At 42.7% G+C, this 105,875-nt stretch overlaps 5 protein-coding genes across 15 annotated transcripts in view; 4 read left to right on the forward strand and 1 right to left on the reverse strand.

The window, feature by feature from the left end:
- The window catches only part of golga4 (golgin A4), a 22,828-nt gene extending 7,170 nt beyond the window's left edge, over positions 1 to 15,658 (forward strand). For both annotated transcript variants that reach the window (XM_037123388.1, XM_037123389.1), the window contains 17 exons: positions 166 to 304; positions 447 to 637; positions 1,908 to 1,991; positions 2,334 to 2,481; positions 2,577 to 2,755; positions 2,964 to 3,062; positions 3,171 to 3,326; positions 3,799 to 7,361; positions 7,451 to 7,572; positions 8,000 to 8,130; positions 9,063 to 9,149; positions 10,666 to 10,692; positions 10,826 to 10,894; positions 11,269 to 11,344; positions 13,290 to 13,387; positions 14,728 to 14,814; positions 14,934 to 15,658. In XM_037123388.1, coding sequence (XP_036979283.1) covers positions 166 to 304; positions 447 to 637; positions 1,908 to 1,991; positions 2,334 to 2,481; positions 2,577 to 2,755; positions 2,964 to 3,062; positions 3,171 to 3,326; positions 3,799 to 7,361; positions 7,451 to 7,572; positions 8,000 to 8,130; positions 9,063 to 9,149; positions 10,666 to 10,692; positions 10,826 to 10,894; positions 11,269 to 11,344; positions 13,290 to 13,387; positions 14,728 to 14,814; positions 14,934 to 14,948 — 5,271 coding nt within the window. In that variant the 3' untranslated portion in view covers positions 14,949 to 15,658. The remainder of the gene's footprint in view (positions 1 to 165; positions 305 to 446; positions 638 to 1,907; positions 1,992 to 2,333; positions 2,482 to 2,576; positions 2,756 to 2,963; positions 3,063 to 3,170; positions 3,327 to 3,798; positions 7,362 to 7,450; positions 7,573 to 7,999; positions 8,131 to 9,062; positions 9,150 to 10,665; positions 10,693 to 10,825; positions 10,895 to 11,268; positions 11,345 to 13,289; positions 13,388 to 14,727; positions 14,815 to 14,933) is intronic.
- A 1,567-nt stretch (positions 15,659 to 17,225) lies between these two features.
- itga9 (integrin, alpha 9) lies at positions 17,226 to 71,569 on the forward strand. Its single transcript, XM_037124858.1, has 28 exons — positions 17,226 to 17,703; positions 18,025 to 18,152; positions 20,824 to 20,930; positions 23,002 to 23,125; positions 24,612 to 24,679; positions 27,290 to 27,419; positions 27,677 to 27,762; positions 27,851 to 27,913; positions 28,358 to 28,495; positions 28,970 to 29,075; positions 31,459 to 31,553; positions 33,148 to 33,238; positions 33,582 to 33,627; positions 33,741 to 33,895; positions 35,672 to 35,832; positions 54,063 to 54,215; positions 55,216 to 55,292; positions 55,737 to 55,884; positions 59,735 to 59,821; positions 59,994 to 60,073; positions 60,453 to 60,536; positions 61,285 to 61,393; positions 61,507 to 61,614; positions 62,892 to 63,017; positions 63,214 to 63,333; positions 63,423 to 63,518; positions 66,824 to 66,943; positions 68,897 to 71,569. The coding sequence occupies exons 1-28, from the start codon at positions 17,513 to 17,515 to the stop codon at positions 68,993 to 68,995; spliced, it is 3,096 nt and encodes a 1,031-aa protein (XP_036980753.1). The 5' UTR covers positions 17,226 to 17,512; the 3' UTR covers positions 68,996 to 71,569.
- A 901-nt stretch (positions 71,570 to 72,470) lies between these two features.
- LOC119033389 lies at positions 72,471 to 80,392 on the forward strand. Of its 3 annotated transcripts, XM_037123400.1 has the most exons (7): positions 72,471 to 72,939; positions 73,075 to 73,258; positions 75,402 to 78,695; positions 78,780 to 78,959; positions 79,064 to 79,236; positions 79,518 to 79,635; positions 79,726 to 80,392. In XM_037123400.1, exons 1-7 carry the CDS (start codon positions 72,746 to 72,748, stop codon positions 79,933 to 79,935), a joined length of 4,353 nt encoding a protein of 1,450 aa, XP_036979295.1. In that variant the 5' UTR covers positions 72,471 to 72,745; the 3' UTR covers positions 79,936 to 80,392. The 3 variants fall into 3 exon arrangements, with proteins under 3 accessions (XP_036979295.1, XP_036979296.1, XP_036979297.1); XM_037123401.1 differs by lacking the exons at positions 72,471 to 72,939; positions 73,075 to 73,258 and adding an exon at positions 73,702 to 74,616; XM_037123402.1 differs by lacking the exons at positions 72,471 to 72,939; positions 73,075 to 73,258 and adding an exon at positions 74,580 to 74,605.
- A 252-nt stretch (positions 80,393 to 80,644) lies between these two features.
- On the reverse strand, positions 80,645 to 90,708 carry LOC119033390 (zinc finger CCCH domain-containing protein 6). The gene is made up of 12 exons (XM_037123404.1): positions 90,257 to 90,708; positions 87,623 to 87,842; positions 87,381 to 87,503; positions 87,056 to 87,284; positions 86,781 to 86,923; positions 85,965 to 86,093; positions 85,731 to 85,845; positions 85,503 to 85,612; positions 85,156 to 85,388; positions 84,682 to 85,067; positions 84,402 to 84,581; positions 80,645 to 83,972 (listed from the first exon to the last, which is right to left on the reverse strand). The coding sequence occupies exons 1-12, from the start codon at positions 90,340 to 90,342 to the stop codon at positions 82,471 to 82,473; spliced, it is 3,456 nt and encodes a 1,151-aa protein (XP_036979299.1). The 5' UTR covers positions 90,343 to 90,708; the 3' UTR covers positions 80,645 to 82,470.
- A 165-nt stretch (positions 90,709 to 90,873) lies between these two features.
- On the forward strand, positions 90,874 to 103,524 carry LOC119033391 (fibulin-7). Of its 8 annotated transcripts, none has more exons than XM_037123409.1 (10): positions 90,874 to 91,211; positions 91,562 to 91,973; positions 92,604 to 92,807; positions 93,181 to 93,343; positions 95,182 to 95,358; positions 97,735 to 97,860; positions 97,952 to 98,089; positions 99,025 to 99,162; positions 99,551 to 99,689; positions 101,991 to 103,524. In XM_037123409.1, the coding sequence occupies exons 4-10, from the start codon at positions 93,187 to 93,189 to the stop codon at positions 102,361 to 102,363; spliced, it is 1,248 nt and encodes a 415-aa protein (XP_036979304.1). In that variant the 5' UTR covers positions 90,874 to 91,211; positions 91,562 to 91,973; positions 92,604 to 92,807; positions 93,181 to 93,186; the 3' UTR covers positions 102,364 to 103,524. The 8 variants fall into 8 exon arrangements, with proteins under 8 accessions (XP_036979304.1, XP_036979303.1, XP_036979305.1 ...); XM_037123408.1 differs by having other exon boundaries at positions 91,919 to 91,973; XM_037123410.1 differs by having other exon boundaries at positions 91,919 to 91,973; positions 92,617 to 92,807.
- Positions 103,525 to 105,875: the final 2,351 nt, after the last annotated feature.

Genomic DNA, 105,875 nt, shown 5'->3' on the forward strand with positions numbered 1-105,875 from the left:
ACAACACAATTCCATGTTTGTGATCAACAAATAAATGTGGCTACATTTTAAATCTGCATGCTTGATTTAGTAAGTTAGTTAATTAAAAAAAAAATAAGGATGCCAAATATAATGCCAGATTTGGGTCTTGAACACAAGTAGTCAGTTTTTTGCTCTTGCTAACAGGTTGCTCTGTTGAAGAAACGAGCTAAGGGTTTCTCTGACGGTCCTGTGCCTCCTGAGGATGACGTCCCTCAATCTGAAGATGCTCCGGACTCTTCCACACAGAGTCCTTCAAAGGAGCAGGGAGAGGAAGTCACTGAAGGTGGGGAAACTATTTCTGCATATTTCAAATTTGTTTGGGAGCAACACTTAAACATTAAGGTGTTTCAATTAAACGTGTGAGAATCATTTATATTTGATTCTAATGTTATTTTTGTAACCAGTGCATTCTATTTTCTGGACAGGAGAGGGCAACAGTGATCCGACCAAACTCATGGAGGCCCTGCAGAAGAGAGTTAAGAGGCAGGAAAACCTCCTGCAGAAGTGCAAAGAAGTGATGCGCACACACAAGGAGAGGAGCGCCCAGCTGGGCACAGAGAATGAAACTCTGCAGGAGCAGCTGCAGGAGAGGCTGCAGGAGCTGGAGAAGATTAAGGTGGCCAACCTGTGTTTAATGGCAGCAATAAATTAGGACATTTCTCATAAATTTTAGATGGTATCTCCTCATTCACTTTATCACTTTGTCAATGAGGTACATAGTAACCATACATTACAAGGCCATGTCCTGAGACAGCCACTCACAAGAAATTGATGTGGCGGTGAACTGTAATTACGAGGTTTGATTAAAATGAGGCTGGACAGAGATGCAGCAAATGACTGAGCAGTTTGCTTAGGGTCATTAATGTGCTGCATAATGTCTGCCACAGTCGTTATGGTCCACTGATAATGTGGGTCAATTATCTCAGTGACACAGTGGTTTGCTGTGGTTCTCAGGGTCCGAACGTCTAAATTCTCTGGCCAAGCTCCAGGACAAGGGTTCATGTCAGTGTGACATGACTGGATCGTTGTTTTCATCGATTTCAAAACATTTCACTCCGGCGGTATGATCGGCTTGTTTAGCTTGTCCGTAGCTGCTCTGATGTTTTGCAGCGTCTGATAACAGATGTTTGTTGTTTCAGAGACACTGATAGTGGACAGCTTGCCTGTGACTGTGTGATCGACTCATGATCCTTTTGTGCCTCCATTTCTGTGCTGAATCTGCACTCTGTTGGGCCCATCCTGTATCAGGAAAAGCAGAGGTTAACAGGCGTGTAGCCCTCTTAAGCAGCATGAAGGCATCCTGGAACTGCTGGGCGGGCTGTGATCATCCCCTTCCTCAGACAAATATCCCATAAAACAGACCATCTGTCTGCGATTCAGCTCAGGGGTTTTTGAATTTTCTATTTACAGCCTGGTTCACACAATACTGTGCGCTTTATTTGCCTTTCTGGATATTCAAAAAGAAAAGATACCCTTATCAAAAAGTGTGTTGATTATTTTAGTTCATAGACTGCATAGACACCTTGCCTTGTGTGACAGATAGACCAAACAACATGACAAATACAGTCATCCCAGCATTTCCTGTTTAGTAACCACAGGTTACACATTGGTGGCACAGAGACACGGTCATTACATGCCGCTGCTGCGAAGCTGGGCTGTAATTTGGGTCGACTTGTTGGTTTAGCTGGGTTTGTATACACTGTCTGGTTATTTGGCTTGTGGGTGAGGCATCCTGGGTGGTGCAGCAAACATCTGATTTTGAAGTTATTTGACAAAAGCATATACAGGATATGAGTCCCAACGTCAGAAATGTCTGTGTGTAAAGTTGGATGTTGACCATATGTGACATTCTCATTTGTAATTCTGTCAAATGTCTCATATTATAGGAGTTGCACACAACAGAAAAGACAAAGTTGATCACTCAGCTTCGTGATGCAAAGAACCTCATTGAGCAGCTGGAGCAGGACAAGGTGAGTGAGGGCTTTTTTAGGCTTGAGCCACATCTTGATTGACAGTCCTGCAGATTCAGTTGTAGTTGAAGACTAGATGTGTTTTTTTTCCTCTGCCACTGAGTAAAGAAGTCCGACACCTTGACACCCCATATTGTTCCTCTTAAACTTTGACCCCAGCTCTGCAGGGTGGACAGCAGCTCATGAGATCTGTGTGAGGAATGCTTAAGCACTTTAAATCAAAAACAGTTACACACACAGACCTTGAGTTTTTTTGGTGTAAATTTTACAGATAATACTTATCAAATCCAACATTACAGATATCAAAAGGGTGATTTTCTTTCCTGGGTTGTTGTCTTTCAGGGTATGGTCATTGCCGAGACAAAGCGCCAGATGCATGAGACACTGGAAATGAAAGAAGAGGAGGTTGCACAGCTTCGCTCCAGGCTCCAGCAGGCAACTGCCCAGAAAGAAGAACTACAGGAACAGAAAGAAAAGGCTGAAAAATCAGGTGAGTGGAATCCATTTCTGAATGTGAACAGGAATAATAAAAGTCTTTTGGTATGGTAATGATGTATTTCCATGTTTGTTTTGTTTTTATTATAGCATTTGAAGAACTTGAACGTGCGCTGGGTGTAGCTCAGAAGGCCGAGGAGGCCCGAAAACAGCTGCAGGTTCAGCTGGAGGAGAGAGTGAAAGAAGTCGAGAGGGTCAATGAGGAAGAGAGGAAGAGTTTGCAGGAGAAGCTCACACGGGTCAAACAGGAGGTCGTCACCATCATGAAGGTCAGGAAGTGACTTCTGTCGGATGCTCGTGTTTTTATTTTCATTTAGAAGAATTTGTTAGAACATTAACATTACTGATATTACATGAGATGCTAATTGGTAGCATTAACTCAACAATTGAAGTTTGTGTTTAGTGTTTAGTGATATGCACGTTTGATGTACCATTGACATTTAAAAGGTATGCTAATGTAATGTCCTATTTTATTAGAAATCATCAGAGGAAACAGTGGTCAATATGGAAAAACTCCACAAGGAAGCCCTGGCTGCTAAAGAAGAAGAGATGAGTGCCAGAATCAACAAAGCTGTCGTATGTGCCAAAGATTTTCACTTATTAGATTTCACTACATAATCAAGTAAATGAGATGAAAAACGACCTCTTTTTGAATATTGATTTTTACGTTCCTTCTGTATTCAGGAGCAGTGCAAAGAGGAGTTTGCCCAGTTAGGTAAGGAGCGAGATCAGCAGGCATCTCTGGCGCTGGAGGATGTAGAGTTACAGAAGACGGCCATACGGACAGAGGCTGATAACAAGGTTAAAGATATACAGCTGGAGCTGGAGGCTGCAAGGACTGTAAGTTGTTGTTGTTGTTGTTGTTGTTGTTGTTGTTGTTGTTGTTTAATTGTTTCATTTTTAAAATATTGTTCTATGGAAGATATTGGAAGTAATAATTAAGGCTAAGTTAATTCTTTGAGGGTCAAATCTTTGTTGATATCCATGTTAATCTATTGAGTGATATTTCACAACCACTAAGCTCGAAACGAGCCATATCATGAATATAGATGAAGGTTACTACTCTGAGTACTTGAGTGTATTTCACTGCAAAGCGTCATACATTTCATTAAATTGCTCAATTTGTTGCAAAGTAAAATATTTGAATTAATTCAATTCATTTTCTGGTGTACATACACACCCTCCTTGCCCGTGAAGCTTTTAATAGTTGGTGATAACTGTACTCTTTCAGTCTAGTCCCACTGTTGAAAATAATTTTGTCTCATAATTTCTTTGTAGGATAGTCTAATAACTTATGTGTATGTGGTTACAGAGAATACTTGAGCTGGAGAGCTCTCTCGAGAAGATCTCACAAGATGGATCCTGTCTGTCCCATGAACTTTCCAAGCAGTTGGACGAGCTGAAGGATAAACACAAAGAGCAAATCTCTGCATTAGAGGAAAAGCACCAGGAGCAGCTGGAAAAGCACAAGGGCACCCTAACCCAGCAGCACGATGCTGCTCTCGAGGAGCTCAAGGAAAAACACCAAGCTGAAGTAGAGACCCTCCTGAAAGATAAAGAACTGCAGTTCCAAGCACATGTTGAAGACATGAACCAGAAAACTTTAGAGAAACTGGAAGCAAAGCAGTCAGAGCTGGAGGCAGTTTCCGCTGAACTTTCTGAGGCTTTGAAGGGTAAACAGCTCCTGGAGCAGAAGTTGGTTGCAGCTGAAGAGGTTCATAGGTTAGCTCAACAGGAACATGAGAAGAGGTTTCAAGAGTGGGAGGCAAAGCACAATGTAGAGCTGGCAAATATCAAACAGGAGCATGAGCAGTCTCTTGGAGGAATAGAGAAAACTCTGAAGGAGGAACTTAACGCATTGAAGATTGTTCTGAGGGAAAAGGAAAAGGAAATTAAAGAACACATGCTCAAGCAAAAAACATTACAAGAGGAATCACAAGAGCTAAATGTCAAGGTAAAGGAAGTGGAGGAGCTGCAGCAGTGTTTATCGCAATCCAAGCTGGATAATGAGAGCCTAAAGGAATCTAATGCACAGCTGAGTGAGATCTCAAAGGATCTTGATCAGTGTAGAAAGGATTTGTCAGATTTGGAGCATCAGTTGGAAGTAGCAAAGAATGACTGCCAACAGAAAGAGAAGTCGCTTCAAGAGCTAGAGCAGCAATTACAACAAAGCAAAAAGGAGCTGTCAGAGAAGGAGAAGTCATTTACTGCAGAGCTGAACACTAAACAGGAAGAACAGACCTGCCTCATGAAACTGCTGGATGATGAAAAAGCTGATCATGAGAAGAAGTTGAAAAACACTATAAGAGAGAGGGATGAGATAGAAACTAAGCTGAAAACACAGGAAACAAAAATGGAAAAGCTTAAACAGAAAGCCAAAGACATGCATGAGAGCTATAAGAAAAAGATTCAGCAGAATGAAGAAAACATGAAGATAGAACTTGCAAAGAAGGAGAAAGAGCTTCAGCAGAAAGAGCAACAAGTTCAAGAGAAAATCATAGAGATGGCTCAAAAGAGTTCCCAGGGCCTGAGCAGCACAGTGTCCGAGCTGCAGGCCAACCATAAGGAAGAGGTGGAGAAGCTACACGACACCCACAAGCATGAGATTGAGGAGCTGGAGCGTCGGTTGCAGGAAAAGTTAGCACAGCAAGAGGAGGAATTAATGGAGAAACACTCGAACATATTACAGGAGAAGGCTCAGGAACTGGAGGAAATTTCTCAGCAACTTAGCCGAGGCAAACAGGAGAACGAGCAAGTGTTGTGCGAATTGAAGGATCTAAAGGAGGAGCTGGTGATTCGAGAAACCACCGTGCAGAAGCTGCAAGAAGAGCTGAACGAAGCAGCGGTTAAGCTTGAAAGTTTGTCTCAGGCTGAGGCGCTGCTGAAAGAGCAAATGGAGTCAGTGGAGAGAAACCTCAACCAGGCTCTGAACGAGAGGAACTCGCTGCAAGACCAGCTTAACGCAACCAAGGAGGAGGACACAGAGAAGTTGAAGACCTTGTCAGATAAGCTGGAGGAAACGGAGATGCAACTGAAAGCTCTTGAAGGTTCCAGATGTAAAGAGACTGAGGAGTTGCAGACTAAATTTGAGGAAAGTTCCTCTCAGCTACAAGCTGCTATCCATACTAAAGAAGAAAGAATTTGCACTTTAGAGGAGAATCTCCGCCAGCAGACGGAGGCAAATAAGAATCTATGCATTTCATTAGACCAGATGACCGCTCAGGTAAATGCTCAAACGGAGCATGTCGAAGCCTTAACACATGAGAAGGAGAATAATTCTCAGTCTATCAGTGAGAAAGTTCAGAAAATTGAGGAGCTGAGTGAGGCAAACAGAATCATATCGGAAAGTATTAAAGCGAATGAGTTGCGTATCAGCGACTTGGAAAGCATCATCAGTGACTTGAAAAATCAGCTAGCAAGTAGCATAAAAGAGAAGGAGGAAGCCATAAATCAGCTGAACCAGCAGTATGAAGAGGAGAGACACCAGGCGGCTGAAACCATAGAGAGATTAGAGCAGGAGAGAAAGTCTGCGTTAGAGCAGGCGGATGTACTCAGGAGCAGTCTGTCTGAGTACGACACCAAGTTCACCCAGAATGACAACACTATCATGTGTCTCCAGGGCAGGCTTGACGAGCTGGAGCGCGAAATCGCTGAAAAGAATGAAGCCCTGCAAACGCTGACAGCAAGTATTGACAATCAGTCCATCAGCAAGTCGGAGATGGACCAGGTGTTGAGTGAGAAAGAGCAGAAGGTCAGCGGACTCACCTCGGAGCTGGAGGGTAGCATCAGTCGACTTGGCGAGCTCCAGGAGCAGTTAGCCTTAAAGACAAAAGAGTGTGAACAACTCACAGCTGACCTCAAACAGCAGCACAGCATCAGGGAGAGCGAAAAGAAAGAATTGGTAGAGCAGCTGCAGCAGACCCAGATGCAGTGCACTCAGAACGGTAATTTGGAGCAGGAGATGGTAGAAAAACTGCGCTCCCTGGAGGAAGAGTGTAAACACAAGCTTGAAAGTCAAAGGGCGGAATTCGAAAAAGCAAAAGATGAGATTCTACAGAGCAAAGAGGAGAATCTGAAGGCAACTGAAGAGAAGTTGTCTGCAGAGAGTGCCCGGAAAGTGTCCGAGCTGAAGAAGAAAGCTGAGCAGAAAATCGGTCAGATTAAGAAACAGCTAACCTCACAGCTTGAGGAAAAGGAGCAGGTGATCAAGTCTCTTCAAACGAGCCTGGACGAAATGAAGAGCAACGAAACAGCCGGCAAACAACATGCAGAAACGTTAGAAGAGAAAACAAAAACCCTCGAGGATGCTCTCGTCAAGCTTAAGGAAGAGCAGGAGAAAAATCTTGAGCAGATTCTGAGTAATGAAAGGCTTGAGAAAGAGAAGTCTTTAGAGGAATTGAAAAATGCGTACGAAGAGAAGCTGCGAGATGTAGCGCAACAAGGGGAGCTCAAAGAAAATGAATCAGCACTACATGAAATCGAGGCCAGGCTCAAAGAAGCAGAAGAGCAGAATGGAAACCTCGCCGCGGAAATTAATCGGCTGAGAGAAGAAATATGCGAGAAGGAAGCTCAGCTTGATCAACATCAGGAAACTATTAAACAGATCCAGAATTCATCACGACCTGAGGCCGAGACGATGGTGGAGTGTAGCAGCGTACAGCAAACCATGAGCGCGATGGAAAACCACTCGACGGAAGACGGCGATTCTCTCGAGTCTGTCAAGAGTAATCTGAGTCAGGTGAAGAACGAGAAGGAGAAAATCCTCAAGGACTTCACCAGGCTACAGAAAGACATCCGATTACTGAGGAAGGAGCACGAGCAGGACCTTGAATACATGAAGAAGGAGTTGTTAGAGGAACACGAGGAAAAGCTAAAGTAAGTTTGTGATTTCATATTGTTGATGATTACTAATAGTAAAGAATCCAAATGAAAACTAACCTTTACTTTACTGTCTGTTCTTATAGATTAGAGTTGGAAGATGTGGAAATGAAGCACAATTCTGCCATCAAGCAGCTAATGAGAGAGGTCAACACTCAACTGGCCTTGAAGGAGGCGGAGCTAAATACGGCGGTGAAGGAGGCCATTGGTGAGGCAGAGGAAAATTATTTTTAATTAAATTAAATTGGCGAGATTTACAGCTGTGTAGTAAGACATGGGATCCAATTAATTGTCTTGTTGTGGTGAAATCGCTTCTTAGTAATTGTTTTAGTAAAACGTTTTAGGCACTCAACAACTGCCTTAAAATGGAAAATCAAGGTAAATGTGTTCTGACACTCATGTACAGCAGCAGGCTGGAATAACTACATGGAAACATTATGTATTTCTTTTTAATCTCGACACTGACTGGAACAAAATTAAGGGATCATTGCATTCGGAAACAGCGCGTCTGAACTGTTTCCTTATTTCCTCAATGGTTCAGTCGCGTTTCATTCCAGATGGGATCTGAGTGAGTGGTTTGGAATATGTTTTTTTTTTTTTTCATGTACTAACTCTGGCTGTTTTCCTTGACACAGCAAAAGCCCAGAGTGTTGAAGCAGAGCTCATCAGTATCCACCGTGAAGAAGTCAGTCAGCTGAAAAAGCTTGTTGCCCAGAAGGAGGATGATTTGCACAGAACTGTTCAGAAGTATGAACAGGTTTTACAGGTACTGTCAAAAGATGGAGCTTCAAAGATAAAACCAAATGTTTATCACGGACAGACAGTTGACCCCATCCACTATTTGAAAGCTATTATGCTGGTAGCTACCTTTCCGAGCAGTGGTTCACACCTTTGTTGGCAGATATACCCCTAGATCCCCGTCAGATGAACCCAAGCACCCTTTCGTTGACACCAAAGATGTTTTAAAAAATGTTTAGCTAACAGTTTCAATCATCTTTTCCTTTAGTTCTTTTCATTACATTGAGCTACCTAACAATTTCAGCTGGTCATGATTTCATTCAGCCTTTTCTCAACTATTGTTCTCTTACTTTGAGGTAACTTTTAGAACTGTTTTTCCACCCCTGTTACTTTAAACTAGCTGACAAAGTTTCCAGTGTTTAAATCATATTTCAAACTTTTTATTTTAAAAGTATATCCATCATTTTATCCTACTTCAGCCATTTGTCTACTGTGTTCAGACTTTTAACTAATTTATCCAGTAATTTTAGCAAACTATTTTAATCATCAGTGTATCACTTTTAACTATTTCAGTTCTTATTGGTAACTTTAGCTTCGAGCTTGCTGACTTGTTGTCACCCACTCTTAATCACCACATTTTTTAGGTGTTACGGCTGATTTAATGTGGGTATATTTTTCTTAATCAAATCATTAATTCTACTGCTGCTGCACAATGTTTTCACATATCCTCTGGCAGCCAATCTGGAATCACTTTAAAAACTGGACTTAATTATCAATCAGTGCCTACTGAAAGGTATGAATTTGGCAAACAGCCAAATGATTTTTTGATTAAAGTATAAGCAAAATTAAGAACGGGATGTAAAATAAGAAGGAGAGATTTGATCTACGTATTTCCATTGTGATGAAACGGGATGAAACAGGGGAAATGACTCAGTCATTGTTGTTTTATTTTCTTTCCAGAGTCGAGAGGAGGAGATGGGTGACAGAGTGTGGCAGGTCCAGAAAGAACTGGAGGAGCTGCAAGGAAGGAGCCGTGTCACAGTTGAGGTACAAACATTTCTGACCCATATTCATGGGGTGAATATGGGTCATCAAACACCTGCGATTGGTGTCACAACTGGTTAATGTAAAGGGGGTATTTTAATGTTTGCACAGATGTAGAAATTCATACCTGCTGCTATTAAAGTCCAATATATACGAGACTGGGGGTTTATATTGAATTTATGCAGTGATTCTGTTGAACTCATAAGTCACTCACCATGGCTGTCGGAAATCAGGTCTTTTCAGCTCCCTCTCATACTCCTCTGGGAAAAGGCTGAAGTCTGATGGAAGCATTACTAGTTTTGAATGACAGCCTAATCCAGATGCATTATTTGTTTCCATACCTTATTATTTGAAAGTTCACATCCAGGTTAACAGACTTAACAGTCATCCGTTATCTTTTCCCTTTGTCTTACTTCGTAATTGAAGGATTCCGTCTTAGAGCTCAGGGACAATTTGCTTACATACTTTGCTGTGATCAGTTCTTTTGCCCCAGTCGTGTGGCTGCTCTCCAAAGTGTGTTGGATCCTGCGAAGCTCGTTTGAATCACTCAGGAATGTTCTACTTTGATTGTGAGGCAGCAGCCAGCCTCAATCCCTGTTCTCAATTATCATCATATGAGGTGATTCTCGGCCTTAAGATTTATACTACAGGAATACTCTCATGCATACTGGAAAGGAGCCAGATAGGACAAGAGCACTCCAGGGAGATGCTTTACCCTGGTGTTGAGGTGCCGTGAGACCTGATTCTTCTACCTTTACATGGTGTCCAGATGCACACAAACAGAAAGAATTACACTGCTCTCTCTGCTGCATTTCTCCCTGGTGAGGTAATAATTTTATGGGTGGATTGTGTGGCTTTAAGCTCAGGGAGGCCTTTCCTTCCAATGGGCCTCACAAACCATTTTTCATTTCGACAGTGGGTCAGTGTGTCTCTCTATAGAGACAATAGACCAACGCTGTTTTAGAGGTGAAAGTCTGGTTCATTTTGTGTATGCAGATAAAGTGAATAGACCAAACATGGCATTTTTATATTTTCTATCAATGCTGATGTTTGGTAAATATTTTAATAACTCAATTTCGTGCTCAAACTTGGGTGTGTGTGTCTGTGCGCGTGCGTGTGAGTGGTTGAACCAAAGAAAAAGCAACAGTGCTCACAGCAGACAGGTGTTTGCGATCAGAGCAGAGGTTAGATTTACAGTTTGCCCATAAATAAACTCTACAGCTCCTCAATATCCATGGAAACCTCACGATTGGGTGACAGCTATCTCTATCCAGGCTAATATTTATGCTATTGCTATTCATGCTAGTGATGATGATCTTGCTAGGTCTTTCTAGTTTATGGACAACAATGTAGCTGAAGATAAATCAGGCTTCAGATACACAAACATTGCACGTGAATGAATTTTTTGTTGGTTTTGGTCCTTTAATGGGATTTGTTGCCTGTTCATTTAATTATCATGCCCTTATAGACTTTTTCTGTTCTAACACAGTGTCTTCCCTTGTTTTTTTTAATTGTTTAGGAAGAGATGACCCCAGAAGAACTACAGGTATGTTTGGTTTGGTTCCAGTTTGACTTTCATATCATTTAACCCAGTTACCACTTTTAATTGTTTGATCAAGTAAAACATACATCATTGTTTGTCCTCACTGACATTTATCTTCTGTCCTTCACAACAACAGGCTCAGCTAGCGGAGAAGACAACTTTGCTGAGCGAGGCTCGACTGAAGGAGCAGGGCTTTATTGAGAAAGTGAGTGTCGGGCCCTGTGTTTGTGTGTGCGCACCCTCTTCGCTGGGGACAAGTGAACAGCAAATCCCATGCAGTGTATTCCCATGATTCTGTGGCCTCTAGCAAGAGAAGCTACTGCTCTCCTGCTGCATCAACTTAATTACACAGCACATCTGTTTACATTTGGTTTAACCCTATAAACACTCAGAGCAACGCCTCCCACAGTTTTTCTCACACACATCGTCATTCTCACAAACATCCCCCAGGGACGATCACCGAAATGCTGTGCTCGTGTCCCATGCAACAATTAGACTAATGCATAGAATTAACCCACAGGGGTCAAATGGCTTGTTTTATGATTAATCTGTGCATGCTTGTGTGTTTCTCCATGGTAGATTCACTCGCTTGAGGACAAGATTAAATGTTTCCACCGGAGCACTGTTGTAACTCATCTTGGGAGCACATTTAAAGGTAATGTTAACACCATGAATCACTTAGTTCTGCTTCACGGGCCAGTTTCCTACTCAAAGACAGTACAAAATGCTTGAACACATGCAATGTCATAAGAAACTTTAACAAAAGCTAAATACACCCAAAGCATAAAGTAGGTTAACTAACTTGCATATTGTAATAGGGATTTTTAACACATTGCATATGATTATATAATATTTTAAGGGCCCTTAATTATAGAAAGTTAAAATAAAATTGGCAGAAAATGGAAATATTCAGGTAAATTCATAGAGTTTATTCAAGTACAGTACTTGAATAAATGTACTTAGTTACATAGTTACATCGCTGGACAGGTTAAATAGAGGTACAATGGACAGTACGAGAAAAGTAATGTGCATTCTAAAAACGTAACATTTTCTAGCAGACATCCAAGATAATACTTTAACCCTGAAAACGAGCACTAAACAGGGCCTTCAAAATAGGAATTGTAGAGTTATAGTCTAGAGATCTCTGTAGGAGTTTTGACACACTACCAGTAAACCGCCAGCCCCCACATCTCTCTTCATGGGATTTGACCGAAGACGAGATGCAGATCCTGAATGGTGTGCGATAGTGTGTGGGTGTGTGGTCTGGTTTAACTGTACTGAGGAGATTTTTTGCAAACTAAGCGTGATTTGGGGCATACTGGTTATGGTTAGAGCTGCGGTTATAATTTGGGTTTGGTTAAGGTTAGAGTAAAGGTTCGGGTTAGACATATAAGTGGTGTGGTTAAGGTTAGGATAAGCCTCTAGGTCCTGACTGTAAGTCAATGCAATACCCTTAAGGATATCGTAAACTGAACATTTGTGTGTGTATGTGTGTGAGAGAGAGAGTCTGCAGAGCTTCCCTGCTGGTGTAATAAAGAGAATCTGCTGTCAGAAGGGGGGGCGGTGAAGAAGCCATCCTTGGATTTAATGGGTTTTACAGATTGTGGTCCTGTTTCCCGCACAGGACCCTGCAGCAGACAGACGTTTACTTCTTAAATCCTTTACTTTCAGTACACACACTATATCCAGCCTGATACCTGCTCTGTCCTGTATTGAGACAACTGTACATATTGGTGAACGTGTCTTCCAGTCATGAATCTGTTGAACCTCACCTTCATATATAGTTTCATGTGTGTAGCTCCCTGAATGGTTTGGTGGGAGGCTCAGCTGGGGCAGCACGAGGTCAGCAGGACAAAGGCTGTAGGATTTATTGGAAGCCCAGTACTTAACACGAGATCAAAGACCTGTTTGCACTTCTCTATCACCTTCTCTTGCCGCCTAATCACAAATCTGTCTCCTGCTGTAATCTGAATGATTAATCCAGATAGTCAGGGAGCAAGTTGGTGTTGTTCCATATTAAATACCTGACGCAGATATTTTATTGGTAGAGGCGGTAGTGTTAAGTGTTACCAGGCCTGTCCATGCGGCAGCACTGTTTCCATTCATAGTTCTTAGCGGAATGATGGTGTTATAGCTTTAGGCAGAGAATTAAAACGCTCATTCTTGGACTCTGGAGGTATTATTGGGCTCATGCTGAGCTTCGCCATTCTTTCCTTTACTTATAGCTGGTGCTTAATTTGAACCCATACCTGCTGAAAGTGGCTCTGTATACGGTTGCTAATACAAACATAAAGTTGACTGTGACAGGTTTTGTGGTTTGCTAGACTAGACAAGAAAAGTAAACTCTTTGCAATGTTGGTAGATGCACATCCTGATAAAGACCTTAGAAATGTTTTATTTTATATTTATTTATTTATTTATTGTGTATGACCAGAAAATACTCAGAACAGAGAGACATGAAAGAGAAAAAAGCTCAACTATTTGAACCATTCTCTATTGAAGATTATTTGAATATGACAGTATATTATCAGAGTCTTGCACTATAGTGTGACTGACCAGGTCTCAGATTAGTAATTGGCTGTTTTTGCTTGATTTCACAGATCCTGGATTCAACAGCTCAGATTCACTCTCAGAGGCCACAGAGATGGAGTACCTGAGGAAGGTGTTGTTTGAATACATGATGGGACGGGAAACAAAAGTACGCTTTCATTTTTCTTACATTATTGTGCACAGAACAATGCATGGTTGTTCATATCACTCAGTTTTCTAAGTGTTCAGTGTTCTAAATTTCTAATACATCTCAGTGTCTGATATTTAACGTGTGTTGGGTTTACCGTGAAAACACCAGGAACGACAGTGGAAGCAACGGGCTCTATTTTACTCACGCAACGACAAACACGCAGCAGTAGGTCTTGTGTACACAAACCATGTGGGCGACTCTGAGTCCACCTGCTGTTTTTTTGTTCATGTATGTTCAGCACAGTGCTAAAGGTCTGGGTGAAGGTAGTGGTGAACAAATACACATTCAACCAGTCATATTGCTGGTCTCAGATCTTTGAACCAATCACTCTGAAAAGCATGACAACGACAGCTTAAGACATGAAGAAATGTGCCTTCAGGAAACTAGAGGGGGCTTAGAGTGGCACGATGTGAACACGCAGCACCGCAAGTCTGCAGCCAGAGTGATGTGGTGCCATTTTCGTTTTATACGTACAGAAGAAGATACCAAACAATCAGAGTGCTGCTTACACTGGTCGTTGTTGTGCCACCACAATAATAGAGCCCCATTGCTTAAACATGTTTTCCCTGACAAAGACATGTTGTAATTTCTAGTTATATGAGGATGTGGTCAATAAACTAAACCACAGCATTTAAAAAAAACACTGCATTGAAATCAGAACGGGTAATATGGGAGAGTCGGGCCATCCCATTTTTTTTTTTCGTGGGGTATCCGATGACCTCCGTCTGCCTCACAAAATGTGAGAGCATTTTAGGTCGCCACATAAAAGTCATGTTGCGTCCAGTCTTCCTTGGTTAAAATTAACAGCGATCTCTCTAATTAACAGTGCTGTTGACACGGTCCTAAAGTCAGCAGGTTTTTCCCAGCTCCTCAGCAAACAGTTAGTCTTTATGGCAGCATGGCAGACCTCCCCTATGTGGAGGATGTCCCCCAGGCTGCCTCCGAGGACATACAACTCGCATGACGCAGAGTTGCCATTCAAAGACATGCGGGCCTTGTTCCGTGTTAGTTGAGTGGTTAAATTTTCCTACACGGGAGTCCTGTTCCTGATTATCCCTCATGTTTATGGGGAAATGCATGCAAACTGGCAGATAGGCCTGGAGCTGTTTTATTTATTATGAGCATTTGTGTACCTGGTGCTTGGAAAAAATATAATATTTTAAAACTTGAAAATTAAATATGAAATACTTTTTAGTGAAGCATTCATTTGAAAATGTGTTTATGTTAAAGATGAAGTTCAGGACTTCTTTTGAATGCTGCAAGCTTGATTAATGGATTCCCTCACTCCTCTTCCACAGACGATGGCCAAAGTGATTACCTCGATGCTCAAGTTTCCTCCGGACCAAGCGCAAAAGGTTTTGGACAAGGAAGATACAAAAACGATTGTAAGCATCCGTCACTGAAGTCATCTTAGTCCTCTTGCATTTAAACACATAAAACTTACGTTTCTCACTGATAATTGCACAGTTAATCAAATTCATTTATTGTGTGTGTCTCTCTACAGACTTGGTTACGATGAGTGTCTGAACAATCCGTGTAATTTGGGACGAGAATCTGCTGCTATTGCTGCTGAAGGGGAAAGACTGCCATGGATCTGATGGAGCCCTTCTCTCTGCATTTCCTGTCATTTTTATGTGTGTGTGTGTGTGTTTGAATGTGTGTTTGAGCACACACTGGGACATAAGTGTGTGGTGAGTGTGTGTGTGTGTGTGCGCGTGTTGTGCAGAATGTTTGACTATATCTAAAGGTATGAGGGATTTAGAGAATATGCCAGAAACACAAATCTTCCATGAATCCAATTTTACTCTGAAAGAATTAAGTTTGTTAATTTATACATTTTAGATTAAGTTAAATTGTTTCCTCTTCGTTTTAGAATGTGTTTATACCGATTGGCTTGTGCAATAAATAATGTCACTATCACGTCTTGAAGCTGACAGGTCAGTTGATTTATAGGTTTTCTGTGTTGTGCTGTTGTCTGAGTCACTTCCTGTGTTAAACTGTAAACGACCCTTTAACTGTGCACTCGCTCCACGTTAAGATATATATACACACTGGCCTCTGGACCTTGTTTGTTTAACACAGCTTTTCTATGCTTTATATTTTGTCACTGACATGAACACAAAAACACAAAATGTAAATTGTACTATGATAATTGAAACTGTACTATAGGGCACTATATGACTTACTATACATTTTCAGACTAACAGATTAAATCTTATTTACAGAACACCTTTTGTCATGCCTTTATCCTTACTGTCATACACTGTGTTTTCTGTAAGATCCAATAGCTTATCTCATTAGCTTGGGTTACACCGTCTAGTCTAACGGAGGATGAAGTGTGATAACATCCTGTTGAAATTGACACATGTGGAATGCAGACATCATGACACATCTGGGTTTGGAAGATCTTGTTGGTGATGGGTCACATACCTCAGGAAGGACCTTTGTTTGACCTTCTTTCACCCACAACAAACACATTTTTATATATAAAGAGATGCAAGTATAAATGTAAGCTAACATTTGTCTGTGGTTCACTTGCTGCCTTTAATATACAGTAGAAGGACAGAGGTACAGACAATGTAATTGGACAAGTACTATAATTTTAAAGGTGCAATTTGTAAGAATGTTGGTTAAATATCCACAGAAGTAACACTTCTGACATCATGGCAAAGACTTCTAGTATTGTGCTGCAGAGGTATACACTGAAGTTGCATGCTGATCACCTCGCCCCTGCCTGTCCAGCCTCATTATACCTCTCCAGCTCTCAGTGTGTACCACTAGCTGCACAGCTAACCGAGTTAAGTAGCTAACGGCAGCTACTGTTTGCAGCAATTAGCGGCAAATCTGGTGGTAATGTGCCCCATGTCTGTCTGGAGCTACCTTTTGTTAGGTGCCAGTTTTGCATATTACATCTTTAGACACTAAAAAATCCCCTCTGGAAATATTTGAAACAAACTGCCACACAACTGAACATCTGAGTATACGGGTGAAATTATTAATATGCACTCAGAGTCCATGTCACAGATCAGAGAACACTGAAATACTATATGGGTTATAAATAACTATCTGAACAAGTGGTTTTTATGTGCACATTGATATGTATACCATTGCACTATGTACAGTAACTGTAGTATTGTGGTCCCAAACCAACACAATCTGTCACACAATATGTTGCTTATCTTTGCTTCCCCCCCTTGTAAACGTTGATCCTTTATTTTGTCTCGTCAAAGAAGCAAATTTAAATCAGTCTGCAGCTGAGTGGTCACAACTGGGAGACTCTGCTTTGTTTTAAGGGGACGCAGAAGGAAACCACATCAGAGGGGAACTTCAGCGGGTTTAAATTTGATTCAGTGACAGCTTCATCAAAAGCTCTGTTTCTGAGTTTACTCATATTGTTGTCTAACTGTGCAGGCAGATTGCTCTGTCCCTGATTTAAACTCAACTCGGGGCATAAAAGTAAAGAAAGTAAAGCTTTTTAGGAAAATGTGAAAACGCACATGTTGAGTGTGAAACGTTAGATGGCAGCAGTGCGCCCTCGTCTCCCGGTCGAGGTGAGCAGAGCCCCTGAACCCCACGGCTGAAACGTGATGCTCTGCGCCTCCAAAAAGCCGTCCGCGCCTCTCCGTGACCGCGTCACCGCGCCGAGATGAACACACGGCTTCCGGTTTCCCCTTTCACATTAAAAAGCCCCCCGCTGCCCTAACTGCGGCGATGCTTTTATTTCGAGTCGAAGTGCTCTCATTTCCTGTCTGTTTGTGCGCAACTTGACAGCCCTGACTGCATTTATCTCCGCGTCAGGGCGCCTGTGAGCAACAACTTTGTCAGATTGACACAGAATGGAGAGAAGCTGACGCACCGTTATTTACCGGACCGTTAACTCTCCTCCTCGAGCCTCTCCTCATGCCATCACAGCCTGCATGCTGCTCCACCCCGGGAAGAAACAAGTTAAAGATAGTTTTGTAAAAGTTTAGCTCACAGTTTCTCATTATTGGGTTTTTTCCCCCTTCTTCTCCCTCTCCTGCCTTCTTCTTCTTTTTTTTTTTTGTTTTTTTGTTTTTGGACACTTTAACCGCGTTATTACGCATGATGCGCAAAGGGATGGCTCCGCTTCGGGGACAAAAAACGGGATTACAAAATGTTTTTTACGTCTGTCTCTCCATTTCAGTGGCTTTTTCTTACAACATAGACTTAGAACATCCTCTGGTGTTCCGCGGACCGAATAACAGTTTTTTTGGCTACTCTGTGCTGGAGCACTATCATGACAACACACGCTGGTGAGTCCCATCTCGTGATTATCCCTGGGAGTGCTGTGCTTCTCTGTAAATTGTGCTTTTGGGGCAAAACGTGTTGAACTCTCTCGGGGCTCAGGCTGCATCCACGCCCATTAAACGTAAACAGTAAATGGTTTGATGTTCTGCGTGGAAAGCAGCTTCTGTCCATGATGTGACTTTCTGCTCCTGACTCATTTACTTTTAAATCCAAAGCTTCAAGGAGAAAAAACAAAAAAAGAAAAAAAAAACAAACAAAAAGAAAAAATAAACAGCTTAAAGATGAGGTGTTTGGCCCATCCTCTCCCCCTCTCCTCATGTCTGCAGGGTGATAGTAGGAGCTCCCAGGGCGAACTCTACCTACAGTAGCTCCGTGCACTCCCCTGGAGCCGTGTACAAGTGTCGAGTTCACAGCAACCCGGAGCGCCGCTGCACGGAGATGGACCTGGGAAGAGGTCAGTCACCACTGCCGGCCTGCAGCACACACACACACACACACACACACACACACACACACACACACACACACACACACAAGAGCATACAGTACTGCAGCCTCAGGACAGCACATGCACCCACACACACTGACACTTAAGACAGTCTAACACTGAAAAGCTCTCTCTCTCTCTCTCTCTCTCTCTCTCTCTCTCTCTCTCTCTCTCTCTCTCTCTCACACACACACACACACACACACACACACACACACTCATGCTGGACTTTCCTGCAGCCTCTTCTTGTCCACTCTTTTTTTTTTTTTTTTGCTCAAGCTCCCCCAAGCATCTGTTTTGTTTTATCAGAATAATGCAGCCTTATACTTCTCTTAACAGTGCCACAGTTGTTCTTTTTTTTTTTTTTTACCTCTCAACCTGCTATACTGAGAGAAAGAAAAAAAAGGTTTTTTTTTTCTGTGTGCAGAGGTCCATAAATATTTTGATAAATATGATTTATGCCCTTGCTAATATTTTCCAAGCATGTGTGCCAGAGAGTCAAGCGTCACCCCCCTCAAACCCCCCGCCCCCCCCCCCCCCCCCGGGCTCTTCTGTTGTGGTCAGGAGAGCCGGGGCGCAGGCATGGCTTCAATATGAACCCCTGTGATCACTCAACGTGTCACCAGAGAAACTAATACATTGTAGCGGTGAACGTGCCCCTGGCCCCGGTGCTCTGTGGACCACATGGACCAGAGGAGCTGGACTCAGGGAACATACACTGACAGAGAAACAGCTACATGCCATTGTGCTGAACCAGTTGTCTTCAGGGAGAAGGAGAATAGAACTTAGAGAAGGGGGGACGATAGGGGAAATCTGGACTCTTAAAAAGAGAAATGTGGAATTTCCGCAAAGGTTTTCATTTGGTCGCCTTCTTCTGAATCATCTTTATGGAGCTGCGACTAAGGATTACCTTCATTTGTAGATCAATCTGTTGATTATTTTCTCAATGAATCAATGAGTTGTTTAGTCTGTAAGCTTAAAATTACGTCCTCAAATGTCTTGTTTTGTCCACAACCCAAAGACACTCAGGTTACTGTCACAGAGGAGTGAAGAAACCAGACCTGCCCTTTTTACATAATAAAGCACTCAAACCAATGAACTGATTATCAGAATATCTGGTGATTCATTTAATGGTTAACAACTAATCCAATAATTGTTGTATGAATTATGACGAGGTTGCTGGTTCACAGTCAGTAATGTTGAAAGCACTACAAAACAGTAGGAAACACACATCAGTAAATCATAAAGATGGTGAATTTGGTTTTTATATTCATATTTGGACTTCTGACACTGGGAAATTGTCAATGGACATTTTTCACTGATTTTCTGATGTTTTATTGACCAAACAATCAAAGCAATAGAATGTAACTACCTGGATAAAGATAGCTGATCATTGAGTCCCATCATCAAATGGTTAGTTACTGACACTCTGGACTGGCAGCTCGGGTCAGACGACAAAGCATCAGCATTTGAAGACCTGGTGATGAGACTGAACAATCTACTATCTTTAACCAGGAAGTTAAATGTTGTTGCTTTACTGGACAGACTAAGAAAATAATTGGTCAGCTACTCAATTATAAATATGCCATATCAAATATCATGCAGCCCTAAATTGATTCTCATTGAAAAGAAATGTTTGTTTAGGTGATGCGTTTAAGGCCCAGTGTGTAGGATTTAGGGGGAAAGGTATGGATTCAAAATATTCATTGTTATGTTTTCATTAGTGTATAGTTACCTGAAATTATATGTTTTCAGTCCTGTCATGTTGCACCACCATGTTTCACTTTTATTGTGCATTTTAAGCGGCCACAGTCTAGTTGCCACTTACATCTGCACGCTCGACCTTTAAAGCAACATTATGCAGAAACCGGCATGTTTGTGTGATCTGGTGCCCCCTTCAGTCCCTGAGTGCAAGATCTCTGTCGTAAAGATACCAATCTGGTCTGTAACAGTTTGTAGGTGCCACCACCGATGTGTTGAAAACTTGTGTGTTGAAGAAAACGTGTAGGTAACCTCTCACTGAAGTTACACAGTGCAGAAACAAGTGATGGGGGGAGGAGGAGTGGCTGACACAGAGACACCATTCACCCTGTTACATCAACATGATTGTGAAGCTGCTAATTTAATGTGAAAAAAGTGACATGATGTTGTTTGGAATATCAGCCAATATCAGACTTGTTTGATTCTCTAATGTTAATGATAATATAAACCTCAAATTCTAGTGTGTTGTTTGGCAGAACCACCTTAGATAGATAGATAGACAGATAGACAGATAGATAGATAGATAGATAGATAGATAGATAGATAGATAGACAGATAGACAGATAGATAGATAGATAGATAGATAGATAGATCTTTCTCTTGAGTAAATTTGACTTACACTACTGACTGTATGAACTGTACAATGACAGAAGAGTTGTTGAACATTTTTTATCCAAGAAGAGAGCGTTGCCTCGGTCACCAGAATTTTAAACTGTCAGCTGTGTGTAAAAATCACTCGCACATTTAGCGGAAATGAAAAAATAAGTCCCAGGACTGAAAAAGCTGACAATGGTTAACAAGCAGCAACTTCATGCGCTCCAAGACATCCTCTGTCCTGATGACTCAACGTCTGCTAACTGCTCTCATTGTCTTTCAGGAAACAAGCCGAGAGAGTCGTGTGGGAAGACGTGCCAGGGAGACCGGGACGATGAGTGGATGGGGGTCAGCCTGGCCCGCCAGGACAGAGCCGACGGCAAGATACTGGTGAGCCGGGTGGGGACGGCCACGGCGCAGTCACGTCAACAGATTTTCTTAATGCGAACTGTGTTCACTCGTAAAAAGCGAGACCTGATTAAACCCACATCATTGTTACAAACGGGCCGCGCTGTTAAACCACAGCTGGTCTCAACATTACAGCTCAGAAAAAGGCCCTTTTTCTTTACAAGCTTTCTGCACAAGTGAGAGCTTAAATGATGATTTTCTTTTTTTCCTTTTTTTTTTTTTTTTTTTGCATATTCAAAAGCTCGAGTAACAACTAAAGTCAGACAGATTTGGAAACTGCTGTGCGGTTACATAACGCTGTGAAACATTCACCTCGTGTTTGGAGCTGGACGAGTCAGTGGAACGGGGTTTGTCAAGAGTAGATTGCTGTTTATAAGAGCGGGGAGAGGGATTTGGAGAAATAGACTAACTAGTGGTGCTAATCCCAGAGGTGCTCAGCTGGGTATTTGCACAGAGATCACAGGGCAGCTGGCAGAGTTTGTTTAGGCTTCAGCCCCTCTGCGGTGGTCCAAGGGCGGCCCTCTGATTAAACGTTAACCCTGTGGAACTGGAGCGAACGATGCGGGGCCGTCGAGCGGGCAGTTCTTTAAACGCTTGTGGCAGGTGTGAAAGTGTTTTAATACCTGTTGCGGATCGACCGGCCTCCTCCGGGAGTCCGAGAAATCGCAAGAATGTCTCCCTCCGCAGCGTCCAGATAACTGTTTTTGCTCTGTTAAACCTCTGTTCCTTTCAAAATGTTTGTCTTTTATACCTCAGTGGAATGCACTGGCCCGAATTTCAGACCATTAGCCTTGGCTTTACTCGTCAGTCAAGGTTTGAAGACTTCTTGGAGTTGTCAGTTTGGGGAATTCGAGGGGTAGAGGTTGGTTTGGGGCTGCACACAGACTGGGTTCGTGATAAAAAGCAAGGTGGTGACTCTCCAGAGCCACGTGTTGCTGTGCCTTCGTTTTCTTTTTTCTTTTTTTTTTTTATCTCATCCGAATGGACTGCACGTTCCTGTGCAAGAGGAGGGGAAACGGCTGCTTGGCAGATGTGTGTTGGGGTGATTTCATCTGCGCTTTTCAGTGGAGGCCTTGTTTGTGACCAGTGAGGCCTTCAGCTGAACAGGGAGATGACAACAGCACAGACTCGGCACTCCCACTGTAAAAAGCTTCTTCTGCTGCAAGAGCTTCTTTTTCTTTGTTTACGTCAGCTGATCCTTTTTTTCTTTTTTTTTAATGCTGGTGTTGCTAGTAGTGTTGGCCGAGCTGTCCCGTTTCTCTGCTTCCAGACTGTCATCTGGCGCTCTGTGTGCGCCCGCAATCTGCTGAGCTCTTATATCCATTTAGTCTGGCTGTGTGCGTGTGTGTGTGTGTGTGTGTTTGCGGGGTGAGCGGGCTGGAGGAGTTAAACAGTGCGAGGGGAAATGAAGTGAACTTTGTCTGCACAGAGGCGTCCAGATCTGTCCCCAGAGCCGCAGGAGCCCCACCACCGGCCCCCTTGGGTACTAAATTATTCCCACATTTACACATTTATGTGGCCTGATCTGCGCAGAGGCTGAAATCCAGTCCACATTATCCTGTTTGCTCACCGATCTGTGTGAACGTTTGAAAAAAAAAAAAAAAAAAGCAGCGGCAAAATATTGTTTTGAGGATTATTCACTGTCTGTTTCAGCAGCAGCATAATAAAGTGGGAGTTTGCTCTTTTGTCTTTTGATCCACTTTTTCTTCGTCTCGCTGAACTTTTGGCTTCTCGGGCTGCCTGGAGGAGCTGTTTCTGAAATGAAAACTTTTTAAAAAACACAAATGTCACTGCGAAGATTAACTCGGGACACAGTTTTCATGCATGCAGCGGAGATATTCACACCACAGACCATGGCTGTTATGGTCAGGGTTATGGATGGGCTTTAATTCCCCCTCTCATCAGTGACGATCATTTGACGGCCACAGAGACACTCTGACTCCAGCGCAGCGAGGACGGGGATTAAACTGTCCTGCCGCTTGAAGTGTTTGTGTTTACAGAGTGAGCGTGTGTCTGAAGTTGTTTTTCCATCCTTGCTTTTTTTCTCTCGCAGGCTTGTGCCCACCGCTGGAAAAACGTCTACTACGACACAGAGCACATCCTTCCTCATGGGTACTGCTCCATCATTCCCCCCAACCTGCAGGGCAGGACCAAACCACTCATCCCCTGTTATGAAGGTAAAGTAGAGGAATGGTGGTGGTCAAGGAAAACACAAATATAAGTAGGATACTGAGAACAGAACTGGTTTGCATATGTCGGAAATCAAAGGTGTTAATTGTTGTCCCACATGGTATCAATGGAAAGAGAGGTAGACAGCAAGAGAGACTGGAAGACGCAATAACGTTTATTACAGTCTCGCCTGGAAGGAATCCAGAGTGCTGTGCTCTGTCTTTTGTTTACGTAAAATGTGGCAGAAACAGTTGAGGAAAGGAAGCGACCTGAGAGAGAGGTTCAAAACCACCAGCGCTCTCACCTCGAGGCTGTGGCTGAGAAGTGGGTGCAACAGTCACAATTTTGGAACTTGTCGGTTGGAGCCACCTGAGGTGTGAAAGATGTGGGGTTTCACAAGTTGGCGGATATTAGGTCAGATAAACATCAACATGTTAGCGCTGACATTACCTGACATTAGCATTGGGCTGAGCCTATTTACCGCCACACAAAGCTGCTAGCACGACTGTAGACCTCAGTCCCATTTATTTCTTGTTCCTTTAATCATCTTGTGACCTGCTGGATCCGTCCCGGGACCCCTCGAGGGGTCCAGACCACCAGGTTTGGAACCACTGCTTTGCTCTGTTTGTCCTCTTCTTTTGTGGTTACCTTTTATCTTTTGCACGTGATCTCTGCAGGCCCCACATCTGCTCCTGGCCTCTGATTGGTGTTTTGGCACCGGAGACTAGTAGCAGGAGAGTCTTGAAGTGTGATCTCTCTCCTGCAGCCGGCTCTCACCGCCGGACAGTTTGTTAAACTGAATCCACTGGAGATAGAGAGTTTGCACTCCCCGTGCACCTTTTTGCAAAAGAAAAACATTTTCATAAAGGTGTAATTATGCCACAGGCTTGATTTTCCAGAAATCAGGTGCGTTTGAGGACAGATTTGCTCGCGGGGTCTAGATAAATCACGTTTTGTTATGGTTGCCGTGAATCAAATCCATTTTGGGCTGCGGGCTGTTTTCTTTAGTGCGCCCTCTGCGACACTAGAAATCAAGTTCCAACTGAAAAATAATGCGCTGCGTAAGATTTTTATGCTGACTCATGCAAATGTTTCGTTCGTGTGTTTTGATTTGTGACTCAGAGTTGTTTATCAAAGGCTGTTTTATGCCCTAATTGTGCTCCCAGGTCAGGATTTCACTTCCTTCCGTAACTCTGGTTGCCAGCAGTTGCGGAGAAGCCAGACTAGACTTTGCATGGGACCGTATTTACAGTGCATTTCCAACAGATCCAAGCTCAATATTTTTGTAACCTGAGAGCGCTGTGTCCCCCCCCCCACAAGTGAGCGGTGTTGAATGTGGCGTTGCACCCCTTCTCTCTGTCTGCCTTCTGCCCCCAGATTCCTCGCGGATGGGACTGGGACTTTGACTAGCTCCATATGGAATGCAGGAAAAACTCCAGTAAATGCTGGCTCAGGCACACAGTGAAATAATTTGTGGTTTGTTTTTTCTTACAGACTATAAGCAGAAGTATGGGGAAGAGCACGGCTCGTGCCAAGCCGGGATAGCGGGAGTTTTTACGGAGGTCAGTAACAGTTCTTGTCCATCTTCTTAATCCGTGTCATGCTCCCTCTCTGTTGGTCCAACATGGAGATCGTTGTTTGTTGTCTTCGAACTCTGTTGTCAAGAGCACCAGCTTTCAATTCAATCACCGATCGTTCTTACTGTCTCTTTTTTCTTATCTTCCTCTAGAGAGAGAGAGTGATCACTGTTAACATTACCACATGCCTGATGTGTAAAAGAGCCTTTTCCTCCCTCACTCTTTGTTGACTTTGCCTGTGTGGTATTATGGGAATCGTTAGCAGAGACATTATATATGTGGGCGAGGGGGATTTCTCTCCCCCCATGTTGTTTAAGATGTCAAATGATGTGGAAAATCTGAATTCTACACTCAGATGTACATGAGCATTAGTTTCAAAGCTGCGCCGACTAACTGCTGATAACTGCTAGCTTGTGTTTCCACACTGGAGGAAGGGCTGCAGCGGCCCCGCTTGACCTGCTGTGGTTCCACGAGATAAAGCGTTTGAGAAAATATGACTTGCCCTTTTTCTCTATAGCATAGACGCACCACTGTGTTTGTTTTAACACGTGACATCATCCTTGTTGTATCTCGCAAAAACCTCTCCAGCACGCTTGCGCGTTGAAAGACGAGGCCACAGCAGTGGGCAGAAGTGGTGGAAGGGAAGGTCAAACTGATTTAATGTAGAAATACAGTTTGACAGGGAAAAAAATGTGCATTTGAATTTGAACATGCATACTTGACCAGTTTGGACATTTTGTTTTCAATACATTAGCAATATAATTCTTTCCTGATGTTCCCCGTGAGCGACATGTTCTGCAGAGGTCCATTACATGTCTGAAATTACGGTCACGCTCAATTTGGAACATACAGTAATGTACAGTAGACTGAAGGGGACTTCACAGATGTGCCCGGAGGGTGCTATGTTCTTTATTTTGCCAAAGCTAAATAATGTTATTTTAGCTTCTGAGTTTGGATATTTTATAAAGTCATTTTCTGACACAAACTCCCGTCGCTGTGAGGATTCACTGCTTTTTCTCACTTTTATGTCATTGGCTACTTTAACATGCGCCAGGAGTTCTGTTCAGTTCTTTTGTGCTCTTATCCTGAAAAACATTGGGGCTAAGCTGTGTACACAGCAAATGGAAAACACATTTCCCACTATTATTCCTGTTTACATGCAGCTGTGCATACTCAGATTAACGTAATGTGGCACGTCCTTTTTAAGGGCTGTGGAGAAACAGATATTCACGCAAATCCAAAGAGCGTCTCTTAATGTCTTTTTTAATTTGTAAGAGGAGTTGTGTGTTTTCTTTCGACCAGAAATATGGACTTCTCTTCTGTACATGCATCTCTACCTCAGCTTTGCACCAACTGTTGGCTGGTTTGTAATGATGCACAAAGCTGACCATAAAAACCTTAAATGTCAGATTAACTGATAATGAAAATAAATGGAATAATAGATAAATGAATAAAAAATAATTAAACCCTTCATCAACTGACCCACATTTAAAGACACATGCATGATAGACTCATGCATGCTCGTGTAAGAATGGTTTCCCCGTCACAGACACTGACATGGGATCATTTCACATGATCTGCCTGCTAATGGTTGGAAAGTTTCCCACAAATTCAAATCATCAAAGAGCCTTTGAAAGTCTTGTTCATGGCTATAATGAAGACTGACGCTCATAACAGTGTATGACGTAATGTTTAGTTGGGTTTATTTTCATCATTCTATAACATAAAACCATGATAAATAAACACACGAGCTGAGAAGAGTTGCACAGGTGTGGAGCTCGCGGACGTTTTACTTGCGGCACGTGGCGGTTCTGTCAACATCATGTGAAACCTGTAAATAACACTAAAGTGATGTCTTCTGGCCTCAGGAAAGAAAAGGTTGTGATGGTGGCAGATTCCACAATGAACCTACTGTTTTAAAACCAAAGCGTGAATCACCAAAGACTGAGGGCGTCAGCGTCGGTCTGTTAGAGCGTTCGAACGACCCCCCCCCCCCTTGAAAGAATGTGAGGAATTTAAAGAAAAGATGTCCAACTGTTAAACCTTATCCCTGTCTGAACCTTGGTTCCACACGCCTGGTGGTGCCCAGATGTTTGACACCACAGCACCGGGGATTTGAATTGCTGAGTCAGTTCCTCGCTGTGCTGTTCAGTTTGTTTGAGCTCTCAGTGATAGCGCCACATCCTCCGACACAGATAACATCAGTGTTGAAAATCAGGAAGTGATGAGCAATGGCACCATGCTTTTGGTAAAACAGGATCTTAATTGTCGTGCTCTGGTCCCTTTAGTAGCTGGGAAGCATCACAACAACAAAAGCTGTGAACAACTCACTTTACAGCTGTCAGTCTTGCCCGGCCTCTGAATTCCTCATCACATCAAAGGAGGCAGCTAAGCTGGCCTCCCGTCTGGCTGTGTGGTTACGAGCAGATAGAACAAACCAGTCTGTGGCCACTGGTTAACCAGACGTTCACCCAGCAGCGTTTTTCTTTCTTTCCGTTTTCTTCCCTTCAGCAGGCTATTGCAGAGCAGACTGAAGGTGAACAAACATGAAAATCATGTGACTGAATGCTGGCGGGGGGGGGGGTTTATTTTCAGGAGCTGGTGGTGATGGGGGCGCCAGGGTCATACTACTGGACCGGGACGATCAAGGTGTACAACCTGACTTCGGACTCCTTCTACAGCCCGATCAATGAAAACATCGACTCACACAGATACAGCTACCTTGGTGAGAACCTGTTAAAGGGGCCATATGCGAGATGTGGCCAGAATCAACGACAGGTATACTGATTCACAGACTGATTATAGTCGCCGTAAATCGCCTCTGTATTAGGTATGCTACTGGGGCCACTTAGCTCAACGACAGCCACCTACCAGTTAGTGGTTTTGCTGCCCGTTGCTGTTTTTTTGTTACCTTGAATTCTGGTCATGTTGAATGTCCGGTTTATCAAAACAGCTGTGCCTGATTATCATCTGTCTCTCCAGGTTATGCTGTGACTGCTGGGCACTTCTCCTCTCCTAATGTAATAGACGTAGTTGCAGGGGCACCTCAGCACAACGGCGTTGGAAAAGTAGGCGCTTCATCTTTTGTCCTGCTCCCAGCTGCTGAGTCCTCTTGTGTTTGCTTTGCTACACTGATGTTTTTTTTCTCCTGCACAGGTTTACATTTTCAAAATCGATGATGGGTCTTTGGTGAAGAGTTTTCAAGCCTCAGGGAAAATGGTATGAGCTCGGATGTGGTCTTACGTTCCTGTTTTCAATCACTATACAGCACATTTGCATTGAGGCTATTTTGATACTATAGTTTTCCATCAGAAACAGCATAACAACATTATTTTTTTTAAAAAACCCAATCTTCCTCAGGGATCACGCGGTTGATTCTTGTGATGCTTTGCAGACACGCTACTCTAATTGCTTTGTTGTCAGAACTGCACTGTTTATGTCTGCGTCAAGTGTTTGGACAGCGACTTAAAGAAGGAACACACTTGCCAGAAACCAAAGCTAATGCTTTCCATTCAGAGTAAATAAGAGGAAGTGAGGGCAGCTTTGAGAATTAAGCTGTGTGAATCCAATCCAGTCCGAGCGTGAATCACATGTCAATCGTATGAACTGAAGACGAAGTGTCTGTGATCTGACCCATTGCTCTGTGGCTCGGCTTGGTTCCAGATGGGCTCTTACTTTGGCTCCTCATTGTGTGCAGTTGATCTGAACCAGGACGGCCTGTCAGACCTGCTGGTGGGGGCACCCATGCACAGCCAGCTCCGGGACGAGGGCCAGGTGTCTGTGTACCTCAGCAAGGGCAATGTGAGTGGGGTCCGTGAGTCAGTGGGAACACGACACCATAACTTGCAGATTTGTTTTACTACAGTATGTCCAGTCTTTGAACTTCACATGCGTACGTGTCTGCGCTGTTATTAATGTCTGCTGTGTCGATCTTTAGCTCTGCTCATGTTTGATTTCCTTCTGCCCGCGTTTGTTATCATGATACCAGAATAAAACTGCGGAACATTGTGTGACTCGGCAGCAGGATTGTTTAATCGACTGAGACTAGAGCTTCTGTTTGCACATTTTATATTTATGATTTATTTTGCGAGGAAGTTGACTGTCTGTTTAGTTGTTAAATTGTTTGGAACAAAGCCAAGCGACTGCAGTCAGGGCCAAAAGAATTTTATCAGAGAAAGGCTGCGATAATTTCAGCGCAGCAGTTTACTGGGACCTTTCTTTTTTCTCCTGCCAGCTCAGTTTATGAACTGTTATCTTTCCTGCTGCTGTTTCCAGGGTGTGATGGAGGAGCAAGATGTTTTGACTGGGGACAGTTCTTTCAATGCACACTTTGGAGAATGCATCACGGCAATCGGAGACATCGACGACGATGGATATCAAGGTCAGTGTCAGTCGAAACTGTGTCCTCACTTAGATCTGCGACAGTCACTTGATTAGTTGTCAAGATTTAAATTATTCTCTAACTGTTTTTATAATCGAGTAATCAGTTTGAGTACTTTTTAAGAAAACAAACTGAAAATTATCTGATTTCAGCTACTTTAATGTGAATGTTTAATGGTTTCTGTACTCCTCCATGAGTAGACCTAATATACAGTATATGGTGTTGTGGACAAAAAAGATATGTGAGGACTTCAATGTGAGGACACATTTTACACCATTTTCCACAATTTTCTAGAGCAATCAACTGATCGATTAACCGAGAAAATTAATTGACGGATTAATCAACAGTTGTCAGCTGCAGCACCATTTCCCTACACATGGAGGATTTATCATCCATTTTCCCCAGAAAAATGGTAGATTTTAATTATAATTATTGAAAATGATAATTATTTAATTATATTATTTTATTCTAAAGTATAAACTACATGATATATTATTTAAAGCTATTACAAGCAGTTCTTCACTGGTAATGAAACCGTCTAAGATTAATACTGATGCCTCTATATGACATAAGATAACAAGACCAGAAGCAAGAAGATTAAACGTTTTTTTTTTTTACCTCTTCCTTTCGTCTTCTCACATTATTGGGCCTGAAACAGTAATTCAAAGACACAACCTGAGAGGTTTAGGGGACTGCTTACAACTGAGAGACATCGGAAACCAACGTGTGTCAGGGGGTCACGAGCAGTCAGTGATTTACTTCAGGTGGTCAAAAGCCAAAAAAGGTTGGGAACCGCTGACTTAAAGGACCACACTGAGGGTTTAACATGCTCCACTCCATTAAACACAAATCACTTGTGTTTTACAGTAGCGCTGACCATTTTTACAACCATGCTGCAAGGTTCAAGATCGACTTCCTACCTTGCAGGCAGCCTCTGTTTTTAATTTGTTTCACTATGAAACCCATCATAGTGACCAAATGAGATTTTATGTCTCTGTATTTATTGTTGAAGTGTAATTATTGTTTTGTAATAGGACATCGAGAGATTAAAATTCTCCTCATGAAACAGCTTGTGCAATACAAACCGAAACAAACATCATGCTCATTTTGTCCTCATTTGCAGATGCCAGAGGGTCCTTGAATGCACCAGAGAGAAAAACTATAAAGCTAAGCTAGACTGTCTCTGGCCCTGTGAACTGTTCGTGGAGCCACTGGTGAAAGGTCACAACTCAGATTGGGGTCTTGTTTTTTCTATATATATATATATATATATATATATATATATATATATATATATATATATATATATATATATATATATAAAAGTCTTGTAATGGCCCTCCAGTGGTCTATTAATCTAAATTCCAGACAATAGCGGCAACTTTACAATGATACTCATTGCTGTTTGCATGTCATTGTCCTGTTTTCATGCAACAAAGCTATTTCCCCCTCTCATCTGGCGAGCAATAAACTCACACAGTTTATATTCCTCACGAGCAAATGTAGGCTACTTGAGATGTCATTTTCACAGACATTTTGTTTTGATTACCCTGTGGCGAGGAGGATCTTAACAAAATATCGCCCTCCCTCGCCCTCATGCGCGCGCGGGACATACATTTACGCTGTCTGTTTCCCTGGCACCCGCGTGGCTTGGCTTTGAGGGCTCCACTTGGCGTCCGTCTCACACTCGAGACTGGAATCTCCTGGCCGGTTTCATCTCCGTGTGAGATACGCCTCAGGGCTCGCAGCCTGGCAAATTATGCACGCGTGTGTGTGTGTGTGTGTGTGTGGAGGGAGATGGCAGCTGGGGAGTATAACTCTTCGAAGTGTCGAAAGAGCCTGACTCGCTCAATGACTGACGATCCATTATTTACGACTGAACTGCTACCATTTGATTTGAAAGAGCTACTGTAGAAAACACATTTGGTTTCAGCGACAAATGACCTGTTTTATTCTATCCCAACATAATGAGTTCACTATTGCGTGGTGTTCAGTGAAAAAAAAGGGCCATTCTCTTTTGGCCCTTCCTGCTTCGGTGTGCTGCTCCACATGTCATGGAAGTGTTTTTGGTTTATAAAAAGAAAGTTTATATATGGGCTTGCTGTGGAAATGGGATAAGGAGACGTTGTTTCAGTGCCCTCGCCAGCACTTTATAGTCTTGTTTCCACTCTCTCAGAGGTTGCACAAGTTTTTACGGCCACTAACAACACTTAATTGTCTATTAAGGCTTACTGTAACAGCTTGTTTCCCGGGCACAGGCCAGCGGAAAGTAAACAGGTTAATGAAAGCTGTTGTGCGCATTCACAAACACATGCGGCCATTTATGTACTCATTCAGACTTTTCACAGGAACACTTTTTGTCCTCTGTTTTGTCTCTGTTCAGATGTGGCCATAGGAGCACCTAAAGAGGACGACTACGCGGGAGCTGTCTATATCTACCACGGGGACCCCGCGGGAATCATCAGCAAGTACTCCATGGTAAGGACGTGTTCCGCTGTCAAACATCCTAATATCATGTTGATTCTTCTATTCTTTAGCGCCGTGTTTGGAGGTGCAGCCGTTTCTCTGCTCCTCGGCATGCTTGGTTTTTGATGAAAACCATGTGTTCACCTCCTGTATTGACACAGTAGCTGTAGCTGAAGCAGCTGACTAATGTGTGGTAAAGTCGCAGGTGGTGATGTAGCCTCGGGAATATGCAGAAGACCACCATAGCTCTGAATGAAGCACAAGAGGTTCTCATGGGCTTCTCTTGTTAATTTTGAAGGGGGAAATTGGAGCAACCCCAGTACACCTCTCAAGTTTGACAGACAAGGCTGAGTTACCTGGATATATTATAGGAATCCTACCAGCAGCAGTGCATCTCTGTGATCCCTTGCTGCTCTGCGACAACACTTTGCTAATTGTCCCTTTGATCCTGAAGGCTACGCTATACAGTGTATTGGATACAATATAGCATAGAAGTCAGTATTTATAGTGAGAGGTTTAGAGAAGGCGATAGATACACAAACAAAAGGCCAGAAGGGTGGGACTAAGTGTAAAAAGGCATATTGCAAATCTGTCTGCTGGTGTATTTTGGGAGCAGCCACTCAAGTGTGCTCCATTGTGTGGCACTGACATGTCATTGTAAACAGAGTACTTATTCAAAAAGAAAGGTCACTTTTCGGTTTCTGAGTGGAGAAATCGCAGCGTCCTCTGTTAGGTCCATTTGACAGTGGGGTTGGACAACTTAAGCGCTGTTTCTCAGCTTTCTCACCCAGCAGGGAAGACGGACTCCAGTCACCACTGACATGCATTCCTGTCTCGTGTTTAAAATACATCTTCCTCTCCGCAGCACATGTCCGTACCTCAGCTGTGTTCAACCTCAGAAGCTCAAAGTTAGTCGGTTAGCTACAAGGAGGAAGCTAAGCTGAGACAAAGTGAAAGACGCAGCACGGTTGAAAAAAAAAACCCACCAACAGCTACCTGCAGAAATGAAACACCACTGCCACAAATGTCACAAACATGTCACAAACAACAACACTGAGGGCACACACTACTTACTGTGCTCGTCTGTAACCATGAGTAAGGATGATAGCATTGCTCATCGGCCCAACTCTACCTTACAATATTAAGAAATGTTCTCATCTTTAAATCAATAAAGCTACAACCTGGAGGTGACTAGCTTAGCTTAGCATCAAGACCAAAGGGGAAGTGCAACCATCACCTGTAAAGCTCACTAATTAACACAATATATACTTGTTTGTTTAGTCCTTACAAAGAGGAAAATAACAAGTTTTACTTTCTCGAGGAGTTTTGTGCTGCGGCCCAGTGTGTTGACTTCTTTTTCATCAACATGAACTCCCGGTTACTTGTCTTTTTTTACGCTTGTTTGTGTACAGATTGAACAAACAAGATATAGCTGTTTACACCCTTAATGCTAAGCTACCAAATATGATATTTTCTGTAAATCCCAAAAGCAAAGATTGTTCCTCCGTGAAAAACAAACAAGGAGTGACAAAAACAAAAACAAATCGCACATATTTTCCATCTTGGCTCACATGTGGTGTTTGACGCCTGGTATGATCTGTTACAGAAACTGTCTGGGCGCAGTGTAAACCCTGGCCTGCAGATGTTTGGCCAGTCGATCTCAGGCAACGTGGACATGGATGGCAACGGATACGCAGGTACGGTCAGAAGGCGAAGACGAAGGCTTGGAAGATTTTTTCTCGACACATCCAGTCAGGATAAAAACACCCCATAGGAGCGGATGAGATTATTAAATGTTTGTTTTGTTCTTGGTTTTTGACTCTATTTCTTTTGCAACAGCAGTGCAAAGACTCGTGATAGAGGCATCTTGTTTACTGCATTCCACAGCTGACGCTCAGACTTTGCCAGCATGACGGTTTAAAACCTCTGTGCATTGTTCTGGATCTGCAGGTGTAGAGAGGGCTGTCAGCAGATGTTTCAGTCATATCAATATCTTCTGCTTCATTTTCCGAATCAATCAAGCTGATGTTTGTGTTTCAGATGTGACCATCGGGGCCTTCATGGCAGACAGCGTGGTGCTGCTGAGGTGAGTGACCGTATCATTCACTGTCACTCTGCAGTATGTTTTTCCACCTCTGAGTCATTTTAATGTCCACTCTCTCCCACACTGTGTTCCTGTGTCGGTTTGTGTGGCTGTAGGTCCCGGCCTGTCATTACGGTGGACGTCTCCATCTTCCTGCCCGTCTCCATCAACATCTCTGTTCCGCAGTGCCACGAGGGCCACCAGAACATAAACTGCTTCAGTGTCACCGTCTGCATGCGCTTCAGGGGGCGACAGCTGCCCGGGCAGATAGGTGAGGACGAGAGAAATCTCATCAAAGTTGACAGTCCACTTTGTAAGGGCAACTAAGCTGCCAACCCGTAGGCAAACTAAGTGGACAACAGACTGAAAATACAGAAACGTTTAATCATGTTTGATATATTTGGAAATGTAAGAATGACAAGTGGTGGTGTTACAGCAAGTATTATTTCTTGGGGACCAGCACCCAGGCAAGGTGTCCTCCTTCAACCCCATGAATATTCTTAGTATGTGTTGCTGGTGTAGATCCATAACCTTGTCAAACCCCTGCAGATGTATTATATTTCGCTCATTTGGAGGAAGTGAAATTCATACTCCTTGAGCATGACAAATTGTAAACATGATCATGGCGAGCCCATGCTTGGTGACGGGCAGTGCGGTTAGCCTTTGGCCTGTGTCTGAGTGCGCGTTTGGTCGACGGTTTACCCTTCAGCCTCTGCTAACAGGCTCTTGGGTGCGGTGCCTGGCGAGTGCCGAGGTGCAGTCCCGTTCCAGTGTTTGGGTGTGGTCTTTTGCGGCCCCCCCAGGGGAGCAGGAGCCCTGTCGTTACATAATGACTACGTCTTGGCTCGCAGGAATAAAGCCTCTCTGTTTAGACGTCTGGCGAACGCCATGGAAAGTGCAGCACCATGTGTTTGGTGACTCCCATAATGAAACCTTCCTTTGCCTCCTCTGGAGTGAGCTCATGGCGTTCCCTCTGTAGGATGGAGGTAACAGTTAGGCTTTGGTCCAAATGGGGTGTGTTTGCCACCCTTCCCACTGTTTTAGCAGTATGACACCCACTAAAGCAATTACTGCAGACTGAGGCCGATTCATTCAGATGAATGGATGTTAAATGGGCAGAGGCCCATATATGGTTTTCCTCGGAAATGGCGGTGATGTTTGACCTCATGCTCAAGATTTCTCATTGGAAAGTGGACCTGACGTTGTTACGTGTCTCAGTTTCGCTAGAGCCAGGGGTGGGACCAACAGGAATGTTGAAATGAGATGTTTTCTTTCGCAGTAATACTAGTTCTACCCCTCCAGCTGCAAAATTAATTTCCTTTTTTAGTTCGTTCATGTCTGCTCACCTTAAGCCATGAAAAATATTGGCACAGAGAGGCTGATTTTATGTGTACGTTCAGTTTGTCGGGAGCCATTCTGGCATTAGCTTTCATTAAACTGATTCTGTACAGTTCTTGGTCACGTGTCCGCCGGCTTGAGGGTGAAAATTTGAGCTGATTGTTTAAAGCCAAACTACTGTATGGGTACATTACATTAATTCTGCTGAGATTATGACTGCTTTCACTACACAACACCGAACAAAGGGCTCTTGTCCGGTTAGAGTAATATCAGATGATTTGACCAAGAAATGTTCCCATCTTCCCATCTCCCCTCTCACTCACATCATTTTACTGCGATGAGCGATAATTTATTTGTTCCCATGTTTTTTTGTTTTTTTTTTCAGTTACCAAAAAACCAAACCCTGCATACTTGAAGTGTTTCTCAAGATTATCTTTACTCAAAGAACCACCGCTGTCACTTCATGTTATGTGTCAGAGGGTTTTTTTTCTCCAATATTTTTATCGGAAGAAGCGTTAAAGGTGCACTTTGTGGTTTGGGGAAGGAACTTTTGATGACCGAATTAACAATGAACAAACTGAAATAACTCAAAAGGACGCCTCATTTCAGCCTCATGCTGTATTTATTTTTTCTAGTTTAAGGAACACCTTCATGTCCTCGGTCAGGTGTGATGAAGATGGGCTGTAACTGTATTTCTGTCTCTTCTCAGAGTTGCTGTACAACCTGACAGCTGATGTGGATAAGCGTCAGAAGAGCCAGCCTGCGCGCGTCTACTTCACTCAGAGCGGATCTCAGATCAGCCAGGTGAGCCAGCAGCTCAGCCTGGACATCAACAGGGAGCAGTGCCAGCGCTACACCGCCTACGTTAAGGTAAGAACAGGTTTTCTGGTTCTAGCACTGGCTGTGTTTGTGTTGTTTTGTCCGTGTGCTGCTCGTGTCCTCAGCTGATCTTTCCCATGGCCCTGAGAACTCTCACCCGGCAGTGTTGACGTGTGATATGAGCTATTTGCTTATGTTCTTATCTATTTTTGTAGCTTTTGGCCGGAGTATCAAAGTTTGTTCCCTTTTTTTCAGCTAAAATATTTAAAGCGAAATTAAAATGTCAAAATGGAGTAAGTGCCATCGCATAAGAGCAGTGGCCTTTGGAGCTTAAGGTCTGCAGATCCGCGGGGATCTGCTGGGAAGCTCTCAGCGTGGCCCTGCTGGGTGAGGTTAAAGGTAACACTCAGGCGCTTGATGGTTCGTTAAACCGCGTCTGCAGAAGCTGACAGAAACAGGACACAGAGTCTCCTTTGTCACTGCATAGTCCCTCTATTGTGTTCCTCTGTGATTTAGCCGTGCAGCCACAGCGAGGTTCCTCGTCCTGAGGGCAACATCCATGTTTCACCTCCTCTAATGCGGAGGCCCACTGCAGGCCTGTAAATTTCACTGGCATTCTTAACTGTGCTCTCCAGGCGCTTTCACTGTGGGAGGCTGAGCTGCCAGCTGAGGGGGGCTGTCATTACCACGCCTGCCTCTCCTCCTTCACTCAGACTATAATGAGTGTATGTCACATGGAGCAGTTGTAGCAATAAGCTCCTTTATTCATCACGACACACACATCACAGTTATCGGGGAAGTCTGCCATGCGTTTTTTCCAGCCTCTTCAGTAAACCTGGACGGAAGAATCTAGCATTTCAAATGTAATTTCAACTTTTTCTCCGCCTAACTTTCAACACATGGGACTTTAACAGGAGGGTATAAGTCATGTAAAATAGTGTCTCTGACATTTCAGCACCAAACATATTCTTGTTTGTGGGTGGGCTAGCATATTATATCTGTTACATCTCCCTAGCGGTGAGATAAACACACTTATACTTTAAGTGCCATCCTTCAGGACGGATGTTACTTCAGGAATGAGACACTTTTTGCAGCACTGTCCTTTAGGTTGAGCATTAATGATGCAGGATGAAAGGGACATTTTTGGATTTGCTTTCATGCTGGGAGTTAGATGATCAATACTACAGTCATGTCTGTCTGGTTATGATTAAGCTGGGGCCAGGAGGCTATTAGCTTAGCTTAGCATAGAGACTGGAAATCAGGGAAAACAGCTAGCAGCTGGCTCTGTCCAAAGGTAGGAGAAATCAGCCTACCAGCACCTGTAAAGCACACTGAACAACTGGTTATATTGTGTTTCTTTAATCCTTACAAAAAAATGCAACTTGAGGTTTTACGGGGGGTTATGTGCTGGACTTTTTTCTTGGTCTTGCACAGAGACTTTCCCAGAGGTTGCAACTTGAAGTTTTTACCTCTCAGTTTTTGTACAGATTAAGTGTTATCTAGTGACCTTTAAAGGTCCTGGTAGGGATTTTATCATCACATCAAGCTAGACCAGTTGTTTCCTCCTGTTTCCAGTCTTATAAGATAAGCTGATGGAAGTTGACCATCTCCTGCTGTCAGCTGTTTAAAGGGACAAATAAGAGAACGGTATCGATTTGACTCAGCAACGATGAGTACATTTCCCCGAATTGTTGCACTGTTCTTTTAAAGGTGCAACGTGTACAAATTTAGTTTAAAATTGCTCAAAAATAAGCAAAAACTATCAACAGAATGTGAACAGAATTGTTCTTGTGGATGTCCACAGCTCCTGTGGTAGTGATGTAAACACCAGGCCTACCCCAGTAGTCCAGCTGCTAGCTGCCTGGCTAACTGAACTATCAAGCTAACGGCTGCTACAGTTAGAATAGAATACAGTTAGCATCAGTTAGCAGTTGCCGTGGTGATATGCTGCCCCTATTTTTTGGAGTATGAATTCAACAGTTGGTAATTTTCTTACTTGCACATTGATACTTGATAGAGTGTATTTTAGGTGAGTTTCATGCAGATGACATTAAATCTTTGTGTGCAAAACTTGTATTGGCTTGACTGAGGTGTGAAGTGCGGGATGGTTGCCACTCCAGCTGTGTGGATCATTATTATTTCTCAATATGTTGCCACAAATTGCACCTGCTCGTCAGCAGAAAGCAGAGGTGAGATTCCCAGAGTCACCAAAAGCTGGGGAGCCACACAGGACGGCTGAGGTGTGGTGCCCAAATTACAACTTTACCAAGCTGTTTACAAGCTGAATAGATATGCATGAAAAGTAAATGGGACAAAGATTATGACCTACCGTGATAACTGCCTGCTATGAATGTTTTTCATCGTGTTTCATCGTCGCAAACTTGAGGGAGGAGCTGAAGAATCACCATAATCAGAGGTGATCTGGCTCCACTAGTCTGCTCGACCAATCGCATCATTTATCTTCCTCATGTGTCTGCCCACATGCGCCAGTCCTCCCGTTCCCCAGAAGAGGTATGCTAATGGAAACCAGCTGGTTGCCCGACTGCATCCTCCAGGGATCGCGCACCCCCGCCCCACCCTTCTCTCAGCTAAAACATACAGTGAAAACACAGGACTGAGGCTCGCGTCACAGCAGGGCGCTGAGCTGCTGTTGTGTCAACTGGAGCTGCATGCTGGCGCTGCTGATGGAAAACCCTCACGTCAGGGCTGATTGCTCAAGCCCCGATGCATGAGGGGCCGGTGGAAGGAGGCCACGAGCTATTCTGAGACACTCTCACGTTTGTAACTGCGCTGACCATCTGTCGACCCCGTTTGTTGACTTTATAAATTACATAAACACTTTTAAAGGACCTCAGCTAACGGCTAAACTTAATAAGGCGCTGTTAAAGTTGTATTCGCTCCGCGTAATGTAAATGTAGCAACGCGGCTGGAACAGACATGCTCAATTTTCACCATCTGAAATCAAGTAAAAAGCTGGAGCGGCCACTTGGTAAATCACGCAAGTGTTGAAAACACAAGGGCATGAGCAAGAGCGATCCAGAGAGCAAAGAGTGCAGAAGCTTAAAAGTTCAATATTGAACTTTTTTCAAGAGTGATTCCCGCTGAAATTATGCAAGGCTTCCATGTTCATCACTTTAAACATGTTTTCATTGGCATGGAGTTACAGCATACCAGCCCTCCAGATGGTCTTTGTTTGGTTATTTTTAGCTGAATAAACTCCACGCAGGCTTTTGCTTCAGTTGTACCTCACATGCAGGAGGGGGGAAAACAGTTCCTAGAAGTGATGACTGATGAATGATTAGGGATGAGACGATCAGAATCGCTGTGCGCGAGCTGGCAGTGAGTCATTTGAGGAGTGAGCCGCCGACTTTAAGGAGAAATTCTTCAGTTTGATGTGTTGTATTAAGCGATTTCTTTTCCAACTGGCATGTTGTCCTTTTGCGGTCGCACTTATTGTGAAATAGCTTGAAGGTTTTGAATGTGATTCATCCTCGACTGGACGCCACAGCAATTAAAATTAATTATGGAGGCGGCAAGGATAGAAAACTGGAGCAGTACAAATATTAATGAGACAGGTCGTATGCCGGCATAATCAATTGCCCTTTGGAGGATGGGCATGAGGGATGACAGGTTGTAGAGTCACCAGGGCAGACATTTAACTTTCCCTGTACAGCCATGTTAGCAGCTCTGTCTGAGTTGTACTGAGAAGCAGGAACACTTTGAGCTACACTTCTGAGTCAGTATGTTAACATACTTACAGTGACAATGCAAACGTGCAGATGATTAGCAGGTTTAATGGTTACTGTGTTTCCCATCTCAGTTTAACCTGTCAGCTTGCTAACATTTACTAGTTAGCGCAATTAACTGTATGAACCATGGATGTAGTTTCCGTGATGTCACCCATACATTTCTGAAGAGCCATAGACGTGTTTTTGTAGGCGGAAGTATTAGCATTGCTCAACAAAAAGCCTTTGGTATATGTCCTTTGGATTATTGAAGGTGAAAATGCCTTATATTTGTTTTGTTTTTTTTAACCACAGACCTTAATTTAATTTAACCAAAAAACCCAATAGAAAAACCCAGTGACGTCAAGACAAGGGCCTCAGGACTCATTCCTGCGGCACTCTATTGTGAAGTGTGGTGGCTGTGTCCATCTCCATCTTAGCAGTTCTTGACTCATTTTACCTCTCATCCAATTTAATAAATGGGCAACGAGGCGGAGCATGGATGGTGCTGAGGCGGGCTGGATGAAGCCTGTTAATGGTACAGTTAGCAGCTAGCTGTCATTCAAAGCAGCCACGCCCTTAATTGTGCATCATTTATAAGCTTAATATGTTGATGAAGGTTCTCAGTAATCGCACATGATACAGCATGTATAAGTGTCTGCCTAATAGTTAAAAATTCCCCTGAGTACAGTTGTCATGATGGGGAAATTAGTCACACAGACCAAAATATTTTTTTCTGTATGAGGCTGGAAACATGTTTCTTTCTTGGGAATTTGAATGTGAGGCTCCATGGGGATTGACTCACTTTTAGAACCAGCTTTAAGTGGCAATTCAAGGTACTGCAGTTTGTTGGCACTCTCTTTCAGCCCCAATGGTTGCAGCTTGGTTGGCGCTAAACCCAAAGCAGAGCTGGAATATCATTCATTATGCAGGAATCGATTCATAAAAGCTCAAAGTATATGATGAATTCAAATTCTGACTTGATCGTGACACATAAAAGGTTAAAGAATCGTCAGTGGTGTCACAATTCATCACGACGGGGACGTACATGATAAATGTTCCAACAGATGTGTTGGCAGGCTGTCCAATTACGCTGCTGCTGGAGGTAAAGTCAGGGGATCAGCTAAGTCATTAGGGCACATCATCTAGGAATGTCTGTCCAAAAGTTCATGGGACTCAATCTAAATATTTGTCGCTATATTTGAATGTGGTGGACTGACAGATTGATGTTGCCATCCACAGAGCGCCACACACCACCAGCATGGCTAAAAACAAATAACAACAAGTGAAATGAGAAAAGTATTCAGATCATGTTATGTATCTATGTTCGCACGCTAAATGTTGAGTGGGGGACATCAGTGTCTGCAGATTTAAAGTGCAACGGGTGTAATGTCAGCAGTGCACTGTGACATACAGTATATGTCACAGCGTAAGTAAGACATACTGTATACGTCTCACTGTAAACTATAAAGCATTCGTTAGTCATTGTTTCAAGTACTATTTGGTTGCAGTCTGGCTTTTTACGGCTCACTCGGCTTTGATTTATCGCTCGTCTCGGTAAACACGCATTAAGTATCCCTGTGTTCGACGTTCTGCACCCCTTTCTGTGATCACGTCTCATGGCATGTTTACGTCTTTGGCGGTTTATCAGTCGTCATCTCCGTGTTTTTACTCCGGCATTCCCATCGCAGCGCACGTGAGCCCTGAAACCCTGCCAAGAGCCGATTCCATTTGTGGTCATGAGTGGTATTGTGTAGCTCTGTGGATGCGTTGCGGTCTCCAAGGAGGAGCTAAAACAGGCAGTTAAAGCCCTGCCTGTAACAGTTGTCTGTTTAATTTAGCTCGTAAAGTATCCCGCTCACTTTCCCCTCACTCTCTCCTCTGGCCTATATTCCGCTGAGTATGTGCCCTATATCTCGTGTCCCCCTAACATTTGCTTGGCACCAGCGGAGTATTTAAAGGTCCATCGAACATCGAATTACTCTGACGACTGCCGCTGTTATCAGCTGCAGGATGAACATCTATCTGTCGGAGCTTAATGCACCGAGGCCGTCGTTGGTCTCATGTGACCGAGTGGAAAGACTTCGTGTTGGATTTGAGAAACACAATGCAGGAGATATGACAGGGATGATGATGATGGCGTATGGAGTTACAGAAGGAAACGGGTTCTTGGTATCATCATCTCTGCAAATGCAATTGAGAGGAGGAAATGATTTATCCTGCTTGTGTGCCTGTTTGTTGGCATCGCTCCGTAGGTCATTCATATCTCATCGGGCTTCATTCAGTGGACAGATTCACCTTTTAAATGCTATATTTTATGAGAAAACAAAGGAAGACAACACTAAATAGGAGCTAGTTATAGAATTAGACTGTGTTATTGGAGGTTCGTGTTCTCATGCATCTGTTGGGTTCACCGATTTATTGTCAGCTATATAAAAGTTTGACTAAGTGTGATTCTTGCACGGGTTGTATCGACATGATTGATTGCACTTGCTGTGAGTCGCTTTGGATAAAAGTGTTAAGTGCTAAATGAATGTACAGTGATGAGCTTATAATTCAACATTTGCATTTGTCTCCAGCAGCAAACAACTTTTGGGTTTCAATCAAAAGAGTGATTTAAATATCTGAAGTTGGGCCCTGCGAAGAATGTCAGATATTTTGTAAACCAGTGATGATTCATTGATTAGTTGAGGAAATGATTGTTTAATCGGCACCGAAAATACTTGTTTGTTTCAGCTCTAGTCGATAGATTGCGACTCTGATGAGCAGTATAATTTGATTGGAAATGATTGATTATTCTCTAGACATGCCTCATTGACACCGACCACTGAATTTCCCATCCTTGAAGACGTTTCTTGAACAGTTTTTTCAACAGTTTCTCAAGTTGCTTCACCGAAATGGATATGACACCAAAAGTTAGTTTGGGTCCCAGGACATGATTCTGGTTTCCACAAATACTGCACATTTTTTGGATTGACAACCTACACGGCAGCATTTAAACGACATTTAAAGTTAAAGCAAATGCTAAAAATCATTTGCACTTGCTGTCTGACCTCAGTCTGCTCCCCACAGACAAACAGGAAACCTTGGAGAGTAACGCAAGGCAGGAGTTCCTGTCACTGCATCCTCAAGAATCTCCTTCAAGACGAAGTCACAGAGCCTCAACACTGTCTGGCATGTGGAGACCCGGAGCCGGGCCGCTGCCACACTGCCGGCTTTGTTTGCCTCTTTACAGTTCAACAGAAACGTGCAATTCCCTTGATGCCGTCCCCCCGGTTTCATTTACCTCAGGCCAAGAGAGCTGATACAATGAAAGTATAAAGCAGGAAGTTAATCAAACCCAGCTGTCCTCTATTACACATGGAAGCCAGTCAACCATCTATTTATAAAGAATATAATGAAAAAAAAGAAAAAAAAAATGATTCGTGCAGCGCGCTTCGACGATAGATCAACTGGAATATGTCACAGTGTCATCTAAATTAGTTCAGCAGAATGCTTTGTCTGCAAGTATTAGTGTTACTAGTATTTACTGGATACTAAAGCAGAGCTATTCAGGTTAAATTTAGCTCGGGGTAATATTTTGGTCAGGATTTCCCTACATGGTCGTGCCAGAGTGAACAGTTCTTCTTGCAGGCTTGTTTTGGGAGTGCACAACCGGCAGACGTTCTGTTACAGTTAAACAAATTTCTCGTGTAGCTCCTCTCATGCGTGTGCACTGAGGATATAAGTGAGCTGTTATTTTTTTCTGCTACGGCTGCTCATTAGACCTGCTCTGTGTCGTTGCCATAGTAAATCCGTCGTCGTTACACATATCAAGAGCGACCAAAGGTTGCACAGATTTGACGATATGTTGATTTTGGCCGCTCTGCATGCCGGGCAAAATGTTTCCCCAGCCTCTTGGCCGCACCGCTGCCACACGATGCCACCGCAAGGCAACGTAATGGGTGGCCAAGTCTGACCACAATGAAAGAGGCTCTCTTGCCATGTTTCCCACATCCACTGCAGAGGAAACATGCATGTGTGCGGGTGTTCAGTGTGAACGTGTTGAATGTCATTAAGTGCTGCCTGTGATGGAGGCCTCTGCCCCACCGCGCAGGGTAAGACAAAAGGCTGGGATTACTTCATCACTTGGCATCTCTGCGACGCTTCCTTAGAAACCTGGCGGTGACCCCGTTGCCGTTTCCCACTGCTTGACCCATTTCTTAATATCAGTGTATATTTCTCATGTAGTGGCGTCAACATCAACTTCTTCTTCCTGCATAAACAGGCGAAATCCGCCACAAAGGAAGCAACACATACACAAGACATCTGTTTACATCCGGCAAAGACTGTAACCTGCCCTCATCAGGTGGATTTGACAAATTTGTGCTTCGCGTGCTGCAGGTTTTTTTTTTTATCTGTGCTTTGTCTGAAAAACAATGGCGCCAACAATAACAGTGTAGTAAAAGTGCCCCAGGTTTTGAACACAGCGACGAAATCAGCTGCAGGAAGCATCTGGAGACCTCCTCTATCATCAGGATGGAACTGACTCGCACACACGAAAACACACCAAACTTTAAAAAACGCACATTTTGTGCCTCTGTTATCTCGTCCATCAGAGGGCTGATCCCTAGTGAGATTGAAACAGCAATTCTCAATGAATGCTTGTAATTATAGTGTAGTGTTGTTGAAACTGTAGCAACGTGATGCACAAATCAGCAACTGTGAACTTTATAAAAATAGCTTTAACTCTTTAGAAAAATGCGTCTCAGCAATTAATTACTTCGGAGTGAAGATAAAGCGCTTCCTGTTTATGCTCATACACATTTTGTCAGGATGTTGAGCAAAGTTAATCTCTCAAATACAGGAAGTCATCAGATGCTTGTTGTTCTTCCAAAACAGGAACAAAATTCAGAAATAGAATTCTGATGCTTCTAATTCGATGAGCAAACCACAATGAAATACAACTGTCTAAAGTATTGTGAAAGTAATGCACCTTTAAAAGTATGCTACACAACATGAAAGAAATAGTGTTTATAGAATGATAACTTCTGTTAAGTCACACAGTGCAGCACTTTTGAATTACAGGGATGTGACACTGTTGATATGTACAGTCAGAATTGGCCACCTGTTGAAGGTCCCCCGAGCAAACAAAGGAGAGTTACTGCTATTTGTTGCTAACTGCAGCTGCTGTTAGCAACATAACCCAGTTAGCCTCGCAGCCACCAGTTCTGACTGGGAGCTTGGAAACCTACTTTGAGACTGGGACGGATCAGGGCTAGCTGGTTAGCATGCTAACTTCAGTAGATATACATCTTTGAAATAACATGAAACTTGTTATTTCGCTTAATACTGTTGACAGTTGCAGTTAGTTTTAATGATTTAAACCAAACGCCTCACATGTTGCATCTTGAAGTGTCCAAAAACTCAAAAATTCACTTTTAGAGCGAACCACTCAGTGTTAATTACAAAAGATCTTGTGAACAAGGGAGTGATTTAAACACAGTTTTTATCTCACTTGGCTTGAAGCATTATCCTTTTATTTTTTTTAAATTCTTAGTCTGGTTCTTCTCAGTAATAGCAGTAGTAGCGATATTTCCATCACTGTGGGTATAAACAGAGTTCAGTGGTGACTAAAGGCACCTTGTCTCTATGTAATTCCCAGTTCTCCAAACCCAAAGCTGCTTCCTTAAAAGGACCTCATCTGGATTCTTCCCTTTTGTTCACCTCGAGGTTTTGTTTTGCTTCCCAGGAGAGCCGTGCACGTGTCCTTGTGGTGACTCCACACTCGTCACTCAGATTACAATAGAGATCAGTGAAAGGGTTAAAGGTAGATAGACAGGATGATGATGGTGACTGGAGCCCCAGGGTCAAGAATTTAGGGAATGAAGGGGCCATAAAACAGAGCATTTAGGACTAATTTCCCTTCAGTTCAGCTCCTGTGGCTGCTGAATTTCCAGAGCTCAGCTTTATGGTTAATTTCAAGAGCACTTTCAGGAGTATAAAGCTCCTAAAATGTGATGCTGTAATGATGCTGGAAATAGCGCAGATTAGTAACGACACAAAAAAAAAAAGTGTTGAGAATATCACGACGTGGGAGTTGATTGAGGAGGAACCGAGATATGAGAGAGAAAAACTGTGTATTTATGGGAGGCTGGCTGGATTTCAGATCCAGACATTACAGTAATGTGGCTATAGTTAGCATTGGCGCTAAATCAAGTTGTTGTTGATAGAACGTAGTAAAAATAACACGCTGATGAATTTGGTGTGTTTGAGCAGTGAACCTCTTCCATCTGCCAATTCCACCGGGGGGAAGTGAGGCACCTTTTCTCTCCTCCTTTATAAATCCCAGCTGTGGTTTTAACTGTCCAAGGGTCAAAATGTTGAATGCCTTCTTCATGATGCACGCAAGGCCATAAAAGTTTCCTGTAATTTGTGTTTACGTGAACGTTGTTTTAAAAAGCAATAAATTCAATACGCTCGGATCCTCGAAGGCGCAAGAGATGTATACCTGCACCCCGGGGATCCTAGATGAGGAGAGTTGCTCTGCTAAAAGGCAGGGAGATGTGTGTTTTTGCGCGTGTGCTTCAGAGTGAGAATATCACGTAGTACGCACCTCTGCAAGTTGCATGTTCCCGTGTCGAGAGCGGTGTGTTTTTTATTGGTGTTTATTCATGATGGGGACTCAGGCATGACACTACAGATGGTGCGCGTTTCCTGTCAGTTAAGTGATGGCGCTCCGCTGTCTTCAGGAGGAAATATGTGTCTCACTCATGGGAAGCATTACAACGCACGGCCATATCTCGCAGCACTCAGTCTCGCTTAAGGTTAGGCTTTGCTAGATTTATGTTTTCATGGAAACTGTAGTCAGGATTCAGTGTTCTGTCTGTGAAATTGTTGATTTTTCTCTCACATTCTGTGCTTTTTGTTGGTGGTAGTCCTCCATCAATTTTATCGATAAGTTGATCAAAACCAGCTTCTCCTGAATAAAGATTTTTGGGGGTTTTGGACAAAAGAAGAAATTTGAAGATGTCACCTTTGGCTCTGGGAAATTTTTCACTTCACACCGAACGATTCATTGATCATACATGAAAATATTTATATTTAGGCAGATTAATGGATAGTGAAAAGAATGGCACGTTGCAGCCCTAAAATTCTTGGACTATTCTAATCAGGGATAGCGATGATGGATGATCCTGCAAATGTATCATCAAACCGGACATAAATCGTGACTGAAGTGGAAACATGGAGACACTAATTATTAAAAATGAGGGAATGGAAAAAAGGGGAATGGAGGGATTGAGCTGAGAGTTAGAAGTGAAGGAGAAAATCCTCTAGATTCAGACTCCGTGATTTCAGGGTCACCTGACACATATATTGTACCTACAGTTGTGATGTCGAAATACAGTCCTGTCCTAATTTTTTCCGTCTTGTCCAGGTGCCACAGTGACGGTGAGAGGGTTACATCAGTCAGAAAGTTGTGGGGTTTTTTTCCGTTTCTCTGTGCCAAAGTTCACTGTAAGAACTACTTCCTCCTAATCCCATGAATGCACAACACAGTGTAAATCCACTCATTTGTTTTCATTTCTAACTAAATTAGCATAATGAGAAGAATTACCCCTGGAGCAGCTCTCAGTAATAACAACATATGGACTCGATGGACTCTGAGCCCTGCTGCGCTCTCGCATGACACGCTCGATGTGTGTTTCTGGATGCGGTGTTTGTGTTTTGATGCGCAACATGCTGCAGTGGAGTGAACAGTATCTTGTTTGCAAACATTAGCATACATTAGCTCTCCGCTCTCCAGATGGAAACATCTGGTCGAGTGATTGATCAGGTTGGTGCCTGGTGCCTGACCCTGGACAGACATCTGAGAATCACTCACTGCCTCTTACACCAGCGTCAGACAGGCTGAAATATTTTCCATTAGCTGGAGTAAACATGGCTCATGTTGAATGGAGTTCCGTACATTAAGTATGACTGCTAGTCTGGCATTTTCATATTACTCAGAATAGCTCGGTTTTGGACGGGCGAAGGTATTAAAAAGTGCATTTTTTGTTGATTTGTAACTTTACTTGAACCAGACGGCCAGTTAAGGACACTGTGACTCTCACTGACTCATTTAATTGTTTCAGACAAGACGCCTTGCTTAAATTGGCTAAAATCTGTAATTTTTTTACAATAACAATATATCGAATGACAATGTGAAAACAATGTAAATGAGGTCACCCTTACTGAGGAACCTACGTGGAATTATCATGTGAATCTGTGGCTTCCCTAGGCTTTACAGAGTTTCATAGCTCATTGTGAGAGAGCTATTCAGTGAACGGTTCGCTCACACAGTGTCCTGCTCAGCACCAAACAGCACTTAGCAACAAGCTGGTCAACATAGTGGAGCATTTAGCTCCTGAAGAGCCAGATGTTTCCATCTGGAGAGCGGAGAGCTAATGTATGCTAATGTTTGCAAACAAGATACTGTTCACCATATGAACTTAAAGGGAATGATATGTCTTTTTTTATGTTCACAAAAAAGTAGTTAAATTTCCAATGGATCAGATTGTAATATTTATCATGAACATTGTCTCTTGTATTCAGTTGAATCATATTTTTTTTTGCAGTTTTGGTCTGTTTTAGCTCTCTTCAGCTTATCTTGATTTTACAGGCTGCAACATCACTGTTTTGGTTCACTCTCGCTGCTGCTGTCATCGGTGTCGTTTCCAAGCTCCTGTTTGTAAAAGAAGCTCCAGCTGCTAGTGAGCATAGTGGAACATTCTGCTAGAAAGCTGCTTAGGTTCTGTCAGGCGATCAGAATACAGCTAACAGGGGATTGTACAGTAGACTTATAATTACCAGGAGCCAGAAACATGACTCCAAATGAATATGGATGCTGTGTCTGCTAGATGTGTAAATAAGCAACTATTCACTGACACATTAGCATCAAGCGTCATCATTTTAAAACATGATAATATGTCAGTGCCTCTGAGTGTCCGGAAAAAAATCACTTAACGCTAAACTGATACCAGAAACATGAAAAAAGATCTCTAAAATCAACAAAAACAATACAATGCCAATTTTAATAATTTTTTTCATTATGTGGTACAGGTCGACGAGGGCACAACGATGGGCGCAGGAACTGAGCAATAAGGACACAGTTAAAATAACTAAACAACAAGAGGAAAAGCACATAAAGAACATAGCTGTAAAAAACAAAAAAAACCACCAGGTTCAGAGGCAGCTGCACTCATTCTCACTGAGAGGTCCTTGACAGTGTCCTTGAAGGAAGTTTTTCACATATTTAACCAAAATATCCTGTCACCAGCGAAAGCAGTTTGAAGTGAGGGGCGGCTCCTCGGGGGCTCACAGCAGATAAATCACAAGCGAGAGGGGATTCAACCCAAAATAATTCTTCTCAATGTGAGTGTGCACTATGGCAGTTGTGTCTTTTTAAGAAGCTCTAGTGACGGAGCAGGCACAGGCTTCTCACCTTTCTGCCATGACGCACGGGACCAGAAAGATTTACAGCGTGAGGATCGCTTTCGCAGACAGAATGAAGCTGTTCATATTCTGATTCCTCCAATAACTTCTCTCGCTGAAACAATTGGACGACACTCTGTCCCCCTCCCACCCGCCTCTCCACATCTGCTAACCTATTCCGAGCCGAGCAGCTGCTTTAGTTTGACCCGTGGTCAATCGGGCAGAGAGCTGCACGCTAAAAACTTCAGTGATTGTCTCATTTCTCCGCTTTTCTTCGGGGACAAGCAGAGATAAGCTGCTTGAGTGCATGTCTGCCGTATGCTGCGGACATTATTGTAAATAATTTCAATTTCAACGTGTCTCCCAGTGTCTCACTATACACACATAACCCCAACCTCTGACAGGCTGAATCCATTCATCACTTAGCTATAAAGCTTTTTTCCATTCCCTGGCGTTCAGCCCTTGAATGAAATGGCCTCAACCTGCAAGTCATCCAAACATCCATTGTCCTAAAAAGGAGTGCTGTGTGCGCGTTTCTCTCACGAGTTAATAAAGACTTCCCATGGCCGGGTTTAAGCTATATGCTTTTGAGGGAATGGTTTGGCTGAGGGAGCAGCGCTGGTGAGTTCCAGCCAAGCATGAGGCGTTTAAAACCGAGGATCAGAGCCTTTCGCGGGCCTGACGTCATTCCTCCCCGCACCCACCGTGGTGGAGCTGCTCTGTGTGCATGAAGGGGGCAGCTTGGTGCGTTGCCATCGTGTTGATCAAATTAACATGTGAGAATCAGAGCTTGCAACGTAAGCTCAAGTAGAGTTCAGAGAAAAATCTGTGAAATATGTTCAACCAAGTCACATTAATACACTCAGTAGCCGTGTTTACGTTCCTAAAAACATGCAAGCGTAAAGTGTGAAGGGGAAGGAACGGATGGTAAGTTGGGAGTCATGCTCCGCTGTACCAAATAAATGGGTCCAGAGTGTGAACATAAACAGCCAGATAGTAAATTGGCAGGAACCTTGCTCCACAGAGGAGAGCTGCTTTAGGTGAGGGTTTGATATCCCAGTTGTTTTCTTTCCAAACATGCAGAGTCACAGGCTGTCCTCCATCCTGTGAGTGAACTGTATGAACATGCACGCAGCGAGAAAGAGCTTGTGTCAAGTGTGTCATAAATGATCCGAATGTGCAGATTGTTCGTCCTGCCGTCGAGGATTTACAGTTTCCAGAGTTCGGTGGGAACTGCTGGAAAACTGTCGCTTCCCACTGAGTTTGCTGGCATCACTACAGTATGGACTGGAACCAATGATAAGTAATTTAGTCCATGGGTTGGTGAGAGGGTTCAGACCATTTTTAAAGTGACCATGGAAGAAATGTACCTTTTTGTTGGCACTATTCCCCTCTCTAAGGATACTGTATAAAAATACTTGTTTAAAGCCATTATGTTGGCACCCCACAGTGGCAGAATGAAGTACACGTTCCTAACCTGACAAATGGGACCGAAGGTATTGTGTTAATTGCACAGACTTGAACCAGTATGAAATGGTCCATCATTTCATTGGTCCACAGAGGTGTGTCCAACCTATAGAAACAGCAACTTTTCCATTTGCAGTGGAGGTCAAGTGTCTGTGAAGTTGTGAATGCATGAACTTGTGAATGCCTCTGAGTACCTGGCTGCAGCTATAGCAAATTTGACTGTCACTTTTAATCAATATGCAGTAGGAGTAGTTAACAGTTCTCAATAATCAAATTTGCTGTCTTTTTTTCTGTAAGTGGTCCAACATGAAAATTTCAAGCTGCGTCCATCCCATTCACACCTGTCGTCATTTTTCTGTCTCTGCGTCTTCGTGGATGTAGCCAGGTAACTAGCCAGCTATATGAGAGGTTGATATGAACATTTTTTAATCCCACCCTAAAATGCTGTGATGGGTGTGACAGAAACAGCCGCTAACATCAAACCTATTTGAATCTCTGAACATGGTATGACGGTGGTCATTCAGAGGTCTGAAAAAAGGCCTAGGCCACAAGAATAATTTGATAATAAGTATTATAATTGCCTAAATATGGCATAAGTATACATGGATAAGTAAAACATCTACACATATTGGCTTTAAAGCAAGACTTGGCCACAATCACAGGACAATGGCACACTTCATTTTCTTCCTTTTTCAGGATTTCTAAAGTCAGTTGCCCTCAAAACGACAAAAACTATATGTGGTGTATAGATCTTATTTTTATTGGTTGTTAGAAACATGCTAAAACATAGTGTAACTGAGGACAAGTAGAAAAGGGTCAGTCAGCAGGTACCGAGTCAGTAAAGTCATCTGGAGTTGGCTAACACTGGCCAACATAAGCTACTCGTCGTACCAGCATGAGGCTGTAGCAGCAAAACCCCTGACTGTATTAAAATGAGCAAGGGTTTGTTTTATTGCTCATGAGTTCAGCGTTTCATTCATAGGAGGAAAAAGGTTTTATTTCTTCTTTAAATGTCATGTACAGTTGCTTGATAATTGCCCAGAACTGATAAAGTCTTTAAACATAAATCCCAGAATTGCTCTGTCTACTATAAGATCAGGGACCCACCCTGCAGCCGCTATACATGAATGAGGATTAACACAGTGGAAGTCTTTGAGCAGAGAATGAGCTGTCACAGGCTTTTTGTTGTGAACTTCACCCGCATGTAAGGAACAGTTGTTGGGTTCCTCGCCATAAAATTGCAGATACCAGGCAGTTAACACCAGTCGGCGTCCCCCAGGAACTCCTCTGTTCCACAAATACAGGAATTAAAAGCAGGATCTGGAGGGAGTAGGTGACCGGGACGGGGGCGTGCACTCGGGTGGGGCAATTGGCAAGGATGATCAAGGGATAATAAAAGCGGAGTGTTGCCGAACGGCCACCGGCACTTCTAACATGAGCTTCCTGTGAGTCTTAGGAGCTTTCCAGTTAGTTAGCAGTCTGCATTTGAAGAAAAGTGATCCTGTATGAGAACAATAATAGATGCTCTGTTAAAAAAGATGTGGAAATCCCTCCGCAGCACACAGTTTAATGGAATGATTATGCCTGTTTACTTGTGTACTCTTTAAGCATGAGATTGTGCAAAAGCACCACATTTTATTTGGAGTCATTACGTCTCCCTTGTGCTCTCCTGTGGCTTGTGAAAATGTGAGATAAGCGGTGGGAGTTTGGGGCTGGAGGCCCTGGGCAGAGGACTCCAGGGGGTCAGTTCACCCGGAGGCCAGCGGACAGGGGCTGGTTCAGGCATTCTGCTTTAATGGCTGCTGAGGCTGAAGGCTTTGCCAGTCCTTCACATGGTTTACCACCACTTGTCGAGCACTGACTACAACATTGTGTCATGTTACCTCCCAGCTGAGCCGACATGCTACTAGAACAACACCGTCTCTATGAGACCAATGAGGCATGAACTGCAGTCGAGTGATGGATGTGAGGTCAACCTCTTGCCTCTGAGCCTTTATACTGACCAGGTCTGCTGCGGTAATGACAACTTAATGGTGTCCGTCTCAATTAGAACTTTGAGGATCAGTTGATCGGTTGATTAAAAGACTCTTTTCTGCTACTGTTTTGATAAGTGGTTAGTTTGTTAATCATTTAAAGTTAGATACTGGTCATTTTTTTTGTTTAGCCCACACTGAAAAGCTCAAAATATTCACTGGTTCCACCTTTAAAATGTGAATATTTGCTGTTTTTCTCAGTTATAAAAGGTAATGAATAGAAGATCTTTGGGTTTTGGACTGTTTTTTGGACAAAACAGGTGACGGGAAGATTTAATCTTGGGCTTTACTTTTTTAAAGGTTCAACATGTAAGAACTGGCTACCTCTCAAACTCCAAATAAATAAGGCTCAGCAGATAGACCTGTGTAAACCTAAACTGCTGCTAACTGCAGCCACCTTAAACTAACATTCTTACATATTGGACCTTTAACCAAACAAAGACATAAAAACGCTATAAACCGATGCTAGTATCAAGGCCGTACCTTTATCTGTGTGCTGCACTGTTTCCCAAATGAGCCCCTGCTGTTTTTTGTCTATTCATGTCCTGCGCTAACGTTCCCTCTTTCCTGCTATAACTCTCTAACTGTTGATGAGTTGGGTGGGTTCTCCGCTGCTGATGTCTAACGTGTTCAAAAGCCCAGACTGGCCCTGCGCCCGCCTGCTTCCCTGAGGAAAGAGGACGGGTGGGTGGACGCTGGAAAAAGCTACGATAATGGACAAAAGAGAGAAAGTGCAAAAGAACGAGTGGCCTGAGTGACCGCCGGAAAACGCAGGGAAGCCCTTTGTGTTTAGATTGTGGGTTTGGCTGCATGTTGGTAGACATTATTGAGCTAAAGGACACAGGTTGCCTATGGAGCTTGTGTGTGTTTTGCCGCGGCTTGAGGACACTAAGGGCCGAGCCAGACACGCCGAGCCGCCTTCAAAGACCCCGAGTTAAACTGTGATGGACAGACGAGATGAAAAAGACACGGCGCTATCTGCTTTTCCCATGTACGTCCCTCAGCGCTGTCAGCTAATGAAGATGTGGGATTTGATCACATTTAGCTCTCTGTTTTCATTCTGTCTGCATTGTTTCCAAACCTGATGCCAAATCAAACACTTCTCTTGTGGTCTTAGATGGAGCCGCCAGAAAACGCAAAGAAATCTCTCAGACACAGAGCCAGCAGCTTTAAAAAAAAAAAAAAGGAAAAAAAAGATCCGTGTGTTTGTTTGCTGGGAACTTAGTGGTGGCCCTGCTTTTATTACTTTCAGAAAATGTCACACTGATAAATAAAAATAATTGATGAGAACGTTCGCGTCCCCCCGTTTAAACCAGCTCAGAATGGATTGGTTTTGTGGTTCTTCAGTAATCTTACATCTGTGGATATTTGGCACAGTAATTGCAGAGATAACATCGTAACCAGACTGTGTGATCTTCCCAATAATCTGCTGTGCAATCAGTCTTTGCGCCAGGCGTCGATTACAGAAAGATGTTCAATTACCATAATTACCCAGGCTGTTACATGACAGTTATCTTTTTTGAGGTCAGAATCAGTCTGATGTCGTATGGTGGGACAAATCCTCTGCAACGGCCCTGTTTTTTTGTTTTTGTGCTCTCTGCAGAAAGATGTGAAGGAAGTGTTCACAGCCATCACGTTCGAGGTGGCTTACAGCCTGGGGAAGCACGTGCTGACGGGGCACCAGGAGCGAGATCTGCCGGCGCTCACTCCGGTGCTACGATGGGGGAAAGGAAAAAATATTGCAGTGAGGAATGAGGTAAGTCACCCTGAGAAACACGTCTTTATGAAATCTCTTGGTCCTTAATTGAGTTGATGAGTTAGATTTTCATATGTTTTTATTGTAAAGTGCTATATAGATACTATGAAAGTATCAAAATCAACGTACAAATACACACTTCCCGTATTCAGAAACTGTCTAAAAACAAGCTGTCAAGATTGTAGTAAGGTTGTGATGTCACAACTATATAGTCACCACTTCTTAGCCCGACTGTGGTGGCAAAAACAAGAGAAGAGCTTATGCAAATCATGAACATTGCTCAGACCTATGAGAGCTGACCAATATGAGCAGACTTGGCTTCCTTAAAGAGACAGTCACAAGACCAATATTTTATTAAATACTTGCCGCTTTCAATCTCATTTTTCATATGTTCACCACATCATCCTTTGTCATAGAAAAGCTTCGGTTCAGGTGTGCTGCAGCGGATGAGGATAAAAAGTCACTCAGCTCTTGTCAAATAATTCAGATTCTCATGCAGGTCATCTTCTCGATTGTTAATAAAAAACAGACCACAGAAGGAATGAAGGAAATAGCTCAAATTGAGGTTATAATGATTCGGTGTTAGTTACCTGCTTATTATTGGCTGTGTTAGCTTTTCTTGAGTGGAATCCAAAAAGACTGATTCATTTATTTTCTTTGCAACCACCTCTAACGTGCCCCACATGTGTTTCCCCCGCTATCTGCACTTCTTGAAAACACAGAGGGATTTGTGTCTCTTAGCACCTACAGAATCCATTTATCTGAGACTCATCAACGTCACATCGAGATTCCCTGCTCGATTTAAGTTCCCTTTCATGATTTAAACTGTGGACCCTGCTCCCACTGATTAAAAGACAGATCAGATTGAGCAAAGATTGTGGCCCTCAGCGCCAACAACAGCACAACACTGCCCCCTAGTCTGAATGTGCTGTCGGTGTGTGTTCGGTGCATGGCCAGCATGAGGTCATATGATCTGTGTACTTTGCTGTTTCCTCATCAGACTTGGTTTGAGAAGAACTGCCTGTCAGACGACTGCGCGGCAGACCTGAGGCTTCATGGGAAAATGCTGCTCTCTGGGTAAAAAAACCTTTTGACTTCACAGTTTACATTCTCTTTCTGTCTTGGCCTTTGCTTCAGGGCTGAGGAAGCGAGCTGACGTCATAGGCCATGTGGGTGTGGGGAGTGGAACCATGACGCATGCTTGGAGGATATCCATATGTTTTTCCATACTTAGGGAGTTCCCTCTCTTTTTATTGTGTGTCTTTGCTCTCTGTACATTTTCCTGACGGGACGTGTCCTGTCTGGGCTAACCTTGCCCCTCACATACTGTATATTCTTTGTTTTACTCCAAAAACAGAGCCGCTCCTCTTTGTTTACTGTCCTTTTAAAGTTGAAAATGTTCCAAAAAACAAACAAACAAACAGACTCCTAAGCGATTAAACTTCTCTGACTGCTCCTCTTGTGACATCCCAAACTTTATTTATCCTCTGAAATGCATTGTTTACTTCCTCTTCCCATCAGGCAACACAGCAAACCCCATTTGGCGCTCGGAGGAGTGAAGAACGTCTCTTTGAACCTGACCATCTCCAACGCCGGCGACGACGCCTACGACACCAACATCTACTTCAACTTCTCCAGAGAGGTTTTCTACATCAACTTCTGGCAGAAGGTCCGTCGCTCTTCAAGTATCTGCTGTTTATTTACCCGAGTGCACGTGTTTATTTCTGCTGAAAAGATGTGGATAAGGCACAGAGAATCTGATGACACAGAGTGCCAGATTTTACACGAGTGTCAGCCGAATGCCATTAGATTTCTGCTACATTTTCAACAAGATGGTTTATTTTAAAAGACTGATTATATGTCAGGCTTACAGTCTAAACAAGTGCGGCGTACAGAAACACAGACCTGCGAGGCGACAGTTCAGCCTAAAGCTTCGTCTGAGCCCTGCGGATGAAAGGATGCGGAGCAGCAGAGCCCCGCAGCAGCTGCCCCGTCTCATAGGTCGGCTCCTCGGGGGCCGGCCTGTCACACGCTCCTCTGTCTCATTCAAGGCAGACACGCCGTGTCAGCGGCATATGAGCTTCACGCACGAGAACAAATCAGAACGCAGATGCTTCGTGTTCCCACAAGCTTGACTTATGTACCGTTCAAAGCGCATTATTCACGTCAGAAAAAAATCCCTCACACCAGATTGAATACTGCCACGTTTAATCGGGCAAATGCAGGTATGTAAAGCGCGGATCACGACTTGCCTTCGTGGAGCTATCGATCAGGCCTTGCACTCCCTGACCCCCAAAAGAAAACGGTTTCAGCGTTCTGTCACTGTTAAAGATATATCTGCCCACTGCCATCCCACATTAAACCTGAGAGAATTTCCTCGACACTCATCACGCCTCATGCGGATGGATTTCACAGCAGCCTCCTCTGCCTCTGCTCACGTCTGTTCGCTCACTTGTTGCAAAGAGGACGGACAACCCTGATACGAGCCTGTTCAGGTTCACGGCAGCTTATCCACTCGCTCCGGGGGACAGCATCCATCACGGAGGCTTCTCCCCAACATAATGGACCTCATGTTTATCCTCCAGCTGGGTTTCTGCGCGTCTGTGATGGACGAGGGTCGGCTCTGTAAGGCGCACAACCTGCGACAGGATTTAACCCCCCCCAACAAAGTCAAAATTGAATTTAAATAGAATACACGCTGCAGGCAAATATTAGAAAAACAGTGTGTCAGTTTGAGTTTCATAGCAAATCTAATGAAGTAATTAAGTATCAGGTTACCAGCCGCCGCAGAGCCTCATTTTGAGCAGGAACCTGATAAGTCGGGGTGGCCTGCTGCTGCACAAAGGGAACAGGAAGTAAGCAGCATGAAGAGATGACAGAGAGGCCACCAAGCAGATTTACCACCAGATGCTCTTTGAGACATTTTCTAATTACTATTGGAGAAGTCTGAGGCGATGATGTGACCCCTTTTTGGTAAATTTAAGGTCAGCTCACAATCCTCCCCTGAGGCCTTGTTCCAGTGAGTGAAGCGTTCATTCGTACTCCCCTTCATATTTAGTGTGAGTGGGCTGAGTTATCTCTCTGTTGTTCTTGCAACACAAGCTGTCAGAAAGCTGTGGAGGTGAACTGGCTTCACTGCCTTTACTCCCATGGGACACGGAGGCTGGCTTCTGGGCTTTCTTTTTTTTTTTTTTTTTTTTTATCTCTGCTGGGTTTTTTTTCCTAAAAGACCAGAGATGTGGCAGATGTTTAGTGCCACTGTATTTCTTGCAGAGGTTTATACTTCTACAACAGTGTATCTGGACACCGTGGTTACTTTTTTAATTTTTTGATTTTTTAGTGTTTTGAATATGGTTCTCGTGCATCCTGAAGAAGATCTTGTAAGTTAAAAAGGTCAAGGTCCACACCAACAGAAGCTCCTCTCTCCCACAGAAAACGCTGCTCCTGAAATGCCTCAATAATTGTCCCACATTTGCATCATTTATGCCTAGTGACTAGTTTTGCATGTAAGAACCGCTGATCTGTTGTTAGCAGTGCTGGGTCAGGCATGTGTGAGCTGACCAATCAGAGCAGACTGGGTATTTGTGAGGGGGGCCTTAAAGAGACAGGAGCTCAAACGGAGTGTTTCAGACAGAGGGGGAATACAGAGCTGCAGCACTGGACAGTATGAGAAACCTGATGTGTTTTTGAGCATTAAAGGACATACACTTCTTCTCATAGTAACCCAAAATATAATTATGTACCTGAAAATTAGCTATTGTTATGTTAAATATATCTCCTTTAAGTTGGGGGCGACTGTGGCCTCTGTCATCAGTGTGTTTGTGGATGAATGTGGCAAGTGTCCTAAACTGCCTTGAATGGTGGGTAGACAAGAAAAGTGCTGGAATATTATTTTATTGTGGTCAAACTACTGGAATACTTCTTCCACCACTGATTTCTGGTGATTCAACAGTTGGACCAAAATGAGCATCATGGTAAAAAGCCCAGAAGTTGGGAATGCAACTGAGAAATGTGTGAAGTTGTGAATTTCAGTGGACTTTCAAATCTAAGAAAGCTCGAATCTTGGCTGTGAAGTGCAGCTTTGCACATACCATGTGAACCAAAAGTAGATCTTGTTCTTCATATCGTTTTTCTAAAGTATAAAGAAGGCAAAATGAAATTAAAGAAATGTACAAGCACCCCAGTGGTTTGAGTCACAAAGAGACATGTAGAACATGAAGAAAATGAGCCTCCCATGTGTCACCCACGCTGACGTACTCCTCCACCCGAGGCTTCATCTGATGCTAAACCAGTGCAAACAATCCCGGTGATGTTAAATGGGCCTGCCGTTTGTGAAAACCCCAGTTGGTATTTGTTTCTGACAGAGAAAGACAAGAGAACGAAAGTGAAGAAGTGCTGAACAAACAGACTTTTGTCACTCTTCTCCCCGTGGAGGCACCACTCTCCATATGTCTGAGTGCTCTGCTCTCTCTCAAGGGCTGCCAGGTGGATGATGGGTAAACAGGCTGACTTCCCCGATCCTGCCCAGCCCCGTGGGACAGGCGGTGTTTGCACAGCAGCACGGAGGAATACAGGAAATAGAGGAAATTCCATCAGTGCCAGTTGTGCTCGGGTCCCCACCTCCCCCCTCCTCACGGGACTCGCTGTAGCCTCCATGCAAAAGGGCAGCACTGCTTATTTGAGCTGACTTAATGAAGATGGAGGGCGCGGCCACACCCTGAACTCTGGGAATCTGCTGAACAAGGGAAACGGGAGTGTGGATGATGCTGTAGATGGATGTGCACCTTTAAATATGCCAGAGGAGACAACCTTTGCACCTCTCTTCTTTATCGCTTTTGGAAGCATGTCATAAACACAGGCCCAAACTGGACGGCCGCCCGTGCACGCAGACGCTTTGTATGACTTGCCTTAAGCCCCCAGCTGAATCTTCCAGCGGCGCTGGCCTGTCTCTCTATTGTTTTATGCATCTCTGCCCTCTTTCATGCTCCCAGCACACGAGCTCAGTCGAAAGCCTCGCAGTGAACTCTCGCTGAAAGAATTCTTACTCCTCGTCGGGTCAAGGCCCGAGTGTTTACACAGCGCAGCCGGTGAAGCTCCATACTGTTTAGACAAGCTTCCAAACACACAGCCTGGAGGCTGTCCAATCACCCACCCGCCAGGATGTGTGTGTGCCATCACCGCTTTGTACATTCTTCATTTAACCTAATTTAGAACTTCAGTGAGATGTGAGAACCTATTCTTTTCCATATTGACATCTGTTTCGAGCAAAACACTTCAATCTTACTGTATATGATGGCAGGTGTGTGTGTGTGTGTGTGTGTGTGTGTGTGTGTGTGTGGTTCCAGCCTTGCATGTGTAGCAGATTACCCTGTACACACAACATACAACTTATCAAAGCTGACTGTTCCCTGTCCCAGGCTGCATCTTGTCTGCTTCCTCCACGAGTGTCACCCACTCTGTCTCCAGTCTGTCTGTTTCTATCCCCTCCTCTTACACTCTGTCTATCTGTCTTTTTGCAGGAAGAGAAGGGTATTTCCTGTGGACTTGTTGATTTGGACTTCCTCAAATGCAGCGTGGGATTTCCCTTCATGAGAGCGCAGACGAAGGTAGCGCGAACGAACATGGAATTTATCGCCCGTCGACAAAACTGCATGCAAACCACTTTCAGAGTTGTCGTTCTCTCAGTGAAGAACAATGGTGTGAAGACAAACAGCAATTATACTCTATCATGGAAAACAGTGAATGACACACTGGTTTATTCTGTCTTTTCCTCCCCAGTATCATTTTGCGGTGATATTTGACACGAGTCAGCTCTCCGGGGAAAATGACACATTGCAGTTCTTAGTTCAAGCGAAAAGGTGAGCGTGATGAGTCTCACATTTTAGCGCCTGCCTATGAGTTGTTTTTTTTTAAAAGGATTCCTTTGAGTAAAAACACTTGTTTATCATTATTAAAGGTGCAACATGTTTGACAGAATTGACCATCCGTGGAAGCCGAAGCTAGTTGGTTAGCATGCTAACTTCAGTAGATAGCTGTGATAAAATACATGGATAACAAAACTTCAAAACTTTTATTTCTACAATGTTTTTAATTAAAAGTCTCACATATTGCACCTTTAATGTGTCTGAATGTATGCCCCAAGCAATATAGACATTTACCATGGGTGTTTATAGAATTTTAATCCTGAATTAAATCACAAAATTACTAAATACCTTTATTTCTCCTTGTTTGTTGTAGCGCCAATCCCGAGCACAAACTGTCTGACAACAGTCTGGATCTGTCCATCCCTCTGGTTCACGAGACAGACACGACTATTACTGGGTAAGAACAAGGCAAACACCCATTACAGTAGTCTTACTATTATATCAACTTAAAGATAAAATACATAAGATTTCTGCATAAAAAACAGCAAGAATTTAGTTTATAGTTTGTTGAGTTATGTACTTAAATTATGTTCAAACCCATGGAAATCTAAATTTCACTCTGACCTGGAAAGTCAGAGAATGAAAAGGAAACTGGTGAATGAAACTCAGCTTCTGTTGACATTTCTGCCTGTGTTGCGTAGATATATTTTCAGCAATGGTCGTTGCTTAACAATAAAGACACTGGCTCCCACGATCACAATTGTTTTGAGTGCCAGACACCTAGTGGCAGAAATTACATGCACTGCTTTTAAAGCCGTCTGAGTTGATTTGCTTCAAATGGAGACCTTAGCTGCTCATCTGTTGGCTCTCATAAGGCGGGGGAGTGCTTTTGTCAGTATGGAGCATGTCAACTTGAAAAGCCTTATCTCTGAGCGCTTTATCATAGCTCTGCTTCACAGAGAAGGGAAAGAGATGTAAAACAGCCCCAATCCGCCAGAACCCTGACATCTGATAAGGCTGCCGTGCTGTGTGTCTTAAATGTGAGGGGAGGCTTCAGAGCAAAACTGGGCACATCTGACTCATACCTGAAAAAAAAACAAACTCTGCTGTCCAGCTAATAACATGACTGAAGCCAGACACTTTGATGAAGCTCTTTAAGTTTACGTGTGCATGCATTTAAATAAATCAGTGTCTCCTTGCTGCAGTGTGGTTACCCCGAGCTCCTTCGTGTACGGAAACTCCATCGACGCCTCGCGCTTCGTCCAGTTGGAGGACATGGAGTGCAACTTTCAGCCTCTCAATCTCACGTTCCAGGTACCGCCTGCTCAAATCATACAGGATTTTCAGTGTTTTTATATTTCTCTATATATTCACTTCTCTTTTCCTTTGTCTCCGTCTCCCTCTGTCTCTCTCTGATGTGGTTCCAGGCCATAAATAAGGGGCCCAGCAGGCTGCCTGGCTCCACTGTGGACATCAGGATACCCAACCGGTTGGCTGGCAGCGGAGCTGACATGTTCCACATCATTGAAACACAGGTGGATGCCAACAGCAGTCAATCTACATTGTTTATCCAGCCCAGACCGTTATTTATTAGTTTACTCACCTGCAGGCAGCCACATTTTGAGCTAATTCATCCAACCTACACTTCTCCGCCTTGCTTCTCTTCCTCAGAGGACACATTTGTATACAGACAGCTGCTAATCCGCAGGCTTTTTGTCATGGCATGGGCAATTTGCTTAGTGTGAGGCACCAGTGGGCCAGTGAAAATCGAGGCCAAAGTGTTGATGTTGCTACTGAAGCTCACCAGCCATTTTGTTTCACAACATTTTGCATTTAGATAAAGAAATACAATCCTCCCACTGGGTGTAGATGTTTTCTTAACCCTTGCATTGCTCCTTTCATATAGATTGTGGGGGGGCTCAAGCCTTTAATTGTATTTACTGTGAATGGGCAGACGGGGTGGACTGTATCCCACCCTCCTTGAGCCCATCTGGAATCACTTTCAGGGGTCAGACAGCTTGCACGGAACAGGAATGGGACACCTGCGGAGCTGGCTACTGCTCCGTACCATCCCCAGCCTGGAACCACACATCATAAACGCTGTTCACACTGCGTCTGGCCTGTGGCACAGCGGACAGTTGCGCACTTATATTTTACAGCCAGATATTCTTACGTTTTATTTCTTCAGACGTGACATACAAGTTCTTGACCGTTGCTCCACACGTTTCTCCCTTTTTCTGCACAGAAATCCCTTTAAGCTTTATTTACTGTAGAATAATAACGGTAAAGTTAAGGTTTAAGCCAGTGCGGCCTATGAATCCTTGCACCAGCGCACGACATGAGAAAGTGTGGCCATAAAAGCGCAGACATGCTGGGTGGCAACAGAGCAGACAATGAGGAAGGCCAGAGGAGATTTCCACCTCCAGAGCTTTGGGTCGGTCCGAGCTGGAGAGGGGAAAGGGGAAGTGTTCCCTGGGGAGTGGGCAGTAAACCAGACACCTCTAAATCACTCCATATGGGAAATGTGTGTGGGAGGGGTACCAGCTTCTTGTTTGGGAGAGCTTCCTGTTAGCCCTGGAGACTCATAACAATGGCGGGATTGGGCCAGTTCAGGTGACAAAAGTGCTTATGTCTACATTTTTGCTGTCAACCCCAAATCCAAATTTATCTTTGTGACATAAACCTGCCAACACCGTCCCGCACGTCCTATTTTAACTCAACAATGTAACATTTGTGTTTTTATCTCTAGTAACTGCACATTATTTTACCTGAAAATATCTCAAAGTTTATCTTCCCCGCCGTTCTGTTTCAGGTGGCCGACGGCCGAGGGAACTGCACCCCTCACAGGAACCCGACACCGTGCACCATCCCTCAGGACAGGGAGAGCATCTTCCACTCCATATTTGCCTTCTTCACCAAATCAGGACGCAAAGTCTTGGTAAATAAGCAGCCCTCAACTTGCACTTTAACCTTTCAGAGGTCGCTGACAGTTAGCCCCCTGTGAGGATTCCTTATTTTTGTTAGTCGGTGCAACATCTGTTTATCACACTTCTCTCTCCCACACACTTTCCCCTGCTCTTTCCTAACTTTCCATTTCATCTTCCCTCTTATTTATTGTTTATTTCCAAATAAAGGACTGTGACCGGCCTGGAAGAGCGTGCATGACAATCTCCTGCAGTCTGGGTCCACAGTTAACAGAAGAAGCTCTGAGCATAGATATAAAACTCCTACTCAACACTGAAATTCTTAAAAGGGTAAGACACAAGTCGCGACCTTGATAGATTCGGTTGCTGGTTATCGTGACCCTGATATTAACGGGCATCCGCCGTCTTTCAACCCACAGGACAGTTCCTCTGTCATCCAGTTTGTGACGCGGGGCAACGTGCAAGTAAATGACAGGACGCTGGAGGTGCCAAATGGCCTGCCAGAGGACATTTCTGTGAGTACATCATGAACTGTTGCACCGTGAACTAACAGATCGCACCCAGCTGAATTCCGGGGTACTGTTGAAACACGGCGGTGAAAGCTTTCACAGAGGAGGGTCTTCACAAATTGTATAAGTACAGTAAAAATTACACTCACTAAACTGCACTAGGTGAGACAAAGGCCAGTTTGAATAAATAAGCTGCTTTTTGAAGGCGTCAGCAGAGGGTTAGGGTTTTTCCACACTGTCAGAGTAGAGCATGTAGCTGCTGAAGACGTAAACTTACCCTTTAAACCTTGAGTTAAAGCTAGATAAGACTTGAATCCAGGCTTTTCCGGTTTATGGATGGGGTTCTCACCACATAGAAGTGCTGGCCAAAAGTCTATTAATAAGCATATACATTTTTATGTTTAGATGCACAGTCCATCATGATGTGGTGAGGCAGTCCTTGAGCGGCTGATGTGAGCTCAGGAAACAGCTGGGGACTGCGGGTATACTGTACTTCGGCTGGATTTCGGGGTCCTCAGCTGTGCTGAAGGACAGACCCTCCCCCCGCTGTTGTTCGCTGAGTGATTGAATGCTCCACCAGATCGGACCTGATGATTATATTGAGCCGCCAGCAGGCTCCCAGTTGGATCTCTCAAGTGATTAGGGTGCTGACCGGGCTGCGGCCCTGCTGACCCTGAGCTTCAGACGTGTTCGGAAAATTCAGACCTGCCATGAATCTGTCCATACCATGCTGCTCTTTCAGCACTCAGCGAGTGTGCTCATTCCAGCCATCATTCCCCCCGTAGGTTTCAGTAAACACAGTTACCTTCTCCCCCAGGATGCCTGCTTGCTAGTGTAAAACGTATAATTCGTGGTCCCTGCTCGTATTGCTCACAGCGAGCACAGCTCACTTCATCCCTTGTGGTATGTAAACAATAACTATAGGAATCTGTTGTGAGTACGCACGTTACATATTTCGCATCTCAGAGCTGAGTTGAATGAACATCTAATTCAATCACACATTCCTTGAATTAACCAATTGCACAAGCTAAATGGGGAAAGTCAGAGTCAGAGAGCAGCGACCAGCCGAGCTTTCATCTTTTCTGCACACGCAAGCACCATGGCATGCATAACAACGGTTAGATTCCAGAGCTCGGAGTAAAGGAGGAGGTGTTAATGTGGGAAACTATTCAACAGAGAGATTAATCTTCACTTGTCCACTTGGTTGTGTCTTGGCTCACAGTTGGCGTCTCATGCCACATAATACGTTTGAATCCTATGCAGTGCTGCACATTGGACAATGGCGTTCCACAGTCGACTGTGACATTGTTCCGCCGTTGTTTGCAGCAGGAATGCATGACATTTGGAAGTTACACATTTATTTCTAGTTACTTGCCTTTGTTTAAGACCTTTAGCAAATAAACCCATCTATTTTATGATCCTAGAATGTGTTGTTTTCCATTTAAGGCCTGGATGCTGAAGTGGGCCGAGCCGCAGTGCTGAGTAATGCAATACTTCACTCCAGTCAAACTACTGTGAATTCAGTGCAAACCAATTAAAGCCATCAAAGAAGTTTTGTTTGAAATGGCTCGTGTACAGACGTATCAAATAGCTTCAGTGTTTCAAACCAGAACACAAATAAAATGGATGGTAATTCTTACAAAATCAAATGAAAGTCAAAGCACTGGTGCTAGAAAGTGCTTTAAAATAATGGTGTTTGCTTAATTACAATAAATGCAGCGTCTCTTGCCGGATGCTGTCCTCTGTTATATTTGAGTGTTACAGTGTGCTTTGGGTTAAGTGAAATGAATTTGCTGTCAGGAACAGATTATCCAGTAGGTCAGTGTTCACCCGTGTCATGGGAAACGGCATAAATAGCTCTTATTTATTGTGGAACCGGGCTATTTTTTAAGAGTTGCCGAGCCTCCTGGAGCGGACGAGATAACTCTCGGAAATTAGTCTCATTCTGGGCTTCATGGAATCAGTGTAAAGGAATGAGGCTTCAAATTGAAAAAGGGAGTATGTTATAAATTATTTTGAATTGCACTGACCTCAGAAGATGGATGCTTGTTGGCATTAAACGCATTGACGTGTACCAGCGATGGTCGAGTTTATGACTAGTTTGACGTTGTTCATACAGTACCAGTGATAAAAACATATATTATCTTACACAGTTGGAGGCACTGATGAAGAGTTCTCTTGCCATGCTACCATCTTGTTGAGGCTGTAATCAGGCACAGTGGTGCTTTGAAAATGTGCTGTTCATTTCCCACTGTATCATGTAAATATGTATATACGCCTATTCTATTCTGTTTCTTCCCTTTTTAATTGTATTGTTTGTTTTTGCTGTTGGTTTTTGTTCTGTAATAATCTGCCACTGCTGGGACAAACACATTTCCCTGTCTGCAGGACATTAAAGGATTTCTGATTTCTGATTCTGATTTGAGCTCAAGCTAACATTAGCATGATAACATGGTCACAATGACTGCACTATGGAAGCATATTGCTCCCATGCCTGAAAAACACAAGTGGTTCAGGTCCAAGTTTATTGCTATAAGAGGATGTTTTTCACAGTATAACAAGATACTTTCATATAATTTCACTGTACAAACTTATTCCATTATAACAAGATAGCAAATACTACAATGTCAGGAAAATGCTGCATTATAAAGAAATCATAAAAGCAAATGTCATAAGAAGATACTGTTTCTCTTTCTGCTTCCATACTGGACAAACTCAAATTCAGAGCATTCATCCTCTCACACCACAGCTGTCTGTGCAAAATGTCGTGGCAGCCCATCTAATAGTTTTCGAGATATTTCAGTCTGGAACAAAGTGATGGACTGACTGACAGACTGACATTGCTGCTTGCGTCACTAAAACCGTTTCTTATTACAACTACGTTTTACTGACTGCACAACAAAGTTGTTTACTGTCTGTGCTGCTGGTTGTGTGCTGCATGTGTGGCAGAGGTCACTGTAACCCTGTCCTGTCCCGGGCCTGCTCAAAACTCAGGCTAAAGAGTTTAGACTTTCACCTCGAGTGAAACGTGATCGCGTTTACCATAAAACTAATTTTGAATCAAGATTGATTTTGACTGGTTTTGTGTTGTTATGCTTTGTGTAAATATAAATCCCATTAGTGTCCAGTTTCATGCTGTTTTTAGCTTAACGTGCAGCGCCTCTTGTGCTCTAACAACAACTGAAATCAGATGTGCCTCGGGATGTTCTTGTTGCACTACATTGCATCACCAGAAACACATGACTTAATGAGTAATTTTGTGTGTCCCTGCCTGTGTCTGACGTGATTTTTTTTGTGTGTGTGTGTTTCAGCTGGTGTTCGAGGCTCTCCACAGTCAGGAGCCGAGGGGTTACGTAGTCGGCTGGATCATTGCCATCAGTCTGCTGGTGGGAATCCTCATCTTTTTGCTGTTAGCTGTGCTACTCTGGAAGGTAAACACACGAATGCAAGATTGTGATCTTACAAAACTGTATTGTGCTGAAGCTTCCACAGTAAACAAGAGGGAGTTGTCACAAGCTTGTGTGTCTGACTCTGGTTAGACGACGGCACAGTATCCAGTTGTAGAGAGACAGCTGGAGGCAGGGGAGGAGGTGGGGGTGTGAGCTCGCTGTGGGCCTTAAACAACCATGAAAAGGACAAATCACAGACTGGACAATAATTCACACCATACCGCTCACATGAAAGAGGAATCTAAAAGGGAAACGGCAATTACACTGATGTCCAGAGGCCCTGTTAGCACAGAACTCCTTTTCTTTTTCTCTGCTTCATTTACCACCGGGAATACCACAACTAAACCTTGGAATGTTGGTCCTGGGATACATTTCCCCCCCCGACCCCGATCCCCAGGTCCTCGGATCATGCCAAAATAAACCCCACTTACAAGAGCAGCACATGTCCTCTATTGCTCTCTGCAGGAAATGCCTGAGGAGAGTACAGGTCTGTATCAATAAACTTTCCGAGTCAAACGGTGATAAATGAATGGAGTCGTAGTGAGAGGGGCATCACGGCTTTGTTTAGATACACACCGAGAATCCGCCGCTCCCCCCCGATCCTCTCGTATCGACTTTACATTACACTTGGTAAATGCATGTTGTGGGTCAGTCAAATGTAAATCAGGGGACAATATTAGATTCCTAAAGAAACAACACATTTCTGCAGGGGAACTGCTTGAATGGTTTCTACCCATGTTGGTGGTTTTTCCTATTAACTTCAGATTGCATATGTTTTGCATTACGGATGCCCAGTTTTTTTAAAGCATACCGTGCCATGATGTTTTAAATTGATTTCCCACAGGCCAGACATCCATTGTCGTCCAGTTGTTTCACACTGCGTGAGGAGTTTCACAGCAGATATTTGTAACCTAAACATACAGTATGTAATCCATCGCAGGGAACCTAAAGTCTGAGTTGTTATTAAGATTATGTTATTTTTGTAATAATGTGGCTGAAAGAAAAATGTTTTATATAAATTCTCTCATGGGCGGTGCATTCAGCGACCCTCCTGAGAGTAAGCTGCTAAATAACATCACATTTACAAGTTATACAATCAAATCCAGAAGACAAGTAAGATGATGTTAGAGTCGTAAATCTGATTTCTTTTTTCCTCTCTTGAAAAAAAAATGTTTTACATTAAAAATGTTGCTTTCTGCATCAGAATTTAATAAGTCTTATGTGTTGGAGCACCCCTGAATGTACCACGAGTAGTGTTTTACAACAGTTCCTTAACCCAATAGAATGCTGTAAAAATGAGTAAAAATCAAAATTAGTCTGGCTAAAAGTGATTAACAGCATTAAAACAAAGTCTTTTAAGCTTATTCATTTTCTCTCCATGGTTGAGAAAATCACTCCCACTCCTTTGCCTGCACTGTGAAGAGATTTCTGTTGGAAATTATCAAAAATCCACCTGAAATCTCCTCTCAAGCTCTCTAATCAACACGTTGTTTGTGTTGTTGCCGTTCAATTAGTACAGAGGTGTAGTTGTCAAAAAATGTTCAAGGAGAGACATGTGCTGGACTGATTCTTGGCCAAGAAGTTGCTTCGCTTAGCTGAGAAACTGTCCTGCACCCAGAACACCACATCGTGATGTATATTTACAGACGTGAGAGCGTTATCTGTCATCTCATCTCACTCTGTGCAAGAAAGTGAATACGTGTATTTTCTTTTCGAACAGTTCCTTAAAAGGGTCAAGCAGGTCTTGTTTGAATAAATGAACCTCCCAAGAGAGAAAAGTCACCCTGAAAAGTTTTGTAAGAACTGAAGTACATGTGATTTGTAGTAAATGTGCTCAAACATGCAAACCACAAGTTTTTCTCTCCTATATTAACATTTGACCACGGATGCTTCTTACTGACCACTCACATTATTGCTCTTTACTTCCTTCGACAGATGGGATTCTTCCGTCGGCGCTACAGAGAGATCATTGAAGCCGAAAAGAACAGGAAGGACAGTGATGAAAGCTGGGACTGGATGGAAAAGAACCACTGAGACTTGCGATGGGGGGGAGGGGGGGGTCCCAGAGGAGCCAATGAGATTAGGGATTGGGTCGGGAAGGATCCAATAGCACGGGGTCTCGCAGCCCAGCCGCCCCAGTGGCACCAGTGGCCCTTCAGTCTTCCATATGTGGAAGAGAAGAATATTCTCCATATTTTTTGGAGCCTTGATATTTTTTTGTGGGTGGGGGTCCAGGAAACAGGCTTCTGAGGTGACAGTGTGGCTTGCCAGAGGACACTTGCTGTGGAATTCAGCTAATCTCAAAGGAGGTAACTCCCAGCCAGCGGAGCAGAGCCGTTGATGGAGACCCACATCCGTACGGGGATGTGGAGACGGCATGAATACTGGTGGACAACAAAACCCTCAGGGCTGTGTTACATAGCAAATTTATTTTTATACATACACTTTAAGCCATATTGTGTTAAACTGGGCTTCGAGAAGAGTTTGGGGTTTGAAGGCCATTATAAACATACTGTGTCTGCAGTATGTTTTCCTAAAAGCACTGATGTTTGATAAGAATGACTGCCTCGGCTCCATAGCTTTACTTTTTATGCCAAAGATATGTCCTGTATAGTATATTATTGGAGTCGTTTGTATATTCAGCTCTTCCTGGGAGTGAAAGATTGTATCTTTTCTTTACTGTTTCTGGCTTATGAATATCTATTTCTCACATCTGACTGCTCCTCCCTCCCACAGATCACCAACCAGAGATAATTCTGTTTTAGACACACAGTGATTAAAATGCTGTGTACTCGTGTCATCCGCTAGTGATGTCTCAGAGGTGCTGGAGGCCCAGTGAAAGCTCTCCCAGGTCATTAGGACTGCAAAAGTCACTGTTCATACTTAAAGCTTTGTGACTTTCCCTAAGCATTCCATTCGTTACAGTCGGGCCGAGAAAGGCATCAAATCCTGCATCACTGTGTGGATGAATCTTTCATGTGTGAGGCAACATCAGGCTTGTCTTTCAAATCTTCCAAATTAATTGAAATAACAATTCAATACACCTTTTAACTGAAGCAACAAATTAGCTGCATCAAATGAAAGTAAATGTAAACATTAGATCACAATTAAAAGTTCTGCAGAAAATGAAAGTTTCCAGAGCTTCACAGCAAAGGCAGCGTTGTAGCATTGAATCAAATTAAAGAGATCGGCTGCAATGTCACAATACCTGATGGAGTTATTTGTATTGGACATACCAGTGTCAGGTCGGTGTGTCCCTGGTCTGGCCTCTAAGCAAGTTGTTTGGATGTAACATTTCAGCCTTTACTGTCTGCAAACCAACATTAAATTAACAAATGCCTTGAAGATGCAATGTGCATTAGAGCAAATTATCTAAAGCTGCTCTGCCAGGAATGTACGCTCAGGTATGCCGCTGACTTTTCAGATGGACCCCCAGAAGTTTCCAGTGAGGATATCTCGGTTGGTTGCATTGTAAATTCTCACTGAAATACTGCAGGAAATGATCCACTCCACGTCCTGACATGAGACCTGATCATGATTTATTTCCAAAACCTTTCCAGGCTTCACCTCGGCAGACACATATTTAATTTTACTATTATGCTATTAGGCATTGGGTTTTAGCGTGAAACATGAGATGCATTACTCTCCACGGCCAGATGAAAGTCTGCGACGGGAGTGCACCTACAGTCATTTACAGGGGCCCACAGCATGAGTAATGCCCTAAAAATAGGTGGGAATGTGCTGCACTCAATCACGACACATAAACGAGCTCTTTGGGGCTCCTGGGAAAAAGCTTATTTTAAGTCAACATGGAGGAATGTCAGCGTCCTGGAAATCTGCCACCATTAAAGTTCACAGCTCCAGTTTTTACCCCACATGTTCGTTAGGATCCAGGGCTTGATTGTGAATGACATTTTATGTTAAGAGTCCCCAAAGAAGAAAACATATTGAGTGTTTTATACACTTGAAGAGCTTTATCTCAAAGCAAAATCCAGAAAAATGTGCTTCGATGTTGATTTTGAAGAATTTATGGTTGATAAATAATTATATGATAAGAGGCGTACAGCATGTCAAGATGAAACCCTGCAGCCTTGTGAATTGTATGTATTTCTGCAGTCAACCAAAGTCAGATTTAAACGTGCAATGCCAAAGAACAAAAACTGTATTTGAAAATGTTTCACGCTTTTCTCTAAGGCTCCGGTGCTACGACACTTTATGGCTCACAATGACTCTCCCTTGTGCTGTATGATCCTTTGTATTGATCTGATACACTTTATTTTACCATTTAATTCCACTGGCATGACGGCATATACTGTACACATTCACGTCTTCCCTCTGCGCCTGTTGAAGCGATGCTATACCTGTACGCAGAGAACCCAACACTTGACTTTTTTTTTTTTTTTTTTTTTTTTGGTAAAATTTGACTGTGATGGTTATATTTTGTATGTATGTTTGTTGTCACCGTTAATCACGCCGTTATTTGGGGTTTTTGTTCAAAGTATACTACTGTCAAAGAATATCATTTCCATTATAGTGTGCTGTATGTTTGATGTTTAAAGTCATGTTCGAGCTGTATATTTATCTGTTGATAAAGTGAGTGAAATTTCACGGCTCCGTCGGCTGTTTTTTCCGAGTCAAATGTGAGTGTGGTGTGGTCGGCGCTTGGTTCGCTGTTTCGATGGCGTGTGGTGCTCTCTGCTGGCTGCTCTCTACTAAATGTAAAGACAGAAATTCAGTGAGAAAAACTCAACATGCAACCTAAAAAAAGAACATATTCAAAGTACTTTGGAAAATGATTTAGGATGTACTTGTGCTTGAAAGTCTTGACTGCTGTCTCTTTGTAAATTCAGTGAGTTTTTGTGCCATTGGTCGGATAAAATCAGGACTATGAAGATGTAGCCTACAGTATGTCGACATTTACTGGAGAATGTGATGTGCAAAGGTATGACATTATGTTCACACAAGTACCAGTTTTGTGAAATGACACAATCTGTCCCATAGCTCTCATGTAAGGTTTTAAAAGGAATTTATGACCTTTTAAATATAATACACTCAAACAGGATAGAAGCTCACGTGTGGTTTTCAAAATAAAGCATTTTCATAATTTCTGATGTTATATGTATATATTATATATACTTTTGTATAAATTATATGCCTATAACATAAATAGCCACAAATCTAAAATGTCTAATATTGTAGGGAAAGCTCCTTGATTTAAAAAAAAGTGTATGTGATGCATAATTGTTCTGAATTGTGATTTTATCAAAAAACAGTGTAACCCTGGCCACTGCATATTTACTTAAAGCCCTTACATTGCGTCAGGTCCTGCTCATTTCCCTGAACACATCATCATCCATGCCCACAATGACCAATAATAGCAAGTTTTCAGTGACTAGGTCTGTTAGAATCTTTGCAGTCCCGCTTATGCTATACGCTCTGGACTCATTTTACAATCAAAAAGTCAAAATAATAACTGATGGGTTAATTAATCATGTGAATATGTTTTAGTTGCAGTATAAATCACATTCTCCATGCAAGACAAGTGCCTCAGGATGTATGCACACAACAGAATGTCAGGATAAAAAAAAAAAAAAGACTCTTCAAACCTCTTGAGGTTGTGTATGTTTGCTCAGGTGACCCAAGTTGCTATGAAACACTGACATCAAGCTCCTCTGTGGAGTAAAGTAAATTATTCATGCAGCCACCACACTGAAAACAGCAGGAGCACCGCAGCAGATGGTACTGCGCTTTTCTTTTTAACCAGGCAGAATCACTCTGCCAGCTATGTCCTCTCTGTTGGACCACGGGTTGATCCGGACAGCGGCGGTGGAGCAGGTGGTGGCACCCTTCGCAAGTCACTTATGCCACTTGGTGCTGCTGTGTGACAGTGCAGAGGAACCAGAGCAGTTCAGCCAGCTGGAGGAGGCAGCTCAGGCTGTGGCCAGAGCGACAGAGAACGTGGCAGCAGTGGCCTCCAGGTACGTACAGTGTGGAGTTCACTGAGACAAAGAAATGAAACGTACGCGGCTGCTTGTACAAGAATATAAAAGTCACATTCCAACATGTGACTTTTAAGTTAGCAGAGACAGACGTTTGTGATATATTACTTCCAGGCAAATAAGTGAGACAGAGGATGCAGTTCTGCACATGGAGATGTCGTCCCTGTTGGAGTCCGTCACTGTGTCTGGACAACATGTGCTGCTGGCAGCCCAGAAGCTCAGCATCCAGCCCAGTCTGGCCGAGCACAGAGAGGAACTCATCGCTGCTACACAGAACGTCTTCCTGGGAGTTGTCAAAGTACGAGTGTTTTGTTTTTTTTCTTTCCCATCCAACACGTTACTAAATATACCATTCAATTTATTACACTTTTGAAAATAAACAGAGACAGGGAGCCATTTAAATCCCTGACACGCTCCAATAGATTCATCTTCCACAGCTGCATCGGCTTTTTGCTTTCCCAGATGTTTCCTTAAATGGGAATATTGCTGCACACAACAAGAGGCCAAACCGTTTCAAATATAACACCTGAAATATCTCAGATATTCATCCAAGATCCTTGGCCTAAACTTACAAAAATGTTTAAATCATGAGGATATTGAACTTCCCAGCGTCAGCTCTTGCCATGATATCTGTAATGTCGTGCCAATTTACAAGCTGTAATTTACGAAAGGGGATTACATCAGCTATTGCTTGTAAAAGAGGACACAAAAGTCTACTTTGTTGACACTCATGATATTTTATGACACTGGTATAGCATCACATATGCCAAATCTATTCCAGCACAATGGAACATAAATTAAAAACAGCAATTTGTGCAATTTCAACACATTCTGCAAACAATAGCTCTCACTGTCACTTTTGTTTCCCATCATTGTCCGGGATTTGGGAACGGATTGCAAAATGGACTCCTGTCTTGACCCTTCTGTCATAATATTTTCCACTCATACTGCAGAACAAGTCACTTTATACAGTGCCTGTGCACCATGATCTAGAACTTGCTCACCAGTATTTCAGCACATATTTGCTACTGACATTTCGTCCTTAAAACAACATTATGTAGAAAGTGTCATTTTCTAGGATTTGGCACCGCCCACAGTTTGTGCAACACTACTGTGGTAAATACAAATCCCCAGTCTGAAACAATTTGTCAGATGTAATATAGCTGCTAACTACAAACAAAACTCATTAAGTCATAACAATGCTGTGTTGAACTCTTGTATGTTGAAGCAAACACGTATATGACTGTGATCCTACCCTCACCCTGAAGTTACACACTGCAGAAACAGGTGATGAGGGGGAGCAGCCGAGAGAGAGACACCATTCACACCTATGACAAAACACTGAACCATCGAAAGGACTTTGATGCTGTTACTCTCATAATGACAATTAGCAGTTATAATGTTTGCATCATGTTGCATCTTGCATAATGCTGTGGTTTCCAAACTTTTTTTCTGCAGGGCAGGTGATATTTTCAGCACACCGTCCAAACACACACATACACGTCTTTTGCTCACAAATTCCTTTAGCAGTGTTTTTCAGTCCTGGTTCTGGTGGGCCCCCCTCCCCTACATGTTTTATATGGATTTCTGTTCCAGCACACCTGATTCAGATGATCAGCTCATCATCAAGCTCTGCTGAAGGCTGGTGAGAATCAGGTGTGTTAGGGCAGGGAAACATCTAAAACATGCAGGTTCCACAAAAGGACAGGATTACTAAACACTGACCTGTAGAATATATTATAAACAATGTCTATCATTAATACAGAACTGGAACTTTTTTCATCACATCACTCTTAAAAAAGTGTCACTGCATCATGCATCTTAATTTTTTAACAGAAGTGACTCTGTTGTGCATGAAAGTTGAGATGTTTCTGTCAAATCATCGGGCTTTTTTTGTTCAGGATGTGAAGTCTCAATGTGGCATCTTATCTCCCTACATACTTTCAGTAGCTAATATTTTGAGACACATAGCACACTGCGGTCTTGGGCACACGATATGCCTTTTCACCTTTTCTTGTCTATATTTTGGCTTTGATTCGTAGCCTAGCCACACACACCCTGTAAGAACTGAGGCACAACCTCTCTTTCTTTTGCTGATTAGCACAAGCAGAAAGTAAAGCTGATGTGGAAGGGAATGTCTTTAGTTTTGACAGTTTTTTGTCACCAATCAAAGTATGAGACAACTTCAGTCTTTACAATTCATGGCCATGCATGTCTTATTCAAATTACATGGCAATCCATGCAGTTCTCAGGACATTTCACACAGAAAAAAAACTTCAACCTCGTGGCACTTTAAAAGCCACTTTCATGGCAATCACTCATGCAATCTAATGGTTGCTGAGAATTTGAGTCAGAATCAAAATGCCACTAGCATTACTAAAAAACATATTAAAGTGTTCTTGATGAAAAACAACTATCCTTATCCGTCTCTCTGCTCTCAGGTTCTGTTGGTGGACGACGATGCTACTGTGAGGAGAGTTATAGCTGCAGCTGATTGTGTTTTGGAGTGCCTCTCTGAGCTTGGCGCGTCCTCAGACATCAAGTCCCTGCTCAAATCTTTCCAGGTGTTTTCTCAGGCTCTGCTTCTCCTCAACAGTCTGACGGTGGAGAGGGCAAATTCCTTACAGGATCACAGACAAACAAAACAGCTCCTTGATTGCTTGGAGACCCTGAGGAGGTGCATCTCCATGCTGCAAACGGCCATGTGCACGACCATCAAACACCCTTCAAGCGAGCAGGCACAGGCTGCCAAGAGATACATTCTGGATAAGGTGCGGAGCACGGTGAGTGATGTTGTCATCACCCTGAAAAGTGAACGCCACAGTGGATCACTGGGTCCATGCGGGTATTACACAGCAAGGAGGAACAGTCTGTTACAGCAACTTACTAGGCCTTTGACTTTGTCAATCCGAGGCAGTGGTTTTGACAGCCTGGTGCGAGATCTTGTGTTCCACTGCATGGTTGTTGCAAACTCTTCTCGAAGAGAGTTTCAGCAGAGAGTGGTGGGTCATTGTCGGCACATCCTGCAGTTCTGGTCAGACACAAAACGAATGCTGAAGTCCTCGGAGGATCCTGATGATTCTGAGCAGAGCCTTGAGAAGACCTGCACTTCGATGGCACAGCAGATCCAAATGCTTGATGAAGCTTTGATGACCACTGTTCCTTATCAAGTCCTGGACACATTCCTCACAGCGTCTTCTACAGCTGAGGAACTCTTAAGCGTGACAAGACAGATCCTGGTTGCACATTCTTCCACACAGATGGATCTGAACTTTGTTCAGCCGCTAGTTGAGGATTTCATATCTTCCGCTGATGGAATAATCCAAGTGGCAACTTTTGTCTCGGCTGTGTCCGTCGATGTGAAGAGTTTGGAGAACGTGGAGAACTCGAGAGCGTGCCTTACCCGACTCAGAGCTCAAATCGCACCGCTTTCACTGGAGCTCGAGGACAATTCAATGCAAACTGTTCAAAAGCTTCACGAGGTGTGTCAGAAGTGGGAGGAAGAGAGTAGTCAGCTTCAGGATGCTCTCAGCGATGTACTGGACGTAAAGGAGTTCACCAGTGTTGCTATTAATGAGATGGTCAATGATCGGCATGGATGCGATGAAGCGTACAGAGAGCAAAGCTATAAACTGTTCAATGCTCACGCGACAAACCTTAACTGTCACATGAAGCTGGTGATTCAGTCAGTGAGGAGGCACTTGGATAGAAGTGATGACCCCATCTACAGGAATGGCCTCCTGGTGCTGTTGAAACTGGTTCAGTCATCTCAAACCAAGGTGAGCGAGTCAGTCAGAGACATGCTTTCGTGTTCAAGTCTAAATGTGGAAGCTTACACACCTTTTTCAGATAACGTGTCCACGGCTATTCAGCATTTTAAAGTTCTCAGACAGGGGCTGGATGGACAACAGCATCCACATCTCCTGAGCCCGCTGCGAGAAGGAGCACGCCAGCCTGAAACCTCACAGCCATGTTTACCAGTCAGAGACACCTGTGATCTGAACCTGGATCATGTGAGAAGAGGCTCTGAGTCTGCTGATTTGGAGGTTACAGAGAGGGATTCCCAAACCGAACATGAGGAGGAGGATGAGGAAACCATAGAAGCAGAACTGTCTCATAAATATGACAGAGATGATTTAAAGATCCCAGCTGTCTCCGATGAGCCCAGACTGATCCACAAGCCTCTTGAATTTGACCTTTTACCCCTCCTGTATGAAGTTGTGGCTGTGACTAAAGGGAAAGACGTGACAGCGCTCAACCAAGCCTGCACTGGTGTGCTTGAGCTGTCCAACTGGTACGTTCAGGCTGCGAAAGAAGCCTTGGCCATTGTTGATGCAGCTGACCGTCAGACGCTGGAAAGCTTCCGAGCCGAGCTGGTGTCTCTGACTCCGCTGCTGGTCCAGACAGCTCAAGAGACGGCGATGAGCTCGGCGATGAGCATGGAGAGCATCTACAGACACAGCACACAGTTCTCTGACCTCATCAACAACACCCGAAAGGTTTTACTGCCAGTGGCTGGAACTTGGTTTCATGCTGTTTACACTGAGATGCAGGGAAATCTGAAGGCAGCCACTGTTAAACAGCAACTAAATGAAGTGATGACTCTGTGCGCTGATACGGTCCAGCTCCTGACATCGTCTGATTTAACCTCACAAAGTGACGGTCAAGAAACATTCAGCGTTTTACACAACAAGCTGAACAAAGCACACAACAACACAAGGTTTCTGGTCGAGTTTTCTACCTCAGTGGATGGACAGGCAGACCAATTAGAGGGGCTCTGTATCCTCTGGGGCCTGTCTGTTCAGATCCTTTTGAATTCTGTTGATAAGATCTTGGGAACATCAACTGCAATGAACCAGCTGGGCCCTCAGAAACAGCTATCAGTGTTGTCTGAGAACTCGCTTCGAATCCAAGAGGCAGCGAGGCTTACAAGCCTGAATTGTAGAAGTGCTTACAAATCCAAACAGTTAACAGGACACCAGGATGAACTGAAGACACTGACTGACACCTATCTCAAATCTGCAGAGGAGCTTGATAGCATGCCGAGTGTAATGCAACTTGCAAAGTCAGAATTCTTTCAGAGACACCTTTTGATTAAAATCAGAGTGCTTTCTGGGCATTTAAGCAAAGCAAATAAAGATTACGACGCAGCACTTAGAAACATTGTCAGAGCTGCTTATTTTGCTGCCGAACACTTTAGAGATAACGATGCGGAGGACGCGGGCAAGACGTTCGAAAACGCAGCAGAATCGTTTTTTCAAAATGTCAAACTTGCGACCAAACAAGTCGAGGACTCCTTGAACTACATCCGCGACCCGCGAGCACGGTCTAACCTGAGGTCTATCAACGACCACTTGTCTTTTCAAATCTCAGATATAATCAGCCGGGTGAGGCTCATGGTGGAGACTCACTACATCTGTGACACGCTCAGTCTGGAGGTGCAGATACAGTGCTGGTCGGCTAAAGCTCACTATGTGGTGGAAGAGATCAGGAAGCAGGATGGGATCCACCAAGAGGCTAAAGAGCACATCATGGCTTGTCTACAGGGAGGAGCACCACAGGATATCAAAGAAGTGTTCGCTTCAATCCCACATAAAGTCAAAGAAATGGAATTTCCCTCCGATGCAACAGTGACATCCTGGCAGAAAGGCAACACAGAGAGGGTTGATGCTGCAGAGCTGAAGATGAACATGGCAGCTGTGGCCAAATATGAACCTGAAAATAAGGGAAAAGATGTAGGTAACTCATGACTAACAACATCATACAGCTCAGTCATTCCAACATGTCAGACCTAAATCGTGTTCTCATTTTCTCTACAGGATGGTGTATGGCGTGCTGCATCCAAAGAAGCATCTTGCCTGACCTCCACCTCCCTTTCTTTAAAGCAAGAAAGTGACAGCTGGGATCCAAAGGACAACAGAATTGTCCAGGTGACCAGGAAGATGGCTGACACAATCTGTTACATGACCCAGTACTTGAAGAAGAAAGGCCCAATACCGGTAACAACCACCAGAGGGCACTTTTCTGCCTTGATCTTAACATTTGCAGACACTCTCACACACAATCATTTCTTGTTTTGTTTTTGTGGGGGTTTTTTTTCCAGAATAAAGAGGCTTTTGTCACTGCGGCCAAAGATGTGATCTCAAACTGTCAGTCAGTAACTCACTTTATCAGAGTGATCACCAGCCACTGCTTGGATAAACAGTGTACGGTCGAACTCTCCCTCATAGTGGAGCAGATTCTCACCATCAGCAACCAGCTCAATATCATCTCCAGGTCAGAGGACTTTGGGGATGGGAGAAACACACAGAAGTGTAAAAGTAGCAATAACAATAATTTAGAAATAAAAGTTGTGCATTTTGATTGTTTCATTCATAAAAGTACAAAAGAATTTGCATCAAAATTTTCTTCAAACTCAAAAAGTAAACGTACTCATTATACAGAATAGCATACTTCTTCATTTATTTTATGTTGCTGGATTAAAATTAGTCCAGCAGTGTCATTAGGATGCAATGCTAGACCGGTGGAGTGAACTTCTTTACTTTATCTTTACTCAGTGTCAACGCTGTAACACCTGGATGCAAATCATCTGATGAGATCCTGGTGAAGAACGCACAAAATCTTCTCCAGACGGTCCTGCGTGGGGTCCATGCGGCAGAGACGGCCTGCATGACAGTAATTCTAACTCTAAAAAAAAAAAAAAACTATTTGCAATAATGTTACAGCTCAATGCTCAAAACATCTCTAAACTGTCTCTTATTGCAGGGTTTGAAGCAGCCTGAGCCAAACTCAGACGGCGCAGAGGCCACAGCCTTGTGTTTCCAGTGGCGGAGGAAGCTGGAGATCCATCGAGCCCAGCAGACCTCCAACCCAGAGACTGATGAACTGGGTTTGAGGAAGACCTCATCCCACCCTGTGGCACCCAGCCTTGCCCCGCCAGTTAAAGTGACCACTACCCCCTCAAAACACGTGTAATACTTCCTTGTCTCAAGACAAAGAACCCTAACAAAGATGGCATTTTTGTCTTCTGTTTGATATGAGATAAGTGAAACCCACTTAAGGTCACTTCAGAAAGCTGAACGATGTGAATTTTTTGTTCTGAAGCTGAGGTTTGATTTGATCTGAGGTCGAATGAAGGAGGAAGCACTGGCTAGTGTTTTGCATTTTGCAAGTCTTACTTGTTTCAAGAACAAAGGTAGCCTAAGTATTTGTTCTGGCTGTTGTTTGGAGTATTAATATTATATTATATTGGTACTATATTGGACATATGAAAGAAGAAAAGAAGTGGTGCTTCAAAATTCTGTAGTAATTTTAGGGACTTTTCATCTATCTTTACTTTTTATGAAATGTAGTATAATATGACCTCTCTGACCTTTGAATTAAACCATCTGAAAAGTTGAACAGTTGAAATGTAATAAAGGCCTCAACCAGACAGTTCTCTCATAAGAGGTCACAGGGACAAGGTTAGACACCTGTGGCTTAATCTTTAACAGTCTTTTATGTCTATATGTTTTATACAAAACATTTATCTGAAAGGAAAGCAGAAGCTGTATCTGTCACAAGATTTGCCTCTGAAATATATTGGGATCGTACCAACAAGTGTCATAGTTGAGTAAATGTACATAGTCTCAGTCACTGGATGTGTACATTTATACAAACTAAAATGAGACACTACAACTTGATGTGTGATTCTGAAATAAAATGACTTGTATTTTATTTCTTTATTTCAGATATTCATAATAAAATCACTGAAATGTGACAAGCATATGTGTTGTTAAAATGTCATACAGTATTATTACAACCATAATCACCATACTGACAGGGGAAAAAAATAAAGCATTATTCATTAAAACACTCAAAAACTGACTGTACACGTGATACAAAATAGGCATTTACAATGTGACTTGTGAAAAACAAATAAAAGTACGTAGCTTAGTTGCAGCTCACCTCAGCAGATGAAGAGCTTAAACTGCCTCACGGCCTACAGCGTTTACTCTGTGTAGCACTTACAGTATAACCCTGCATGAGTACATCTGCAGTCAATTCCAACAAGTTTACATGAAACATACTCGTTACGGCCATATTTGTATCATATATATCCACATCCCTCTTTTCATAGTATACGTTATTTCTTTCTTGATTTCTTATTCTGATGAAAACAGGTGAGAGACAGTTCAACTGCTATTTACAAGCTTGTAAGCAGCAAATGTTTTAAAAAGAAACAATGACAAATCAAATTAAGAAGCCCATAATGACTTACTGCCTTTAAATACTGGTTTGCAAGTTAGAAAAGCCTACAACAGTAATGTTAAACGCTCAAATAGTAAAAAACTGTTATTCTGATCTTTTTTTTCCCATCTAAACAGAAAACTGTTTCATATTGCACAGCAACTCTGCAAGCTAGCTTAACTGTAGAGAAGAGGTGCCCAATCTTTTCACCTTTGATGGCCAAAATTCAAACTTGATGTTTGGCCACCAGAGAAACACAAACACACAAATGTATCATACTGTATTCTTAAAATGGAAAATGGTACTTTGAACCCAAGTTCACTTAACTTTGTCTGCCTGCTGTGCTCACTCATTGAAAAATAATTTGGGATCCTATATTTTCAAAGAACACTTATTTTACAAAAATAAAACAGCAAAGATAACAATTTATATTATAATTTTAAAAATATTTTTTTTTATTTTCACTAGAAACATCTGTCAGTCCAAATCAAACCTAAGACTCTGGCCCAGCCTGTTGTAGAGAATTTAATTTTAAAACACCATGCTGTAAGAGAGAAGAGCAATTGATCATTACTACATGCATTTCAGGCAAACGATTAAAGAATTAACTTATGTATCTCAACATATGTGCCTTTCTGGGAAAAATGCAGTAAAAAAAAGGGGGCACTATATTGATTATCTGACCTGATCGTGTGAGCTCAGCGAAACTTATATCAGGCTGTGTGGTAAACAAAAATAATGTAAATATACAAAAAAACATCTGTGGACTTCTATGTTATATAGTCAACGGCTGACTTATTGTGAAAAAAATCCCTTCTCATAAAAATGGGCATAAACATAAAAATCTCATGATATAAAAGTGTCTTGAAATAAATAATACAAAAAATCTGGAGGGCGTTCCTACAACTGTTGTTCGATGGATTGCTGCACATTATCTCTCTGCATGTAGAGTGAACGAATGAGCTATAATACAGAGTTTAATGTCTGGAATGAATCCAGAGAATAGTAAACAATATGTGGGGCAGTCCTTAGTGAAAACTACACGGTTGAAATAATTCCTCTTTTCTGATTGTTTCAAACGTACATGAAAATTACACAATAATAAAAGACCTCAACACACTTCCAAAACACACACTTCAGCATTAATATGATAATGTTAAAATGAACTTTTCACTTTTTTTTGTGTACAAATCGAGCATCATGTCCACAAATGTATGGTGTACTAGATAGCATGTGTTTCTATACAGGATCGTTTATATACAGAAATAAATAGGTTCATGATTACTGACAGAAAGGAGAAGCAGTGGGATCAAAAGTCTTGAACACATCTTTGAGTGTCCTGTCGTCTGCCTCCTCATCTGGATCGTCCTGTTTCAGTTCTTCCTCAATGGCCTCCTCCTCCTCCTTCTCTGTCTCCATCTCCTGCTCCTTCTCCTTCTTTTCTTCTGCCTCTTCTTGTACACCTGTAGAGGCTTGTCCTCCCAGTTTGGCCTGCCTGGGGTCGGTGTACTGGGGTCGGATCAGCCCGGCCAGTGCCTGGATGGGGAGATTATGAACGGCAGGGGGTTTTACAGGGGACGTAGGAGGCACTGGGGGAGAACTGGAAGGTGGAGTCTGATCTGAGGCAATGTCTGTGCTTTTGGGGTCTTCGAAAGAGCTACTTCTTTGGGGTGGTGAAAGTGATGGCGGCGGAGTGTTGTCTTTCTTATCAGGGTGTTTGAGAATCCCTGCCTTTTTAGGAGGCTCTGCTTGCTCCTTCTGAGCCTGCGCGGATTGATAACGCGGATCGTACAGACTGATGCCCCCAAGGATTGTAGTGGGACTCTCTAGCCCTCCACCAGAGGATGCCAGACGTGGTGCATACGGTGGCAGTTTCTCAGGCTCTGGTTTGGCTCGAGTGGCATGAGGAGAGGGACTTACACTGGCCTTCTGTAGCCTTGGGTCAACAACACCTCCCGCGGAGGAGGGCTCTTTCTGGCCCAGCAGCTTAGAGTCCAGACTCCCTGCACGCTTGAGTCTAGGGTCCAGAGTCTTCTGCTGTCGTGGATCAGCAGGTCTTTCAGCGGATGATCGAGCCTCTATAGATCCAGAGGACAATCGACTCATGCGCTCCTTCAAACGTGCCGCTGCCAGTCTGGGGTCTGTCGGCGGAGGGCTGGATACGGGCGGATGGTCAGGCAGGCTCGCTCGGTTCATCTGAGCATCTGCAATCAGCGGAGGAAGGGGCAGGTTGATGGAGTGTTCCTGTTTGGGCACCAAGGAAGGTATAAGGTCCTCAGGGGCCCACACCACTGTTTGTGCAAAGGCTGGTCGCTGGAGCAGGATGTCCACCTTGATGTGGCTAAACTGCTTTAACTGGCATCGAGGGTCTCGCAGCACCACGCCAGGGCCGGCATCTACAGGGATGAGAACAGCTTTGTCTCTGAGCTCCCTCTCTCCTTCATCGTCTTCTTCTCCTGTAGGCTTCTGAGGACCAGGGTGGCGATATGAGCTCGTTTCCATCGGTCTCATCTTCCTGGGGTCTCTGGAGAGCCTTGGGTCTGCAGATCCATCTGACTCCTTTTTCATATCAAGGGGTCGCTGTCGAGGGTCTGTCTTCACACGGGGGTCGCTGGGTGGGGCCCTCTCCTTCACAAGCCGAGGGTCACCTAGTGCTGGAGTCCCCACAGCAGCCTGGAGGGACTTGGAATGAGACATCTCGCTCTGCTTCTTTAGAGATTTAAGGATTGCAGAAACACAGCCCCCATCCTCCTCATCGCTTGAGTACCAGTTTGTAGTTTCATCTGGAAATGAAAATGAGATCACATTTAAATGTTTGTCCTCTCAGGGCACGCTTGTAAATTATCCACGTATCACCATTTTAGAAAGTCATTTGTGCCTACCTCAAATAAAATTTTAAATTATGCTGCTTGAGGCTGCAGGAGTGTAATATGTGTAATTTGTGGTTGTGGTTGGTTATATTTTAATATTTGGAATCACTATTACGATTGCAGCTATATGTGCACAGACTTTGAATCCAAGACAAATGTTCCTACAGTGATCATTGTATCGATTCATAATGCAACATTATATCATATCTCATCCGATTGTAACTTATTGTATCGCATTGTATCTAAGATATTTGTGCAATATACCTATATAATACAAGTATTTTTGACTTCAGTTTGTACTCTGAAGATCTTCAAGATCTGCATCTTGCCTCTAGGACTTACCCCTGTTGGTATTATCATCCTGGCCCTCTGCTCTCTGTGGCTCATTCCCCTGTTGATGTGACTCTTGCTGCTGTGTCAGGTGTAGAAAGATGGCTTTCTGCACGGCTGGTGGTAAAGACTGTAACTGTGATTCTGCACCCAACTGCTGCTGGAGGTTCTGCATGAAGGCCAGAGCAGGGTCTATCAAATAGAAAGGAAAAGGAAAAGAAACATTTTTGTATTTTCAGTAACATTAAATGGTAATTTACCAGTTAGACAGCCACATTAATACAACACTGACCTCCTTGCTGACCCATGGCCTGGTTTCGGAGGAAGCTGCTGAAGAGCTCTACTGGGTTCTGACCCATCGATGGAAAAGGGAAGAGATTTTGCAGCATCTGCAGATCTGGTATAGCAGGGAACGGAGGCCTCTGCATATTCATCTGTGGGTGGTTTCCGTGGAAGGGTGGGGGTTGACCAGGGGGGATTGGTGGCGGCATTGGAAATCCTGGGGGGCTCTGTGGCATGGGTGGCCCTGTAGGGTGACCCATGGGACCAGGTGATCCAGGGGGAGGAATAGGAGGAGCAGAAGTGCCTGCAGGTACCACACCTCCAGTCTGTGGGTCCTCTGAGCCTCCACTGAACTGATTGGTACCTTCACCTTGATTCTGGGAGTAGCTGGAGCCACTGAAAAATAATGTGCACAAATAGGATTAGTGTGAGCTCAATTCCTTGAATTTGGTCTTTTGGTTTGATGACAGATTATTTTAGTTACCTCAGACCAATTTTTTGTGCCAAGTTCACAGTGGGTTGAACCTTGATTTCAAACAGGGAGGGGATTTTCTTCCCGCCTTGCCCAGAGGCGCCATCTGTAGGACTGCTCTGTCCCGGAGTGGGCAGCAACCCCACCCCAGGAGGAGGCTTCGGAAGTGGGGCGATTCCCTGCTTTCTCAGGTCCTCAAGCTCCAATTCATCCTCACGGGCGTTCTCCTCTTCTGTGTTAATTATCTGAGAAATGTTTCAGTGAACAGAAACAGGACAATTGCTGACTGTAAGACCTGAGACTGTCCTGTTATAGAAGTGTTAAAACACCCCAAAACCATCATTTTCTTTTTGTCTTACCTTATCAAGCAACTCTTTGGTCACATCATTCAAAGCCTCGTGGGAGAACTTACAGTTGTCCCCTTGATAACATTTGGCTCCTGTGTGAAAGAACTTGCACGGGTATTCATGTGCAACCACAGGTTAAGGAACAGGACTAATTTAAAGGTATAATGAGGTTTAAGTTAATCATGCAGAGCAATTACATAAATGTAATTAAAAACACTTGTAGTCATTAGTGAAGGATATTGTGCATGTAAATGCAATTATCTCCTTTACTGCAGTAACCCTGGAGGTAAAATTTGCAAAGCTCTTTCTTCTTATCAGGTATGACGAGCTCATGTTCAAACTTGCACTGTTCTCCCTGCATGAAGAAAATAGATTATTATGTTTCAGTTAGGAAACAATTATCTTTTTCAAATATTTCAGTGTAAATAAGCTTACATTGTTGAAACAAGAGGAATAACATTAGTGCTACTTTACCTTGATGCATCGACCCTCCAGGAAATACTTGCAGATGTATCTGCCATTGTGTTCAACTGTGTGCTGATTGATGAACTCCTTGCTCATAATTGGACGTTTCTTCTGAAAACCAGAGGAATTTTTTCCTTCCTGCGCCACAAAATAAACAAGAGGGTGAGGTCTGAGTTTTGCCTCTTTCTGCAATTAATTTGCAATTGTATAGATTATTGCAACCTTATTGTATTGCTTCATAGATAAAAGAGCACCTAAATGTGCTGGAAAACTTTATCTTACATTTTCTTAAGAAAAAAATAGTTTTGATTGCATCACTCAAATGACACACATAATTTTTAGCTGACCTCATTTTTAACAATGCACAAACAATCAAATTATTGTTGTCAGAGAGACAGGAGTGCAAATTGAAGGTGCAGTTATTAACAAAATACGCAAGTATCTCAGTTTACAATTATCCTGATAATGATTGATCAAGGTATCCTTCTTGTTTTCATCCCGATTAAGAGATAAAATCGTATATCCTGCCATCCAGAGTAGATACCAGGAAATATCTACAACCAAAAAGGCTACCTGTTTTTTTTACACCATAAATGTCAGTCTGTGCTCTAAAGTAATATCTTTTACATCGTGGTGCTGACAGTTAAAATATTCAGTACTAGCTTGATTCCCCATGACTATCATATTATTATCTACTTACAGGTGAAGGAGCAGGCAGGAATAGGTGAACGAGAGGCAAATTGTAGTTATTTGTCCATTAAGGTAGAAGGTGCACACATATAAACACACTAACCTAACCAGATTCTAATCTATCGGCATACTTACTGGCATCATTTCTTCCATGCCCTGGTCTCCTCCTCGACCTCGTCCACGTCCTCCCCAGGGTTTGCCCTTCAGCTTCTTGTTCTTGTTGAGCATCCCACGTCCTCTCCCTGGTCCACTACCTCTGCCCCTTCCTCTCTGCCCATCTGAGAATGAGATTTTTGAAGACATGATGAAACTCCTTACCAATGCATGAAATTGTATTTATTAACTGTGTTGACTCTATCACATAATATACAAACAGGTGAAACGTATTTGAATACGAAAAGCCTTCATACACTGCTGTTGTTTCATCCCCCTCATGTTTCCTCTCCTCATCTGGTCTTTTGCATGGCGTCCCCTTCCATGACTCTGGGAATCTTTTGACTGAGGATACTCATCATCGTCATAATCATCCTCCTCTTCATCATAGTCATATCTGTCATCACTGTAGTCACTGTATTTGTCAAAATCGCTGCTCTTGTGCGGCGGGGACTTGCCATGGCCTCCTTTTGAATCCCGTCCATGCTGGAAAGTTGACAGAGAGAGAAAACTGTCTCAAAATGATGCTGACATGAATATTTAGCTTATGTAATTGTTTGTTGTAATTGGTTAGGAGCTCACCTGAGACGACTGGCCATCGGACTCGCGGCTACATCCCTGGGTCTTCCGGTTTTTGGGCCGTTCTGGTCGGTCATAGTCAGAGTCATAACTGTCAGAGCTGGAGCTGCTGGAGGGGGAGTGGTGCTGAGGGAACGAAGGAAAAGCAACAATAAAGTGAATTTTGAATTAGTTCACATTCATACCTTAACTGCAGTAGCACTATGAGATATTATGCACTGATCAAAAGCATGAGTGCATCTTACTTTCTGTCGGTCGCGCCTCCTCCTTTTAGACCTCCTCTTCTCTCTGGTCTTCTTGTATCTTTTCCTCGAGTGCCTGTGGGTCTTTTCTTCTTTCTCTTTACATTTTTCCTTTTCCTTCTCTTTTTCTTTGTCATCATTCACCTCCACAGACTCTTTGTTTTCCTCTTCAATTCCAATCCCTTCATCATCTATTTCTCCATCTTCCAGTTCACCATCCTCTCTAAAAAGAGAAAAACATCCAGCACAGTGAATGAGCTGTATGGAGGTTACATGCTGTATTTGTGTCTCAGACTTGTTTAGTCTCAGACATGTTTTTCAAATCATGAGAAAAACATCTGATGAGCAGATAAACCAGACCTTCTGCAATAATCTCATAAAAATAATAACAAAATAAATTACACTGAACCCGTCATAACATCTTTTCCCTTCATTTGGAGCAAGGTAGCAACTATCATGCCAGACAGTTTCCAAGACAGCCTAAGCCTTTTCTGTACCAAAAACATCCTGTCAGGAATTCAAGGCTAAGTTCTGATTTCCTGTGAACCAGCGTGCAGTTATTTTATAAAAAACAAATTAAATTTAACCTCAGATTTCTAGCCATGGGATGATTCAGTTTCTTTATATAATTGCCACCTGAAATCAGAGACGGGTAATTATGATTTAGCACACATATGTTGCCAAATTACAAATCTTTATGACAAAGGTCCTCTGTCACAGTAAAGTTCAAGTAAATATTTCTTATTTGAATAGTAAAATTTTAAATTCAAAATGGAATTGTAACAAAAGCTGTCAGGCTAAATGCCCATGGGAACTCTCCAAAGGAATAATTACAAGGATTGAGAGCATTGTATTCAATGCTGGACGCTAGAATGCTGTGCCATTCAAGTTTATAGACACAGACATCTATTACTTTTAATAATAGATTAGATTAGTATATTAGGTTTGCAGGATGCATAAATTGCAGCGAATAAATTATGCCAGTAAGAAAATTCATATTATCACATATATACTGTCATCTGTGCCAGATTGCTTTCACTGATTTAACAAATGCAGTAAAAGAAAAGGGACAAGGAGAAGAAGAACAAGTGCAGCATAATGAGCAAATGAGTGCTACTGCTACATCTGGTTAGAGCCATGTATTGTTCACTAGAGAGACGACATGTCTCATTAACTGATCGATATCAGCCATGAGAAGCAAAACAAATAAATAAATAAAAAATTTTGCATCCCTACTAATTTTGGAAGAATGTGGATTTTTTTATTAGTTTGCTGCAGCATCCATGACCCTGTGTGGAGGTGTTATTACTGAATGAGTGAGCAGGTACCCAGGTGACTACTTCAAACAGATGATGCTTTTATCCGCCGGGTATCAGACAGTAACAGTAAATCTAAAACTAGTCGGATATAACACATGAGCATGGCAGTTAAAAGCAGGCTTTTATAACACTTTTATATCCACATTTAAAAGTATGCCTCAACTTCAATTTTTTAAAACTGAAATGAAGACATAATCTATTACATCAGATGACCAATACAGAGCAAGTATTTCACACACTGCAGGTAGGAGCATGAAACAAGACACCATGAAATAAGAAATAATGTCCACCCACTGACACCGATGCAGATCAGACTTCACCCCAACACCCTCCATATCCTCCATATCCAAAGCCACCACAAGCCTGTATCTTTAAACTTAACTTTCAGTCAAGTGAAAGCAGCACAGACTTCAGGATGCAATGTGGAACACTTGCCTACTTAAACATTACACATGTGAAATTGTGTGATCATGCAACTATTGGAAGACTGAAAACAAATGCGGGCTGATTCTGTTAGAATACCATTTATAAAGGATGGCCTACAAACACCCCAGCATCACTGATCGATGTATACAGAAAAAAAGTATTTTTCACACAACAGAAAGTACTCAAAAGCAGTGGTCTATCCATTCAAGAGGAACAACTAGACGCCCAGACTGGGCGCACAGACACACCTTCAACAGCTGACACTTCACAGGTTTTTGCTCCTAACAACACACCAGCTTTTCCTTCTTCCCTGCTTCGCCTTGCACTAGACAGTGAAATCTTTTTCTCTGACACCAGCAAACACTTGGCCCTCTTTGTTCACATGGTCTGGCAGCCCTGCTAGAACAAGGGACCAATCACAAGGACAGAGACATGGCCTTAACCCAGCAGAAGCACATAATCTCTCAACCCTGCCTGAACCCTGCCTCAGCAATACTCCCAGGTGCCCGGTAGGGGGCGTACGGTGCGAGGATGGGCGTGGCATTTACATCATAGTCATTTGCATAGCCTCCTGCAGATGGCAACAATGAAGCCATGAATTCACCCCCAGTACCACAACAGCACAAACGATGAGGTCTGCTATCTCGCATGGAAATGATCGTGAATGACTCTTATCGACACGGTGATGGGAAACTAGCCTATTTGGACAGCACCAAAAGAGGCATGCAAAGACCTTGTGAGGGGGGAAACCGTGGACTCTGCACCCAGCAATTCATGGTTAAATAATAATAGAATAAAAAAAAGATAGAAAACAGTAACACAAGCATGTAGACCCACAGCACTGAAACGCACAGATGAGCGTATTAAGAATTGCATAAGAATGTTACTCGACCTTTCATCCCCTGCAAGCTCAGAGTCTGTCATGTTTTTGTCAAGAACAGGGGCTGGGGGACTGGAAACAAGGCTCACAGAAGCCATTGGAAAACGGATCTGCCTCCCTTCTCCCCGGCACCAGAGTGAGTTAACTCAGTCACTCAAGGAGACGTTGGGTTGTGAGAGATGCTGCAAGATTTCAGACTGGAAAAAACTCACGGTGTTACATGTCTCGACAGAGACAGTAAACAGACACTCTCCTCTTTCATATCAATGACGTTTTAACTCTGTGAGCACAGCTTGATACCCCGCTTTGCTAATGTCCCGTCGGTTGACAGCTGCCATGGTGCAATAGAGGAGACGGAGGGAGAAACAGACAGAAATGTAACCATGTTCGTTGATTTCAGCATCTTCATAGGCTTTCTCAACAGGGACATCATCTCAAAATGGCTTCTGAGGTTCTGCAGCCGCACATTCCTCGATTGTGTATCCCTCCACCAATATATAGTCCTCTCGGGATCTATCTAACTTGAGCGCGACAAATCGTCGTCAGCTATTGGCCAGACAGCACACGTAGAGACAGCTGCGATTCTTATTGGTCCAGAGTGCTGTCAGTTATTTTCAACATCTGCAACGACGAAGTGTATATGACGCTCAGTTCAGCCCTTTGTTAATGTTTTCATGTGCGACTGTGTGTATTAGACAGTCATAACGACGCGAGTACAGTGCCATTTAAAGACAAAAACAGCTGAAGCGAATTTAGCGGTTTAATTATCAGCCACGTATTTTCTGTCCTGCGTGTTTCAAGCTCAGGCGCGCGACCGCATAACGCGTACGAACGTTGGAGGAGCGCTCGTGTGTTCTTGTCTCTGACCAGCAGGTGCTGCTACGACTCTACAAAACAAACCCCCCAAAAACTTCACCGTTTGCTTCCACAACAGTAACATCGAGCTAATAAACACAAAGAACGCCAGGTAGTGTGCGAAATGTTTCGTCAGAGGACAAACAGTATGCTCACAATGAACGCTCGAAAATTTAGCTTAATTAACGTTATGACTATTACTTGATATTTACAGTTAGCTCTTCTACATTTGTAGTATTAGGTGTTTTTTAGGTTAGTCAGTCAGATATACGGCTAAACGACCTCATTTGTAATGAACGCAATAATAAATGCTATAAAAGTTCTTATTCTGAGGGAAAATAAGTCATTTTAAGTTTTTAATTTGACCCTTAAATGACGTCCCATGTTGAACTGTTTCATTAATATGCCCCTGCAATTTGTCGGATAGCCTCTTGCTAACTTTTTATCATGTGAACTTTTCAGCCGAAGACAGATGTAGGACGAGAGAGAGGACATGTAAATGTCTGAGAGTATCTCGGTGGGAGGGATTCCTGCTGCAGGAAACCTAGCTAGGTGGCGTGCAGAGCTCAGAGGCTAAAACTTTCCGAGAGCGCACATAAAGAGACGGCAGCGCATCTCTGTCTCAGACACCTGATGAGCATCTTCCAAACTCTTGAAACCGGGGGACGAAACCTCATGACAGATACCTGTTGCTTTGATTTAATACAAGCACCAAAAAAAGAAAGACGCCTATTAAATCTTGGAGAACATCATCAGAGAACAGTATTACTCTATTATTACTGCCGGACGTTCAGAGATGACTCTGTCTTTTCGACACAGGTGTTTGCTTTTGCTGTGTTTGACAGCCATCCAGAGTGGTCAGGCTGCAGTACAGGTAAGAGTAATTTACTTTACATCAGTTTATACACCAACAACAACTTGTCCAGGAAGTCAGCTGAGAGGATGTGATATGTGAAATCTCAAAAGCTGTATTTTGAAAATAACATTATTCATATATTTGATTGACTAGCTAATATAAATGTTTTATTTTTTATATGTGTTACAACTTTGTCCAGCATCCATCTATTGTGAGCAGTCAGTGTCCACTTGAGGAATTGCTATATGTTTTTTTTGTTTTTGTTTTTTTTGTTGTTGTTTTTTGTTTGTTTGTTTTTTGCATTTAAAAACATCACTATAGCATCTGGCCCACTCATGTCTTGTCAGCTGGTGGTATTTCCCCTTTGCCTGGGGCAGGTAAAAAGAACATGGCACTGTTGAACTACTACATAGGTCTAAACTGTGTGCCCAATGGATTTGAATGTATTGAAGCTAGTTGTTATTGTACAAAGCCCTCCCAGTTCAGGAATTTAAGGTATGCTGTGCAGAGAAATTGTTCCAATGAGCATGTGATTAATAAACCCCTTCTGAAAGGATTAGAGGCACTTTTCTCTGAGGTACCTTGTAATGGCTTGACAAGCGTTCCTCTCCCCCAAGTAACTGCTAGTGGCATCCATGCTGTTTTGAGTCTGCCCATTCAGGATTATGCAGTGAGCATGTGCCTTCCTACCACCATGCAAAATATACAAAGGAACAGCATTGTGGACTTAGGTCCCACTGACATCTGCCAGACAGCTTTTGTCCAGCTGTGTCTGCCACTGGAGTTGTGGTAGTAAGAGAAAAGGGGTGAAGGAGAGAAGAAGAGAGATGCTAGGCCGAGGACATCTCACATGTGAGTGCAATTAGGTCTAATGGAAAATTGTGCAAGGAAGTAAAAGAAACCATGGTGACTTACTGTATCAAGTACAGTAAAAACATCCCACTAATATGTTTTGTCAGTGTTACATAATGAATTTTGATATCAATGAATACTCTTGGTAACCATAACAACCATGTGCCCACCAGTAAGTTGGATTTAGTTTCAATTACATCATGCTCCACAGCTGCACATGAATGTTTATTCACTGCTCGTGTTTTATATTTTATGGCCGTTAAACTGAGGTAACCTTTATTTCTGGTTGGAAAGTTATTGCTTTTTGAAATGTTTTGCCAAGGCTCTTTTATAACTCTTAATTCTGCTCATAGTGCTCGTGCTTCATTCACAGACATGCATGGATAAGCACCAGGTGGTGGGGGTGCTCCGTCAGATGGAGAAGTTTCTGAAAGGCCAGGAGATGCGGTTTACAGAGGGCCTCAGGATCATGAAGTCAAAGCTGGCGACGCTTCAGAACTCTGTCTCTAAGTTGCCGCAAGCAGACCAGTCAGCTGGTGAGTCTTAAACAGATAACAGCACACACCGCCAACATTTACACCACCCCAGTCATCATATCCATCCTCATAATCATCATCATTTTTTTACAGGACTTTTTCAGCAGTCATATTGACTTTTCATTGTAGAAAAAGTGCAAGTGTTACTTAGAACAATAATAATGGCTCTGTCCTATTCAATTGTCCAGTAAGTCCTGACAGTGAGTGAGCATGCACAATACAAGAATATTGAAACTGAAGAAGCTAAATGGAATTCAGCCATCATTTGTGTAATTATTATTTTCTCACTGTAACACATCAGAATGTCTCCTGTGTAAATCTTTTGTTCGCAATTATCATCCTCATTGACTTGTTCTCATATACAGCAGTTGATAATAATTTAATCTATAATTTTAATGTGTCATACACAAGTTATCTACCATTATTATGAGTTATGATTTATTTAGAATTCACTAATGACAGAAATTAAATGGCATGTACTTGGAAACAGAAAACATATGCACACACACACAAAACAACAGGTGTTTTTTACATGTAGCTGACTGGACCTCTGGACAGGTTAAAGTTTAGCAGAGCTATACGATACATACATGTACATACATGTACATCAAACAAAGTTCGGTTGTAAAACTCTAGCAAAGTTTCACATGCATGCATGATAAAACTGAAGCTTTTTTAAACAATTCAGTGAATGGTTTTGTAGTTGAAGGCAATAGAAGATTCCAAAGTATCAAATTTATAACATTTCAGGATCATTCGACTGTTTAAAGATGATCTTCAAACTGTTTTGTTTTGAACCAGTGACAATAGAGAGCCATTATAGGATTATACAGGATATTCATCCAACAGTGCAAGGCCATCTCAGTTTCAGAGCTGGGTACTTGACAGGGGAAGTGGATTTGTGGAATTGTGTTGGTTGGCAGCAAACACTGAGGCCAATTTGTTAGTGATGGACTGGTGCAGTCCAGAACTCTGTGGAGAGTTCTTGGCGAGACAGGAGAAGCTGGTATTTTACGTTTACAGCAATAAAGGCTCAACAAAATGAAAAGAAAAAAGTGATATTACAGCACGACCTGCTTCAAATGCTCAGATTGGGAGGAAAATATGACAATCCACAAACATATATTGAAATCAAATATATGTAGATTTTGATGTAGTTCAAAATAAATAGATACGTCTTATCTAAACAGATAAGCTAATATTATCTAAATAATATTGTACAGCAATCCCCATCTTCTTTTAGCATTTTAAAGTCAAATTAAGCAGAGTTAGCCCACTCTAAAGTGTATGCTTCCCTTTATACAATATATACAAAAACCACAATACACATAGTTATCTTACTGTGACATCAAGCCCAAAGTTAAACACAACATTTTGTGAGGCACCTGTGCAGTGGACATTCATTGCACTGCAAACCTGAGGTGAACATAGTGGATATGGGAACATGCGAGTATGACTTAACGCACAGTATCTAAAGTGTACAGATGATGGATTTCATTGGAGGAATGGGAAACATTTTCCTCCTACACTTCTGATAAGAACTCAACATATAATCCATTTATACTGTAATGTAATTATGTTAAATAGTGTGCAAACACTGAACTTTCCAGAGTATCCAACATAGCTTAACATTTGGCTGCTGGTGAAGCTGTGACACATATAAACAGCCGCTTGTGTGCTGGTTGACTGTAAATGAGGCATCTGAACCGTTCTTTCCCATGAAGGCTCCTCACTGCCGGTGACACGTGTATATCCCCAGGCAGAGAATGCCAGAGGATGTTGGGAGGCTTACTCCGCATGTGACCAGCCTTCTTCTCATGCTCTCTTTTCTCCCACAGCTCCCACCACCTGCCCCTCTCTGGAAGCCCCCGCTCATGGAACCAAGTTTGGCTCAAAGTATTTTGTAGGACATGAGGTCCATTTTACTTGTTCACAGGGCTACCATCTTGTTGGTTCTGCCACTCGTGTTTGCCGGGACAATGGCACCTGGACTGGCATCAGTGCCATCTGTAAAGGTGAGCCTCATAGGGAGCATGTGGTTTGTTGAGCAAGATATAATCATTGTTGGCCAGTGTTACATGTTTTCATCATCATAGGAAGTAGAGGCTTTTCACCCCCATGACTTCCTCTCAGTACAAACACCCATTCCCTACCACTTTTGTATGATTTGGTGGAATGTTTTTGGTAACAATTCACTGTTGAGTGAAAATCTCCACACCCATTTAAGGCGACCTTGGCTGAGAAGAGGCTGAATGCCAGGCTGAAATAGACCCAGACGCCAAACTGAGCTCCTCACACATATACAGATAACAGGCAAAGAAAAGAGGCATTCTTTCGAGTGGCTGGAGCTGCTCGGCATACTGAATGAAGCCCTCGTTAAAATGGCATTAAATGTCTCTGAACACAGAAAAACACCTGTACTGCATTCCACTGTGGGTTGCCTTGCCCTCCAGGTTTCTTCTCCTCATGAGCAGTAGTGGTTGAGCTACTGTAAGCCCCCCTCCCCCCCTTCTCATGTTTCCCTGTTTCTTTGACAGTGGTCCCACTGGACAGGGTTAGGTTCAGGCATTATACCCACACCATGGTCTGATAGCACAGAAGTATGCTAAGCATGCTATTGATAGCCCCTTCAGCCTACACCAGTGGCTCTCTTCCAAAAATTCCAAGTGGCACACTCAGCTGAACATGTGCATACGTTTATTGACATTTATGGCTAAAAAAACATGAGAAGGCTTGACTTTGCACAGTATTATCCCTGTTCATGTGTTTCAGGCCAGCATAAGAGGTTTAAATTTAGTCATGCTTAAAAAGCAGTATTGACGGAGCGTGAAAACTTTAAAGTTAAGAAGAGTTTAAAAATATCTAGCACAGTGAAGTGGGCCTTTTCATGTTATGGCCCTGTGGTGGCCCCTGGGGGAAGTCAAATAAACATTAAAGGGACTGGTGGTCATCCAGTATACTGTGGCCTCAGCGCTGGAGCCCAAAGAGCAGAAGCTGCCTCATGAGATAAACATCTGCACAGAACTGACTACGGAAACAAAGACCATAAGGCATGATGTGCAAGTAAGGTCCACTTGTGACCTAACTTTGACAGACTGAATGACTTTTAGAGCTGATCAGCAGTGTCATCCCAACTTCTGTTGTTTTCAACAGTGTGCATTTTGTAGTATTTCTATAACAAGTGATCATTTATTTTTTCAGGTAAATTATCTTCTTGGTCATTGTTTGATGATATACTAGTAAAACATTACACTGGTAGGTGAATCAATGGATCTGAGCTTGTCATATCAAAATGTCTTCACTTGTATTTTACAACAGGTTTGCACATGTGTAGGTGAAGTGACATAAAGTAAAACTTGAGTAGAAATGCTGTAAACCTGAGAAAGGTTTTATAGGAGCTGAGATTGTGTTGACAGAGAGATACTTTTCTACTGTTTTGCTGTAAGGAAACACCTTTAAATGTTAATAAAGACAAGGGCATTAGTGTATTTAATCTTATGTGCAACGTAGAAAGATATGACTAAAACATTGTGTACATCAATAAAAAAATAAACATGTTGCCTCATTTCAACTTTGTAGATGCAGATGGATTTAATTACAATTTAATAATAATCTCCATTAAATTTCATCAAGATAACTACTACCTTTCCACAAATGGAACAAATTAAAGGGCATCACTGACTTACAGTTGGCTGCAGTGCCCATAATGACAGTACCAGTTTCTCATTCTTAAGTATCAGTTATCAGACTGGGTGGACACTCATTGCTGCTGTATGGATGGATGGTAAACAGGTTTACAGAGGCTCTTTAATTTTTTGCTGTATGTGTCACACATGCTTTTCAGTGAAACCTCAGGCTGCTGCAGTATACTTTTTTATACTTTATCAAAAGGATCCAATGTCACCATCACTTTTCCCATATGCCGTTTGATGAATAAGGCTGCAGATGACGATAAACCTTCCTGAGAGTCTTCGATGATGAATTTTTCTCTGTATTTTATTCTGAATCCTGTTTCAAGCAACTCATTTTTTATATTTTTTCTGGGTTGACAGAAGTGATAAGTTGTTAAGTCTAGATCTGGATGAACTTGTGAAACCTTTACACAGCTATGTATAGACATGAACCCTCAGCCTGAGGCAAAAATTATATAAGAAACTGTGAATTAAAACTGCAAATAGAGAATAGGTTTCTTTCTGATCTCAGAAATTTGTATCTCAAAAGGAAGTAGCTCTGATGTGACCGGACTAAATTGCCTTTGTGCCTTTGATCTGTATGCATGAGTATCATGACAAAATGGTAGCATATGGTTCTGATTGAAAATTACTGAAGACTGCAGCTAGTTTTTGAACTTTAAAGTTCACTATAGTGATCATTCTCTCCTGTACCAATAGATATAAGTGAGTGTGCAAGCAATCCCTGCCAAAATGGAGGTACCTGTGTGGAAGGTATTAACCAGTACAAATGCACCTGCCCACAGAGCTGGAGTGGCTCTCACTGCCAGCACCAAACCCAGACAGGTCAGAAACTCTTTCAATTCAAAATGGCATGTCTGACATCTATTACTGTACATCCTTGCAATATTTTATAATATTTTCTCCCCTAATGCAGCCCCACCTGAGTGGAGTGTTATGAATGACCCAGCATTCAGCCGCAGACCTCGCTGTGCTCAGGTGAACCGAGCCCAACACTGCAGCTGTGATGCGGGCTTTCACATGAGTGGCACCTCTGACAACAGTATCTGTCAGGGTGAGCTGTAATTACACTTTACTTAATTGACCCCTGGGGGGAAATTCTGCTTTCTGCTACTCCTCCTCACAGGGAAGCAAGGTCAGCTGCGGAGCAGTTCCCTCAAGCTGGCACCCTGCTCAGCTACTTCTCAGCAGTGAAAGTAGAAGATGTTATAGGGGTTTTATTGCAGAAAAGATCCCAGAGTACCTGGATCTTGTACTCTGGTGATTAATATGGTAACAAGTGAGAGTAATCTGTGGAGCCAGTCTGTGCCAAACAAAATAATCCTCTCGAGGGGTCACAAGCTGATTAACATCCATTTAGGTCACAGTTCAGTTGCTTTTACCATGAATTTCTTGAGTAACATTTTTAAATGGCTGTTTACATGCAGTTACTTCAAATTTGTTATAGGGATAGTTCACTCCAAAATCAAAAATACATATTTTTCCTCATGCTTGTAGTGCAGTGTATTCATCCAGATTGTTTCGGTGTGAGTTGCTACAGTGTAAAATCTGACAAAGTGACTACACTTAAAGGAACCAGGAAAACAGATTACCTCATTATTTCCAAGTGAAGTAGACCAATAATTTTTTCAAACTTTTTAGCTTGTACAACTTTAATTTAAAAATCTACTTTACTTTTTTACTTGTTTAATGTAAAATCAACTTTACAGTGTAAGATTTGGACATGTCAGCCAAAGAGATGCTGGTCTTATCTAGAATATAGCGGAACTAGAGTGCACTTGGCTTTTGTGGTGCTCAAAGACAACCTGAGTGAAAGAAAGAACATGCATTGGTTCCTGTGGGTGTGTATGAGTTATATCATCACCTATATCCTCAACATTTCCTCCATCCTTCAAACTTTTACATGCACAATGCATTGACTGAATCATGTGATGCATGTTTAAGGCAGACACATATACTGTATGTGTTTCATTTTCTGTTTCTTGACAGATGTAAACGAGTGTGAAGTGTACCGGCTGGACCAAGGAGGAAAGCTCTGTGTCCATGAATGTGTGAATGTCCCTGGCTCGTACCACTGCTCTTGCCCCAGTGGCTACAAGTTGCTCTCGGATGGGCGGAGCTGTGAGGGTGAGTGACAGGAAGGAGCAGAGGACAAAGGCTCATTCTCTGTAGATCTGGCTGGGTATGCAGCAAGGAATACCTGTGATATAGAAGGACGAGAAGCCTTTAACAGCAGAGCTTTAAGTCTGTGCAGAGGTGTCTTTCAGCCCACTTTCATTTGCACCCCTGAAGCTAATGGTGCTTGCCAGTGGAATGAATGACCTCATCCTTTCCCAGCAGAAGGGATCTTTGGGACATGAGGCATTTGTGGGAGACTAAACTAAAAAGACCAAATAAACAATCAAGGCACAGCACCCCCTGTTCAGACTGCGGTAACCAGGAAGCAGAGAGTCAATCTGGCAAGTCTCTCTTCCCGCTTCTTATTCTTACATACCTCCACTGTTTTGTCTTCCAGATGTGGACGAGTGTTTGAGCCAGCAGCACAACTGTAGCCGCGGGACAACTTGTATCAACACAGGGGGAAGCTTCCAGTGTGTCAGCCCAGAGTGTCCCCGTTCTCATGGCAACATCAGCTACGTCAGGACATCTCCCTTGTAAGTGGATGCACCCCTATGTGACCCTTTTTTGTCATTTGTTTTGTCAATGAAAAGCTGAATAACAAAATAAACCAGGATCACATCTCAGAGTTTCAGCAGGAAATTGCACACTAAAAAGACCCAACTGTGAGACACTAATGGGCTCCTGGCAGACATTTTGACTTGTAATAGCAAGAAAAGCAGAAATTAAAGTGATGATTGCTGTGTTCAGGTGTGCCAGTAATACATGCCAGTGACCCACACAGCACAAAGAGGTAATATATGTATCTGTAGTATGAAAGGTCTGTCTAAGCCTAAGGAGTTATCCAGCTAAACAACTTAAGGAAATTCAGGTTTTGTAAAATTTGGGACTTAATTTGGCAGATTTTGGCTGTACTATCTATTGGTAGAAACAACATTAAACTCACCATGGTAACTACAAAGATCTGGCAATGCAGTGATATCGCTAATGGCCAGGTTAACCAAACTTTTTTCTGGAAGAGAAACCAACGGCTGCAGGTGAAACCATAACTAAAACTGTTGTAAACATCCATCACAGTTTACCAACCAACCTCATGTGTTTAAAAAAACGTCACCCCATATTAGGTAAAAATAGGAACGAAAAACAAAGTGTTTCTTGCTTGAAACAAGGAAAAACAATCTGCCAATGGAAGTGAAAATTGGCTAAAAACAAGTGTCCAAGTATATCTCACTGAAATGTTAACTTTCTGTTGATTGTGTCTTATATTAATCAGATATTTTGACTAATTAGTTAAATATACTTGGTAACATGTTGAGTTTTAGCAGCACAGTTCAGCTTTGACTAGTTGATGTAATCTTTCAGTTTCATCTTTATACAAGTGAGTTAGATAATCTGGATAAACTAAGGAGTCTAAAACCTGACTCATCAAGATTCTTTGTCCCATCAGGCTTTGTTGAAGTGATGCCTCGATGATATTAGAACCAATAAAAGTGATGACAAAGAAGAAAACTTAAGATTTGTGGTTATAGCTGTGTCACTCTGAAGCTAATCCTTCCTGACAGAGAACCTGCATGCTCAGCAGAACTTCATAAGATGATGTTTTCTTTCTTCAAAACCATGTAGGACGTCTGTCCTGGCCAAATGTTCGGAGACATTACAACTTCCATCTCCTTGTTTGCCAGTCAACAGCAAGCTGCCTCATTTAAGAGCATGAAACAAAGCTCTGTCTGCTTCTACTGAACCATCAATGTGGTGAAATACTGCCCCACTGCCAGCAAGGGGAATGGATAAATGTTTGGGAAAACACTTGCAACAAGGGAGAGAGCAAGGAACAGTGTAGGACAGGAGACGGGTCCCCATTTCATAGAATGTTTTAACGCAAAGCAGGTTTTGACTGTATGGTGTAGTCATGGTGATGAAATGGGCAACTGAATTAGTATACATTTATCTGTCAGTGTACAAATTTATTTCTGCTACAGTATGTCAAACAAAGGAGTGCTTAAAAGAAACAGTTACAGCTACAGTACATTAAAAGAAAGCTTCGGCAAGATCTCAGATAATAAAATGAAAATTGTATTATATCTTTGTTAAAATAGCAGATTAAGTTATGTTATGAAATTTGTCTATATAGTACTTATTATAGTATAGTATAATCTGTATTTTGTTATGTGTTATGGAGGTAAAAAGGAACAAAGTTTGTGTTTGTGAGCAGGGTAGTACAACAGAAAAAAGTTCATAGCTTGCTTTGATCCAAGACTTCAGGCCACTTTACCTCATTCAAACAGTATGTGCGTATGTGTGTCTCTTCTCTTTGGTCACAAACACTTTCCCATGGGGTTACATTAATGATGTAATCATTTTCCCAAAAACAAAATGTTCACATTACGTGACAAAAAGCTGTGTAGGAACATAAGGAAGCTGTTTTAACATGAAATCTTGAAAGTGTAAATTTTCACTGAAAATTTGATTTTGAGAGGCGAGCCTATGAGCATAATTTGTGACATCACAAGTAAAGAAGCCAGTCCTGGTCCAATATTCAGCCTACACAAGTGTGATGTAGAAACTTGAAGGATCCAGTGCACATACACCGAAATAGACTTTACAGTGAAGTAGGAGACATATTGTGTCCATCAGTTAAACTTGTGAAATGAAAAATATTTACATATTCATATTTTGGGAATTTTTAATGAGGGAGAAGGAATAGGTGCCATTTCAGGGATTTTATTGTGGTAAACTTTTTCTGAAAAAAACATTACAGACACATTACAGAATGTTGTGTATGCTTCATTATGTGTGTGGAGGGGAACTAAAATGTTTTCTGCATTTCTGTCATGCAGTCAGTGTGAGAGAAACCCCTGCCCCATGGATAGCCGCTCCTGCCACCTGGCCCCTAAAACTGTGTCCTTCCACTACCTGTCTCTGCCCTCCAACACGAAGACTCCCGCCACGCTTTTCCGCATGGCGACTGCCTCTGCCCCAGGGCGCACTGGGCCGGACAGCCTGCGCTTCGGCATAGTGGGTGGAAACTCCCGAGGAATCTTTGTCATGCAGCGTTCAGACAGACAGACCGGTGAGCTCATCCTGGTCCAGCAACTGCGAGGGCCACAGGAGATCAGTGTTGATGTGGACATGTCCGAGTACAGTGATCGCACCTTTCAGGCCAAACACGTGGCCAGGGTAAATGTTCTGGTTTCACCTTATAACTTTTAAAAGCCATCTTGTGAAGGATGGAGACAAGAGAGAGACATATGAAGAGGAACGAGGAAGAGTGTTTGATGGACACTGAGTTTACTGATCAGAAATTCATTTGTCTGAGGAGCTGAAGCCAGAATGTCTTCAGTGGCCAATTTACCAAGAGAGTGAGAGAGCGACCACATATATTTAAAAGTTCTGTTATAAAAAAAAAACAATACATGGCAAACACATGATAGATGCTTCTTTAAATAGTGTCAGTATGATCTTTAAATGATGTTTGACTGAGTGTCTGTTGCATGAATGAAAATTAGCTAAACAAAAGCATGATGAATGGGTCGGGAGGGATGTTTCTGTTTGTGTCATTGCTGTTGCTTTGTGTTTGTATTATTATTATGTCCATTATAGATGATGTCTGTGTAGCTCAGGGTCAGGCCCCTGGTCAGTGCTGGGTCACGTTATGTTGAAATGTAGTCAGTTACTGTTTACAAATTACATGACAATTTTTGTAATCAGTAATGTAAACCATTGGCTTACAAAAACAGTGTAATCTAATCTGGATACTTTTTTGATAACTTCAAACTCAAATCAGAAAATATTGCACTTTATGCAAAATGTCAAAGCAACAACATTTCGCATTACAGTGCAAAAAAATTATTTTGAACATTTGTATTTTATTACAATCATTTGTTCCTTTTAACTCACTTTATCTGACCTGGTGAAAGTCATTAAGAAAAACTATTATAATTATATAAAAATAACCCTCTTACTGATGGTTGTGTTTTATTATGTTGGTCATACACAGCATTAAATCAACTGTTTCATAACCATTTACCTTCCTTATGGTAACTAACTTATTGGAGATATTATTTCTGGTCTTTACATTGTAACATACTGTATGCAACGTTTAGCTTCCATCATATACTGTATATTTGTTATTTTTTGTACTAGCCTGCCTTTAGGCACCAGTCATTATTCTAAGGGAGCTTTTTTTTAACATTAGATGCAGTACTGTACCTGGGCATATTTCCTCTATTACTCATATTCTGTATGTTACCCAGATATAGTCTTGTTATATTGTAATCACAGATGATTTGGCAAGTTTGCCAATGCACTACATAATTTATCTGGAATTTTAATTGTCTACATAACTGAAAATAAAGTCAGTCCAACATTTCAGTTTTTGTTAGACTTGATGCTGAGCAGTGTGCTGTTAAAGGTCCTCGTGGCAGTGCTTGTTTTCATCCCACATCTATTGTGAGTGAATTTTAATGAGCAAAATCCAAACCGAAGCACAGTTGATAAATGAACTCTGGATGGCTATAAAATATAAGTGATCTGACTGAAAGGTTAGAAAGAAAGAATGTGTTTTATAATATAACCCTGGGGCAGCAGTTCAGAGACAATACAAGCCAGAGCACTGTTTCCCACATGTGTCGGAAACAAAAAGTATTTCTGTGTGAATTTAACACAAGGAGCAGCAGCTGTCACATTTTCAAAAACATCTCTGTGTCTATTTGTCAGAGAAAGAAGAGACTAATGTTCACCACATGTGTTCTCTTAGCTTCCTTCACGTCTCCATCCAGGGGTTTACATTGCAATAAAAGGGGCCAGAAGAGCTGCATGCTTCCAAGAGGAGGAGTGGATGGTGAGAGTCAAAACACATGCTCTGACGGCACACTCTGCTCCGAAAACGGCAACGTGCCTTAATGGCAGGTGTAATTTCCTCCGGTAACCGCACCAGGAGCGTTAACATTGCAGCCTTTGTTTCAAGGCTTGTGGTCGGCCTGTTTTATGTTCACGTTTCATGCATTCTGAGGCGGAAGGATATCGCCAGAGACAACTGGAGAGCAGTTCTCAGCTGCTTAACACAAGCCATTCGCTGGAGAGCATAATGACAAACATACAGTGAAGGCCTTCAGGCAAAGCTGGATCACAGTGTGGTTTAACATTAAAGTCACAGAAACATGATGGTGGCAACTTTAGTGCAGCATGCATAAGAGTGGACAAAATAAAGTAAATACTCATTTTATTAAGATTATAACTTGTTTTTTAACAAATTCATTCATACACTGGTGTATGTAACTGACACATTTACTTAAATAGCAAAAGTACTACTTCAGTTAATTATAGATATAGATATATATATATATATATTACATGTATGTACACACTGTACACTGAGTCTTCTGATTTTTGGCACAGCTGATAATTAGATCAAACATTCAGCCTGACTGTGTTTTAAAACTGCTTGCCAATAAAATAGACACAGAATGCATTAATCTGCCTAGTAGCTAGTAACTAAGGTTGTCAAACAAATGTAGCAGAGTAAAATGTCTCATGTTTACCTCTAAAATGTATTGTAAATGTAAATGTATTGTACTGGCAGTTAAAAACAAGAAAATAGTATGCTACTTCAGTAAATGCACTTAGTTACATTCCATTATTGCACAATTGTGGCAAGCAAGAACATCACAGAAATCACAAAATTTGGCTGAACACTGGAAAGCTGAAGTACAAAACAGCAACAGTGGTTCGAAGTAGCTGTCCCCCTCCTGTATTCAGACCAAAAACCTCCTGGTCACATGCACCTTTTCACAGGAAGGAGGAAACATTCTCCACATCATAAATTCTTGACATTCCAGTACATACAGTTTCCTCCTGAAACATCAGTTCTCTCTTTATCACAAAAACATCAGTCATCTTAATGTGAAACACTTTAAATCTTTGGATCTCCATCCAAACAGACAAGAGGCACGTGTGCTGCCGATGAAAGGCATTGTAGAGGAATTTATGCTCTACTTTTTATTTTCCAGGAGGAGGGCGGAGAGGTCTGCTGCGGATCATCTTTCATGTGAGATAAAATGTTTGGAAGAAATCCAGAAATATGTGAGAGCAGAGCGAAGCAGATTGAAGATCCCTTTGCTTCTGTCTTTGGCTCATAAGCGGCCAACAGTGTTCCAGAACAGGCCATAAAAATGACACTTTTATGACTGACACAAATACTGCTTGATGCAGAAAACATATATGATGGGACGACAAGAAAACTGAGAGAAATGAAAACATTCATGTCGCAGGTTGCTACTGAGATCCTGTGTCCACTCTTACATGTTGCACCTTTTCATGTAAGTACAAAAGCATAAACAAGAGAACAGACTTAGATTGAAGTACTTTTTGGGCAAAATGTTCCCTTTCAAAGAATAATATTAGTACAAAGACTAAGTGCAATATATTCATATGTGTAGTATTACTGGAATATAATTAACATCTAACCTGCATATTAATGTTACAGCTGGTGGAGGGGGAGAACATTTTTATTATTTCATATACCGTGAGCTAATTTAATCCACAGCACAGTATATTTTATAGTGATTATACATTTTGTTTGCCACATCCTAATTTGAAAGGTAACTAGTGACTAAGGCTGTCAGATAAATATGGTGGAGTGAAAGTGAAATACTGATCCATAAAATTGAAATATTCCAGTGTAAGTGCCTCAACGTTTTACGTGAGTCTCCACGTACCTGCCA

Source organism: Acanthopagrus latus, chromosome 15 (genome assembly GCF_904848185.1).
Source record: "Acanthopagrus latus isolate v.2019 chromosome 15, fAcaLat1.1, whole genome shotgun sequence".
Taxonomy (NCBI): Eukaryota; Metazoa; Chordata; class Actinopteri; order Spariformes; family Sparidae; genus Acanthopagrus; species Acanthopagrus latus.

Coding starts and splice junctions, on each gene's coding strand:
- itga9 (XM_037124858.1), top strand. CDS start 17,513: ATGATGCGCAAAGGGATGGCTCCGCTTCGGGGACAAAAAACGGGATTA. Junction 20,931..23,001: donor GAGCCGACGGCAAGATACTG/GTGAGCCGGGTG, acceptor TTTCTCTCGCAG/GCTTGTGCCCACCGCTGGAA. Junction 33,628..33,740: donor GACAGCGTGGTGCTGCTGAG/GTGAGTGACCGT, acceptor GTGTGGCTGTAG/GTCCCGGCCTGTCATTACGG.
- LOC119033389 (XM_037123400.1), top strand. CDS start 72,746: ATGTCCTCTCTGTTGGACCACGGGTTGATCCGGACAGCGGCGGTGGAG. Junction 72,940..73,074: donor GTGGCAGCAGTGGCCTCCAG/GTACGTACAGTG, acceptor TATTACTTCCAG/GCAAATAAGTGAGACAGAGG. Junction 79,237..79,517: donor CAGCTCAATATCATCTCCAG/GTCAGAGGACTT, acceptor ATCTTTACTCAG/TGTCAACGCTGTAACACCTG.
- LOC119033390 (XM_037123404.1), bottom strand. CDS start 90,342: ATGGCTTCTGTGAGCCTTGTTTCCAGTCCCCCAGCCCCTGTTCTTGAC. Junction 86,924..87,055: donor GGGGATGAAACAACAGCAGT/GTATGAAGGCTT, acceptor TCTCATTCTCAG/ATGGGCAGAGAGGAAGGGGC. Junction 83,973..84,401: donor GGATGATAATACCAACAGGG/GTAAGTCCTAGA, acceptor TTTCATTTCCAG/ATGAAACTACAAACTGGTAC.
- LOC119033391 (XM_037123405.1), top strand. CDS start 91,896: ATGACTCTGTCTTTTCGACACAGGTGTTTGCTTTTGCTGTGTTTGACA. Junction 95,359..97,734: donor CATCAGTGCCATCTGTAAAG/GTGAGCCTCATA, acceptor CTGTACCAATAG/ATATAAGTGAGTGTGCAAGC. Junction 99,163..99,550: donor GGATGGGCGGAGCTGTGAGG/GTGAGTGACAGG, acceptor TTTGTCTTCCAG/ATGTGGACGAGTGTTTGAGC.